We start from the raw sequence: 101,557 nt of genomic DNA, 5'->3' as shown, positions 1-101,557 counted from the left end.
ATTGTTTACTTTTAATGAAAATGACATTTTTATTTTAAAAAATTATTTATGGTATCATTCACTTACAATATTTTTTTGTTCTTTTAATTAAAACTCAAAATTTTCAAATTTTTTTATATTAGTTTTCTTAATTTTCTTTCGATGGTATGTTGATGTCATCGACCCTTTTGTTATCATCATGGATACTCTCTCTTTTTCACACGTGTTGGTGTTCAGATAAAAAAGACACGTGTACGTAGTCTTGTAAATGGAAAGTTCCAATTTGGATACGAATTTACGCATGAAGAGGATATTGATAGTAAGATGACGTAGCATGCCATTGACTACACATAAATGCTCGTATTTCTTTTATAAAAAGAGACCGGTTGTTAGTTTTGTCACGATACTTTATCTTTTTTATCTTATTTAAATTATTACGATAAGTTACGTTAACATCTTGCTTTGAATTTTTTGTAGAGAGAAAAAAAACAAAAAGAAAAGTGTGAGAGGATGGAAGGAGAGGGAAGGAGAGGATTAGAAGAAGAGAAAATCTTCATTGTTTTTAAATGTAATTATCGAAGTATAACCTTATTACCAAAGAATATTTGGCTAATTTCATTTAGCCCTATTGAAGTTGAACAACCTATCATCGGTAACAACTAGAACATAATGGGCCAATATGCTTGACTACTTAATAATGAAGAGGACATGTTTCAAAAAAAAAATATTATTATTCGAATCACAGAGCTTTGTGTTTAAGATTATAACCATTCAAATTCTAAATCACTGTAAACATCGTTTCTGTAAAAAAAAGGATTAAAACTAAAGTCATTTAATCAATCTATTATAACATATACATAAACAGTTTGTAGTACACCTGACGTTAGTTTATTTTAGTTTTTGTAAAAATGATCTTTATAGAGTGATTTATAATATACACGGTTCTTATCATAAAAACAAAATTCTATGAATTTACAACAAACAGTTTTGAGTAGCAACTCTTACTCATCATTTAGGGGGGGGTGTATTCAATTGGGAATTGAAGAGATTTTAATGGATTTATAATCCATGAATTTTTATGGAGTTTGATTGATTTGTAGAGATTCTATGTAAAATTTTGATTCAATTCTCTCGAAATATCATAGGAATATGAGATATTTGTGGATGCTTAAAATACACTACAAAATCTCTCAAATTCCCTCTAATTCTTCAATTTTTTGAAAATTTTTAAAATCAAATTTTAATTGAATACACTTTGAATGTTATAATTTTTTTTTAAATTTTAATTGAATACACGCAGATTTCTAAGGATTAAATCATGATTAAATAGACATTGAATTTCAGATAATCACTTAAAATCTTAATTGAATATCCATAAATTCATTAAAAGAATTAAAATTCCTTAAAAGCTCAATTAAATACACCTGTTCGGTAACCACATATCATTCGCCCAATATAGAAAACAAATAGGGGGAAACTTTGTCGTAAGCCAGCCTCCATCGGTTCCATTTTTCATAAAAAAATATCGGCCACTTGCAACCTTGTAATTTGTATCAACAATACAACTGTATGATCTGCTTAATTGTTGTGGGGATTTTATATGGATACAAAAAAGATTCCGTTTAGATTCGGAAGGATGGTATCGTATAATTAGAAACTTTTTAAAAAATAAAAGAGACGAAATTACGGTGTTATTCATAATTTTGTGGCTTGATAAAAATTTAGAAAAATTAATAAAAATAAATTGAAAACTTTGAGTTTTAACAAAAAGAACAAAAATGTGCTCTAAATGAATGATACCAAAATTGATTTTTTAGAGTAAAAATGTGATTTTTCGTTAAAATAAATAGTACCGAAAAATTTTTGTTAAAATTTCTTAAAAATTTAAGACTAATTGGAGCTGTCAAATTTTTAATTTAACGAAAAGTCAAAGATATTTGCTCGACTTTTCTTTAAACGGTGGGATTTAATTCACAAAAGTACGGCCATATGTTGACTAATTTGAGCAACGTGACATACAGACGTGGAAATTTCTACCGATGCAAAAGCTGCATCTGAGGAAACTCAGATTCAAAGATTCCACTTTACCATCTTTTTTTTTTAACGATTTCATAATTCTGCACAAACCATTTCAACGCCTTAAAACTCCGACTTCTCTGTTTTCATCTTATCTTCTTCACGGTCTTGCAGCTTCCTGCAAAAGCTGCTTTTCTGCTGAGCACTTCTGCTTCATGTTCAAAGGGATACAGTGAAAGATCCCCAGCTCTTCTGAGCAGAATTATTTGCGGAGGTTTATTGATTGTTACATGGAATGACTTTTGCTTTCTGCTGACGCTGCTTTTTTGGAACTTCCCAAGTTGTGGGGTTCTTCCCTTTGATTGGTAGGTGATCTTTCCCACCCCACTCCCTCCACTTACCCTTCATTTATTTGTATGGGTTTTTTTTCCCTTGTTTGCTTCAAAGTTTCAAACTGTCATGTGCTGAGTGGTGGGTGAAAAAAGCCATTTCTCAGGAACTCTTTTCTTTTATATTTGATATTTTTGGGTTTTTCTTGTTTGCCTCAAACTTGCTTCTGCTGGTTGGTGGATGGAAAAAAAGCCAATTCTGGTGATCCTCTGAAGTGGCTTTTGATCTGTCATGGTATGTAGTAATTAGTATGTGTTTGAAGTCTACTAGTTTCCTGCAACACTACTGATTTGATGCCTACCAATAAAAGCGCTTTTAACAACAAAAAACGCTTCTAATTACGTTGTAAAAACTTGGAAGTGCTTAAAAAGTATCTGTCACAGAAGCACCTAACTTTTTTCAGGAAACAATTATATTTTTAATAAAATTATGGATGTGTTCTTGTAAAAGCACTTTTAACAAAAGCGCTTACGAGTAGAAGTTAGAAGCATTCCCAAACGCAAACGCTAGTATTTTGGCTAATCAATGCTCTCTCTTTTGGGTTTGTTCCAGTTCAAATTGTTCCATACGAATGAAATTTTCTTAAATCGTAGCATACTTAAGGTACTGAAAACAACCAAGAGATGTTGAATCCTGTGTGTGCTGTAAACAGGATCTTTCAGGTGTTCCGCTGCTGATTTCCTTACCATCTGAGTCGAACTTTTCACCTGGTTTAAAAATGTATGTGGTGGAGAGCAAAGGAGGTGCCATAGCATGCATGCTGCTTTCCCTCTTCTTCTTGGGTACATGGCCTGCTATCCTCGCCATGCTAGAAAGACGCGGCCGCCTTCCTCAGCATACGTATCTCGATTACTCAATCACAAACTTCCTGGCTGCTGTACTTATCGCCTTAACATTTGGTCAGATTGGCAGCAGCACGCCTGAGCAGCCGAACTTTTTGACTCAACTTTCGCAGGTGAATCTTTCATGGTTGTTATGGGAGTGAATCATTCGTACTCCGTAAGCTTAGAATGATATACATACTAAGCATATCGGATAACATGCGCAGGATAATTGGCCCTGTGTTTTATTCGCGATGGCAGGCGGGGTGGTCCTTAGCATCGGAAATCTTGCCACACAGTATGCTTGGCCTTTTGTTGGTTTGGCAGTGGTGGAAGTGGTTACTTCAAGCATTACAGTTGTCATAGGTCTCCCTCCCAAGCACTTCGATGTATTCGTGTTCGGAAGTTTATATGATTGGCAATGTTCTGAACTTGCTGGTGACTCTCTTCCTTTTGAATGTAACAGGCACAACATTTAATTACTTCTTGGATGACAAGATTAACAAGGCTGAGATTCTTTTTCCCGGGGTTGCCTGCTTCTTGGTTGCGGTTTGCCTTGGCTCCGCTGTTCACTCATCCAATGCAGCAGATAACAAAGCAAAACTTGAAAGCATGCCAACTGATCACGTAGATGTAGAAAAGTGCGTTTCTTCTTCCTATAGATTTTGGAAATTAGTGTTCTTTTCGTGGTTTGCCATATTTCTCCCTTGATTCGAAATCAAATGTTAGAACACGGTGATTTCAATCTTGCGGCTTATAAATTTTTTTGTTATGACAGGCCTTCAAATGCTTCATTAATTCCAAGTGAGGGTAAGACATTCTGTGAAGTTATAACATTCCATTATATACTTGTGTTGTTACTGTTTATGAGTTTCGTGTTTTCTTTCGATATGTGATATTCATAGCCGGGTTGAATGATGTGGAGGGTGGAAATGGTCCTGCTCATAGTGCCAAGGCTGGAACTGCAAAATATCTTGTGCAGCTGGAGAACAGAAGATCAATTAAAGTTTTCGGGAAGAACACTTTTATAGGACTTGGCATTACTTTCTTCGCCGGACTTTGCTTCTCTCTCTTCTCACCGGCATTCAACTTGGCCACAAATGATCAATGGCACACGTTGAAGAAGGGAGTTCCTCATTTGGTCGTTTACACTGCGTTTTTCTACTTCTCATTATCTGGTACCGTTGTTGCTGTCATCCTAAACATCATATTCATTTACCGCCCTGCGCTGGGTTCACAGAAGACATCATTCAGAGCTTATGTGAACGATTGGAATGGTAGGGGATGGGCGTTTTTGGCCGGTATCCTATGTGGATTTGGCAATGGTCTCCAATTTATGGGAGGTCAAGCTGCAGGATATGCAGCAGCTGATGCAGTTCAGGTTGGTTTCATTTCATGACATAAACACATAGAGATGCATTTGAAGTGATTGTCTTAGTGACATTTTAGCCGTTTTATTTACTTGAATTCGGGTTTTATAACTGCAGGCACTTCCGCTCGTGAGCACTTTTTGGGGCATCCTTCTGATGGGAGAGTACCGAAAATCATCACGAAGAACATACTCGTTGCTCTTCAGTATGTTGTTTATGTTTGTTTTAGCTGTTGCAATCCTCATGGCGTCATCGGGGCATCGGAAATGAGCATTCAACTCGAAGGTCCTAGCCCGACGGCGAAAGGAAAAAGAAAAAACGAAATGTAGCTGGTTGTGAAGATGCATTCGTCTAGCTTTTTTTTTTTTTTTTTTTTTTTTTTTTTTGGGTTTTACTAAAGATAGAAAATATGGGGGGAAATTAAAGATGTAAAGAAGTGAAATTTGTAAAATGTTGTGTCGCACTTCTGTTTGATTGATGTACGACGGTGAATAATTCCATATGGACATCATTGTTTCCAGTTTCCACGTTCATTATTTCTCTGTTATTTCAGTTCAAGAAGACGCATTGAAATGGATACATCGACATTTTCCTACTCCGAGTGTAGATTGTGCACTCATTTGAGATTGTTTCTCCAAAAAACACTTATTCTCTTAAACGCTTCTTCTAGAAGTGCTTCTACTATAAACACTTAACAGATTTCAACCGAAAATCTGATCGCGCATCATGTAAAAGCACGCTTCCTGAAGATGCATCTGACAAGTACGTCTACAGAACGCAAACACAGTCAAAGCGTTCTTAGCTGTCAGAAAACGCTTTTAGTCCTTCCAAAACCGAATCATTAACAAAAAGGGCACATTCTAAACCATTGTAAGTTGCTCTGTGCCATAAAAACTTGCTCAAGCAGACTGCTACTGCTTGACATGTTTTGACCATATTTGAAACTGAGACCTCTTCAGTCCATTCCATCCGGCAAGGTTTACATGTTACAAGTTACGCTTTATATGCGTACTCATTAAAAAAACATACAGATGAATGTATAACATTTGTCACCCCAAGAAAAATTTTCTGCTCGAGTGTTAAGATGATGGGAGGCCCTTCTTCCAATCAGTAGCCAGAACTGAGGGTGAAATGATCAATATCAGCTGTAAACATCTGTGTTGTTGTATACGAAGATCTCATCAATGGTGACGTTCCTGTCAAAGCACTTTAAGTCAGTTTTATTTAAATCATCGGTTTCGCCTCTTTTTATATTTTAGAAAGTTACTAATGATCACCTAGTCAATCTTTCCATCTGAAGACCCACAGATCCAATTTGCCTTCCAAACGATTGTAGGCGATAAGAGACGTTCTGTTTTCCAACCCGATGTCTTTAACTGCAATATAGGATGTTCAGCGATCCAGTTACCCAAAAATGTAAAACTGATCAGATTAATCTCTAAAATGTAATACCTTCTGAATAAAATCTTCATAGTGTTTATCCATCCATGCTTGGCTTTCAGAATGAAGGATTCGGCGTTTAGCTGTAAGATTTGCCATGGCATTTGCATGGAAAAATGACTGCAATACATCTGTCGCTGTAGAATCTTTATGCATGACAATGCAGATGTTTCCTTTCCTCTCCATTAGCAAGTACCTGGCTGTAAAGTTAAGCAGAGAAACAACAAAATAAGTAGCAAAGTTCACGGTTGAAATTCAATTGATAGAAGTACAAAGCAGAGATCAACCTTTCTTATAATGAGATCCCGCAGAATGCAACAGGTCCTTCCTGATTAAGAATATCATTCAAAATGTCAGTCACATGCACAAAAATAAAACTTATCAAGCCATAATCTTGAATGCCTAATATCTAAAGATATGCACAGCACCGCTCTTTAGCATTTGATATGAGATAACAGAAGACAGATGATTCCTAAGGCCTACGGGAAAATGAAGTTTAAGGGGCAAGAAAAGAAACTCACAGTTCCAGATGATTTAGTGAGGATACCCTGACACCTAAAGATACGTCCACATGCATTGACTCGGTCTTCTTTGAGCTCCATGAAGATGCCCATACGGGTAAAACGTGCTCCATCTTAGAGACCTGTTGAGGAGAGAGAACTGGAAACAAATTCATATTTAAAATCTCATACAATACAGATGAAAGTGTGAACAAAAACAATCTTGCAACATCGAAGTTGGATTTTCACAGAAATTAACATTTCACGGGAACCAACATAACAACCAAGTTCCCAAAATTTTATAGCAGAATGCTAGGGCAGGTTAAACCCAATCTTTCATAGGAAAATATTTGTTGAACAATCATTTTGGCATATCTATTTAATACATGACCATTGTAAAGATGGAGAATGTTGTAGTTTTGATCATGTACATCAGCAGATATGCTGTTTTTAAGGACAATTTTTTAATGACCACTATAAACTGCAGTAGCGGAGAAAAAATAATCAGCTGGCCTTAAGGGACAACAAGGAATAGTAGTTGCGTACCTTGGCCAGTCTTCATGAAATGCTGCAAAACAATTGAGCACCTCTCAGGGTTCAAAGAATTTAATGCAAGGCATCGAACAGCCTTGTAGTTTGCTGGTGCAGGAAAAACAAGTATCACATAACTGCTCTGAAAATTACATCTGTAATTAACTTTTTGCATAGTTTGGTCACTATGGCTTCTGGAAGGTTGCATGTCAGCAACCATGGCAATGGTACTTACCATACATATGGAACATGGTGAGAGACAAAAAGGAAAACCAAATAGCTAGTGGGTGTCCCATGGTAACGCGAGCAAGAAGCATACCCAATGCCATACCAACCATTGTTGCCACTGTCTCTTGACTTCCTTCCTATCAACGTAAAAAGATGTTAAAGGACAATACTAGCGAACATATATCAGACGGTCCTCGTCTAAGGATCAGAATGATTGTGCTGGCACCTTAGCAGATATATCTGCTGCATTACTCTGAAGGGCAAAATGTTGTGTCAAAGCAGCTCTAGTAGCTCCACTTGCAACACCAGCTAAATGAGAAGAAAATTCTGATCAAGCTCTATACTTGGGCAACGGATACCATATCACATTATACGGATTACTATATTTTCATTTTATGGGACGCAGGGACTTACTGAATGATCTCGATATGCTTCCTAAACAAACCACAAAAACAAAAGCTGATGGAAACAAAGGTGAAACAAGGTCCATCAACATTCCTGCAACATAAAAACAGCCTGTCCAGTCAAATTAAGACAAAAGGTTACACTGAATAACCTCGAACTACAAATAATATAAGGTTTTCAAGAAGATCTCCAAACTTGTAACAAATAAATTAAAAATCGGTTACAGCATACCAAGATCATTCATAAGATCTGCAACTAAGCGCCACATTTTGGCATTGCTATCCAGATTCGAACCCTGAAGAATAAGAGTTGATGCAAGGCAAGAAATGGTAAACAGATGATGAACACAATAATGAGAATTCTTAGAAAATAGCAAATTTCAGTCACGGAGCCACCAGCCAAAAGGGTACATAAAAAGCATCCAATACCATGAATACATAAGAAGGCACAAAAGTTTCTACAGGTTGTAATGTAAATAGTACATGGCATGAGCCATAAAACAAGAGTATTGCACCTGATAGAACGTGAATAAGATGCCTCCAAGCATTCCAGTTAAGTCTCTCAAAAACCACTGCAACATTCTCAACGTTGATAGAAAAAAAAATGGCCTCATTCACTACGTATTGCAAGCTCAAATACTCAGTGAAGCTTTCTCTTTCACCCCCAATTCCCAACATTGAAGCTAGAAGTAGAAAATTTGTACCTGAAAGGTGGCACCAATTACCGTAGCCGATTTCTCGCCCACCCCAATAGCACTCAGCAGAGCCTTGGAGTAAATAAAATGTAGAACTAATTAAATCTAGTAATCAGCAAGGGAACTTCACAAAACTCTACAAAAATATGATGCTTACTTGTGTAGAAAGCATGGTCCTTATGTAAGTAGAAAGACCCTTGAACAAAAATCAAATTAAGAAATTAATCATCATATACAATTAGCACTAATTATGCAGTAATTCAATTTACTAGAGCAATAAAAATTAGAAAGCATTTAGTTGGTTATATTTGTATATTAACCTGGAGTAAATCCCAGACTTGGAAAGGGACATAATCTGGAGTTACACTGCTGGGAAAGCCCTGCATAAACCCTAATACCAGAGTTAATAACCAAAAGAAAAAGGCTTTAAATTTGAAAAATGCAGAAATTAAAAAAAATGAAAATACAGGATTTATAAAAAATAATTAAAAAAAAAAACTTGCCTCTGGTACAAATGCTTCGAGAATTCGCCTCCAAACATGGTGGAAAGGGCTACCGGATCTTCGAATTTGGAGAAAAAATCGAACTTTTATCAGAGATTAAACGAGCTGAAATTAAAAAAAGGAAAAGCGCCGGGAAAAGGAGAACCTTTGGATGGAGAGGGAAGGAGACGCAGTGATGGTGGCGGTTCTGGAGAGTTTGGTGGAAGAGGAGCCGTTCCATTCTTCCACTATGATCTCTGCTGATGCAACTTCCATGGCCGATTGCTTCAGTGCCTCCGTTGATTCAGAGAAGCAAACAATTGACTATTATGTTCCTTTAAATTGTCATTTACTAGTATAGTTCGGCAGTATTGTTCTTTACTCCTAAAAAACAGGTTTTAAGTTCGATTATCACAAAAAATGAATTTGAAAAATATTATTATGGCTCGTTTATTGTGAGGTTTAGCCCACTCCTGTATCTCGCAAATTACAAAGGCTTAACTTACTCGCGCACCTCTTAGTGTATCGCTTATTTGAAAAAGTTACCTCAAAATTAAAATAAAATTTAAAAAGTTACTTTAAAATTAAAATCTAAAAAAAAAAAAATTAAAAACAAACAGCTACTTTAATATTAAAATAACTATATTATTATGGCTCGCCAATTATGAGAGTTTAGCTTACTCCCGCACCTTTTTAATGTATCGTTTATTTGAAAAAGTTACTTCAAAAATAAAATAAATTAAAGAAGTTACTTTAAAATTAAAATCTAAAAAAAAATTAAACAACAAAAAGTTACTTTAAAATTAAAATAACTATATTATTATGCCTCGCCAATTACGAGAGTTTAGCTTACTCTATCTGTCACATCCCCGCCCGGGCGGGACTACTTCCCGGGCCCGACTCTACTACCGTAGCACGATATTGTCCGTTTTGGGCTTACCATTCCCTCACAGTTTTGTTTTTGGGAACTCACGAGCAACTTCCCAGTGGGTCACCCATCATGGGATTGCTCTAGCCTCTTTCTCGCTTAACTTCGGAGTTCCTACGGAACTCGAAGCAGTGAGCTCCCAAAAGGCCTCGTGCTAGGTAAGGATGAGAATATACATTTAAGGATCACACCCCTGGGTGATGTAGGATGTCACAATCCACCCCCCTTAGGGGCCCGACGTCCTCGTCGGCACACCACGATCAGGGTTAGGCTCTGATACCAAATTGTCGCATCCCGGCCCGGGGCGAATCACTTCCCGGGACCGTTCCACCACCGTAGCACGATATTGTCCGCTTTGGGCTTACCATTCCCTCACGGTTTTGTTTTTGGGAACTCACGAGTAACTTCCCAGTGGGTCACCCATCATAGGATTGCTCTAGCCCCCTTCTCGCTTAACTTCGGAGTTCCTACGGAACCCGAAGCCAGTGAGCTCCCAAAAGGCCTCGTGCTAGGTAGAGATGTGAATATATATTTAAGGATCACTCCTCTGGGCGATGTGGGATGTTACAATCCACCCCCTTTAGGGACTCGACGTCCTCGTCGGCACACACGCAACCAGAGTTAGGCTCTGATACCAAATTGTCACATCCCCGCCCGGGCGGGACTACTTCCCGGGCCCGACTCCACTACCGTAGCACGATATTGTCCGTTTTGGGCTTACCATTCCCTCACGGTTTTGTTTTTGGGAACTCACGAGCAATTTCCCAGTGGGTCACCCATCATGGGATTGCTCTAGCCTCCTTCTAGCTTAACTTCGGAGTTCCTACGGAACTCGAAGCCAGTGAGCTCCCAAAAGGCCTCGTGCTAGGTAAGGATGAGAATATACATTTAAGGATCACACCCCTGGGTGATGTGGGATGTCACACTATCATCTTTTTAGTGTATCGTTTATTTGAAAAAGTTACTTCAAAATTAAAATATATTAAAGAAGTTACTTTAAAATTAAAATCTAAAAAAAAACAAAATGAAAACAGTTACTTTAGAATTAAAATAACCATATTATCATGGCTCGCCAATTATGAAGACTTAGTTTACTTCTGTACCCCCTTAGAGTATCACTTTTTTGAAAAAGTTACTTCAAAATTAAAATAAATTAAAGAAGTTAAATAATCATATTATTATGGCTCGCCAATTATAAGAACTTAACTTACTCGTGCATCCCTTAGTGTACCACTTATTTGAAAAAATTACTTCAAAATTAAAATAAATTCAAAATCCAAAATTAAAATAAATTTTTAAAAGTTACTTTAAAATTAAAATCTAAAAAAAAAAAAAACCAAAACTTCGCTTATTTGAAAAAATTACTTCAAAATTAAAATAAATTCAAAATCCAAAATTAAAATAAATTTAAAAAAGTTACTTTAAAATTGAAATCTAAAAAAAACCAAAAGCTTTCAAAAAGGGCGCTAGAAGGAGGGTTCGAACCTCCGACCTTGTGGTTAACAGCCACACGCTCTAACCAGCTGAGCTATTCCAGCATTTGAAAGTCCGTGTACTAAATAAATATATTTATTGTTTCCGCTAAGCAACACTAGCATAGTAAGCAAATTTCTTCCAATGCACTATGATTGCTATCAAACCAATTCTGGCTCAAGTCCAGGTAATTTAAATGTTTCAAGCTCAACAGAGAAGCATTTATCTTACCTCCCAAGCAAGCATTTATCCACTTTTCTTCCTCACCGTCATATGGATTTCGGAGGTCAATCTTCACGACATGGCCAGTGCTGTTGTTGCATGAAATACCTTCCCAATGGCAGCAATCATGACCCACCCAAGACGCAGGAAGAGAACAAATAGTGAGCAATACTGCGGTGACAATGGCTATCCATTATGACACACAATTTTTCTTTGCTTTGTTGGTGAGATGTTTAGCTACTAAAATTAGTACGATATCATAATTTATAGGAAAAGATTATCGATGTAGGCAGGAGAGCTGAAGACGAAAGTTGTCGGATGAAGAAAAGAAAAAAGGGTAACTGAAATGAGTGGCGGTTGTTCACAACCCCATTTACAAGTTTGCAGGTCCCTCGTCAACACAGCTGATACCTAATTGTGATGGGTTGTGAAAATTCATATGCAGCGAAAACTTTGAATTAAGGGTCTTCATGTTCCATCACAATTCACAACTTATCAACTTGCTTACAAAAACAGATTTGGATATGTTCTTATATTTTACACCACACATGCTGGTAGACTGGTATCTACCTGTAGAAGTCTTTCCACACCGATTAGTCTTTTGGTGGAAAATCCATATGGCTAGCGGTGGAAATTCATAAATATAATTGATGAAGGGGATTGGAAGAGAAAAGAGAGTGGCAATTGGCAATGCAGGTCAGGACGACTTAACATTTGCGGTAAATTTTTTTTTTTTGTAAGAGTAAACTCAACCTTCTCATACAACCAATCACGCAATCGTTAGCGAACTGAACAATGACAAATACTAATTATCGGATGAACATTGGGAAAATTAGAAAATTTAGAGGAGCTGAAAACAAAATTCAAGTTCATAGGGCAAAAGTATAAACAAGTCTATAATTGAGGGGCACTTCCAAATTTTCCCAAAGATTATGAGCTCCGTAAATTACTAATCCAGATTGCAGAGCAAAGAGGAAGAAAGAAAAAAGTTTGAATCTTTGGATGAGAGAATGTGGAGAAAACTAGAAGCTCTCACTCATCTTCTTCCCCACAGAAGAGGAAGAGCCTTCTCCTCAACACCTGAAATCCCAACCCTCTACTCCTTCCTCCAACCTTCAATCTTTGCCCTCAAGAGGGACCCACCTCACTCCTCCTCCCTCCAATCCCACGGCGACCTCCCAACCCCGCCGCCCAGAACCCTCTCCCCCGACCACATCGCCGCTCTCGAGACCGCCCTCCACAAGTCCCTCATAACCCACGACACAGATGAGGCCTGGAAGTCCTTCAAGACCTTCACCGGCACCTCCGCCTTCCCCAGTAAGTCCCTCACCAATTCTCTAATTACCCATTTGTCCTCGCTCGGGGACGTTCACAATCTCAAGAGGGCTTTTGCCACGACTGTTTATGTCGTGGAGAAAAACCCAGGATTTTTGGAGTTTAAAACTGTTGGGGTTGTGTTGGATGCTATGAAATGTGCCAATACTGCTGCCCCTGCTTTTGCTTTGGTTAAATGCATGTTCAAGAACCGGTTTTTCTTGCCGTTTAGTGTGTGGGGCAGTGTTCTGGTTGATATCAGTAGGAAAAATGGTAACTTTGTAGCTTTTTTACGGGTTTTTGAAGAGAATTGTAGGATTGCTTTGGATGAGAAGTTGGAGTTTATGAAACCGGGTTTGGCTGCTTGTAATGCGGCGTTGGAGGGGTGCTGTCGTGAGCTTGAATCAGTGAGTGATGCCGAGAAAGTTGTTGAGACGATGGCAGTTTTGGGCGTTCGCCCTGATGAGTCGAGTTTTGGTTTTCTTGCTTATTTGTACGCATTGAAGGGTCTCGAGGAAAAAATAACTGAGTTAGAGGGATTGATGGGTGGGTTTGGTTTTTTGGATAAAAGGATGTTTCGGAGTAGTTTGATTAAAGGCTATGTTAAGTCCGGAAAATTAGAATCTGTTTCAGCATCTATTCTTCGTCGTCTGAGTGAAGGAGATGGCGAATGTTTGAATTTGGGTGAAGAAACTTATTGTGAAGTTGTTAAAGGTTATCTTGCAAATACAGGTGTGAAGGAGTTAGCGACATTGATCATCGAAGCTCAAAAGTTAGAGTCTTCAAGAGTCGATGTTGATAGATCAGTTGGGTATGGTATTGTTAATGCCTGTGTTAGCATTGGATTATCAGATAAGGCGCACAGCATTCTCGATGAAATGAATGCTCAGGGGGGTTCTTTGGGGCTTGGTGTGTATGTGCCAATTTTGAAAGCTTATTGCAAAGAGCATAGAACTGCTGAAGCCACTCAACTGGTCATGGACATTAGTAATTTGGGGCTCGAGTTGGATATGGGGACATATGATGCTCTAATCGAAGCATCCATGTCAAGTCAAGATTTTCAGTCGGCCTTTTCTTTGTTTAGGGACATGAGAGAAGCAAGAATATCTGACTTAAAGGGCAGTTACCTAACCATAATGACAGGTTTAATGGAGAATCATCGGCCAGAGCTAATGGCTGCCTTCTTAGATGAGGTTGTTGAGGACCCTCGAGTTGAAGTGGGTACCCATGACTGGAACTCAATTATTCATGCCTTTTGTAAAGCTGGGCGACTAGAAGATGCGAGGAGGACTTTTAGAAGGATGATTTTCTTGCAGCATAAGCCTAATGAACAGACATATTTATCATTAATTAGTGGGTATGTTTCTATGGAGAAATATTTCAGTGTGCTGATGCTATGGCATGAGGTGAAGAGAAATGTTTCGGTTGATGGAGAGAAGGGTATTAAATTTGACCACCATATGGTTGATGCATTCCTCTATGCTCTTGTTAAGGGAGGCTTTTTCGATGCAGTAATGCAAGTTGTTGAGAAATCTCAAGAGATGAAAGTCTTTGTGGATAAGTGGAGGTACAAGCAGGCATTCATGGAAACCCATAAGAAGCTTAAAGTGGCAAAGTTGAGAAAGCGAAATTTCAAAAAAATGGAAGCACTTGTTGCGTTCAAGAATTGGGCTGGTCTGAATGCATGAACTCAAGTCAGTGGTGGGAGCGGGTTTTGTCAATTTGAGCTTCTGCTCCCTCAACTGCATTTCGGAAACTTGAAAGGGAAATGAGGAGAAGGAACACGGCACCCTCTTTGGATTAGGATTCTCCGGCTGAATGAACAACACAAGTGGTTAGTTCTTCGATACCTGACACCAATCATGGTTTATATGGTTTAGAGATTGTATTGAAACATTATGTCATTGGGCGTCGAAGGAGATGTATGACCGAGCTCTGGCTTGCATGTGTTAACAATCACATTGTTGGAGGATTCTTCTGTTGCAGAGGACTGTATGTGACAAGAAGTTCTTTGGGAGTACGAAAACTCTGATCGCTAGATAAGGATGAGGAGAATCCATGAGTTTGACGATCATATTTACTTGATGTATAATTGTCACAAACAAGAAGATTTCTAAATCTGATGCAGTGGAACGAAGAACTGCCTCGGTTTTTCTCTTGAGTTGTTGAATAAAGAGCCAACTCAGCCTAGCAAACCTCATCATACTTGCAGGTCGTGACTGATGTAGTGGAACGAAGAACTGCATTGGTATCCAGGTGCATAAATGTCACCACCTTTTTTCCAAACCGTCTGAATTTCTGTAATTCTTTGACAAATAATGGCTGAATATTAATACAACTAATCCGATTTTAAGCAATCAATGAGCAGTTATTTTCATTTACCATTACTCTCAGCTTCTTTGACTTATTTGCTTGATGTTTGTAACCTTTCCTCGCACAAGTCTGTGTCTTTCGGCAAAGCAATTTTGACAGTGCTTTTCATTTACCGTTACTGTCAGCTTCTCTCGTTAATGTGCTTATACAATGTTCTGCTCACAATAACCCGTCACAACTCACGGTCATGTAAGAGGCGACTACGAGAGAGTTGTATACAACCGTTGTATGTGACAACTTTCCCTTATTACGTCGTTTCAATTTTCGGTTGCAGGACGTTTGCACTCGTTGGAGTTGCTACTTATAGCCAACGTAGCTACGCGCAGATCTACAATTTCAGAACCAATTTCAAGCCTTTGTTTTAATTGGTTAAATTTTGGTATCATTTTCGGATTTTTTTTCAGCAAAAATAAATAAAATAAAAATTACATACGAAGAAGCTGTCAATTTGTCATTAAACTGAAGGGAAGAAAGGAACAACAGCTTTCTTGTATACACGAGCACATAATCACCACTCTCAAACTTGAAAACCCAAAACAAATTCAAGATGCCAGAGTTGTACTCGGGCAACTATCAACAGAGCAGGCCAAGATGTCCTTGTACTCCCTTGATATTCTGAACGAATCGTAGACCTTTCCGTCCCTGCTCTTCTTGTACTCGAACATTAGGTTCGAGCGATCAAACGCTGTCAGTTTGATAAACCCGTAATCATAGTCCTTGAAGATACTCCATTCCGTTTGAACAGGAGCAAAGGTTGCAAGACTCGCTCCTCCGCCACCAGCAACCACATGTATCGTGCCATTCAGGTTACCCTTGTAATTGTGCTGCTCCTTACTGGTGCAGATATTCTGCCAAAGGGAAATAGAATGACGGTCCAAGTTCGAATCAAAGATCAACATATATCAGTCACAGCCAAGTAATGTGTAGAATTTTTGGCGTACCTGATAAATGGGGCAACTCCTTTCGTAGTTGTGCACATGGCCGTATACAGCGAGGTCAACTTTGTACTTCTGCCATAATTTCTGAAGGCTTTCCCTTCCCATTGGTTCCTCAAATGATCCTTCGGCGACATAAAAGCTTGCAGAAGAATAACCTAGCACCCGATGAGCCAGAAAGATCAGCCATGGTTGCTTTTGTCTATCGACTGATGCTAGGCACTCCTCAATGAACTTGTATTGCTCTGTTCCCTCCCTCCAATCGTGTTCTGTGTCCGCAATGCAGAACCGGAACATGCCATAGTCAGTGGAATACCTGGAAAATTAACAATAAAATCGTTCAAGACTAGTTCTCGCCCTATGTAACAAGTTGGCTTCGAATTGTTCCGTACCAGAACTTAGCCCTGTTTTCAGCAGGGACATAAAACATGGTCTGGGCCAAGACACCGCATTCCCCGCCTGAATCCGTGGTCCCATAGAAGGATCCTGAGCCTGGCCAGTCACGCTCATGATTACCGCTGGAAGAACAAATCTCAGATCAGCACATAAGATCAAGGGAAGAAAGTAAATTTTAAACAAACTGTGCAAGCGTATTGTAGCGACAAACCTTGCGATCATGTAAGGAACAGCAGATGCTATCGGCTCAACCTGTGCCGTGAATTGGTCCCACTGCGAAAGGTATCCATTTGCGTAACATATATCCCCAATGTGGAAAACGATATCAATTTTCTCTAAGTCTTGGATTAGCTGCTTAGTTGTGTTGAGAGAGCCACGCTGGTATTGGTTATATTCATTGGATCCATCAGCTTCATCCTACAAGGTATACCATTAGGCAAAGGACTTAAGAAACTGCGAGTAAGTTTGTCGAGTTGATTATGTTAGAAATTAACAAAAACAACGACATTAAACCAAAACTTGAAGAGAGTCGAAACCTTTCCCATGTCACCGAAGATGACAACGCGTTGAACAGAATTTTGACCAGGATATGGAGATGCTCTGAACTTGTATTCTTGACTCAAAATATGGGAACCATTTGGCAATCTGTGTCCAACCTTGTAGGTGTACCTGCAAATTATCAAGAATCATGTTCATGAACAGCGGACTCTTTAATCAATAGATCGAAAAAATGAATCTTAGAAGGCAGAAGACGTGCTAAAAATTTAAAATCGACATAAAATCAAGAGAGCAGCAAAATATTTTAGAAGAAAATGTAGCATACACTGTGTTGGGCCACAATTCCTTCAGAAAAGCAGTGTGTATAAATCCAGGATCTCGCCACCCCACTGTCTTTGCTGGTGCACCTGTGTTTGTAGAACGTACATGGTTAAGGCATAGTCAGGTGATGCACTTTCATGCATCCCCCAGAAAAGAGAGAGAGAGAGAGAGAGAGATATAGCAAACACACCACACATGGTGTTGCGGTCGAAGTTCAAAGTCCCAGCTGGGGATTTCACACGGTCTTCTCCTTTTATACCCCACTCAACAAAAGGGGTTGCTTCCACGATGTCATATCCACTTGTCCATGTTACAGTCATCTAAATATCAAGTCAGACGGATTGTTTCCTTGAGAAATTGATGAACACAAGCTTGTTCAAGAAGAAAAGCATTTTGATGGAAAAAATAGAAGTGAAAGTGTGGGGGAGACATCACTGTATCATAGTTTTCTGTACACCAAGAGAATATCTCCAAGAAGAAAGTGTACTTACTTCATTCCACAATTTTCCTTGCGCTAGGCGTGGATAAACTGGAGCTTTCGGATTTGCGAATGCAACTTTATTTGACACTGCCACCAGCTTCGGCTATTTTACAAAACAAGCAGGTAGCAATTACGCAGATTGAAGCAAGGGACAATTACATAGCTGGAAAAAATAGCAGTTTGTAGAATAACTATTATCTTACGAAATCTCCATAAACCAAGGGCCAAATGTTTATTTTATCCACTATTTCGAAAAATGAATGTAAAGGCAAAGTACGAAGGCGACAGATAGCAGCAACCAGTGGTTCTCTAAAAAAAATAGCATACCTCTGATAAACCACCCGAGAATAGTGCAAAAGCGAAGTCTGATCTCTGGTTAATCAACTGCAGTTTCAAGGAGCCTTTCCCGGTATCTTTGTACCTTGGACTTGTGTAGTTCGCGTACTGATACTGCAAAAAAGCAAAAAATTATATGAGATCAAATCTCTATATCTGGATCCACTTCAACGAAAAGCATGCTTGGAGGCCATGGAAAAGCAGCAGCACTATGCTAACCTTTATAGGTGCTGAACACAAAAATGGAGCAGAAGAGCTTTTAGTTTCCGCAGGGCAGGTCGAAGCGCTGCAAATTCAAGTAAGTCCATCCAATGCTATCAATTCTATTCAATATACGATAAAGAAATAAAGAGAAGCAATTCGTCCGAGAAAAAAGCATGCTAGAGCTTCCAACAGTTGGCTTGAGACAAACAAAGTTCCATTTACTGACCTGAAATTGGCAGGAGAAAACACTCCAATCCAGTCATCATTTGAAGGGTGTGGAGAACTGAACTCCAATGTCAACCATTCTACATATTGCCCCTAAATTATTGAGTTGGGGAAAAAGTTGCATCAATACCAAACACATACAAAGTGCTCAAAAGTACGAGTTTGTGAACAAATAAGGACATCCTATTTCCAGGGCACGATTCATCGAAAAACAGGATGATTTAGAAGTTAACCTTGAGCCCAAGAACTGCAGTGGAGGCCTTCACATAAGCATGGGAATGAAGGGAAGACACTGCCTTGTGAACAGCAATCTTTGACAAAGGCTGATCTCCATGAGACTCCACATCTTGAACTTGAAGAGTTGCAAGAAGAACCAAATGAACTGCCAAGCAGAAATATTTCAACCTTCTCATCCTGCCTACTACATTAGATAGAATCAATAAGATACCCAAATCAAAATTTAAAATTTACAGAAAACCCATGAACTAAATTCACCAAATCCAAAAGAAAAACCTAAACATTTCTAACTTCACCAATTAATAACCAAAAGGGTAGCTGGAAAGCATCAAAACATCAAAACAAGCAAATGGGTATTAATCCCATCAAAAATTACACAAACCCCATCTTCTAAGTTCACCAAACCAAAACTTTACCAGTTGATAACTAAAATGGGCAGCAGGAACACATCAAAACAAGCAAATGGGTATTAATCCCAGAAAAAGTTGCAGAAAACCCATCATCTAAATCCACCAAACCAAATTAAAAAATTCCGAACTTTTCAACTTTACCAATCGAAAACCAAACGGGCGGCTGGAAAAAATCGAAACAAGCAAATGGGTATTGAAATTCCAGCAAGAAAAACCAGATGAAGTAGAATTTTCAGAACCGACCTGCAGCGAAAGGTTGGTGAAAATAAATCCTGAAGCTAAAGAAATGCCGGTGAACTGTGTTTGAACTTTGACGTGTGGTGTGGTGAGGGTGGCTTTTTAAAGGTGGCTACTAAATTGGATTTCTCGAATATTTGGAGAGAAGATTCCGATTAATCCAGATTTAAATGGCAAGTCAACTTTCTTCCTTTTCAAAAAAATCCTCTCGGGTTTTATATACGTTATGGGCGCTGCCACTGGAAAAGCGACTTCGAAACAAAGCGGGTTCCGGAATCCAGCCAGACTGGGACATTGCTGTCTACCTTATGCATGAACGCCGCGTGGGCAAGATGAAATCGTACGGCTCATATTTGCGGCTGCTTGAAACCGACGTCGTCTAGGAGGTAAATTAACTCCCGCGCTGAGATGGGCTTTCACAACTTAAAACACAAAAATGCATCTTGGGTCGTAGGATTAAATCTTAGCCACGTGTCATATGCTGTATTAGGAATTGGGCATGCTGAATCACCGCCTCTCGTGTAATAATACAATTAGTTGCAAATTTTAAAAAGAAATTTGACCAATTAAATTATTACACTTTATGTACCTGATTGTGTTCTAAGTAGACTGCAAAATTTCTCTTATGAACAAGAAATTTTTCTTTGTGGAGGAAAGTTTTATTTTTTAAATTGTTAATTTTCTAACACAAGTATCTCACCGCTTATATAGTGACACGTGATGTACCACTCGATGTTCCAGGCACACTGAGAAATATCTTCCTATGAACGTGAAAAACCCTAATGCATATAAAATAAACATTTGTATTGACAATTTTCATGTCCTTGTAGGAAAGCGTATGGAATTATTTTTGTGGATTAAACATTTTTATCAGAGTCATGAATTGAACTCAAGACATGCTGTGTAGAATACAGGTCTTGAAATTCGTCCCCAATTCTTAAGTCAACCCATAGTGGTTAACTTTTGATCAAGATTCTAAAAAACGTTAAGCACTAGTCGGGCAGTGGGATGGCGCTTAGCGCCTAAGCGGGTGGTGGGATGGCGCCTAGCGCCTAAGCGGCTAGGCAGGGTCTAGGCGGATTTAGGTAAATTTCTTATATATTATATGAATTAATTAAACTTACTATATCAGATGTAAATAATTATTGAATAATCTGTTATTTCTTATAGAAGAACATGAATGTTTTATGTACATATATTATTTATTTTATCTACATAATTTGATGGTCTAAAACATTATCCAAATAATTCATATAACATTTATATATATAATATAAATCCCTCAAACCCTATCTATATCTATATCTATATATATATTATGTATAAATCTCAAAACTTTTGACAGTTTTTGAAAAGACAAAAAGCAGTGGGTGGTTTCATAATTCAAAACCGTGTGCCTCTTCACCTCTTTCACATTTCCAAAGGTGGAGTCCCAGATGATCACACATTTTGACCCTTTGAAAATTGAATAACCTTTTCTATTACACCTTTTCATTTATTCTTCTTCCTTAGCTCTTTCAGAGCCCTTGCAGAGCTTCAAACTGAATCAATGGATCTGCAGCTTGCGCCACTTCAGATTAAATGTCAAATACCTTGTCTCTCCCTCCCTCTCTCTCTCTCTCACTCTCTCTCTCTCTCTCATTTATTCACAAATGGCAAGCTGCAGAAGATTGTCGAGGCTTTGCTGCTACGTACGACATCGAAACTTTCAGATTTGTTACGAGAGTTGTAGCAAGTTTATGATTTGTAGCTGCATAGACCGCCTAGCGAGCACCTAGGTGGCCGCCTAAATCCTCCCCGCCTTGAGTAACTGCTTTGGCCTAAATCGAGTCGGGGCTTATCCGCCCAGCGCCTAGGCGGCCGCCCGGGCCGATTTTTAGAACATTGCTTTTGACTCATTATATACGTATTTATGTCATTAAATCATGCGACCAATGATGTATTTAAACAGAGTAAACACTACCACATTAGTAAATTTAATAAAACTAAGATATTGATTTAGGAATATTTAAGGCTTGTTTGGTATCCTATTTGAAATTTTTTATCATTTCTCAAAATATTTCTTAAGAACATTTCTTGAAAACAATTTTCTTTAAGACTCAAAAACTTGATTGGTTTGTGATTCAAAGTTTTTAAATCTTACGACTTAAATTAGACAAAAAGATATAAAAAGAGGGGGTTGCAAGAGATGGAGAAAGAGGAGAGAGGAGGAAAAAAAGTAAGGGATGATTGAAGGAAAGAGAAAGAAGAGAGATGATTTGACGAGATAGAGAGGAAGATGAGTGAGAGAAAAAACTGAGATAATGAAGATAGCGGATTAGAGGAGAGACGAAAAATGTTTTAAAAAAAAAAGGAGAGAGAAAAAAGAAATGAGAGAGAAAGAAGAAAAGAGAGGGAGAGTGTGACATCCCACATCGCCCAGGGGAGTGATCCTTATATGTATATTCTCATCCCTACCTAGCACGAGGCCTTTTGGGAGCTCACTGGCTTCGGGTTCCGTAGGAACTCTGAAGTTAAGCGAGAAGGGGGCTTGAGCAATCCCATGATGGGTGACCCACTGGGAAGTTGCTCGTGAGTTCCCAAAAACAAAATCGTGAGGGAATGGTAAGCCCAAAGCGGACAATATCGTGCTACGGTGGTGGAGCGGGCCCGGGAAAGTGGTCCCCCCCCCGGCGGGGATGTGACAATTTGGTATCAGAGTCTAACCCTGGCCGTGGTGTGCCGACGAGGACGTCGGGCCCCTAAGGAAGGTGGATTATGACATCCCACATCGCCCAGGGGAGTGATCCTTATATGTATATTCTTATCCCTACCTAGCACGAGGCCTTTTGGGAGCTCACTGGCTTCGGGTTCCGTAGGAACTCCGAAGTTAAGCGAGAAGGGGGCTTGAGCAATCCCATGATGGGTGACCCACTGGGAAGTTGCTCGTGAGTTCCCAAAAACAAAACCGTGAGGGAATGGTAAGCCCAAAGCGGACAATATTGTGCTACGGTGGTGGAGCGGGCCCGGGAAGTGATCCACCCCGGGCCGGGATGTGACCATCATGGGATTGCTCAAGCCCCCTTCTCGCTTAACTTCGGAGTTCCTACGGAACCCGAAGCCAGTGAACTCCCAAAAGGTCTCGTGCTAGGTAGGGATGAGAATATACATATAAGGATCACTCCCCTGGACGATGTGGAATGTCACAGAGAGGGAAAGAAGAAGAGAGAGAGAGAGATTTGGAGTGAGAGGGGAGGAGGGAGAGAAGAAATGAATGAGTTTAAGTTTAAAAATTCTAAAAACTCATTTTTTATGTTTTTAAAGAATAGACTATATTTTTGTGTTAGTTTTGAGTTCAGTTTTTTAAAATAGTCATACCAAACAAATTTTTAAGGTCCAAAACTTGAAAATTGTTTTTTACTTTAAAAAGTTAGATTCAAGTAGAATACCAAACATGCCCTTATTTGTTAATTGTTTTGTTACACCAACACATGGATAGGTTTGAGATGCTTATTCAAAAAGAGTGATGGACTTGTTGAGCACCCCATAGGTGGTAAAGAAGGTTATCGATATAGAGATGGAAGAAGGCGTCACGGTTGAGGTTACCATTGCCGATATGTGAATGGGCAACAAAGGCTTCTCTGCAGATTTCATTGTTGATTAAGGTCTTGTTTAGAAATGTTTTTAAAATGACCGAAAGCGGTTTTGATGAAAATACTTTTGGAACCAATAATTAGTAAAATTGCAAGTAAATTCTGAAAAAAAGCACTTTATTGCTTCATGCAAAAAACACATGACTAGAACTTCTTAAAACAATTTTAAACAAGCCCTAATATTTTTTTTCTTTATTTTTAAAAGTATTTTCAATCATTTTAAAATCAATTCTAAACAAACCTTAATATATTTTTTTTATTATTTCACTGGTGATCAATTAGTGTGATTTATGCAACTATTTGTTTTACTTAATCTTTAAAATGTACTCTTATCATTTGAATATTGTAGTATTTAGTCTTGTGCTTTTTGCGTGTGTATGTTTATCAGCTCAATTATTATATAATATAAATTCTTTTCACTAATATAAAGTTTCAACACTAATATTAAATCACATCACAAATTTGAACAATATTAATATAATTGAAATTGGCAAAATAGAATGAAAGAAAAATATACGTACCAACAAACATTATTGATTGATGCTTGCAATAACTGCAATGTTTGAACGAAAAAATTTCACCTCTGCCTTTGTGCTTTTTGGTAGGGAAGACTGGAAGTCCCAAAATTAAACAAAGCAGTATAACTCTTGTACGCGTCAGTGGATGGGTTATATAGACCCAAATATTATTTGACAAAATATGCAACCCTTTGTCAAACAAAGTGTGCATTGGACTCATCCAACATTTAGCATCCCCACCTGTTCACAATAAAGAATAAATGGATGAACGTGATTCCGTTTTCTAGCTAGTACATCACACAATTATGATTACGAAAAGACAAAATGTTTTGTGAGCCTTCTTGACTCTTAAAAAAGAGGATTGTTGTAACTTCACCATCAATTGATTATCTTAAAAAAAAAAAAAAAACATGTCATTCCACGCTTACCGCTTTTCAAATTTAGCGTGATGCAGTACTAAACTATTAAATTTTATTTGAAAATTAAAATATCAAATAAATATTATAATAACATTCTGAATTTCCAACGTTTTAATCCATTTGTGATTTTTTTTAAGTATAAATATAATATAAAAAATATGATAAGTGCAACGTCTCTTCTCAAAGAAAGTCGTCAATCAAAAGCTGACATGGCAACAAAAAATTAAAAAGTAAAAAACCCGGCAAAAAAACGACAACTTCAGAATGCACAGCAGCTCTTTGCTGAAACGCCCCCTTAAGATATGGGAGCAAAAGTCGAATCTTCCCTTAAGATTCCCAAAGTTGTTAACGATTTGCAATCATTGAAAACTCAGAAACCCAAAAAAATCTTGAACTTCAGTTCGACTGCATCACTCAAAGTTTGCAGCTTTCTTCCTTTGTTCTCACAAAGATTCTTCATTTTTCATGCCGTGTGGGATATTGGGATGAAAGAAATGAAACCAGTGAGGCTGTTGGCAATTCTGTTGGTTGTTGTTGTTGCAACCCTTCAAGTTGAGAAGGCAAGCTCGCATGGAGATCACCCTCTTTCCAGAATTGCTATTCATAGAGCAACCTTTGCACTTGAAGAGCCTGCTTACATTCAAGCCTCTCCTTCTGTTCTTGGATTAAGGGTAAGCATTTCACTAATTACTATTTAGACTCTTAATTCAAAGCCTAATTTGGTTTTGGTGACCTCTTGTGGTCTAATCGCGGAGCGTTATTGACTTGTGATGCTGCCACAGTGTTCATTCTGTGGTTTGGGCTGATGGGTTGATTGTTGATGTTTTAGGGGCAAAACGCAGAGTGGGTGAAGTTGGAATTTGGTACCGAAAACCCGAAAATCGATGATTGGATTGGAGTGTTTTCTCCTGCTAATTTCAGGTATATAAACCTGTTCTTGCATTGCCCTTGTGCTTAAATTTGAATTCGGTCAAACATTTAGACCTTTTTTTGAATGATGTCCTTCAAATGCTTCCCTTGCTTATTGTGTTCTGTGGTTCAATTTAATGCCTTTGGTCTGATTGGAAGTAATTCAAATTTATCCTTTTCAGTGCTTCCACCTGCCCTGAGGAGAATCCGAGAGTTTTTCCTCCGTTTTTGTGTTCTGCGCCGATTAAGGTTCATCCAGCATACGTGATGAGTTTTTCTACACTTTATAAAGAGCTGCGGATATGAACCTTAAAATGTTTCACTTTACAGTTTCAGTATGCGAATTACTCCACTCCCGGCTACAAAGACACTGGAAAAGGGTTCTTGAAGCTTCAGCTCATCAACCAGAGATCGGAGTTCTCTTTCGCACTATTTTCTGGCGGTTTATTGAATGTATGTTGAAAACTGTCTTCGTTTTATATTCTGCATATTCATGGGATAACTAGATTGTTATATATTGGCTTTGTTATACTATCTTTTGATTTTTGTTTTCCTTTAAATTGAGGGTTTCGGTACTTTCACGTACAAATTGTGTTTCTAATAGCATCTTGATGAATTATGCAAACTCCATTTGTCAATAGTCTACAAAACTGCCCTGTGTTTTCTTCAAGTACTAGCTAATCAATCCTGTTGCATGCATTTAATCTGGCTGGAAAAGGTTTCTTTTGAAACTGTTTGACGAACTGAACTCGTTGAATTAATTATGCTGCAATTTTTTGATTCTTTCTTTTCTGCTCAATAGCCAAAGGTGGTGGCGGTGTCAAATCATGTAGCTTTCGCCAATCCAGATGCACCAGTTTACCCGCGCATAGCACAAGGAAAAGAATGGAATGAAGTAAGTTATAGTCCCCGACTCCCCGCCCTAGTTCAAATCCTCAAAGCACACAGCATGCATATTTAAAGAGGTGTTTTCAAAGAAATGTATATATTTAAGAAGATGGTTAATGAAGGTAATCCATATGGTTCTGTACTAAACTCAGATGACCGTAACATGGACAAGTGGATATGGGCTCAATGACGCAGAACCTTTTGTTGAATGGGGTCCGAGAGGAGAAACTACGCGTTCCCCTGCTGTGACGCTAACTTTTGATCGTCGTAGCTTGTGTGGTGTGTAACTCTCTTGCGCCTTGTTTCTATTTTGAATTCACCCATACAAAAAGGGAGAAGAAAAGAGAAAACACGATAATCTAAACTTGTTTTTATTAATGATAGATATCGGCATGGCTAATTTAGAAAGTGAAGATAAAACCAGTATTCGTAACAGTAAAACCAGTTGTTAGTCTATAATCTTTGCTGCCGAACATGTATATTGATAGAATGTAGGAGCCTACAAAGACTCGAAGGTAAATTTTTGCATTGTTAAATCCTTCTTAAAACTTTTGTGGATTTACAGCTTATCTTGTCAATGCACGTATGCAGGTGCACCAGCAAGAACAGTGGGATGGCGTGACCCTGGATTCATACATACTGGTTTTCTGAAGGAGTTGTGGCCAAACAGACAGTATGTTAAAATTCCGTATATACAATTTTCTTGAACGTGGAGTGAGTTTTATAGTAACCTGTTAACTACACGAGTTTACGATACAACCATGAACTATTCAATGAGTACAATGTCATATTTCACCAACAGCTGTTGGATTTTATGGCAAAACACCGGTTAAAATGAAGATCACTTTTATGCAGGTACACGTACAAGCTGGGACATAGATTGTTTAATGGTACATACATTTGGAGTCGAACGTATCAGTTTAGAGCATCCCCTTATCCTGGTCAAAATTCTTTACAGCGTGTAGTCATTTTCGGTGACATGGGAAAGGTTCAAACTCACTCCAAAAATCTGTTCGTTTCAATGAAATTTTTGACCCCATAATGATTTTTGTTTCTTCTTATGGTACTACATCCTCATATTTTACCATGCAGGATGAAGCTGATGGTTCCAATGAATACAACAACTTCCAGCCAGGTTCGCTTAACACTACTAAGCAACTTATTCGAGACTTGAAAAACATCGATATAGTCTTCCACATTGGGGATATATGTTATGCAAATGGTTATCTTTCACAATGGGACCAATTTACTGCACAGGTCGAACCAATAGCATCAACTGTTCCTTACATGATTGCTAGGTTTGCACCATTGTTTAATTTCCCGACTTGCTTTGAACAATCTATCATCTTTATCTAATTTCGGTGATTTTTATTTTTTCTCTCAGTGGAAACCATGAACGAGACTGGCCAGGAACGGGTTCTTTCTATAAGAACATGGATTCAGGAGGTGAATGCGGTGTGTTGGCTGAAAATATGTTCTATGTTCCCACGGAGAATAGAGCTAAGTTTTGGTATGCCAATATCGTATCAGAAATCTGTCAATTTTGATTAGATCTTCATTTCTGAGAATGTTATTTCTTAATTCAGGTACAAGACGGACTACGGCATGTTTCGCTTCTGCATAGCAGACACGGAACATGACTGGAGAGAGGGCACAGAGCAGTACAAGTTCATCGAGCACTGCTTAGCATCAGTTGATAGGCAGAAGCAACCCTGGCTAATATTTCTCGCACATCGAGTTCTAGGATACTCTTCGGATGCCTCTTATGCGGTAGAAGGATCATTTGCAGAACCAATGGGGAGGGAGAGCCTCCAAAAACTCTGGCAAAAGTATAAGGTCGACATTGGCATCTACGGCCATGTCCATAACTACGAAAGAACCTGTCCCATATACCAGGTACATTTTCCCATTGCGTAAATAGGAAGCAAGTAGAATATTTTCAAGTTACATAAAAAAATTTCTGTTGTTTCGGCGACAGAATATTTGCACCAATGAAGAGAGACACCATTATAAGGGCAGCTTGAATGGAACAATACATGTGGCTGCTGGTGGTGCGGGAGCAAGCCTGTCACCGTTTACTTCCCTCCAAACGAAATGGAGTGTTTTCAAAGACTACGACCATGGATTCGTCAAGCTCACAGCATTCGATCACTCAAACCTTTTGTTCGAGTACAAGAAGAGCAGGGACGGGCAGGTTTACGACTCGTTCAGAATATCCAGAGATTATAGGGACATCTTGGCCTGCGCCGTTGATAGCTGCCCTAGCACCACACTTGCCTCATGATCTGGAAAGTAAATATTTGTTACTATAGAGTGAAATAAACGGATCATTACCAGCTGTCACAAAATAGTGATCTTTTTATGTATATAAAAGTAAGAGATTATGGTAGATAATCAGGAATATTAGTGACTAATTATGCTAATTAACCTTTTTAATTTCCTATCCAATTAGAACGTGCTGTGAACGTTTCTGTGGTAGTTCAATGCACCTGCTATGTATTACCTAATTTTTTCATGTTTTTCTAGATTTCCTTCAATATTTAAAACCTACAAGCCATCAGGATGACCAACTTCCCAGTTTGACTATCAGCCTAGAACACTGCTTGGCTCCTCGCGTGTGAAGGAATTATTCTTCCTTAGTGTCAGTGTAACGTGTATAGAAAAATATCTCGTTAAAACCGATTCAAGTTTTCATACGTGAGTGAGGAAGAACAACTCCTTACATGTGACCAATTATTAATATAGCCGTTGTGGATTCGCTATCATTGGGTTTCCTTAGACGACGTTACCAACCAACCATTTTTGAAGGAAGAGTAAAAATTGGATGTCCTCCCTTTTCTTCTTCTTTTCGATCAAGACGGACAGATTTCACCAAAAACACTTTCCGTTTTTGGGTTTTGAAGATCGGAATTGACCATAAAAAGGGGCTTTTTATTTGGATTTATGGATTCTGGCAGCAGCAACTGGGGCTAGTAACGTGGAGAAGCATAATTTGCGCATATAGTTTTCCAGAGAAGGGGAATTGGTTTCTGATTATGTTGTGGCAGAAAAAGCTGGGTTTCTTTTCCATCAAAGACTAAGGAAAAGCAGATATCTTGGAGTTAAATCAAAAGGGCTTTCTCTAAAAGCACTTAACTCTACAGAAAGCTGCTTGTTGGCTCGGGTGGTGTTGTATTGGGAAAATGCCAGAGTGGAAGATGATGTGTATAGCTCATCATGTGCCGCACCTTGTATTTGGCAATGAGGCCATTTTTGGGGAGCAATGGCAGCCAAGTCAATGACGTGTGTGGTTAGAGAGTGAGGAAAAGTGGCGGTGGCGTCGGGGAAGGATGAGGAAGAGGAGATGTAGCAGCTCAACTAATCTGGTGGTTGACGGCCCGTTTGATTCACAGGGTTTTACGCTGTTCTTATTAGTAATCTGTTATCTGTACTTCAAAAAAGTCATCATGCACTCTTTCCTGACGGAAAAATAAGAAAAGAAATGAATCTTTAATGACTACTGGTGTAATATATACTCTTAGTGCAGGTAAAAGAGAAGTTGACAAGTTGAATGAGTTGTTGAAGCAGACTCAGAAGTTGGTCCAAAGTTTACATGAAGAGGAGGGGCGTTTTAAATTCCAGGGATTTAACATCACTCTCAAAATAATATAGTTATAGTATGAAAATTATGTTTAATGTTAAAATTGTGAGAATAAATGCCTCCAGTAGTATAATTGTTATTATATGATGTTTTCAAAAATGTCATAGTAGTGTAATTGTTATCATGTGAATTTTTCAAAAGGTGCAATCATTTTATTTTTTGGTTTGTTACAGATGTAACTCTATATAAAAAACATTTTGTGTGTGCAGCAAAGAAAACAAGTGAAAACAATAATATCAGTACCCCTCCCTTCCTCTTTTTCCTGCAATCTTTTTGTGTTGTGTTATAATTACGAAATTAAATAGTGTGATATTTTGTATCCACTTCTCTTAAATTATCGCTCTAACTTTTAACCATTTATAACATTTAAGTGTAATATCACTCCTCAAATCATAATGTTGTTCGGTGCGAATCAAAAGCTCGGTGAACATGGTAATAAAAAACCCGGCAAAAAACGACTTCAAAATGCACAGCAGCTGTTGACTGAAATGCCCTTTGAAAAAATGGGAGCAAAAGTCGAATCTTCCTTAAGATTCCCAGAGTTGTTAAGTATTTGCAATCATTGGGAACTCGGGAACTCAGAAACCCATAAAATCTTATACTTCAGTTCAACAGCACCAGCATCACTCAAAGTTGGCAACTTTCTTCCTTTGTTCCTAAAAGATTCTTCTTTTTTCATACTGTGGGGGAAGTTGGGATGAAAGAAATGAAACAAGTGAGGCTGTTGGCAATTCTGTTGGTGGTTGTTGTTGCAACCCTTCAAGTTGAGAAAGCAAGCTCGCATGGAGATCACCCTCTTTCCAGAATTGCTATTCATAGAGCAACCTTTGCACTTGATGAGCTTGCTTACATTCAAGCCTCTCCTTCTGTTCTTGGATTAAGGGTGAGCATTTCACTAATTGCTATTTACAAACTCTTAATTCAAAGCCTAATTTGGTTTTGGTGACCCCTTCTGGTCTGATCACGGAGCGTTATTGACTTGCGATGCTGCCACAATGTTCATCCTGTGGTTTGGACTGATGGGTTGGTTGTTGATGTTTCAGGGGCAAAACACAGAGTGGGTGAAGTTGGAATTTGGTACCGAAAACCCGAAAATTGATGATTGGATTGGAGTGTTTTCTCCTGCTAATTTCAGGTATGTAAACCTGTTCCTGCATTGCCCTTGTGTTTATATTTGAATTCAATCAAACATTTAGACCTTTTTTTGAATGATGTCCTTCAAATGTTTTCCCTTCTTATTGCATTCTGTGGTTAAATTTAATGCCTTTGGTCTGATTGGAAGTAATTCAACTTTTCAGTGCTTCCACCTGCCCTGAGGAAAATCCGAGAGTTTATCCTCCGTTTTTGTGTTCTGCGCCGATTAAGGTTCATCCGGCATACTATGTGATGATTTTTTCTACATTGTTTACAAAGAGCTGCAGATATGAGCCTTAAATTGTTTCACTTTACAGTATCAGTATGCGAATTACTCCACTCCCGACTACAAAGACACCGGAAAAGGGTTCTTGAAGCTTCAGCTGATCAACCAGAGATCAGACTTCTCTTTCGCACTATTTTCTGGCGGTTTATTGAATGTATGCTGAAAACTGTCCTTGCTTCTGCATATTCATGGGATAACTAGACTGTTATACATTGGCTTTTGTTGTACTATCTTTTGATTTTTGTTTTCCTCTTAAATTGAGCATTTTGGTACTTTCGCATACAAATTGTGTTTCTAATAGCAGCTTAGTGAATTATGCAAACTCCATTTGTCAATAATCTACAAAAATTGCCTTGTGTTTTCTTGAAGTACTGGCTGGTCAGTCCTGTTGCATACATATAATCTAGCCGGAAAAGGTTTCTTTCACAACTGTTTGATGAATTCTCCTGTCTTTATGGTCCCTTTTTCATGTGTTTGTCTTTCACACATAGAAGACTAATCTGAGTACTGTGGTTTCTGAAACTGAACCCGTTAAATAAATGATGCAGCAATTTTCTGATTCTTTCTTTTCTGCTCAATAGCCAAAGGTGGTGGCGGTGTCAAATCATGTAGCTTTTGCTAATCCGGATGCACCAGTTTACCCTCGCATAGCACAAGGAAAAGAATGGAATGAAGTAAGTTATAGTCTCTGCCCTAGTTCAAATCCTCAGAGCACACAGCATGCATTTTTTTAAAGAGTCGTTTTCAAAGAAACGTATATATATATATATTTAAGAAAACGGTTAATGAACCATATGGTTCTGTACTAAACTCAGATGACCGTAACATGGACAAGTGGATATGGGATCAATGATGCAGAACCTTTTGTTGAATGGGGTCCAAGAGGAGAAACTATGCATTCCCCAGCTGCGACACTAACTTTTGATCGTCATAGCTTGTGTGGTACGTAACTCTCTTGCACCTTTTTTCTATTTTGAGTTCACTCATACAAATAGGGAGAAGAAAAGAGAAAGCACGATAATCTAAAGTCGTTTTTAATTTGTAGTTAATTAACGATAGATTCTTGACATTGCTAATTTATAAGGTGAAGATAATACCAGGATTTTGTAACAGTAAAACCAGTTGTTAGTCTATCATCTTTGCTGTCGAACATGTATCAATATTCATAGAATGTAGGAGCCTACAAAGACTTGAAGGTAAATTTTTGCATTGTTAAATCCTTCTTAAAACTTTTGTGGCTTTACAGTTTATCTTGTCAATGTACGTGTGCAGGTGCACCAGCAAGAACAGTGGGATGGCGTGACCCTGGATTCATACATACTAGTTTTCTGAAGGAGTTGTGGCCAAACAGACAGTATGTTAAAATCTGTATATTCAATTTTCTTGAACGAGGAGTGAGTTTTATAGTAACCTGTTAACTACACGAGTTTACGATACAACCATGAACTATTCAATGAGTACAATGTAAAAAATTTCACAATCAGCTGTTGGATTTTATGGCAAATCACCAGTTAAAATGAAGCTCACTTTTATGCAGGTACACGTACAAGCTGGGACATAGATTGTTTAATGGTACATACATTTGGAGTCGAACGTATCAGTTTAGAGCATCTCCTTATCCTGGTCAAAATTCTTTACAGCGCATAGTCATTTTTGGTGACATGGGAAAGGTTCGAACTTGCTTCAAAAATCTGTTCGTTTCACTGAATTTTTCTACCCCAAAATGATTTTTTTCTTCTTCTTATGGTACTAAATCCTCATATCTTACCAAGCAGGATGAAGCTGATGGTTCCAATGAATACAACAATTTCCAACCAGGTTCGCTTAACACTACTAAGCAACTTATTCGTGACTTGAAAAACATCGATATAGTCTTCCACATTGGGGATATATGTTACGCGAATGGTTATCTTTCACAATGGGACCAGTTTACTGCACAGGTCGAACCAATAGCATCAACTGTTCCTTACATGATTGCAAGGTTTGCACCATTGTTTAATTTCCTTACTTGCTTTGAACAAGATATCATCTTTATCCAATTTTGGTGATTTTTATTTTTCCTTTCAGTGGAAACCATGAACGAGACTGGCCAGGAACAGGTTCTTTCTATCAGAACATGGATTCAGGAGGCGAATGTGGTGTGTTGGCTGAAAATATGTTCTATGTTCCCACAGAGAACAGAGCTAAGTTTTGGTACGCAAATATCGTGTCAGAAATCCTCAATTTTGATTGTTCTTCATTTCTGAGGATGTTATTTCTTAATTCAGGTACAAAACTGACTATGGCATGTTTCGCTTCTGCATAGCAGACACGGAACATGACTGGAGAGAGGGCATGGAGCAGTACAAGTTCATCGAGCACTGCTTAGCATCAGTCGATAGGCAGAAGCAACCCTGGCTAATATTTCTTGCACATCGAGTTCTGGGATACTCTTCAGATTTCTATTACGCGGAAGAAGGATCGTTTGCAGAACCAATGGGGAGGGAGAGCCTCCAAAAACTCTGGCAAAAGTATAAGGTCGACATTGGCATCTACGGCCATGTCCATAACTACGAAAGAACCTGTCCCATATACCAGGTACATTTTCACATTGCAGAATTAGGAAGTAAGTTAGAATTTATTTGAGTTACAATAAAAAATTTCTTGCGTGTTTTCGCAACAGAATATTTGCACCGATGAAGAGAAACGCCATTACAAGGGCAGCTTGAATGGAACAATACACGTGTTTGCTGGTGGTGCAGGAGCAAGCCTGTCAACGTTTACCGCCATCCAAACGAAATGGAGTATTTTCAAAGACTACGACCATGGATTCGTCAAGCTCACAGCATTCGATCACTCGAACCTTTTGTTCGAGTACAAGAAGAGCAGGGACGGGCATGTTTACGACTCGTTTAGAATATCCAGAGATTATAGGGACATCTTAGCCTGCACTGCTGATAGCTGCCCTAGCACCACACTCGCCTCATGATCTGGAAAGTAAATATTTGTTACTACAGAGTGAAATAAACGGATCATTACTCTTTCCATGTATATAAAATTGAGAGATTATGGTAATTAATCAGGAATATTAGTGACGGCTAGTTAATATTTTATAATTTCCTATCCAATTAGGACGTGCTGTGAACGTTCCTGTGGTAGTTCAATGAACCTGCTATATATTACCTAATTTTTTTTTCATATTTTCTGGATTTCCTTCAATATTTAATACCTACAAGCCATCAGGATGACCAACTTACCAGTTTGACTCTAAGCCTATAACGCTGCTCGGCTCCTCACGTGTGAAGGAATTATTCCTCCTTAATTGTCAATCTAACATGTACAGAAAAATATCTCGTTAAATCCGGTTCAAATTTTCATACGTGAGCAAGGAAGAACGACTCTTTGCGTGACTAACTATTAAAAATAGCCGTTGTGGATACGCTATCATTGTTTTTCCTTAGACGACACCACCAACCATTTTTGAAGGAAGAGTAAAAATTGGATCTCCTCCCTTGTCTTCGTCTCTTCGATCAAGGCAGACAGATTTCACCAAAAACCCTTTTCGTTTTTGGGTTTTGAAGATCAGAATTGACCAAAAAAAGAGGCTATGGATTTTTGGATTATAGCAGCAGCAGCAACAGCAGCCACTGGGGCCGGTTACGTGGCGAAGTGTTATTGGCACAAATGGTTTTCCCGAGAGAGGGAAGGTGTAGCAGATCAATCAGTTCACGATGGTGAGGAGCTGACTGAGTCTTCTGGGGAATTGGTTTCTGATTTTGTTGTGGCAGAACAAGCTGGGTTTCTTTTCCATCAAAGACTAAAGAAAAGCAGATATCTTGGAGTTAAATCAAAAGGGCTTTCTCTAAAAGCACTTAATTCTAAAGAAAGCTGCTTATTGGCTCAGGTGGTGTTGTATGGGGAAAATGTCACAGTGGAAGAGGATGTGTATAGCCCATCATGTGCATCACCTTGTATTTTGGCAATGAGGCCATTTTTGGTTAACCATGGCAGCCAAGTCAATGACGTGTGGTTGGAGAGTGAGGAAAAGGCGCGGTGGCGGCAGGGAAGGAGGAGGAGGAGATGTAGCGGCTCAACTAAACCGGTGGCTGGCAGCCCATTTGATTCACAAGGTTTTACAGTATTCTTATTAGGAATCTGTTATCAATACTTTAAAAAAGTCGTCATGTACTCTTCCCCGACGAAAAAAATGAGGAGGAGGAATGAGTCGTTAATGACTATTTTGGAGTCGTAATAACAATTCCCTTCTATTCGCATGACGTTTATGTTTAATTTTTACTTTTTCAGGTTCAAAAAATGGACTGCTGCTTTTCTTAGTTGGAATCACTATTGGAGCAATATATACTATTAGTGCACGTAAAACAGAAGTTGACAAGTTGAATGAGTTGTTGAAGCAGACTCAGAAGTTGGTCCAAAGTTTACATGAGGAGGAGGAGGGTTTTAAATTCCAGGGAACTGAGAAGCGGATCATTACCTCCTTCGATGTACGAGAATCTGAGAGATCGAACATATGTGTTGCGAAAAGGCCCGATGATCAGATGGAGGACGGTGTCGAAGCAATGAGAAAAATTGAGGCAGAGCTCCTAGCTGAACTAGAGATTTTGGAAGGGAACACTCACGAGGAAATTAACAAGGGTGTGTCGCCTCAGGAGCTGAGTTTGCGCCTGTATGAAGTGGTCGAGTCGAGGCTCGAAGCACGAATCATGGAACTCGAGGCAGCACTTGAAGCCAGTGAAAGGAAGGTGCGTTTAATGGATTTGGTATATGTACGCAATGAGGCTGATTGAACAGAAAGATGAACAGAGTGCTGCATATACGGTTGGAGAGCTGTTATTGGTATTTCACAAAAATCGTCATACAATGTGCAGTATGATTATTTTTGGAGTGTTGGTAACGATTCTTTGAGATTTTAAGTTAACGAGAATTAGAAAAAGATGCAATGCATGTATAGTAGTCTAGGAATTTCACTAATTATTTCGTCGTTGACGCTCTTTTAGCGTGATAGAATTAGAACACTCAGTTTCACCACTAGAACGTGAGTCGTCAATTTCATTGAAGTATATACTTTTACTTTACAATGGGAAGATCCTTTTGTACCTAAAATACATAAGAAAAGCGAAGTACGTGAACCCACAGGCAACACCGCTAATAACCAGAACCCAATTGAATGTAGGTGGGTGATCGAAAACAGTGGCGGCAAAATTCATTCCAAACACTGCTGTAACAGCGGCAAAAATAGTAGCCAAGAAGGTAGCCGCTGTAAGAAGCAACTGATACTGTATCAGATGGTTCTGAACATTGCTCTGCCCATACAAAGCGCAATGTTAGAATTCATTTGTGCATATATTGTAGTAATTAAGAAAGCAGAAGCGTTTATCACTCCTTACCAGTTTAATGTTAATCAAGTCTTCGGTATCATCTATGTATTCTTTCAGCTGCATCACCAAAACAAGACATATGCTGTTGTCAATCACTTATTGCCAGTTTAATATTTAATCAAATCTTCATACCACCACTACGTTCTATCAGGCAGCATCACCAATAAATATATAAAGTATTCACTGAGTGTAAAACATCTCATACCGATAACAACTTGCTGAGAGTATGGTCGATGACAACAAAGTATGCTTCAAGCAGCATTTCCAGTTTATCAATGTTTTCTCCGCAATTAGACGAACTCAATAAGCTTCCCTGCCTGCTTGAACTCACAATACTGGTAAAAGCCCTTTGCAATTTATGTGTTCCACTGAATGACCCCACAGGAGAAACAGGAGCAGATTTTGAAACAATTGTTTCCTCGCATGATGTGTTAGTTTGAAAACCAAGGTCACTAGAGGGATAACCCTCTGACTGTAGTTTCTTCTCAGTAAGGTACATCTCAGCCATATCACCGTCATCATCCATGAGATTTTCTATTTCATCACGGACCTAGATAAATTAGGGGCAATTATAATGAGGAGATGAAGAGCAGAGAACAAGTATATTATGAAAATTTTCTCTCTAAAACACAAATGAATGAGAGTAAAATGAAGATGCTACTACTTCTTTTGAGGTTCCGAGAGCAAATTTTTGGTTGCCAATAGAATTACCTTACCTTCTGAACTCGTTGAGTCAATGCAAGGAGGTGACCTTTGAGTCTACGCACACGCTCCAGATTAACAGTGTTTATTGATGATGCTAGTTCATCCAGCAAAGGGTATATCTCCTTTTGCAGTTCCTGTGCCTATCACATTGATGAACAACTTCATTAACATAATGGATTTGCGCTGATGATGATTCCTGCTTCATTTCCTGGTTTTTGTCAATTTTTACTTCATATGATATATGAATTCACAATAAAATTATGTATAGAGTTCTGACCGATGACAAATACATGACTAGGGACTCTACCAATCTGGGGATAGCTATACCGCCAGAACATAGTGAACAAAGAACTTCCTGGGGTTATCTAAAACATAAATGAAACATGTACCAAAATTGGTTGATAGGGTTGTGCTGCAAATAGATTGATACCTGAGCATCTAGAGACATGCAGGTTAGTTCCAAAGCCAGCTCCAATGCTCTAAACTCGAAAGGCAAGTTATCTGAATCAAATTAGACTCGTTAGAAATGCATTCAACGTTGATTTTTTACTCACATACATCAGAAAACTACGAGTAAAACCCCAAGGCAGTAAAAAATATGAGTTATTATGTAGAAGTAGTTTCCGTACCAGATTGATCTTTGTTTGACTCTAGGCGTTTGCACAATTCAGACTTGTACTGAACAACACTTTCAACCAGGGAATTCATCAGGATAACCTCGTCAGCAGTGATTATACACCTGATCTGTTCAAAACTAACAACAATAGCTTTCTCCCTTCCTAATATTGTAGAAGGGTAAATGAACAAAGGATCCAAAAGTCGGAGATCTCTGCCAGGCAACGAACAACGTCTCATTATAGTAGCCTTGTCAAGCTCCAAAATGCTTATATTCCCAAGCAGATCAATCTTTATCCAAGAACGACTTCCGTGACCTCTCTTCTTCAGTCCCTGAATACCAGACAGCCCACGAGCGCTTCCAGTATTATTAAAGGAGGTGGATTCTGGAAGATCAGAAGGAAGTAAAGGGGTTCGCGATCGCGATCCTTCCATTCGATTTTATTCACCCTTCTTGGTTCCAATCCAAAATCAGGAAGAAGGAAACTTACACATTGGTGCATATCAAACTGTACTAAAATGCAGCCCAAGCAACCACATTCATGTTTGAGCAACCTAGTTATCGGCGGATTTCTATATATGAAAGTGCAACCACCATATCTATGCGCATCATGTTCTTGGCGCATATCTAAAGTCAGAATCGGAAAATTGTAAATTCAACATCATAATTTCATCAAAAATACAAATAAAGAAAGCAACTTTGAATGCAGAAAGTATCAGCTGATGAACCCTACTCACTGCAAACAAGAAAAAGAACGGAACTTTAAATTCTTCTTGGTTTTCTGTGAAAATCATTTAGAAAAATTATTATAGTCCGACGTATTATCCGAAACACATATTAATCAGACAGAGCATCTCACATTCCCGACTAATTTGGTCAGTACCAACCGATAATTATTTATCATCCGACTGAAATAGTAGGTATAGTCAGAACTGCCAAACGAGAACTAATACAACTCATTGAGCTGATCCAATTTCTATAAAATTAAAAATAAATTAAAAAATCGCTCAAATAGTCTCGCAGAAGAAGCTAAATTCAGTCCAATCTAATCCAATCCATCATTAGTTCAAACTATATAGTTTACTAAACAATTAGAGAAACTCATCGAAGAAATCAGCAAGTGACAGAGAAACTAAAAACCGAAGATTAACGAAAATTACATTTGAGCAAAGAGCTCGGGATTCCGACCCGGGATTGGAAATGGTGGGTAGCTCAAGATTGAGAGAAGCGGAGGATGTGCTTCCTGGTCTTAGTGATACAGGAGAGGCCGATGACAGTACTCCGGGAAAGCTGAGATACCAACCCACCTTCCGGCCCCGCCCCCGCCCCCGTTTCCTTTTTATTTATTTATTTATCTAATATTATAATAATTAGAGAATTTTAATGGGATAATGCTAGTCCCTATCCGCGGATTTATTTGTCACCTATCTAACAAATTCGTAATTAGAATCGAACTAACACTTATTTCAACACACACTTGACAACGATAATTGTTTTCAACACACACTTGACACAAGTTAATTATTTTCAACACACACTTAACCAGATTGCTTAAACAAATTTATCATGTTAAAAGACAAATACTAAAGAGACTCTATATGAATTTTCTGCTATCTTTTAACGTCAATTTTGGTACCAATATTATAAATATTTTGTAAAAACCATAAAGTGACAGAGGATACATAAAGTGTGGTCACGTCCCGAACCCGGATCGGTAATAAAAACTTGAACCCGAATCCGAAACGTAAGTTAAAAACTAAATAATTGGAAGGAAATTGAAACGGATTGGAAAATAAATTCATTTTATAAAAATAATTCAAGCAAATCAAGAATTCTTTACAACCTACCGTAAATAAATGAATAAACTTTATTTACTTCAATCTAATCTAATCTCATCATGTCTACCTTCTTGAATGTCTAGTTCGTAAACCTACATAACAATAAAGGGATGAGCTTCAACAGCCCAGTAAGAACATGACCTCATCCTGCCTACAAATAAAATTTTATTAACATGTAATTTAGACCTAGGTTATATTTTCATAACCAACTATACAACTATAACGCCCTTGTACTGCTACGTGGCATCACGCTAGTGGATGAATCAGGCAGCGGGAATAATAGGCGAGCATAAGATCGGCCTTCCAGCGCCCAAAGAAGGTAACAGAAAGTTAAAATGGCGCGAAAGGCTTACAGATACGGAGGCAACCCAAAGAACCGCCGAAAGTTTCGCGGCGCCTTCCGTCGCCAGATTTTCCCACTCACAAACCCTAGTTTTTTTAACATCAATTATTATTTCCCAAATACCACAAATTCAGATATTCAACGGCCACAACTTTCACTCCTAATTTCATTTATTTATTTGTTTATATTTATCAAACTTAGGGTTTAGCAATCAAGGGGGTTTTCTCCTTTCTTACGTACTCTGTTTTTGAAGATTTTTTTTAAATGCTTTTAATTTATTTGGGAATTTAGTAATTCAATTGAGGCGAGGGAAGGTTTAATTCTACCAAAAATATATATGAAATCGAGGCGAGGAGGAGGCAGAGGAAAGCTGATCGCCGATAGGATCATATGGAATTGGGAATTTTAAGGGCTTATTTCTAATGATTCAGTTGAGCTTCTTTCCTTTGTTATCTATTTTATTTAATATTTTTAATCAATTTGAATTTAGCTATCAAATTCATATTCTTTATCTGGAAATTAAATTTTAAAAATTTTAATGGGAAGGACCTTTTTTTCTCTGTTTATTATTTGATTTTTGTTTCCATGAAACGATAGCTAATGCAGGTACATTGGTAAATTGTTGACAACAGAATTCATGAAATTGTATATATTTTAGGTCTTAAGCTTTTGGTTTCATTACACATTCATGTCATTGGCTAACGGAAGATTTGACGCAAAACCAAGCGCAGTGGCGTTCTACAATTCATACGGCCGAACCTACTTAGTAGGATAAGGCTTGGTTGTTGTTGTTGTACTCATTTATGTCATTGACATGTAACACGTTTACTTGCTAGGAATGAGAGAAGTCATGTCAGAAAAGTTATAAAATTGATAATGACATATTATCTAGATAGGTGTGTTTCGCTAAGCATTTCCAAACTTGCAAATCATAGTTCGGTTTTATTCATGAAACTAATTTGGAAATCCATTTCATTTCACTCTGGATTAAGTACTTTAGAAGAGATAATATTGGCATTTGAAGGCAAAATGTATCAATTATTTATGTCATGAAATTTGTTTTGGGCATTGTTTCAGTAATGGACTTGGAACCTGGAAGCAAGAACAGCGAGAAGTCAGAACGAGTTGTTGATGGGAGTGAAGGCAGTAAGCACCCTGAAACACCAAAGGTCGTTGATGGGAGTGATAGCAGTAGCCATTTAACAATACTTCCAGAGGCTACTGCTAATGAAGGTGGTCCTGTCCCGACCAGAAGACTAATCTCGATATCCTCTTTGTCTTCGTTGGCATCAGACTCGTCATTGGAAGATCTATTCCAAGTGGATACAAACAGAATTACAACTTCAACACATACTGCTTCCGTCCCTAAACATGATGACTATAACATTGTAGGTCCCGCATCAACATCCCGGGCTTCTGATGTCACCCATGGGTCCATGGTGCCTGGTTTGTCACCAACAGATTCCCCTTCAGTCCAAACTATGGATCGGTGTGGTGGATATGATCCTTACAGGATCCCGACTTCTGTGTTTTCAACAAGTAAATCCAACAAAGAAATGGATTGGAGTGTTGCATCCAATGAGTCATTGTTTAGCATTCATTTAGGCAACAACAGCTTTTCCAGAGACCACACATTTTTTCTCGGTGATTTGGGCAAGTCTGGGGAACTGTACAAATCAGGCGAGTTGTTTTCGCTCAATCCAGCCCCTCCAGTTCCAGTGGTAGAAATTGAAAGTGACAGGATTGAAGAAGTGAGGAAATCTGGAGTTGGAGTGGCAGATGAGACCATCAAGGACATAGCAAGAGCAAATGCTGAAGATCATAGTGAGGGAAGGGTACCACCGCCAACTGTTTTTGGAAAATCCCCTAGCCTCTCTCGCCGTTCTGATGGGAGTGGGACTAGCACACGCTCTTTTGCCTTCCCAATGTACGTCTATATACATTATCTAAGGTGAATTGTGCATGGATGTACCCTACTTTTCTATTGGATGTAATGCATTCTTATTTTAGGATGAGCCTACATGTAGTTTCGTATGTGTAATACATGCTCACGCACACACAAAATTCCGACATATGCCTGCCTACAGAATTTTGTGCGTACAGGAGGGAGACATCATCTGTTTGTCTGTTCATGTATGCATAGTAGTAACAAAGTTCGCAAACCTGAAACTTTCCTTTTATTGGCCAAGATCCAAGACCCCGAATGTGGTCCATGAAGAATGCACCCTTTGTTTATTGCAGAATAAAGAAGCGTGCATAGCCATTGTGCTACTTTTCTAATTGTAGCCGGGCGTTCTGCTATGTTACATGGCCAAGCAGCTATTGTTCGAACTGTAGCTGGGCGTTCTGCTATCCTTGGAACTGTAGCCAAAAGAGAGTGTTGTGATTTTTCAAGCATGTGTGCATGTCTCTTTAACTATGGTGGCCATTTGTCGGGCTTTAAGTGAAAACGTAACTTTTCTTCAACAATCATGAATGCATTTGTTATCTTTCGATTTTGCTTGAAATCTATGGTCTGTGACTGGTATGTGCATTCTGTTATGCAGATTGACAAATGGGATGAAAAGTTCTGTGAAGGTTACAGAGCCGTGTCTGGAGCAGCCGCTGCCACAACCACCAGTCAGATTATCGCCTAAAAAAGTGACCAAATCAAAGGTCACCTATTGGTTTCGTTGCTTTTCTTGGTTCAAGTGGGGTTGTTCTTGTCACCGGCGTCATTGTTGTTCTTACTGTTGCTGTTGTTGAGAAATGTAAGCGCCGTGGATTATGTAAGCCTCCTCCTTGTCGATATAATGAATGCCTAACCTTCCCTTCCGATACTTGTACTGAGAAAAGAATATGTAGAGTTTACACGAGATTGTCAGAGAATTTAGTTGCAAGTTCTAGTTTCAGTTTCAGATCTTTCTTTCCGGTGTACCGTGTAATTTCCAGTAGGTTTAATACATCCCATAATACATGCATTAGCATACAACAGGGAAACTTGTTACTTGTGAGCTCCCTTTCGGAATACCACCCGAAATCTGCAACGCTTCGTGTTTGAAAGGCATGCTGTGTATAAAGCTGTTCCAGAAAGTCCTCAAAACACTTCGTTGTCGAATTTGAAAATTTCGTACTCATCATCAGAGCATATTATAAATCGTCAGACAGTGTGCCCGTCCTCTTAGTCCTCGCACACTTGAATCCTTATCATATTTTTTATTTTTTCTCTCGTGATTTATTATTTTATAAATTAAAGTAGTTTAAAATATCACTGAGCGTTATCAAATATGATTTGGGCTTGACTGAAAGGTCTCAGGCCCAAAAAACCAATCTTCCATTCCCTCCTCAGCTCCTCCGTTGCTGGAGTGCTGCTCGCTGCTCCGCAGCTCCAGAGCTTCGATCGTACTTTTGAACCTTAAAAATAAAAATAAAACGGTTTGCGATTGCAGTTTAATTTCTTTCAGTAATCTTGCATTTCCGCCTTCATATATAATTGTTGAGAGCTGAAAATTCACAGAAGAATTTGAAGAAGGGAAACGAAAAAGAAAGTGACTTGAACGCGCCGGAGCCGGTAACATATTCTCCGATGGGATTTCGAACATCGAATGCTAATTGCTAAACACTTGTTTTAAGCATTTCTTGTACATGGTTACGTCATTTTCCTGTCAGTTGATTGGGTTTTCATCTTTGTAGTATGTTGCAGACAAGGTGTTTGTTGAAATGCTGCAAAGGGACTAATGTTTGTGTATATTGTATTGGGTCTTCGTTGCTGCCTACTGGGTTACTGTTAGAAAGACAAAATATTTTTTCTGAGCATTCGGGTCGGTCTGTGGTCTGAGTGTTGGTTTTGATTCTGCAATGTTTTTGCACAATGCCTGCTTATTGTTTGCTTATGCATTTGATAAAATGGTATCATAATCCCATGAATTAGTACCTCTCTGAATTACGTTTTTCAGCATGCATTACCGACTGTCAAAGCATTTGTATCTGAAAATTGTCGAGTACATGTGTGGGGCAGAGTTACGAAGAAATCTTTGTTAAGTAACAATTGAATGGGATATAAAGCTGTATCTCAGTTTCTGATTGTAAGTGTTACATTTTCTTTGATATTGCTGAATTCATAGATGGAGGAGTTGTTAAAGAATCAGATATTTGCAATCCATGCACTTTCTGGTGTAGGGTCGGTGGCATTAGGCACAGCTCTTACTTACCCTCTTGATACAATCAAAACCCTTATTCAGGTTTGCTCCCCGACATCTTTGCCTAGATTTCTGATGCTTTACAATTTTTTTGCTTTGTGAAGAGCCGTGTCATAATCTGCTTCTAACCTGAATCCTCATTTGTTGTTATTGAGAGAACAGGTTGGTACAGGTTCTAGTAAACAATTGACAACTACTCAGGTTTTAAAGAGAGTACGATATTTTTCAGGAAATTCAAGTGCTTCCCCGATTTTTCATTAGTTTTTCCAAGTCCTGTTGTTTTCTCTACTGCTTTCTGTTTATGCTTACGGGATTCATCTCCTCCCCAGTGCTGTGCTTAATGCTAAGTTTGGTCTGTGATGTGTGTTGTAGGTTTGTACAATGGTTTTCTATGGTTAGCAGCGGGAAGAACTTTGGGGTTGGGAGCTCGTTTTGGAACCTATGAAATTTTGACTGCCTTTTATAAAGGTAGTTCTCTTCATTGTTGAGCAACTAATAATAAACATGTGCATGGTACCAAAATTTATCTTTGTTAGATATTTGACTTACAGCTTCATGACATCTCTTGTGGTTGCAAATACTTTTTTGGCAGATGGTCGAGAAGATAACTACGTCTATGTCTCTGAGGCCCTCCTGGCGGGACTTGTCGCTGGTGTTGCAGAATCACTAATAAGCTCTCCCCTCGAACTTACAAAACTTCATGCCCAGGTGACCTCTGCTTCTTGCTTTCCAAACTCGGCCCCTCTCCTAGAAAAGGGAGCTGTCGCACCTGTGATTCAAAGATTGTTGCGTGGGTGTAGTCTGGACATGAAGGCATTAAATTCTTCTGTTGCCCTTTTATCCACCCTAACAACCAAGCATCCCAATATGACGAGTGCTTTACAACTTACAAGAGTACCCATGGATGATAACAGGTTGTGGGAAGCCACCCTCAGTGTTCAGTGTCAGGAAACCATCTGAAATCATCTCTTTGGAAGGATGGGGTGCATTATGGAGAGGTCTACGGCCAGGAGTTGTTCGAGATTCAGTTTTTGGTGGCATATTCTTTTCTACTTGGCAATCTCTGCACCGTGCAATGCTTGACTGGAAGGCAGTGGGGATGGATTCTGAACCCAGGTATTAATGCAACATGCTATCGACTTAACCTGTATCGTAGTTCAATCACATCCATAAAGTACAATTTTTTGTATTGCTAAAAGGAGCACCTGTTAAACAAAGTTGCATTGTTTTATGTTTCCCTTTTTCCTTCTTGTTGAAGTGAACTTGCTTTCTCATAGGTCGGATGATGAAATTGGTCCCCTCTCTCCTTTGGCTGTTAGTATTGCAGCTGGAATTTCTGGTTCTGTTGCTGCAGCTGCTTCTCATTGTTTTGACACTGCCAAATCTCGATCAGAATGTACTGTGCTGCCCAAGGTCTGTTGCTTGTTTTTAGCAAATTTTAGTAGGGTTTGAGCACGATGCACCTTTGATGCACGTATCGATTATGCTTAGACAACACTTGCCAGCAAGTTGATCAATGAGTGTTATCTGTTATAAGGTTTGCTTTGATTGTGAATGTCATATATTTGTGTTTTGTGGTGGGCAGTATGTCTCGACGGAGAGGAAGCTCCTGAAATGGGGAAGACCAGGGAATAGGTTTGAGAGAGTTACAGGGATCCACCCTTCAGACAGGAATCTCCTGTTCCGCAGCCTTGGGTTACGGATGGCTCGCAGCGGGTTCGCATCATTCGTCATGGTCGGAAGTTATTTCTTGGCTGTGGATCTTCTTATTTGAAGAGCAAATTAACTGGTATAGAATGCTTAGTTGAACACATTGAAAAAAAAAAAAAAAAGAACTGGATTTATAGGTGTATACGTTAGCTGCTCTGTTATCTCATTGAAACTGGACATCCAAAATAAGCCGAAGACATTGATGAAAGTTAACTTCGGTGGGTTGTACCATTCTTCCTCCTTTTACCAAAACAATGCTAAAAATTTTCGTTAAATAACCATTTTGTTTTTAGTTTCTTCTTCTTTCACCAAAACAAAGTTAAAAATTTCCGTTGGATAACCATTTTTTTTTTTTTCAGTTTCTTCCTCCTTTCACCAAAACAAAGCTAAAAAGTACTGTAGGATGGTCATTTTATTTTTAGTTTCTTCCCATTTCATCAAAACAAAACTAAAAAGTAACGTTTAATAACTATTTTATTTTTAGCCAAAATGAGGTTATTTTTGTTCAATCAACTCATCCACTTGCTTTTCTATTAACGGAGATTTTTTTTACAGAATGATCGAAATAATTGATGATAGACAAACCTAAGAGTTAGGACTACTTTTATCAATTTTAATGTCAGAATCAAAATAAGAAGTTATAAAAATTAGTGAAAATATAACTTTAGCCCTTCAAACTTAATTTTCTTTATATAAAATCCTACATAACTTTTTTACTCAAAGAAAACCCAATGATTAGGATCCACATAAGCAAATTCATTAACTTCATATTAATTCACACATTTTACATTTTTCACATGCCTAAAATACCCCTATTACATACTTGACGTAGACAATTAATTGTAAGGAAATAGTAAATGATTTTGCAACAAGAAAAAAAAAGACATTAATGTTAAAAATTTATTGCATATTACTTTTTTAGAAAGGTATTGAATTTTCATAAAACTATTCGATTCAGTTTTTTTCACCCTACTCTTGAATACTTTTGAATTTATCCTTTTTTTTATTAATATATTAGAACATTGTATTTCATTATCTACATGCACATTAATTTACCTACGAACAATTATACCATGCGTGTAATTCGATGTATATTAAGAAGAAATGTAGTTCGATGTATATTAAAAAGAAGAAATAATTTACCTATATTAAGAAGAAATGTAGTTCGATGTATAGTATTAAAAATACTATGTTACACCCATGTTTATATAACAATAAAACGTGCCTAACATATCTAACAATACATGAAAAATAATTTACCTAAAAGTTAGAGAAATGTTATTTGGTTGGGTGTAGTATAAATTTTTTTAATAATTGGAAAAATTAAATATAGCTAGGTGTAGTGTACTTTTTTTATATAATTAGAACAAATTAATTTACCTACATACTCTTTGAAATGTTCATTTCCAATGATGCAAAATGTTCATTACCTAACTACAAATTAATTTCCAATAATTTACCTACAACAATTATACCATGGGTGTAATGTAACATCTTTCTTTACAATGATACAAAATATTGTATGTACCAACAACAAAACTTGCCTAACATAAGTACTTGTACATGGAAAATAATTTACCTATAACAAAAGAAATGCAGTTTGATGTATAAAATCAACAATATTATGTTCCACTCATGTTTATACAACAACAAAACGTGTCTAACATATATAACAATACATAGAAAATAATTTACCTACAAGTTAGAGGAATGTTATTTGATTCAAAATATATAATATAGGTGTAGTATTTTTTTTTTTAAATAATTGGAACAAACTAATTTACCTACCAATTAATATGGATAAAATTGCTACAAAATATATCACGGAAAAAAAAAAAAAAAAACTACTTTTCTAGTTTGACATAGATATGGTTAATGCAAACACTTTTTTCATTTTATTTCACTTTTCCTACTACTTTTAATTTGGCATAAATTTAGGAATTTGAAAAAGGGACCATAAAGTATGAGTGGCATGAGTGTAAATAAATTGTATTAATAGGTCAATAGTGTTCCTATATGTTTGCAAATTTTAAATTTGGGCTTAAACTGGATCTTTAAAGATAGATGAGTTTTTATCTAGAAATAATGAATTGTAAGGGTCAAAATGTAAAGCACCCTAAAAATTATCTTGGCTACAAAGCCATTTCCCTACGAGAAAAAAGAAGATAAAGATATTACGACGTGTCGTTTCCTCGGTGAAGTAGTTCAAGCTAGGGTTTTAGTTGCAGAGATTTCCAAAACCTCTGCGGAATTCTCACCCAGTTCATGTCCGAGCAGACATGAATACCAGACGAAATCCTCCGACTTATTTTCCATAATCCAATCCTTCCCTTCTATTGCAATTTATAATTTCACAAAAAACCCAAAAAATAGAAATAAAAATGCTGCATGGCGGCGCTCTGCCAAGAACCTCGCCGCTCTTCTCCTTCTTCGTCAAAATCCCACTCCCCCTAATTTCCCGAACCTCCCGCCGTTTCTTCCGCCCAATTCTCCGCTCCCCGAAACCTAAACCGACTCTGAATTCCACGGGCAGCTTCTCCATGGACAAAAGACTCAACCTTTGCACTCTGGCTCTCTCCGATAACTCGCCCTCGCCGTCGTCACCGGCGGTTTCCAACAAAGCCAAGAAGAAAGCGCGGCGGGAATCTCCGGAGGGGGTCCTTAGGCACAAGCTAGACATGTGCTCCAGGCACGGCCAGCTGGTCCAAGCTCTGAGCCTTTACGACGAGGCCAGGAGCAATGGGGTCCCGCTTAGCCTTCACCATTACAATGTTTTGCTCTACCTTTGCTCCTCCAATGGCGGCGGTGATGACGGTGATGTGGGTTTGAAGAGGGGGTTTGAGATTTTTCGCCAGATGGTTGAGGATAAGGTTGTCCCCAATGAGGCCACTTTTACCAGCGCGGCGAGGTTGGCAATCGCGGGGGAGGACCCGGAAATGGCGTTTCATTTGGTGAAGCAGATGAAGGGTTTAGGAATTCCGCCGAAATTGAGGTCTTACGGTCCGGCATTGTTTGAGTTCTGTAAGAAGGGGGAGGCTGATAGAGCTTATGAGGTTGATGCTCACATGGTTGAATCCGGGGTTGTGGCGGAGGAACCTGAGATCACTGCTTTGATAAAAGTTAGTTCTGATTCGAGCAGAGGTGACAAGGTTTATGAGATGTTGCACCGGTTGCGGACCACGGTGAGGCAGGTCTCGGAGTCAACTTATGGGGTGGTGGAGGAGTGGTTCAAGTCCGAGGAGGCGGCGAAAGTTGGGGTGGAGACTTGGGATGTGAATAAGGTGAGGGAAGGGGTTGTGAGAGGAGGTGGAGGGTGGCATGGGCAAGGGTGGCTTGGGAGTGGGAATTGGAGAGTGGAGAGGACTCAGATGGATGAAGCAGGGACATGCTCTTGTTGCGGCGAAAAGCTTGTCTCTATCGACATTGATCCGAAAGAGACCGAGAATTTCGCTACCTCTTTGAGCAAATTGGCTAGCCAAAGGGAGGTTCGGGGTGATTTCATTCGATTCCAGGTGTGATTTGCTTTCCTTGTTTGTTTGTCTTCAGTTTCTAAGATTTAAGAAAAATGGTTACCCTTGACGCAAGTTTAGCATATATGATTGCATTGACTTATCTGGTTTGCTCAAATGATTTAACTTGCTTGATATGCATCTTTATATTCATATCTTTACATTGACGAGGAGAGCTCCGCTTGGAGGGCCTTGTGGAGTTATATGGATTGTGTGATATACTGGTACTACAGCGCACTGTGTGTAATACGATATCCCTGTTCGGAAAATAAGTTCGTAACTAGGTCTGGCAAAAAATGGAACTTTATTAGGAGGCACAACTTTATTAGAAAACCACCAACCCCTTTGTGTGGGAAGCAGTAACAGAGTGGTTTCTTGTGTTTTCCTGTTATGTATACATGATTCTGGTTTCAATAATTAGTCATTATTCGTCTATACTTTTTACTTTGTTCGATTCAGGCAAATGATATATAATATGTTTGTCAGCTGTCCTGATTGATTAGAAGTTAAACTCATCCAGGAGTGGCTTCAAAGGCATGGTCCATTCGATGCTGTTGTAGATGGTGCCAATGTTGGTCTGGTCAATCAACATAATTTCAGCTTTTTCCAGGTGAGTGGTAGACTATGATTAGTTTCGTGACACAGTGTCTTTTGATTTCTTCGTATCAGATATATGAATGGGCTACTTAATGACTCCATCTTTGTCGTAGCTCGATACTCTGGTGAACAGGTTACACCAAATGAGCCCATCAAAGCGATTGCCACTTGTTATATTGCACCAAAATCGTGTAACTGGTGGTCCCGCTCAGAATCCTAATAACAAGAGATTGTTAGAGAGTTGGAAAAAGTCCGGTGCACTTTACGCTACTCCAGTTGGTTCAAATGATGATTGGTAAGTTTGCATCTCTTGACCGATCAAATGGTTGGACTGAGTTATTAGACATGAATAGTTGTAGTCGATATATACTGCAATTTGTTTCCATGGCTTAAATCGTCGAAAAATCACACTTGTCTCTACTTACCGAGTTTACCTGTGCCTAAAATGTAGTCCTATGCGATTTGTAGGTACTGGTTGTACGCTGCTGTTAATTGCAAGTGTTTGCTGGTGACGAACGATGAGATGAGAGACCACTTGTTCCAACTTCTAGGGACTAGCTTTTTCCCAAGATGGAAGGAAAAACACCAGGTATCATGCGTCTGCAGATTATTGTTTTCGTAGTTTAGAAGAATCTTCTGTATGTAGACGTTTGTTGTCCATACACAAAGAGCTTGAGGTTTTTTTCTTCGCTTGGATCCGTATTCAAAACCATCCTCCAGTTTCTCAAAGATAACAAGGGGGAGGAAAATTGAAACGGGATCTTAGCTGCTATTGGATTTCTTTCTTACATTAGCATGGCAATGCCGGTAACAAGAAATTCGAAAACAGAAGTGTGCAGTTACATTGGTTCGTTTACATTGCAGGTTCGATTGTCCGTATCAAGGCGGGGACTTAACCTTCATATGCCACCCCCGTATTCGATTGTAATCCAGGTGCGATAATCAGCTGATACTAATCACATCTTTTCGTTAATCCAGTTTTCGAGCTTAATCATAACCCTTTGGTTTAGTTTAGTTTTTAACAAATAAACATCATTCTTTTTTGTCATTGCGATAAAGCGTCATTTGATCCCTTTGGTTTAGTTAAATAGTGCATTGTTGATAAATACTTGAACAGGAAGCAGAGGATGGGGAGTGGCACGTGCCAACAACCACAGGTGACGACATTGAGACCCCAAGGCAGTGGCTGTGTGCCACCAGAGCCAGAAATACCAAATAGAGAGGGAGATTTTCGGTTTTTTATTGTTGATTTTTTAAGATAAAATATAATTCATTGGACACCATGATAGCGTGCTTAACCATTTCCATTTTGTACACTATAATTCATTTGTATGAGAATTTCTTGAATAATTTGTATCTATAGATTTTTTATTGCGTTTGGACCAACAATGGATAGTAGGAATAATCGACACCGGCGGATTCAAGAAATGTTATTGGAGTCATTGAGAATAGTGCGCGTAGCGTTTAAATTTTTTGTGGACTTAATAGCATGCAATGGCATTTCATCAAGTCTTGGTAGGTTTGGGGTCGTTATCTAAGTTTAACATAACATGTTTGTCAATAGATGTCAACAACTTTCGAGCGAGCCTGTGAACTGTTGTCAATAATTTTTGAGCGAGCATGTTGACTAATGTCAATAGTTTTTGAACAAGCATGTTGACAGATGCCCATAGCAACGCAACAAAGGCATGAGTCTAGTAGCTATTCTGCTTAGTGTTCATAGGGGCAATTCGTCAAGTAGTTCGAGGGTAAATATTAAGGGTATCTCAGAATTTCAAAGAACAACACTTATTTTTTTCATATAAACACTAGGCTATTTTTTTTTATATAGATGATTTTGAATAAAAATTAATATGAAATTTATACGATAAAAATACGAGATTCACATGTGTGCATTTCTCCATTGAGAAATGCAACTATTATTCTTACAATTATTTATGTAATGATGTATTTTTTGTGTCATTAAGACGTCTCAAATTGTCTATTTTCCTCAATTAAAAAATAATTGTGTGTTTTAACGGCAGGATGGCAGATACAGACCGCTACCCGGACACATGCAGGGCCCCACTATCCACATCTGTTGACTTTTGCAGTCATTGACCGACAATGGTCCCCACATCCTTAAAGTCCCCCGGGGCCCACCCCCGGTCTTCCCCCGCGGGCTTTGGGCATTGAATTTTCCAACCCAGAACCCAATAAAATTAAAATTCAATTCAACAAAATTCACAGAAACAGACACCCCCGAAGACCCGAGTCTTCATCTTCTCCCAGAAGCAGATTACAGAAGACGAAGAAACAAGAAGGCAAAAGCCAAAAGCCAAACACGGTCTTACCCTTTGCTCCCGAGAAAATGAGATGCCATCTGCTTTTCAAAACCGCGCTTTTTCTCAAAGCCTTCTGCTTATTGAGTTGCGTTTCTGGGGAAGCGCTGGTTTCCGAGAAGTCGATTTTGCTCGAGATCAAGAGCTCGTTTTCCGACCCGCATGGGGTTCTCTCCGGCTGGATATCCAACAGCTTCGATCACCCCTGCTCCTGGGTCGGGGTCTCCTGCAACGAAAAATCCAGGGTCGTTTCGCTCAGTCTCGGCGGCAGCAGTGGCAAAGGAGGTAATTTTCGAGCTCTCTCTTGCTCTCAGAGTTTGAAATTTCCATTTCCGTTTGATGAGTTCGCTGTTTGGAGGAAAAGTTTAGTTATTAGTGGAAAATTGGGTGGAAAGGTTTCGCCTTGGGTGGGAAAGCTCACTGAGCTTAGAGTTTTATCGCTGCCATTTAATGAACTTGGTGGCGAAATTCCGAAGGAAATTTGGGGGTTGGAGAAGCTTGAAGTGCTTGATCTTGAGGGAAATTTGTTGAACGGAAGTTTGCCAACCCGGTTTTTGGGTTTGAGGAGGTTGAGGGTTTTGAACCTTGGGTTTAATAGAATTGGTGGGGAGATTCCTTATTCGCTTTCGAGATGTGTGGATTTGGAGGTGTTGAATTTGGTAGGCAATGAAGTGAGTGGAACCATTCCTGGGTTTGTTGGTAGTTTTGCAAAGTTGCAGGGACTTTATTTGGCTCAAAATAGGTTAAATGGGTCTATACCAGCCACATTTGGAAGCTTTTGCCGAAATCTTGAACATCTTGATGTGTCGGGGAATTTCCTTGTTGGGAAGATTCCTGGTAGTTTGGGGAATTGTCGGAGTTTACGGACTCTTTTGTTGTTTTCAAATATATTGGATGGTGGCATTCCTCTAGAACTTGGTTGGATTCGAATGCTTGAAGTTCTAGATGTTTCAAGAAATAGCCTTAGCGGGCCAATCCCTGCTGAGCTTGGACAATGTGTCAATTTATCTGTTCTTGTCCTGTCGAATCTTTTTAATCCATTGACAACCAATCAGAATACAAAAGGAGATACATCAATTGATTTATCTAGTGGTTTGGACGATGATTACAATTATTACGAAGGCTCCGTTCCAGAGGAAATTACAACCCTTCCAAATTTGAAAATAGTTTGGGCTCCAAGGGCAACCCTTGAGGGAAAGCTTCCGAGCAATTGGGGTGGTTGTGAGAACTTGGAAATGTTGAACTTAGCTCAGAACCTTTTCAGCGGAGAAGTCACTGGAGTATTTGAAAGATGCAAGAAGCTGCATTATCTAAATTTGGGATCAAATAAGCTGAGTGGGAATATTGATGAGAAGTTTCCAGTTCCATGTATGACTGTTTTCAATGTCAGTGGAAACTTCATGTCTGGACCTGTGCCCGAGTTTCTGTACAGAGCGTGCCCCCAGGTGCTCCCAAATTCAGATCGTGTTCGAGTCAACAATCTATCATTTCCGTATCAAGTGCTCTTTACTTGCCAAACTCAGCTTGATAGCCATTTGCCTAGTTTCACTATGGTTCATGATTTTAGTGGTAACAACTTCACTGGTCCAATCCAACACCTCCCTCTTGCAACCGAGAGATTGCAGAAGCAGACTGTTTATGCATTTCTTGCTGGTGGCAACAAGCTTACTGGATCATTTCCTGAAAGCTTACTAGGAAAATGTGATGGATTAGATGGAATGATTATTGATGTCAGCGACAATAAGTTGTCAGGTCAAATTCCTTTTGGGATTGGTGTGATGTGCAGATCTCTTAGATTCATGGATGCCTCTGGCAATGTTTTATATGGGTCAATACCTTCAGATATTGGGGGTTTGGAATCTCTTGTCTTTCTTGACTTGAGCAGGAACCAGCTACAAGGTCAAATTCCCGCCAGTATCAGTCAGTTGAAGTATCTCAAGTATGTGGCCCTGGCTAACAACAACCTCACTGGTGCAATTCCTGCTAGCTTTGGGTGGTTGCACTCCCTTGAGGTGCTAAAACTGTCTTCTAATTCTCTTTCTGGTGATATTCCTCAAGGTCTTGTGAACTTGAAAAATTTAACTGTTTTTTTGCTCGACAACAATAAACTCTCTGGGCACATCCCTTCAGGCTTGACTAATCTGAAATCCCTATCTACATTCAATGCCTCCTTCAATAACCTGTCTGGTTCATTTCCATTGAACAATAGTGCAATGAACTGCAGCAGTGTCCTTGGGAATCCTTTCATTATTCCATGCCATGTTCCGCTAACTGCTCCATCTTCAGATCAGCCAGATAGGAGTGGGAGTTCACAACATAACCCTGATTCTACATCAGAAACTACTGGTGGTGATGATAATAGTGGATTAGGCTCAGTCGAGATCGCATCCATAGCATCTGCATCAGCTGTTGTTTTGGTTCTGCTCTCTCTCGTTATCCTTTTCTTTTATACGAGAAAATGGATACCAGATTCCAGGGTTCAGGGTTTTGAATATAAAGAAATGACTCTGTTTACAAACATTGGGGCTCCCTTGACATTTGAGATTATTGTTCAAGCAACAGGGAATTTTAATGGCAGCCACCACATTGGAAGCGGAGGATTTGGGGCCACTTACAAAGCCGAAATTGCTCCAGGAATCACTGTAGCTGTGAAAAGGCTAGCTGTTGGAAGGTTTCATGGTGTTCAACAGTTTCATGCTGAGATTAAAACCCTTGGCAGGGTGAGACACCCAAACCTGGTAACTTTAATAGGTTACCATGCCAGTGAAACTGAGATGTTGCTCATTTACAATTATTTACCGGGAGGGAATTTGGAAAAATTTATCAAGGAGAGATCTCGGAGGCCTTTTAATTGGCAAATTCTCCACAAGATTGCTTTGCATATAGCCCATGCACTTGCTTATCTGCATGGCGAGTGTATTCCGCGTGTCCTTCACCGTGATGTCAAGCCAAGTAACATACTGTTGGATAATGAGTTCAATGCTTATTTGTCTGACTTTGGATTATCTAGGCTTTTGGGAACTTCAGAAACACACGTAACAACTGGTGTGGCAGGGACTTTTGGGTACGTAGCACCAGAGTATGCTATGACTTGCCATGTGTCTGAAAAGTCTGATGTTTACAGTTACGGTGTTATGCTGCTTGAATTGATGTCGCACAAAGAAGCATTGGACCCTTCGTTTTCGTCGCATGGCCATGGTTTCAACATTGTCTCTTGGGTGGACATGCTGTTAGAACAGGGTCGGGATGAGGAGGTCTTCATAGAAGGGCTATGGGATGCAGGACCCCAGAATGATCTAGTCGAGATGTTGAATCTGGCCGTCTCGTGCACGGTCAAGACCCTCACCTTTAGGCCAACAATGAAGCAAGTCGTCCAAAGATTAAAGCGGATCCAACCTGTTTCAAGGAAGCCGGATAATGAGCAAAGTATAGAGCTATCGATCATAACCTAGAAGTATAGAAGGTATGTCATGCTTGTAACTTATACATTTCTGCGTAGTCGAATTTTGGTTTCCAGTTTGTTGTTTTTCCTGCAACAAGCATATTCTGCTGAGCGGAGAAATTTTGTCAACCATGCAGTTATACTAGTATATGTCTTGAGTTCATTTGCAATCGACCATCTATAATCTTAACTGAAAAATTGGTAGTCGCTGACTGTCTAGTGGCATTCGGTCTCCACTTTATGGGAGGAAATCCTGAGTTCAAACCTTACGAACAACAATTCTTGTTTAAAAGAAACGGATTCAGGGTGTTCCATGTTCGTCTCTTCAAAACTCATAAGAGAAATATATAGAGCTTTAATGAAAAGAAGGCAATATCTTTAGAGGTGGACAACCGCGAATACCATGAACACGCAACACATTACTGTCATGCGTGATCTTAAAATGATAAAAACAGGTGGCCGAGCGCCCATAGTCCAAACCCACCAAACCCATTCCATTAAAATACTGGAGTTCCGTCGTTTCATGTGAGTTATTCTCTTTTAGAAGATATGTCATTTAAAACTCTGCGAAACCATGAATCGATAATAGATATTATTTTTATATAAACTCCATTTCTAGAACGCACCAAAAATAAAAATAAATAAATAAACAAAAAAAAAGCTATCAAATTTAAATTTCTCTCCTTTTTGTTTACAAAAAGGAAATGGCAGCTGGGTTTACAACAATATGCCTAAGCGGGTGAGTGACATCACTCCCTCCTGCATGCTTCACGAACTCTGCCGGAGACAGAAAGCTTCCATGGCATACACACATTATTCTCACTTCCTGTCCCTTCCCATATCTGTACAGAATTCCCTCAACTTTTCTACCATTTGGGCCATCTCCTATTGTGAAAACACACGGCATGTCCTCCATGGTGTTCCTCCTCGTTTCCCCTTCGCTGTTTTCTTGCGAACTAGGCTTCTTAGATGGGTTTTCTATGTCGGCTTTGGGAGTTTTGGATGCATCATCTGCTGTTCTTGTGCCTGAAGTGGCCATGGCGTTGTCCTGATTACTCCGTTCTTGCAGCGACTGGTTGCTAGAAAGTACAGGGCTTCTTCCTTCACCGCAACTGCTGGTTCCTGTGATGGTAAGGGAAAATAATGAGGGAGAAGAAGCAGCATTGTGTTTCCTCTTTTGTTCCATCCCCTTCACCTGTTTGTGGAATCTTATGATTTCAAATTCACATTAGCAAGTTTGGAAATTTAAAAACACTGCAGGTAAGAGCCTGTTGAACTACATATCAATCTATCGAAGTAAACCAAGTATTCACATCGACGAAGACAGACAGACAGAAGCCAGCCTCGGACAAGAAAGCTACTTCCATAGACTACCTGACTACATCATAAGAGTACAGTTCTTAGGATAAGCTAATCAATATGTTCCACTCTCGCATCCACGCTAGGTTTAGGCTGCAATGTCAAATGGAAAACAACTTCCATAGAACACTAGAAACTTTGATATTTACTTCTCCAGATTGCTCATACCATATCTCGGTTTGTCCACAATCCAGTTGAAGATGAGTCACCGGGGGTAATTGCACACTGTACTGCTTAGTTACAGAATTGTCGTCACTTGTGCGGCAAGGAAGAAAATACTCGGTACATCATAATCGTTCTCTAATGTATCCGTCGCCCTACCTTGGAACTACCCAGACTATTGAACAGATTAGAGATCAGTGCAGCTGTTGCAGGCTTGCAGAATGTGCTGCAACATTCGTTCATCCCCCCTTGGGAAATACTCGGATAAAATCTGTCACGCAGAAGGGCGGAAGGCGAATGCTGATCCGTTACATCTTGAATCTCACTTGGACGGGAAAGTGATCTGCACCGGCGTCTTACAAAAATGCAGGCACAAGACACATCCCTTCTGGGAACTAAAGGGAACCGAACCTAACCGAAAACAACTGGTTAGGTCCGTTAAGCTGAGGAACTCATGTCCTCTGTCGTGTTCCAAATTTTTCTCAGCAACCAACTTTGCATCGCACTCCATTAACTAAAGAGAGCGAGCACACGGGTGATTAGAACACCCCAACATACAACAAAGAACAAAAGAGAGACCACATGGGAAAACAACCTAAGACTCCATCTTCTAATGTAGCAGACTTGTCCTGCACTCCTATAATCCTATTCCTCAACAAAACAAAATAGAAAAACCCAGTAATCGAAGCAAAATCAATAACTTCAATGCCAAAATTCATCAAAATTCAGATTAAGAAACAGAATTCAGAAAAATTGAGATACCTTGAAGAGGTTTACTCTCCAATTCCGACATCCCCGACGAGCTTCCGCCTTGGGACTCCGACGAGCCCTGCGAATTGGGTCGCCTTCCAAATCCTTGCAAACCACTCAAACTCTCACCTTTTAATTTCACAAATGCATTTGCACCCACTCCGCCACCACTAGCAGCTTGCCTAGCAACTGCTGCCGCAACCCAGCTAGGCAACCCGAAAGGCGGGCCCGCCGTCCGATTACCCCTGACACCGCCCAAGCTGGGCCCAATTGAACCCTCAAGTTCACGCTTTTCCTCCTCCACAGAACCCCCTTCTTTCTCGTTCTTTGAGTTCCTCTGCTTCTCCGACCTCCTCCTTTTCGCCTCCAACCGCCTCAGCGTCTGTAACTCCTTCCTCTTCCTCCACTCCTCCTCCGTCTCCGCCGGAAGCGAAGACGTCCTCATCAGCCCCGCCGTGTACGTCGGCGCCGTTGCGTCGTTGTCGTCCCTCACAAACGGCATCGTCCCGGCAATCGACGTAGATCGGATTAGCTTGTTCTTCGCGCTCTTGTCGACCCCGAACCGGCCACCTAACGAAAGCCCGAGATTCAACTCCAGCTCATCCGACTCCTCTTCCTCGTTAGCGTCCGTATATTGTAACGGCGTCGTCGCGTCGTTGCTTCTGCACATTAACCTCTGCAGCAGATCTCTCGGGTACTTCTCCATTTCCAGAGACAGATTTTCCATTGCTCTCCTTCTCCCTTCATTAGCTTCACCCATGGAAAAAACAGATAAATATATATATGTACGTGTGTGTACATATATATATGCTTCAGAAGCTATATGTATGTATCTGCAGATTCGAAAGGTTGAAGCTTTGATCAGCAGAACCCATGAGCAGAAACTTGTTTTAGATGACAGTAGGAAAACGCTCGCAGCATTCAGTTCAAATCCGATTCAGGAACGACGCACCAAAGAAAGCCTTTTCCCTCTCTGCTACTTTATGAGTCGTCCGTTTTCAACTCGGCCGATTTTCTTTCCCAACTCGAGAGATATCCGAGATTACGGATTTTGAAAGGAAAAACAGAAGCAGAGAGAACGAAAGCAGAAAGTTTCGATAAAAATAAATAAGAAAACGGAAGAAGAAAGTATTGCATAAAAAACGGAAAGGGAAAGAAAAGCAGAGACAATGGGAGAGATTTTCATTAAATTTCCGAAAATGCCCTTGGCGTTTTGACAAGGAAAAACTACCTAGGGGAGGCAAGTGGCTGATTCGAGGAATGCTGTGCCGACACGTAGCCTGGCCAGCATTGTCTTTTTGGCATCTCCACCAGCAACAGTAACCTGTCCTTGCCTAGACACGTGTCGTGAAGAGAATCAGGAGGGGATGGAACCACGTGTCGGTCATACATAGACAGCGGTTAGGAGACACGTGGTCCGACTGGTTCGCCTGTCGTAAAATGCCTCGACGTTGGCTTTGGTTGTTGTACTCTGCTGCTGCTAGATTTCTCTCTCCTCCATTTCTTTATCTCCTTATTTTTTGTAACGATAAGGAAACTCTTTTAAATTGGAATTTTCAATAAATTGTCGACATTTTATCTTTTTGATATATTATTATATAATATTAGAGCGTGAATTGTTCTACAGAGATGAGGTAGTACGGAAAACCTACTTTAAAGAAAGTCTTCTTAGCATTTTTTCTTTACATTTTTTACTTTTTCTTTCTCTCTGTACAAAAGTCAACGCAAAATGTTAACTTGACTTCATTATGACCTTTAACAGGAATGCGAGGAGAGAGAAAAAAAACAGATGAGAGATAAACCTACACCAGATAAAATTGCTCAATCGAAAATCCCCCTTCTACTACTTGTCCACTCGTGTTTGTTTATTTTATTGTTGGTCGTGCTTAGGTTATTGTTGTTGTTGTTTTAATTATTTGACTAGTACTACTTTCTCTGTCATCTTTTTAACTAACAGATTTAGATCTGATAATTTAATTTTGATGAGTTTTTATATTGTTAATTATGGTTGTAAATTGTAAGATATTATGTTTCAATATCCTAACATGTATAGCATGGAACTGGTTTTTATAGCTTTTTAGGTTAGATGACAATAAGTAGTGTTTTTAGGTGGATTTTCTACAAACTTTGCGGATATAGGTTTGCGGCCACGAAATAATAAATCATGCTGATTTCTTAACTCAGACTTTCGTAAGTATCATTACTTGAGTCTAACTTGTAAATGAAATATAAATTGAATAACAAGAAAGTACATGTGACTGTCACAATGTATAATCGAATTGAAACATTACAATTATGAACTTCTCGTGTCTATTAATACATGAAAAGTCAAGAGTTAAAATATGTATTGCCGATTATCCGCCAAACCGTACAAGATAGTTACAGCATGTTGATCCAAAATCCACCCAAATAAAAGTATTAAATTTTATACAAATTAAAATTGAGTGCATGAAATAACTGTTAAACCAAATATAAGATTGATTGCACTCATATTCGATAACGATATTAGATTCGCACTTTTATTTTCTAGTAAAAGAAATAGCACACACTCATAGAAAACATAAAGTTGCTATAATGCTTTTTTTGTATTACGATAGAGCTAGGTTTTTACCAATTATATGGAATGTTTACTAATACATAGTACATGGCTAATTCCAAGTTTTTTTTCTTTTCTATATTTAAGAATTAAAATGATACACGACAATGTACAATGTAAGTTGCTATCCGTTACCACGGTGTGGTCAAAATCTATTACCCATAAAGTCAACTAGGAAGAACATAGAGATCGGGCGAGTGGAGTGGGATGCACGTGCTTCCAACCAAGAAACATGCCGTCATCATAATTTTTTATGGGTAAAAGAAGTGGGACCAGCAGTGGCAAGTTACAGTTTCCCACACCCTGGAAAATAGTACAACTAGCTACGTGTCGGGTATCCACGTGTCCAACATAGCAATCAACAACTTCTGAGAGCGACATGTCGTCCGGTATTTTTGCCCAACTTTTTCCCTTACTTTTTTGCCAAAAGAATTTCGATTTCATCAACCGAAAAATAAAGGGAGTTTTTTTTTTTTTGGAACAATAAAGGGGGTTATTTTGCACTTTATAAACGTAGCCATGCACTTTTTTTTAATAGTGAGAAATGTAGAAAATAGAGCACAAGTCTATTTTAAATGCTAGTAATTCATTTTAAAATTAAAATTAAAATTTTTATTCGAACGGTGTTTATTTTAAACTAATATAAAATGTATAAAAAACGAATTCAAATACATGTGCATAAAAGATAGCATATCTACTTTAGTTAACGTGATTGCGTATATTTGAAATAGCCATACATTTCTATACTTTTTTTTTCCATTATGTTAAACGGCTCGTCAAAGCAGTGTAAGTGACCTCAAACAATACTAAATAGAGAGGTTCAATCTTCTATCACGTATACTAATATCTCCACAAACGCTTGCACCAGACTCTTAACTATCACAGACGCTACGCGTCGCTCATGATCTATTTTGTATGGGAATAGTATGGACGGGAAAGTAGCAGTTTTTCACTTGTAACAACGTGTTTCATATTTGGGAGAGTGGGAGAGTGTGAAAGTGTAGGCGGATAATTTTCTGCCTGCTAAACAGTCCCACGGTGCTAAACCAGACGAAAGATTCCTCGATACTTCAGGTCGCCACGTGGTGGTTAAGGATTGCAATCCACAGACAAAATACACGGTCGTGTTTTACGCCATCTTTGAAATGACTTAAAAAACCCCTGCCTACATACACCTGTCTCATAAAGTATTGTATCCCCACATGCTACGTCAGTCCGGCACGAACCCGGATTTTCGCCGGAATCTTTGTGAAAATACCGAAAATCTGTGAATCGTGTCCGTTCATCGTATATCATGCAGTTAGAAATTATTTTGAATATTTTTATTTAAAATTAAACACAAACAATACTTGAAAAAAATTAACCGCACGATTTACGATGAACAAACACGATTTACAGATCTCTATAATCCTCATCAAAAAAATCTGAAGAGGATCTTGTTGGATCTGGCACCAACAAAAGCCACACCCTCAAGGACGGAGCAAATTGTGATAACAACTTAGCTATGCACATATATGCTCAATTTGGTTTTCAACACCAATTATTCGATCAAGGATGTCAAACATATGACACAAAATCATCAACATAACTAAAGATAAATGCTGGAGAAACCATATTTTTGTATCACATGTGTATATCATCTGATGTATAAATATATGATTTTCCTAACATTACTCAATTACGAAACTTCCAATAATAATTGTGTTTTTTTTTGGGGGGGGGGGGGGGGGGGGGGGGGTGTGTTGGGGTGTGGGGGCAAGGTCAAAACCTCGTAATATGGCCGCTCTCTAACTTCTGCCTACCAAAAACGCCTAGTGTATGAAATCTCTTAAGTAAATAAGCTTTCTTATATGTTTCAACCTAATAAGATCCTTAACCTAACTTAAGCTGCAGATTTTGATGTTTGACGAGGAGCTTTTCCTCCATTCTGGTAAGGTCTCTGGTGCTGATAAGCTTCTCCATTGCGCCCGGCAGCTGGACCGGGGAATTCACGGTATTCACCCCTTTTCTCCTGATCGTCTCTTCCATAACCACGGCCTCCATTGTAGTTTCCGCGGCCTCCATTGTAGTTCCCACGGCCTCCATTATAGTTTCCGCGGCCCCTAAAGTTGTCATTTTGGTATCCACCCCTTCCTGATGAGAACCTTCCTTTGTCGCTGGCTGCAAGCATAAAATAAGTCGTGAGCAATCAAGCATGCCATCTCCCAAGCATATTTTGAGTGATAACACATTTGCATTTTTTACTACAGATATATAAGGTTATGGTCTTTCGGCAATGTTACATTATTTTATAACACATGGGTTCGTTTGATACTGTTTCTATGTTGGTGATGAGAAAGAAATGAGCGCAGCGAGGATAAGATAGGAGAGCAAATAAAGAGTTTTTATTTTAAACATGTTGGAAATAGGACATTTTCGTATGAGCAATTGTGACAAAGGCAATGGTGGAGGAAAGAAAGTAATTTCTACAAAAGCAATGCACATAATTCAGAAAGAATGATGAATAACATTTCAACTTGCCTCGTCTTTCTTCAATTTGTAGCTCGTAATTGCCATATTTGATAGGAGATGCCTGAAGTGCAAGTTGCATGGAGTCAGCAGATTCAAATTCCACAAACCCAAAACAGTTTCCCTGATCCTGGATATACAAGTGTGATGCAGGACGAGTGAGAAACAATACAAAGAAAGGCTTAAATCAAGAAGAATACACAAAAGACGTAAAGCATACCCAATGGCTTCGAACTTGAATCCCATTGCGCTTGATGGGTCCATAAGGCTTGAATATCTTCTCCAGTTCTTCATGAGTTGCATCCATGGGCAACTTGGCAACAAAAATGGCATGAGACTTAACTGCAACAGCAAATAAGAAGGGTACAAAGTATGAATACTTATTCCAACAGTGAGAAAGTTATATAACACCTCATTAACTGGCACAAATAAAACAGGTAAAATGGTAGAATTTAATACCAACCTGCAGGGACATTATTCTTGTCCACAGCACGGTTGTTTCGGGGAGGTAAAGCTTCAGGCGTTACAGGTGCACGCGGCTGCTCAACAGGTTTGGGTGCAGGTTTGCGCACAGGTGTCCTCACAACAAATGGAGCTTTATTCTCACTCAAGGCACTCACCTGAACCGAGAAACAATCAGATGATAAACACAAGTCTAGTAATACCAAGTACCAACTACTAGACAACCTAAACATTAACTCACCACTGCTGCAAAAGACTTCTTTGGAGCATCCTTCTGGGCTTTAGGAGCTGCGTGCTCCGTTGCCTTCAGGGTAACGCTCTGTCTTGATTCAATGGGATTATCAGCACTCACACTGTATTTAGCAATAGGTTCCGGAACAGTCTCCATCACATTAGTGGCTTCCTTTTCATTAGTGATCTTAACCTCCAAAATGGTAGTTTGACCGACCACAGGCTGATCAGCGACAGCAGAGGGCTCTGTAACAACTGATAACATAATATCCATAAATAATTTGTTTTCCAAAAGCCAACCTCCCAAAAAAAAAAAAAGGAAAATTATATTTGAAATCGCATACACCATATAACATAACATACCATGGTTCGAGGGAACAGGAGCTTCTGGTGTACTTTCGACAACATTATCTGGCACAACATCCAAGTATTTAAAGATATCATTCAAGACAAAGTATCCGTGCTGTTGTGGGGCTAGAAAGAAAGTTTGAGTAAATTTTCTTCGCACTTTGTCATCTCCAGTTAAATACCCAGTCACTAAAACAATCACTCCACCATTGAGTGAAAACTGAGAATCGGTAGTCAATATTTCTAAGTCACGATATTTCTGGTAATCCGAGGACAGTAGCATGTTCTCAATACCCTGTTTCAAAACAAACATCCAATTAAATCATCAGAATACGAGAACTCCAGTTAACACAAAACCGAATGCCATCATGAAAATTTACAATAACTAAGGCTGCCAAAGAAGCACGAAAGAGCAGCAAAAGGCCACCATATTAACAATGCAATCTCCTCCAATACGTTCACAAATATTGTACTCAATCAAAAGGCTGTAACAACTAAGTAACGAACATCAGTAAAGAAACTATTAAAACTTTTTACAAGGCTTACTTCCATAGTTGTCACTGACTTCATGGAACCATCTTGTTCAGGACGAGATAGCACACTTGAATCCTGATAAAATTTATGGAGCACCTTCGAATCACCTCGAAAGATTTGACGGTATTGGTTTATAAAATTCTTGCCCACGTCCGTTGCTGTTGGTGTATTTTCTGATTGATTTGCCATCTCTGCAACCACAAAGGTGGTGTTAAATTTTATTTGATATTAACAGAATTAATCCAATACAAAACCCAATTTATAGCTTAATTTCACATTCTCTCGAAATCAACCAAAAGAAAAACATACAATATTAACTGAAATTTGAGGATCTAAAAAAAGAAACCGAACGTACTGATACGATCACCACTCAAACTTGGGTACAAAACCCCAGCCCTAAAACCCCAAATAAAACAGGAATACAATTCTCATCGGCATAATTTACATATAAAACATAAAAAAAAAAAAAAAAAAAACCCGAAATTTATAATATTTTTTTCTTCTCTTTTGTTTCTGGACCCAAATCTACAAAATTTAATCAGGAATCATAAACCTTACGAAAAAAAAACTAGTTCCTGAATCGAATCGCAAAGAAAACAACACTGGGATATAAAAACCAAGAAAACAAAACGCAAGCAAACTCAAATTCATTCACGATACAATGCAATCAACCGAAAACTCAAACACACCAGATACAAATTCAAACAAAAAAAAAAAAAAAAAAAAACCCAACACGGAGCGAAGAGAGAAATCAAGACGCACCAGACGACGGCAACAGGGAGACGAGAAGCGCCCTGCGGCGGCTCCAACTCCTGATAAAGGGGAGAGAAACTCAGAGAGGAGCGGCAGAGAAGAAGAGAGTAATAGGTGGTGTGGAGAATCTGATGTGAAGGTTGGAATTTATAGGCGATTTGTTTGTGTTTTTCTCCAAATCCTGGTCTGATTTGTTTGTGTTTTTCTCCAAATCCTGGTCCGATTTATTCTCCTCTCTCGGCCCACCGCCTTTCTCAGGAGTCTGGAGTTGGAGGGAATTTTCATATTTACACAGTTCGGGAGGGTCCCACCAAAATTAAATGGATATTGTACGACGGGTGAGGATTATCAAATCACATTCGTTTATTGAAGATCATGCGATTATAAATTATTGTAAATTCTTTTATTTAAAATTAAATATAAATAATACTTGACGAAAAATAATCGTACGATGTATAATAAAAAGATATGATTGAAATATCTTTGAAATCCTCATAAAAAAAATTCGAGGAGCCTTACTGGTGTACAAGCATTTAGAATTGACGTCCTTGATTTGTTTTAAGATAATAAAAAAGTTCTTGATCTGACGGCTATGATTGGTGGATTTTATGCCATGTCGAATAAGGGAAATTAAGAGTTGTCAATTTCCTCCTTTTTTGGGTATTCGTTAAGGGATTTATTTATTTATTTTGTTGATTTTTGCTGAGGAATTAAGATTGCCAATTTGTTCCTTTTGTTTTGTTTGCTAATAATTTGCTCAAACGAGGAAATTATATTGAAAAAAATATTGTGAGATGATTAGGGTAAGATTATGAGCCTTTAATGAATTTAGGGTGCGATTCTTTACTAATAATAATCGGGTCAAGATAATTACTATTTTTTGACATAATGTTAAATTATACTTGTCTCGTAAATGCATGCAAAATATTTTCTTTTAAAAAATACAAGCTACACATAACTTACATAATCATGCGCAATCTAAAAGTTTTAGGAATGTATTCAATCGGGATTTTGATAAATTATAATTCTTTTAGTAAATTTAGGATATTCAATTAGAATTTTAAAATTCTCTAAAATTAAAAATGTATTCAATCAAGATTTTAAAATAATTTATTAAAATTCTTATGCATCTGGATCTATTTAATTATGATTTGGAAAAAAAAACTCATAATATTCCAGGTGTATTTTAAAACTACAAATATTTTAATTATGCGTCTGGATCTATTTAATTATGATTTAGTAGTGTATTTTAAAGCTACAAATATTACATAAAATTATAAAATGTTGAGGCAATTGCAAGGGAATTAAATCAAAATTTTACGTAAAATCTCTATAAATATATTAAACTCCATAAAATACAAGGATTTATAAATTCATTAAAAATTTTCAAAATCTTAATTGAATACATCATCCTTAATTTTATCCCTTATTTTCAAGAAATATTATTCAACTCTAAAAATTTGGAGGTGTATTTAATTGGGATTTTGAGGGATTAATTATATTAATGAATCCAGGGTATTCAATCAGGATTTTAAGATAATTTATTAAAATACTTATAAATCCGAATGTATTCAATTAGAAATTTAAAAAAAAAAATTTATAACATTGCATGTGTATTCAATTTGAATTTGAATTTAAAGCATTTGGAAAAGTTGAGGAATTAGAAGGAATTGGAGAGATTTTGTAGTGTATTTTAAGCATCCACAAATATCACATCTTCCAATGAGATTTCGAGAGAATTGAATCAAAATTTTATATAGAATCTCTACAAATCGATTAAACTTCATAAATATTCATGAATTTATAAATCTTTTAAAATATCTCAAATTCCCAATTTAACACGTGCCCTTAATTTAGCCCTATATTTTTCTTACTAAAGTTTGCACAGAGACGGGATTTTAGTTAAACCCCCAAAACTTCATCAATTAGGGTTTAGGGTGGGTGGCAAATTGGCAATCATACACAAGGGAAAATGTGCGGAATCGCTTTGATCATCTGTGGCATTCGTTTTGATCTGTCATCCCTGCTTCTCAATTCCACATCTGCACTCCCCAACTCCGACCAAGTCTGTCTCTTTCTTCTTTTTTTGTGTAAAAAAATGGAAGCTTTTCGGCTTAACTATTTGATTAACAGACTTTGTTGTTGGGACTGAGCAGCTTCCGTTCGCCATTGACGACCTCAAAGAAGCTTTGCGGAGGAGGGGTCCCGATAGCTTAGGCAGCACGAACCTTCTTCTCCGTTCAGCCGTTTCGAATCGTCTCCCGGAGCGAGAAATTGTGTCTTCCATTGAGGGGGAAATAAAGGAGTCTGGTTGCGAAGGCGATGAAGGCAATTGTTTCTCTTTGGCAAATGGTCGAACACATCTGCATACACATTTCAGCACCGTTCCCAGTTCGTCTGCTGAGTTGCACTTGCTGGGTGCCACTTTGCAGCTCAGGGGAGTAAGCTCTGTGGTTCAGCCATTGATAGATTCGGATAAGAATATCCTTGTTTATAATGGTATACATTTGTTTTCGAGTTTTGGGTTTTTTTTCTAGCATTGCGTTTTGTTTAAGTTTGCTTGCTGTTGGATATTGAGTATGGATTATTTCCGAAAGGTGAAATCTTTGGGGGCATAGACATTGGTAGAGATGAGAACGATGGCGAAGTTCTTCTGCAGTTGCTGGGAGAGTGCTGTTCGATTTCTGTTCCAGATGTTCTTTCTAAGATCAAAGGGCCTTGGGCTATCATCTATTGGCAGGTAACTCCGAGTGGTAAGTTTGGTTTGATTTTATTGGCATTTGCTGCAGCATTTTTCTTGCTTGGGATATTGCTTCTGAATTGTTTATGTATTTCCATGGATAGGAAAGTTCAAAAACCCTGTGGTTTGCTCGAGATGCATTTGGTCGGCGGAGTCTTCTTGTTCACTGGCCAACACTGGAGGACTCTCGGTTTCTGCTGTCGTCTGTATCACCTTTTTCTTCAAATGAGCGTTCTTTTGGTATGTATAGCTCGGTAGAGCTTTATTTTTCTTGCCAATCTGATTCTTGATCTTGGACTGTATAGTAGTGAGCCGTATCTATTAATTGATAATGTCAATGGACTGTAGATTTTGAAGCTGAAAATGGAACTACCAAGCTGAATTTTTGGGAAGAGCTCCGATGTGGAATATACAGTATATCTATGAATGCTCCAGGTCTTGATGGGATTTTGGTTGGTGAAGTGCAAAAACATGAGTGGACAAATGGTGTACTAGAAGAACTGATAAAATGGGAGAGAACTTCTGTCGAACCTAAACATGAAGACTTACATATTTCCTGTTCCAAGACTCTGACAGGGAAACGTGATATGCAGTCAGTTAATTCAGATACAGAACCATCTAAATCAGGTTAATATCATCTTCGCTGCAGAGAATCTAATCTTAAGTCAGTAAACTTTAAACTTTCAGTATTTTTTTAGTACACGCGTTGTTGTCTGAGGATGTCATTGTGCCTTTTGTTCTGACTGAGCAGGATCTATACAAGCTTCAATTTCTGTGCCAGCACAGGCGGTACTGATTGCTTTAAGGGAATCGGTTAGGCGGCGCTCTTCACTGCACACAATTTTTCAGGTTCAGAAATCTTATTCTGTTTTGTCATGCTTCTAGTTGTATCTGCAGTATTAATATTAAATACTCAGTGATGTAGTACTTTTAAGTTTTAACTTCTTACTGTTTATTAGGCAGGTAGACATGATATGGAAAAGGAATTTGTACCGGTGGCAGTTCTTTTTTCTGGTGGATTGGATTCTATGATAATTGCAGCCTTGTTACATGAGTGCCTTGATCCGAGCTGTAAGTTAGCTGGATAAGCTAGGTCAGCAGTTTATTTTTCCATAGTTCAACGTTCGCCTTGAGAAACGCAGTTTGCCTATCGCATTGGGGAATACTTGTGTAATACCGATAGCTGAGTTGATTTTATGTTAATATTTTGCTTGCAGATGATATTGATCTACTTAATGTGAGCTTTGATGGTCGGTCTGCTCCTGACAGAATCTCTGCCAGGGCAGGAGTATGCGAACTGAGAAGAATTGCACCTTCAAGAAAGTACTCACTAAACTTTTCTTGCGAGTCTATGTCTATGTTTAATGCTTTGGCTCAGCATGTGTATAAAATAATATACTTTTGGATTATTTGTTCTACGCTAAAATGCAGTCTAACGTGCTTTTCAAAGAAGTGTTTATGGTCCACATTATCACGCAGCTTTGGGTTAAAGTCCTTGATGGTTTGACTCCATTCTTAATGCTTATGGTGTTCCTTACTGTATGCGATTGGAAATGCAGGTGGAAGCTTGTGGAGATCGACGCTGAATTGTCAACATTGACCTTTGAAACAAAGCATGTCATGTCGCTCATAAATCCTGCTAACACCTACATGGTACTCAATTTCATTCTATGGCCTAGTGTAGATTACATTTGTCCAGGACATGTTTCCTGCTGATATTTATATTTATATGTTTTTTTGTTGACTGTTTGACTAAATTACGGTTTTAGATATCACAAGTATGCTAAGGTTTCGAGATAGGTGTTTTATGTTATTTAGTGTTGCAGGACCTGAATATTGGAATTGCCTTGTGGCTTGCTGCTGCTGGTGATGGATGGGTATATGAGGAAAATACCGATTATAATGATGAGGATTGTCAATGCATCAAGTACAAGTCCAAGGCTAGGATTCTTCTTGTTGGTTCAGGTGCAGATGAGCAATGCGCTGGCTATGGTAGGCACAGAACGAAATATAGAAATGGCAGGTATGTAATTAAATAATTGGGGTGTAGAGTATTATATGTTTTCAGGTACTCATTCTGGTGGTCTACTGTATCTCAGCTGGCGTGCACTAAACGATGAAATGAAATTGGACATGCAGAGAATTTGGAAAAGAAACCTTGGGAGAGATGATAGGTGCATTGCTGACAATGGCAAGGAGGTGCTGCTGACAACTTGGATAAATATCTTTCATTTTCTCCTTGGCTTGTGTTACGTGTTGATTTTAGTCTTAATTTATGCCAGGCAAGGTTTCCGTTCCTGGATGAAGATGTTATAAGAATTTTGCTTGGGTTTCCTCTCTGGGAGGTTGCCAGCCTTGATCAACCGAGCGGGATAGGAGATAAGAAGATTCTGAGAGGGGTCAGTGCTAATTCCTTTGCTCAGCATTTGAGTAATGTCTGATCCGCTTTTGCACTTGATGTGTACTGAATACAATGTTATCTCAATTCATGAATCTTGACCAACCGCTAAATTGTTTTCCTATTCTACGGTGGCTATGCAGGTCGCAGAATTGCTTGGTTTGTATGAAGCTGCTTCTCTGCCTAAAAGAGCTATACAGGTGTTCTTCTTTTCTGTTTCTCTCTCTTTCCTGTGTTCCCCCACTTTTTCGGGGGCTGAGCATGCGTAGAACTCTGATAGTTTAGGTGATTTAATCATGGGTTTTTCTGTGTTTCTGTTTTAGTTTGGTTCAAGAATTGCAAGGGAATCAAACCGAAAGAATTACGGCAGTAACCGTGCAGCAAATCAAGCATCTGCAGGAAGTGCAGTGATTCACAAAAGGTTGGACTGACATGGCTTAAGTGGGTTTCTTTGATGCAGCGTAGATGCGTACATGTTTATGATTGAATTGGAAATGGAAGATCTGGGAAGAGTCGGAAACAACGTTGTTTTATGCACATTCGCACGCATGTCTCTCCGTTTCTTTGGCGCTTAATCGCTTATTAATTTGTATTGACTTGGCCTTGGGAATAATTTGACCTTCTGTTATTGATCTGGTGTCATGTTATGCATCAGTTTTTGTGCGGAAAGAACCTGTTTGGAACCATGGAACTAATCAAACGGTAGCAGTTGGTGTTTCGTTAGACATCTCGTGGTGGTGTATTTCATTATGTTTTTTGTGTTGATCAAAGCTGAATTTCGATATTTCGATAAGCTATAATACTCTAAAAGTACTTTCAGTTATTTTAAAAATAATTCTAAACGAGTTTTAAGTTAGGCATAATTAAGTATCAAACTAGCAATTTATACGAGTCGAAGGTTCGAATTTTGAGAAAAATAGAGAGAATACTATCATCTCGTAACATAAGCTTAATATTGTGAATCTCTGTCAAAGGCCCAAGAAGAAACATAACGTCTGTAACAGGCCCAAATCTTATAGGGTGTCATAAACGCTTTCCAGGCCCAGATACGATCGTCTAGTCTTAGCGCCGTTGAGCGGCGACGGTCACAGAATTTCTCTTTGTTTCTTTCTCGGATTTCCCTCTCTACTCTTTTCGCAGAGATGGAAAGCCATGGCAGCACCTCGCGTACCAGCAGCAACAACACCAACAAGGAGCAATGGAGAGCTGAAGACGCCATAGCCGGCAACGCCGAAGCTCTCCGAGCTCTCAGAGAACTCATCATCTACCCTCTCCTCTTTTCCCGTCAAGCTCAAAAGCTCGGTCTCAAAGTAAACACCTCAAAACCGACACACACACTCCATATCTATTACGCTTCCATTTCTCTTATGCTAATTAATTTTGGGTTTCTGGGTTTTTCTTCAGTGGCCTCGGGGTTTGCTCCTCTACGGCCCTCCCGGCACCGGAAAGGTAAATATTGATTGAACCATCACTTTTCCAAGGTTTCTACTTGTTAATTTGCTTGATCATATTGTTAAAGTTGTAATTAGCATTGGTTTCCAATAGGGTTTTTACTAATTTTGTTTGCTTATTGGGTTTTTATGAAATTTTTTGTTTTTGTTTTTCTTCATGCTAGACAAGCTTGGTACGAGCTGTGGTTAGGGAATGTGGTGCACATTTAATTGTCATTAGGTACCCTTTTATTCCTTAATCTTTGAATTAATCTTAATCATCTGGGTACAGGTGAAATGATGTCAGTAGCAATGTTGCTCTTGACTCATGTTAAGTTAGGATTATGATATTATGTTGTCATGGTTTTAATTTCGTTCATTTTCCTATAGTCCACATTCTGTCCACAAAGCACATGCCGGAGAAAGTGAGAAATTTTTACGGGAGGCTTTTGCAGAGGCTTCCTCGCGTACATTGTCAGGCAAGCCATCTGTTATCTTTATAGATGAAATAGATGCACTCTGTCCTCGCCGTGATTCTAGGTAACAACCAGTGGTGCTAGAGTGAACCCTAATGAACTTTGGACATGCCCGGCTTAACATGGTTAAGTTATGTTTGAGTTGCAGAAGAGAGCAAGATGTTCGTATCGCCTCGCAACTCTTTACGCTGATGGACTCCAAGACATCCTCAGCATCAGTACCACAGGTTGTGGTTGTTGCATCCACCAACAGGTATGTTGTTTCTTCTAGAGTTGAATAGTTGATAATGTTTAATCATGCCTACAAAATCTGATTGTTTCATGAGAGATATGATCTATTATTTCACCATGGTTTTGAAATTTTTGGTACTATGTCGTCATAAATTTTCTATGCATTCTCATTATCACATTGCCAGTAAAGCCAATGTGCAGAAGAATTCATGGCTTTACATTGTGATTTATGTTCTAGTTAGTACTTATGTAAAGGTTTTGTATACTATTTCGTCTTATTTTCCAAATATATTAATATCTGGTTTCTACATACAAAGAGCTGAAGCAATTGATCCAGCACTCAGAAGGTCTGGGCGGTTTGATGTTGAAGTTGAAGTTACTACACCTACTGAAGAAGAACGCTTTCAAATTCTCAAGGTTAGAGTGATGCTTTAAAATTTTTGTAAGCAATAACATGGCTTACTTTTTCAATAATGTCAATCAACTAATCGAAATTCGACCTAGTGTTCACTAAATTCCAAGTATAACAATGCCAATGAATGTTCAGCTCTACACAAGAAAAGTTCCTTTGGATCCCAACGTTGATCTACAAGGCATAGCTGCATCTTGCAATGGATTTGTTGGGGCGGACCTGGAAGCTTTATGTCGTGAGGCTGCTATGTCTGCAATTAAAAGACATTCAGATGCAAATAAAGATGCTGGTGCGTTTAGCTTAACAATAGAAGACTGGAAGCATGCAAGGTCTGTGGTTAGTCCAAGTATAACAAGAGGTGTCACGGTGGAAGTTCCCAAGGTGACATGGGAAGACATAGGAGGGTTGAATGATTTAAAGGTGTGTAAGTTTTTGCTTGTTTGTTTTCATCTCAGGCTGAAGTCTCATGGTACTAATTATATTTTACCTTTCTTGTTGACAGAAAAAGCTCCAGCAAGCTGTGGAGTGGCCCATCAAATATGCTTCTGTGTTTTCAAGGCTGGGAATATCACCCATGCGTGGAATTCTTCTTTATGGTCCTCCGGGATGCTCGAAAACCACTCTTGCTAAAGCCGCTGCACATGCTGCCCAAGCTTCGTTTTTTTCTTTGAGGTTTGAACTTCTTCCATAGTTTGACAAATTTGTTCTACTTATTCAGTAAGAAGCTGCTCACCTGGAAGTGCATTGAAATTTTTACATTTACAATATGTTTATTTGACAAACTAGAAGAGTTGCATGCCTGAAATTCATAAAGTTTGAATCAGTGGTGCAGAATTGTTTTCAATGTACGTTGGAGAGGGTGAAGCTTTGCTGCGTAATACCTTTCGGAGAGCTCGCCTTGCAGCACCCAGCATAGTATTCTTTGATGAGGCGGATGTTGTTGCTGCCAAAAGGTTAGTAACTTAGCATGCTGCAATTGTCCAGTAGCCTTCTTTGTTGTGGGATTGACCATTAACATGATGATTTGTTATTTTGTATCAACTAGAACAAGTTTGCATAATCTAACGAAGAACAGCAGTACAAGTTTCATAACTTTCTTTGTTTTCCTTCAATGGGCAGAGGTGGGAGTTCAAGCAACAGCAGTACTGTTGGAGAAAGGCTTCTTTCTACTTTGCTGACCGAAATGGATGGTTTGGAAGAGGCTAAGGTTGGCACTATATCCCATTAAATTCTTTTACTTCTGCCGTAATTTCAAAATTGTATTCTCATTTGTTTTTAGGGAGTCTTTGTTTTGGCTGCTACAAACCGTCCTCATGCAATCGATGCAGCGCTAGTTCGCCCAGGACGCTTTGATTTGGTAAGGATTTTGTTTAATCACATGAATGGTTACGGAGGTCTAGTGAAAAATTTCTACAAACCAAAACTCAGCAGTATGTCAAAGAGATGGGTTAACTCTTATTTTCATGAAATTCAAGGTGCTCTTTGTACAACCACCAGATTTAGAAGGTCGATATGAGATACTTCGGGTACATACTCGTAACATGAGAATAGGAGATGATGTTGATCTCAAACGCATAGCAAAAGATACTGAGCACTTCACAGGAGCGGAGCTGGAGGGTCTATGCAGGGAAGCAGGAATAGTAGCTCTGAGGGAAGACATATCAGCCACTGTTGTGTGTAATCGTCATTTCCGGACTGCAAAAGATTCGTTAAAGCCAGCATTAACGAAAGCAGATGTCGACTCATATTTGGCTTTTGGTGTTGCTTAGAATCGAGTGCCGAGGATTTCAAGCGCAAAGGGATTTCTCACACAACATAGGTAGTACCTGAAGTGTAAGATGTGTACTGTATTTTTTACAGCAGTTTCCGTTTGAAAGAGAGCCTTGTTTTGATTTTCAAGTTTTGTATCTGTAATTACGTGAAATATGAGAGGCTCCTCAATAGAGAAGCCCAATTTTTTTACATACATTCTTATTTTCTGGCGCAGATGAGCATCTCCACATGCGTTTTCCTGTTCGTGACACGCTTTTTTTTAAAAGAAAATTAATGAAAAGTTTAAAAAAACTTTAGTTTTCATGAAAAATGATACATAAAAGTGTAGTGAATAGTACCAGGGAAAGGTAAAAATGTAGTTTTTCGTTAAAAATGAACAATATCAGGAGTGTTTCGTTAAAACTTATTTTTTCTAATCACGTGCGCGGTACATCCCTTTGAAAATATCTAATCATGGGCGCGGTGCACCCTTTCGGAAACCTAACTAAACTAAGCTGTTCGGGTTGGTTTGGCTTTTTAGTATTTTTACAAGTCAAACTAACCCGGTTTGGATTGGTTTGGTTTTTTTTTCTATTTTTCCAAAGCAAACTAGACGGTTTGGGTTGGTTCGGGTTTTTGGTATTTTTGTCAAATCGGTTTATGAAACGGAACCGTTCCACGAGTATTTAAGAATGTAATGTCTCTTTTGCCCTTATAGATTACACAAAAGTAAGGGCATTATTGGCTTTACACGTTTCTTATAGGCTTTCAACTCCGCTTTACTCCCTCACAAGTCCACAACCACAGTAAAACAAACACAACTCCCTTCCTACGTTCGCACGTGCGGCATTCGAAAACAAAATTTTGCACGTGCTTCAAACTGTGACTGCCTTTTGCGCCAAAGCCCTAAACCCACCGCCATGGCTCAAGGCCAAGGACGGCCGAACAACTCCATGAAAAGCCCTAACCGCCAATTCTCCGCCGGCAACGGCAACGTCGATGCCCTCGCGACCAAGTAAGCACCTTTAATCTCCTTACTTTCTGTTTGGCTGCTCAGAAAACCAGAAAATATTAAAAGGTCTTTGATTTTTTAATTCTAGGAGGAAAGCGCTCGCGCAGCACAGGAAGTCCCTCCCAATCGCTTCTGGTATTATCTGAGACTCTAATTTCTTTAATTAATCTTTTTTTGTTTCTGTTTAGTGATTGTCCTAGGAGTGTAATTACTGGTGTTGTTTGATTACTAGTTGAAAAACGGCTAATCGAGGAGGTTCGGAAGCACGATACTTTGATTATTGTTGGCGAAACTGGAAGCGGAAAAACAACACGTATGTAGTCTTTATATATATATATATATTTGTATAAATCTACGAATATGTATTTATGTGCAGATTGTTTTTTTCTTTGAATTTCTGTATTTATTTGATTTTGTGGTTCTGAGCTTTCAGCTTGATGTTGTTTTACCTGTGGTATAAGCTCTTTTTTTGTTTCTCTAGAATTACCTCAGTTTTTGTTCAATGCTGGGTTTTCCGGGGACGGAAAAGTCATTGGGGTAACTCAACCTAGGCGTGTGGCTGCAATGACTGTGGCGAAGCGGGTTGCTGAGGAATGTGGCGGTAGTTTGGGTCAGAAGGTTGGATACTCCATTAGATTTGAGGATGTGACTTCTAGTTCAACACGGATCAAGTACATGACAGATGGATTGCTACTGAGGTAAATCTATGAATAACTTGGTCAGGCGATATATTCTCTCTCTGAGACATCTAGAAGCTTCATTGACATACTTTACAATCATTTTTGGTGCATGTGGAGAGAGTTCTCAGTAAGAAAGTCGATTTTCAGTTGTTGTAAAACCACGTTGGAGTCTGTCTAGATGTAGACTTTGGCTTAGTTATATGATTTTTATGAACTGATATAACGGTTGGAACACTTTCAGGGAAGCACTATTGGATCCATATCTCTCTAGGTATTCAGTTATAATTGTTGATGAAGCTCATGAGAGAACTGTCCAGACAGATGTGCTATTAGGCTTGCTGAAAAATGTACAAGATGCAAGGTCAAAATCCCTCAACAACCTCCAGAATACTAAAAACCAGAAAACAAATGATGACATGCAGTCGAAAGAAAACGGTGCTCTGGGCTTCCGTTTTCTCAAGCAATACCAAGGAAGGACCCCGTTGAAGTTAATTATCATGTCTGCCAGCTTGGATGCAAAAATTTTCTCTGAGTACTTCGGTGGTGCAAGAGCTGTTCACATCCAAGGGCGACAGTTTCCCGTGGATATATTTTATACACATCATTCTATACAAGATTATCTTGATGCTTCGTTAACCACAATATTGCAGGTATTTAGTGCCCTTCATCAGTATTTGGTGTTAGATTAATCTGGAGCAGGTCCTGATTATTCCTAAATAATGTACATGTTCTTATAATATAACTCTAATAATATATCTGTGGTGTTAGATTCACCTGGAGGAGGGCCCTGGTGATATACTTGTATTTTTGACGGGTCAAGAAGAAATTGAATCTGCAGAAAGACTTGTCAAAGAAAGACTTAAGCAGTTACCAGAAAACAGTCAAAAACTAGTAGCTGTTCCTATATACTCATCTCTTTCGTCAGAACATCAAATGCGAGTTTTTGCACCAGCCCCACCTGGATTTCGTAAGGTAACTTAATGATGTCCATTAGCTTTTGTATATGAATAGGAAGCATCAAGATATTTTGTGATTGTTGCATAACAAAGTTTCAAGTGAAGAGCAAATATCATCCCCAAGATATTTACAGTCACTTACCTCAGCCCCTCGAATTGTCTAATTGTCTACACCTTTGGTTTGAGTATCTTACATATCTGTTCGTGTAAAGTTGTTCTTTTCATGAACTTGATCATGGGGAAACTCAAAAGAAGGTTTATGATGTATATTCATTTGGTGATCTCTAATAATTTACATTATTCTGTTAGGTAATATTGGCAACAAATATTGCTGAGACATCATTGACAATATCTGGAATCAAGTATGTTGTAGATCCTGGGTTTGTAAAAGCACGTTACTATGATCCAAACAAAGGGTTGGAATCTTTGGTGGTTGTTCCAGTTTCAAAAGCACAGGCTCTTCAAAGGAGGTAAATAGTTGGTTAGGGGGGATCTAACAAGAATTCTTATAAATAAAATATCAGTTTCGAGGACAATTGAAGTTATTAATTTATATTTATGTTTTTATCAAAAATAAAAAATAAAAAACTAAAATTATGTTATACAAATTTTTAGATTTCTTTGCCAGCTTATTTTGTAAACACTTTATACAGTGCAATATCATAAAATTAAATTTATCTGTGGATATTTGAAGTGTTGAACTGATGCTTAAGACCATATAACTTTGTATGACAAATGCTTTCATTGTGCAGTGGGCGTGCAGGAAGAGAAGGACCAGGGAAATGCTTCCGCCTCTACCCAGAAGATCAATTTGGCAAACTAGAGGATTCAACCAAGCCAGAGATCAAGCGATGCAACCTCTCTAATGTCATTTTGCAACTTAAGGCGCTGGGTGTTGATGATATCACTGGGTTTGACTTTATAGAAAAACCGTCGAGGTAAAATCTTTGATAGGTTTTGTTATTTGTTTGTTTCTTATGATGCCTTTTTGTGGCTTGATGGTAGAAAGCAAGTGGCAGCTTTATTTGTTTTTGTCAAGCAGTTAGTTCTTCTAATAAATATTGCTTTTTGATCTCCCAGAGAATTTTATCATACATGAATCTTATTTGAACAGGTCGGCTATTGTCAAATCACTGGAGCAATTGTTTGTACTGGGTGCTTTGACAGACGACTGCAAATTGTCAAATCCAGTTGGAATCCAAATGGCTCGCCTTCCCTTAGACCCTATTTATTCAAAGGCTCTAATCGTAGCAAGTGAATTCAATTGCCTGGAAGAGATGTTGATAAGTGTTGCAATGCTCTCGGTGGAATCAATATTTTTTAATCCCCGTGACAAAATAGAAGAGGTATTTGTTATGAATCATTTACCTATCTGTCTCCTGTTAATTTCTTGTAGATTATGTATAGTTTGAAAGTGGAGTAGAAGTATTCTTGAGATTTCATTCTCTCTTTCCAATTTCCATTATGCTCCCACACAATATAGTTAAATATAATCTTGTTGCTTCACTGATATGAATGAAGCTATATTAGTGTAGTTATGCTTCTCTTTTCATGATCTCACAATACGGTGAACTGTTGTCTTTTACAATACTACTCTAACTTGTTATACAACCTTCCTGTTGTCAGGTGAGATCTGCGCAGAAATCCTTTGCAAGTCCAGAGGGAGACCACCTCACTTTGGTTAATGTATATCGAGCATCCAATGAGTTCTTGGAGAAGAGATCAGGTCTTAGTAAAGAGAAGCGTGAAAAAGCTTTCCGGAAATGGTGCAAGGATAATTTCATTCATAGTCGCTCCTTGACAAATGCTCGTGACATTCACAGGTTGGCTATTTTTCTTACTTGTTGAGCTATAGACATGTTTCTGCTGGTCTCACACAATCAGACTAGATTTTTTGCCCCTGTTTTGGAAGATCGGTGTGTCTATTATGGTGTAGATTGAAGTAATTGGCTTCTCTCAGTGTAATAGATGTTTATTTGCAGACAAATTCGAGGGCATGTTGAACAAATGGGTCTTCGTATCACCTCTTGTGGGGATGATGTGCTTCAGTTTTGCAGATGTCTTGCCGCTTCTTTCTTCCTCAATGCAGCTTTAAAGCAGCCTGATGGAACATACAGGTCTTGAACTTACCTTGACATGTTTTGAAATTCTTTTGGTTGGTTTCATTTACGTTTCGAAGCTTGTACCCTTATATGTATATTATTTAATTCTCTCTTGGAATCATGTACAATCTCTCACAGTTAACTAATCAAATGACAGGGCTTTAGCAAATGGTGAGGTGGTTTCTATCCACCCGTCTTCTGTGTTAAGAAATAGACCAGAGTGCCTAATTTACAATGAACTGGTCGAAACTAGTAGAAAATTCATCCGCAACACAACTAGAATCGACTTTTTGTGGTTAACTGAGCTTGCTCCTCAATTCTATGCCATGCAGAATTGAAGGTAGTGCGAAGAGGTATGCTTATTGGATTATTCAGAGATGCCATTGTTGTCTGCACCATCTGCAGTGAATTTTTTCTTTGTTTTTACGAGTACCATATTACATGCAGGCATAGCTCAGATGATTCGTTTGAAAGCTCTACTGCCATTCGCTTTTTTTTTTTTATGCCTGATCCTGACGTGCAACAAGATAAGGAGTGGTTGCAGAATCGGTGGCTTGGACATCTGATGCTGGCATAGCTAGATGTTGTTGAATGTTGAGATAAGTTGACTGGTCGATTAGATGCTCAGAACCTGGACCATGTGGTCCATCCGCCGCCTACTTGTGAACTGGAGCATTCTTGAAGAGCTTAATCCTGTCCAGCCAAGCAGCTACCTGCAACGGCTTCACAATTGCAAAATGACGAGAAGTGCTGTTGTAGCGTTTGGTTGACATGCTGTCGATGCTAAGCATCTAAAGCTAAGCTAAATCCATGTTGGATGCCATCTACTTTCTTCGGGTTTTCAGCGAGAATGCAACTTAAAACTGTTGATACAGATGGTGGTGATAGGTTAACGACGACGAGAATTATGCCATAACGATGAACCTGAACTTGGAAACAAGATACAGGAATATGTACACTGATGAAGTCCAATCTGATTGTTTTCTGTTATTTATCTCGTACAACTGTAGAAATGAATCTATGTGGAAAATGTGTGCCTTCAAGTATCCAACATGAAAGTCTTGACTTGCATACGGGGTTAGGCCGGTTAGCTAATTTTTGTGTTCCTTGATCCAAACCAGGATGTTGCACTGGCATCTGTCTCAATGAGGCCAGTCCCTTTTGCACCAGTAACAGAGAAGCTCTCTCTTTCCGACGAGAATTATGGTTTTACACTTGATGCATGGCCGACAAATGAAAAGTACAAAGCATGGGTTACATCAAATGCCAAACTGGCATAACGTTTTATCCATAATTACTGCCTAATTATTTATTTAAATGAAAATGAAATCTGTATGAGCTTTTTGTATTACATTAAATAAATAAATAAATAAATAAATAAATAAGAGAAAAAAATTTCTTGAAAGTAAAAAATATCTCTCATATTAGAGTTGCGGTGTAACAATCAACCAATGCAGCAAAAGATGGGTTTCCATTTGAATGCGTGAACAACCGTTCATATTTAGAATTCAATAATCATCTTTCACGTCATATCGTGTTTATTTAAAAAAAATAACAATAAATCTGAAAAAGTAAAGAATCAAGTTCGAAAATGGTCAATCCAATTTTAGGAAAATTAATATAGCTAACTTCCACTAAATCTTGCCCAATTTACTTTTTCCTGGTAGGATTTAAATTTGTGAACTTTGAAATATTTATAAAATAAAATCCGAATTCCATAAAATAAAATAATAATAATAATAAAATTGAAAAGCAGTGACAGTGTATCTACACTCACATATGTATATAACGCATAGAAGTGGCGTAAAGTTTTGCTCAGTAGCTCAACACCCTCTCGGCTTCCACAGCTCTCCCTCCAGATCTGATCCCAACAACCAGGTACCCCACGCGCCGCTTTCTCTAACCCTAGATCTCTGCCTCCCTTGTCGGATTTTGATTTCCATGTTTCAATCGCTGCGTTTCGCTTTCAATTCCTCGCTTTTTTTACCCGATTGTACTGTGTGCTGTGTTTGATTTGATGCTTTTCCTAATGAATAATTTTGATATTTTGATCGCTGGATTTTTTGGGGTGAAATTGTTTGACGGAGTTAGTACAACGATGAGGTGCATTTCTTTTGTTAGATCTATATATGTGTTATGATTTATTTTTAGAATGTATATGTTTTGATTTGTGCTGGTGTTTGATGAGGCGTTTCTTAAATCTTTTGCTTCTGATTTTTTGAGATTTATAGGATGAACAGCTCATCGTGGATCTGTCTCTGTTCGATTTTCATACCGAAAAGCTTTTGCATACGAGGCTACATTATGTTGAATTGAGCTGCTATTTGTGTAATTTAGCTGAAATGATCAATTGGGTTTTAAAATTTGTGAAGAAAAGATTAAAAATTGAAGAGAAATGGAATTGTACGTCGAAAGTTTGAGCCTTGAAGTTCATGGTGCAGATTCTAAGATATTTGTTTTTTCCATTTTGTTCGGGTTTGTTGTGAATGGTATGTTTTATGAAACGGATCAATGGCTTACCATCATGTAGAGTTGTTTGATTTCAAAGAATTTTGTTCTGATTTATTGTAATTGTTCATGTTGGCACATAACTTTTGGTATATTTTCTTGAAATATTTGTTCTTTTTCCGGAATTCCGTTCTAAACATTTGTTTCCAACACAAGAGTTCAGGGTATCTGTGAAGAAGTTGGAGAACATGGGTCGCGGAGTTAGCAGCGGTGGGGGTCAGAGTTCTTTGAACTATCTTTTTGGGAGTGGAGAGGCGCCAAAACCGGCTGCCAACAATGCTCAAGCTGCGCCAGTTCCAAATGAAGGGAGGGCTGTGAGCAATGAGCCTGCTTCCAAGCCTACTGCTCCTGCTCCTCCTCCTGAACCAGTTGATATCACCAAGGCTATTCCTGCTGGTATCCATAGCACCTCTACAAACAACTACATGCGTGCAGATGGCCAGAACACCGGAAACTTCATTACTGTATGGTTCTTCTCATTGTCTTCTACAAATAACGTTACGGTTGTTTCTGATGCTTATAGCCTTAGACAAAACCTAGTTTACTTACACGGTTACTGATATAGCCCCGTGAATCCCCAATTTTTTCGTTAATTTTGAATTTGTTATCCAAATAGTGTTGTGTTTATGATGCAGTGAAGCTATTTTCTCTAGAAAGTAACTACTCTTGTGAAATCCAATCTCTAACGGTACAGTGACAACAGTTTATATTTATGCTGAAATTGGCATTTTCCTCTTCATTCCTCCGCCCTAAACTTGTCTCCCAACCCAAAACATTGTTTGTTGTAACGTTCTTGTTCTGTTTTATGCGCAATCTCTGTTTACCGATGTTCATATTGATTTTCCTTGTGTGCAGGACCGACCCTCGACCAAGGTCCATGCTGCCCCAGGTGGTGGATCTTCTCTGGGTTACCTCTTCGGTGGACCAGGTGGTAACTGAGACATACATGCCCTTCGTAACGTTGAATTTTGTGAAACCTCCATGGCGGACGAGGCAATGCCTTCATCCTTTTTATATAAACAATGGAAGTCTTTGTGGATTCTGTGATGTAATATAGATCTTGTGGTTGTTTTGGATCATTCAGTCAAGAATGATCTATTTTAGATGGGTAAACCATCCGATACAGGTTTCGTTTTCATTGACAAACCAAACATTTCCTAGTGCATATTTCGTGTTTCCCGTCATTTTCTCAGTGATTGATTTCTGTTTTCCATCCATACATGGTCATTTCTGTTGCTTTCTAAAGTTGGATTATGATCGGAAAGTGTTGCTCGTAATACACACACATTAGATCTGTGCAATGCATTCCAGCTCGGACGGCCCAAGGGAAGTAGTTTTGAAAGAACAATTTCCTTTGCTTCTCGTTGAATCCCGTCGATCCCCCTATGACGGACATCAGGCACATGGGAAGGTACATTTGCTCAAACTCTATTACCTTCAGCGCTGACTCCCCCATCAAGTTCGTCGGAAGGCCAAAAAGCGTGTGCCAGAAGTCGTGCACCTCCCGAGCCCTCATGGCCACATATGCAAGCTCATCCGTCTCCATGAACCGCACAGCCGGTCAATCATCTGGCGAGAAGTTCCTGGATCCCATGAACTTTGCATAGGCGGCGCCAAATGTGTTTTCTGGTAGATCCCATGCATAACCCACATTTACAGATATTACACGGGGTTGCTCCAAAAGTATGGCCTGCAAAGAAAGAAACGCATTCGTCCAAGGATAACAAGAAGTCTAGCAAGCAAATGGATTAGCAATGAAATTATGATATCTCGGACCATTCTAAGTCTGTTACTGGTGGCAAAAACAACGCAAAACGGTACACATAAGAAGAATCAGTTCAATAACAAACGCATTGTAAGTGACGCTACAAAAGCAAACATATAACGGAAGATAACACGCAATATAAGGGTCGCATATAAACCAAGAGCAGCAGCATTCAACACGAAATGTAATTAATAACTAAGACGGATAAGAACAGAGAAGACGAGGTCTTGCTCTGCCTTCAGGGCTCCTCTTCATTCTTTATAGAACTCTCTCAAATGCAGGCTTCCCAGTTGTCCCTCCAAGAGCTGCTACGAGATCAGCTCTTCTTGGGTCCAGCAATGGGCCCGCAGCTGAACCGACCGCAACAGCCGCCTGCTGCTACCGGTTCAGCCGAACACGAGCACTTCCAAACATGGCAATTCTCTGCTTTTGTTGCAATCCTAATCCTTACATGCAAATTTCAGCAACCATTTAACCTTTACACGATCAAAACAAATACATACATTGCCTGTGAAGCATTTTCACAAACAGTTTCTGGGCAAATTACTGAACATTGCATCCAATGAAACGTAATTCACAATAACGTTTTTAATCATCACAACAAAGAAATGAAGCACCCACTTTTGTGAATCATTACAATTTCATGGTGTAGTCAAATTAGGATTTTAAAATATTTTAAAATCTTGGTGTGGTCAAATTAGGATTTTAAATAATAGATCCAAATCCATAGGTAATCGATTAGGATTTTAAAAAGTCCACAATAGCCTAAATGTGGTGAAAATATCAAGGATTTGCTAGAATTTTGATGGATTTAAGAGTAAAAGTATAAATAATAAAGGTCATAAACAATCCAACCTTCACCCCCAGAATTTCATTTCAAGAACAAAGAATTATATTTGTAGAAGAGGAATAGTCTTCCCCATTTTTGGCCCAGCCGGAGAACCCGATGAGCAGCTCACCATCTATACATAACAGGTTTCCAAATCCTCATTTCTCTAACTTGCTTTCACCATCCCTCATCCCTCCCCGTGACCCACACACTGCCATATTGGATGAACAATCCCACCCACCCACTGCCAAAATGGGTTTGATTTCGTGCTTTGCCTTTATTGGATGAACAAGCCAATGTCGTTGCAGGTAAGGTTGCGATTAAAACTTGTTAGTGTTTGTTGTGGTTCGAATCCAATACAAATCATGGATGGCATTGAATAATGATGGACAAGTGAGTCATTCTTTGATTATTGTGTATGCAAGGTGTGGTAGTGGGTTTTTGCATGGACAGTGTTTGATGAAATTATTGAGAGGGATTTGGTATCGTGGAATTCCGTGATTTCTGGGTATTGCAAGATGTGGTGTGCTGGAGATGTGGTGGGGTTGTTCCGGGAAATGAGAGGTGATGGATTTGAGCCTAATGAAACGACTTTGGCGACGGTTCTTGAGCGTGCAGGGACATGGAGGATTTTAGTTTGGATACGTGGGTGGAGTGTTTTGTAATCGGAGATGAATTCATACGTAGGCTCTGCGTTAATTGGCATGACAAAAGTCGTAAGAAATTCATGAAAAAAATCCATACAAATTCATAGAAATCTATAAGTGAAATTCATATAAGGATGTAAAATCTATTAAAATCCTTTAAATTTATCACTTAAAAAAAATATATTAAAATTCTCCGAAATCCAGGTTGACTATACCCCTAAGAGACTCGAATTACAAAAGGTGCTAACCTGGTCATGTAACTCAACATTTGTGGTTTTGATAGTGGAAGAATGAAGAGGGGGAGGGAGTCGGCTAGGGTTTGAAAATGTATTAAATGGCTTTGTTTTGTATGCGATTAGAAATTCAATGCGATATTTATGGGACATGGCGGGGGATGTAAAAGTATGTGCCAATGCCGTTTCTGTGCCCAGTTCAATGAAATTCAACCTTAACCATAAAGAAGGTGGCTTTTATTGTCCCGCGGCAATGGTCTATCACGGGGCGGGTTATGTTGTCCTTTGCTTCTCCCTAGCTTTTGTATCTCAACTCAACCTCTTGGAGTTTCTTTGTCTTTGATTTACGAATAAATCATGATTCGACACTATTGAATAAACTCGTTAAAGATAATCGTTGTTGATATCAATAAACATAAATTAAGAAGCAAATCAAGACCAAAACTTTTGAACAATTGTATAAAATTAGCCTAAAATTATGTGTATAACGTGAAAAATCAAGTGATAAACAAAATAAACAAAGTCTTATCTCGGCCTTTTGATAATAACTTTTAATTCCTTCAACACCTGAAACCCTAAATAAAAACGGTTCATTTCTTCTCTTTGAATGCAAATTGAAATACAATACGGACCAAACCCTAACTCTGACGAGACCAAACCCTAACTCCAAACACCAAACTCCAACTAAACCCTAACCCGTAAACCCTAATAAGGAGAGTTACAACACCAAACCCCCTGGCACTTGCACTAGGTGCCTATTTATTTTCTTGGAATTAAGGAAATCAATGTCCCTATTTCCAAAACGGACCAAAAATGCAAAGGTCGTTTACTGGGAACTGACAGAGCAGGACGGCACCGTAAAAACTGTCGTACATACTCCACTGTACTCCTCCTCACAGAAAAAGAAAACAGAGAGAGAAAAATCTCAGGAAATCGTTTCTCATTGACCACTCCAATGGCTCATTCATCGTCCTTGCAAGTTGCAATCAGACTTTGTTTATCGTGTTTGTATTTTTTTTGTGTATATTGTTTATTTAAAAATAAATAATAAAATGAATAGTATTATAATTGATTTTTTAATGTAAAAGTATGTTTTTCGTTAAAATTCTTTTTATTTTAATAAATTATATTTAGATCTACAAAACAATGTATTATCAGATTTTTTATGGTTACCCGGTAAACTGTTTCCATAAGTACAAGTTTTTATCTTCAACCATGTGTCCCTCGAGCTCAAATTCTTTGCATTTTCTTAGTATAAATGAAACTATCGTAAAAATAATGTATTATTAAATCAAAATACCGTAAACTGCATTTGTTTTTCTTTTCTCTCTTGAGTGTATAGTAGACACAATGGTGTTGGTGTTGCAGGTACACAGCATGCGCCACTGCCTTACTTATTGCTATTTGGTACAGACTGCAATCTCTGCTGCAGCTATCTTTCTTTCTAGGCCACAGCTTTTTGCTTGTTCAACACTTCAAAGAGTGCATGGGGCTTTCTGTCCTTCATATACACGTCACCACTTGAAACCAAACTAGTATTTTGCATTCTGGTTTCTAACCAGAAATATTTTAAACCAACAAAACTAGTTGGGAAATGCAAATCCATATGATGTATATTTATTACTAGTTTGGTAATGAGTTGCTAGTGGGTATTAAAAAAATTTGAACTCAAAAAAGTGTTTGGTAAACACTTAAATACAGCTTATTTTCACAGTTTTGAATGAAAAAAGCTGAAAACGTGAAGTAGCATAAATATTGGATTATATCTTGAATGTTGGATTATGATTTCTTGTTAAACGTTAGATTATATGTTTAAGATAAAGTTTATAAATATTTTTCTTTTAAAAATAAAGTATATTTAGTAATTCATCTTATTTGTTAAGAAAATTAAATTAATGGCACATCTAGTATTATACCTTTTTTGGTCATTTCACACAGTCATAGCTGTTTTACATAAAAGTTTATCAAACACTGTAATACTGTCTTTTTTTTCCCATGACACTTTTACAAAAAAGTTTACCAAACACTCTGCTGCTTTATTTCACAGCTGCTTATTCTCACAACATAGTAGAAGCAGTTTTTTTTTAAAGCACAGCAATATCAAACCAACCCTTATTCTCTATGTTATAGATGAACCAAAACGCATCAACTTTGTCCTTTTGGGGTAATTTTGGTTTACAAATTCCACCAATTCAAATTAATGGTAATAGTTGCACCAACCTTAACACTCAATAGTATCTTGTTATGACATTACGTTAGTGGATCAAAATGTTATGTGGAAAACGTGTTTTATGAATGTTTTCCTTGAAGACATAGTGTTATATCATGTTATCAGTTTGCTCAAAATGTGCATCATGGTTTTTAAGTCCATGGAAATGCAAGGGGGTGTATTCTTTGACATATAGGTGGTGTGGCACTTCCACTTCACACTTCAGAACACAATGTTCTTATGTATATAGAGATAGGTGTTTACCATTTTCTTAACCGAAATCGGTTATTTCTGTGTTGTGGCTCTATAATTTGGACTGGGTTTATCGTTGGATAAATTGCATTGCTAATTTTGATCCCATAACATATCTAAGGGATATGAGGTGAGGCATTTAACTTCAATGATTCGTGTGCATGGTTACAAACCACAATGTCAGGGTTCGAATCCTCCTCGCCCACAATCATGCCTCCCTACTTATAAAAGTATCACTCCACTTGTCGCTACGAGATTGATTAAAAAAACTTGAATAAGACAGTTTATCGTATCAATAAGATCTATGTTATTCATTACTTCAAATATCCATCGACAGATATATCAATACAATCTCAATAATTATATATAATCCTATTCACCCAAGGATTAATAATGGATTAATCGATATTTGTTTAATATATTCACTATTTAACGAAGGAAACCAGAACGACCATCAGTTTCTAATATTTACACGTGTCCTTAATTTTCAACATAAATACTGTTCCAACCGTTACGCTTCTCTCTCTCGTTACTATAACTAGAACAAAAGTGCATTTCCAAAGACGTGGGACCTCTCCGTGGTGGGCTCCATCTTGAGAATCGTAATCGGATGGATAGGACACATCTACGATTTCGAAATTGATTCTTGGTCCACCAGAACCGTCCTTTTTAACTCCAGTCAAGTTATCTTTTTACCACGGTTAAACTCATCCCACCAACTTCATCTATTTAACTACCCCATTTCACGCTCTTCGTCCCCTGTGCTTGCTCTTCTGCCTTCCTCTCCCACTCTCAAAAAACCGCTCTCTCTAAAACCCTAATCAAAATGTCTGTCGAAAATCACCTCCTCTTTATACCCAGGTCGGTTCTTCACTCCTCCGTTCTTGGTTTCGAGGCATTTGCCTGTTTTCTTCTCCTCACGGCGGTCTGCGCCTTCTGCCTCGCTCCCGGCGGTTTCGCCTGGGCTCTCTGCAAGGTCCGAGCTTTCCGGGCCATTCCGGGTCCAACTGGCTACCCGTTCATTGGGTCGCTCACGGTTTTCACTGGGTTAACTCGTCACCGTGTGCTCGCCAAGATGGCTAAGAGCTTCAAGGCCGAATCTTTGATGTCTTTCTCTGTAGGTTTGACCCGGTTTGTGATCGCAAGCCGCCCGGAGACGGCTAAAGAGATGCTGAACAGCACAGCTTTCGCTAACCGCCCCGTGAACGAGACGGCCTACGAGCTTCTTTTCCACAGAGCAATGGGGTTCGCGCCGTACGGAGATTACTGGAGGAATCTGAGGAGGATTGCGGCGACCCATTTGTTCAGTCCTAAGAGGGTGGTCGGCTCCGAGGTTTTCCGACGTGAAATAGGGATGAAAATGGTGGAGGAGCTAAAGCGTTTGATGACGGAGAACGGCGAGGTTCACGTGAAAAGGGTGCTCCATTTTGGTTCTCTCAACAACGTTATGATGACAGTTTTTGGGCGATGCTACGAGTTCGACAAGGGCGGAGATGGGCTGGAGCTCGAGAGTCTGGTGACTGAAGGGTATGAGCTACTCGGAGTTTTTAACTGGAGCAACCATTTTCCTTTCTTGGGTTGGTTGGATTTGCAGGGTGTAAGGAAGAGGAGTAGAAATTTGGTTTTGAAAGTGAATGTTTTCGTTGGAAAGATGATCGAAGAGCATCGGCTGGAGAGGGTTAAAGGTGACAACTTTGAGAAGGAAAAAGTTGGAGATTTTGTTGATGTTCTGCTTGATTTGGAGGAAGATGACAAACTCAGCGATTCTGACATGATTGCTGTGCTTTGGGTACTAAATTTTTACCTTTCTACTCTAATTAAACTTGTAAACAAACGAAATTAAAGATACTAACATAAACGGTTTTACAGGTGACGATGTTCTAAGTAACCCTTTTCACGAAAATGACATTAATCACTATTAAACAACAATAAAGTGGCTTAAATAACGTGTTTTATTGTGTATATAATCTACCGGCAGTGAAAAATTGTGACCTAAACTGTTCTAATTGCAGGAGATGATATTTAGAGGAACAGACACAGTGGCAATTCTACTCGAATGGATCCTTGCAAGAATGGTGTTGCACCCAGAAATCCAGTCCAAAGCTCAGTCTGAAATCGACGCCGTGGTAGGCTCCACGAGAACCGTCCAGGGTTCGGATATTCCCAACCTGCCTTACCTCCAAGCCATTGTGAAGGAGTGCCTGAGGGTGCACCCACCAGGCCCTCTCCTATCCTGGGCTCGCATTGCCATCCATGATGTCTACGTGGGGGATAACTTTGTCCCGGCTGGAACATCTGCCATGGTGAACATGTGGGCAATCACACACGATGACAATGTTTGGACTGAACCGGAGAAGTTCAGTCCGGAGCGATTCATGGCGGAGGATGTGAGCATCATGGGGACTGATCTGAGGCTGGCGCCTTTCGGTTCCGGGAGGAGGGTTTGTCCCGGGAAAGCATTGGGATTGGCCACCGTCCAGCTCTGGCTTGCTCAGCTGCTGCAGAACTTTACCTGGGTTGCTTCGGAGAATTGTGACGTGGACTTGTCGGAGTGTTTGAAGCTTTCGATGGAGATGAAGAGCCCGTTGGTCTGCAAGGTGGTTCCTAGGCTTGTTTGATGAAAGCTTTGTTTACTTGTTAAACCGACCCTTGCGTAATTTAAGTAGCTTGGTTAACAAGTTAGGGTAGACTGTAGTTTAATTAGAGTCAGTCGTGGTTAGGTGTGCAAGGTTTGGATATGTTAGCTGCCATAGCTGGGGGGCTACCATGCACAAGTTTGGCCTCATCTTTTGGGTTAAGTGCGGGTAGTTTTGGTTAATTAAGTAGGGTTAGCGTAATGCATGGGCAGCTTATTGACTGTATAATACAGTTTGGAATATATGGTAATCAAAGTTGATTAACTAAGTTTGCTAAATTCTATGTATAATTATGCTATTATGTTTTATGTCCGCTAATTCTAATTTGCAAGTCGAGTTGGTTTGTGTTTGTGTTTATACAACATCCCCACAATTTTCTACTGTGATTTTGTTTCTTCTTGTCCTTTCATTTTGTGTCGCAAGTTTGTTTACTCAGTCAAGTTAGGTTAGGAACATTGTTCTAAAAATCCCGGATCTGCCTAGACGTTAGGTGGTTGGTCATCGTTCCGATTAATGCTTAAACGTTTGGAAATTAAGATCATCTCCAACCGAATGAGGGTTAGATGTCTCGTTCTAGTCCTTTGGTTTTTTAAGAAATTAATATTTTAATAAACCATGCAGGGTTATATTTCTAACTATTTGCAACCATGTGGTAAAAAACCATCTCCAACTGAGAATTGTATGGTCAAGCATAATTTATTATTTAAATTTAAAAACTACATCAACTTAAATTTAGGAAATTGTTATTGACACTTTAAAAATCTCATTCTACACTCCAAACTTTCTATATTTGGAAACAAAAATACACTTGTGAGGAGTGTAGAATGAGATTTTTGGAGTGCCAATAACACTCCTAAATTTATAAGAAAAAATGAGAATTTTTAATGTTATTTAATGGCTTAGGAAGTTACAGGAAAACAATTGATTTTTAAATTGTAAAAAAAATAAATTCAAATATAACTGCTAGTTGACGTTAGCTAGCCGTTACATTCAAATTTGTGGCCCAACCCAGGATTGGCTGGCTGGCTAGGTTGGGCCAGACCGTTGGCCCTTTTTTGTCCCTTGGGGTCCACGAGCTCTTTGACCTACCCCTTAGTTGGGGACAGTTTTGAAGCTATTTTCGACCCTTTGGACCATTCGGTTGGAGATGGCCTAAGAAAGGGCGCCTAGACTTGTTGAGGCACCTACTCATACCTACTTAAGCATCAATCTAGGTTGCGACTCACTTAGACAAAAAATAAATAACTTTCATTTTGCATTTTATTTTATTTTTTAATAAAATGTAAGAAACTTGTTGAAAACTTAAATGAACACACTTTATATACTTGTTCTTATGTTTTCATTATATTCAAATATTTTATCATATATATGTTAATTGATTTTGTAGTTTACGATAGAATTATACATATTTTAAGTATAAACAGACACTTATTTACACGAAATATAATAAATTTACTTAAATCTATCTGGTCCGCCAAGGCACTAGGTCCCAGCTCACCGCCAACTAGTATCTAGCGTCTTTTAGAACCTTAGTTAGGAAAGATCATTAATTTGGCATTTGTGAAATTAAAGTCCAGACCAAGAGAGTACCAAGTTTTGAGGACGTGGGTTTTTGTTCATCTTGCTAAGTGGTTTCATGGCATAATTTCAATTTTTTTCATGGTATAGGTTGGCCCACAATTGAAGTCTAACTGTTATACGTGCTTCATGTCACTTAATTTGTGTTTTCTATGTGTTTGAGTCGAAAATTCGTCATACAAGAGAGGCCGTGTATGGATGTGAAGTTTAAAAGAGTCTTACGTCAGTAAAAAGAGAAATTTTGCAAATGCATGCAAGTAAATTGAGTTACTCTCTATATTACAAAGGCTTATGATTGAAAACGGACTCCCTTCGCTTGGTAAAAATTAACTTTAAACAAGAATTAAAAAAATAAGGAAATACGAGAAAGAGACATTTGAACATATTTGAGGGAGGGACCATGAAAAAACAAATATGCCAACTTTAACTTGAGAACGAGAGTGTATGGGGGCAATTCTTGCATAACAGACTGATTCACGATGCTGATGAGGAATGAGGTTCGTCTCTCGTTCAAGTGGTTTATAGTTTCTACATCTTATCGTATTTTAGGCATATATATGTCGTGACATCTCTGTTGTAGTAAATTTATGTCGATATATACGTGATTGTAATCGAGCAGCATGCATGCTGATTGATGATCAAAGAATAAGAACCAAAGGCTGGATTTGGTAGGATGGGTCGGGAGATTCATATTCCTTTTCCTTTTTGAAGGATAGAGAGAGAATATATATGTATATATGGAGCAGCAACCAGCAGGGATATAAATAGACACAACTCCTTTTCATTTTGTAAAGGAGATGCAACACTATAGTGATTCCGATGATAATCTTTTCCGACTACGTCACCGGCAAGTTCATGGTTCATTTTGCATACAATTATCGGAATTTTTAAAATTGATAGAAACGGTTTTTGAGATTGTCTACCGTCAACCATTTTGATTTTTCTATGAAATATCTCAATAAAATTGAAGAAACCAATAGTTTAAGTGAAGGGTTGTTTTGACAAAAATACCTTCAATTTAATAGAGATTTTTCACGGAATAACTAAATTGATCATCAGTGGACAATTTCAATGATCATTTCTATCGATTTTTTAAATCTTGGAGACCAAAAATGTGAAGCGATGCTAATCTCAGGACCCATTATCCTTCAGCGAGGCCTTCACGCCTTGTGCCGGAAGCAAAAAACTCATCCTTCCTCTGATATGTTCATATGCAAAGCTGTGAAATCAAAGTTAAGGTCATGTCCGGAAAACTGACAATTTTGTTTTGAGAACAACATGCTACTTTTTCCCATGCACGTTTTAGAAATATAGCCAATCGAGCCCCCTCGAAATTCCTTTGGCGACGCATCTATGTCAAAATCTTGTTCGAGTTACTAAATTTGAGTAATAGTCTTTGACATGTTTACTTTTTAAAATTTCTATTCATGTGACATGTAGTGGTGAGAAATCTTATAATATCAAGCATATCATGGTGTCATTGATTAGGTTACAAATATTAATAATCCAGTTGTGGTTAAGGCATTTTTATTGTCCAAATGTTGCAATATCAATTTCATTTTTCTATTCATCATTTGAAATATTATATCATTCATCATATGACGTTTTACCTAGTGGTAGAAAGTAATAATGCTTATCCATCCTAGTGCAAGTTGGACCCGCACATATCATCATTTCCACTAAGATTTAACAATTTAACCCACTAACACAATCGTTTATAAAAAATAAAAATAAAAACTAAACGAGATTGTTTTAGTGCCTTGGTGGTAGTGCCCATCGGGATGAGCAGCCAGGCGCGTTACCGAAGCATGGGCTTTTTAAGTCCTTTGAAAACGAATCACGTTCGGCCCAAATCGGAAACACAAATGAGGCCAAGAGCCCGAAAACATCATCGTCCTCGACAGCTGGTTCCAACTGGTTCGCATCCACTCCGAGCTATGGCCATCTCCAACTAGCTAACACACTCTCTCTCTCTATCTCCCTATCTCTCACTCCCAATCGGAAATGGATCCGATCCTCACCACTCGCCGGACCCGAAAAATCCCACCCAAACCCGATTACTCAACGGTAGTCATCCACGACGACGATGACTCCGAGTCCGATCGACAGAGCAAGCACAAGAGCTCTGACCTGGAACCCGACCTGTACGCCACCATGGTCTATAAGGGTAATGCCGACGAAGACGAAGACGAAGACGACGACGCCTCTCTCCCTCCGCTCCTCAAACGCCTCCCGAAGGACTTCGGCGGCGGACCCTCAATCGATTACTTTGACGACGAAGAGGAAGACGACAACGGCGGCGATTTCGGCACAATGATCATCAAGCCCGATCGAAACCGGACCACGAGGAGGTCGCGCGACTTCAAGCGGGCGTCGTTCGACGATGACGGAGACGGCAGTGGGTTCTCGACATTTGTGGTGAGGCCGTCGAGTGAGAGAGAGTCGGTCAGCGGGACCGTGGTGAGGAGGACGAGCAGTGGCGCTGGTTCGACAATGAGTAGGGCAGTGGCGAGTATGCAGGCCTCGTCGGAGTTAGGAGTTGGGAAGCAGAGGAGGGGCAGTGGGTCGTCGCACGGAGAAGAGTATCGGCAAACCACTAAAATGTCGTCGAGTTCGATACCAGATAGCGTTACCAGAGAAGATCCAACTGTAAAGTACGAGCTGCTCAATGAGCTTGGTGGGTTTCTTGTACCTTCAACTTATATGCATCTCAGCTGCTCCTGCATTTACTTCTGTTCAATTTTTCTGTGAAATTTAACTGAGAGTGGATTGAATGGCAGGGAAGGGGTCGTATGGCGCTGTTTATAAAGCTAGGGATATTAAGACGTCGGAGCTGGTGGCCATCAAAGTCATTTCATTGTCTCAAGGGGTATGTCTCGGTTATCTTCTTTTCGGTTTTTTGTACATTTTGTTTGTAATTGGTTTGATTTTGAATTTTTGTTTTGATTTGGTTTTAGGAAGAGGGGTATGAAGAAATTTGCGGAGAAATCGAGATGCTGCAACAATGTAACCATCCGAATGTGGTTCGGTACCTGGGAAGCTACCAAGGAGAAGAGTATCTTTGGGTAATGAATGGCATTTGCTTTTATTACTGGTGAAATTGCTAGATGATGAAGCTGTTATTGGTTTGTGTTTGTAAGTAGGGTAGTGCAAAATCTGAGACTATAGACTGCTCTTTTGTTGTGTCATGTTAGATTGTGATGGAGTACTGTGGTGGTGGTAGTATTGCCGACTTGATCAATGCTACCGAGGATGCTCTGGAGGAGTATCAAATAGCCTACATTTGTAGGGAAGCGTTGAAGGTAAGATCAATTTTGATTGGATATTCGAGTTCGAAGTAAACAATTGCATCTCATTAAGGGCTTCTCCCCTGGTTTATTTATGCTTAAATTTTGTCATGAAGTGCCTATAGAATGCTTCATATATGTTCTCGCAATTTTATATGTCAAAGTAAATTGAGCTTGACAAAAAAATTTCAGTGATGATGCCGCCTTACATATGTTCTTTGTCTATTCAGTTTATATTTATCAATGTAAATTGTTTGCTGTATTTGGACAATATTTCTTTTGCACAGGGCCTTGCTTATCTGCACTCAATTTTCAAGGTCCACAGAGATATTAAGGGTGGTAATATTCTGTTAACTGAACAAGGAGATGTCAAGTTGGGTGAGTGCAATTATCTTTCATTATATGCAGTACTATCTTGGTAAAATTGTGGATGTTCTTTACATACATATTATGCAGTTCCTTCACTGCTGATGACGTTCTCTTTTATAATCCTTCTAAACCTTAGTGGCATTATTGCATCATCAACGAAAATGCCAAGGGGCTTCTTCCCTTTAATTAAATTTTCAACATTCCAAGTTGACAATTAAAATGGAGTATAATAAACTGTTCTGTGCTATTCTTTTCTGTTATAATTTTTCTTGTACTTTTAACTACATTCTTACTCAACTTTGGTGTATGACAATATTGGCAGGTGATTTTGGTGTTGCAGCTCAACTTACAAGAACCATGTCAAAGCGCAACACGGTATGTTAATGGTTTTGATAAGATGTATGTGATAGCTGCTGCACAGTTGTGTTTAATTTGATTTAATTTGTTATTTCCCCAAAATTTTCCCTTAATGGTCCAGAAGTTGCTAGTAGTATGCTCTAAAGGTCAAAGATTATTATTTTCTTCTTCTTTTTTAATGGCGGGTTTCTTTCGGGCACTTGTAAAAGTAATCAAGGGAAACTGATGATTCCCTGGACTTGACAATGACTAACATATCATGGTTTGATAGGATGAACGGTTACAAACCTTGGCTTTTTGGTGATACTCTGTTTGTGCTTGATACATGAAAGTTCTTTTATTTTGTTCTCAGTTCATTGGCACTCCACATTGGATGGCTCCAGAAGTTATTCAGGAAAGTCGCTATGATGGAAAGGTATCATGCGATTCATTTCTACTCTACACAGTTTTATTTCCTTTGTCTTGCTTGTTTCTTCTCTATGTGCTGCCCTTATCTAGACTGACTTGTTGGTATAATTCCAGGTGGATGTATGGGCTCTTGGTGTTTCTGCAATTGAAATGGCAGAGGTAATATATGTTCAGCATGTTCTTTTCAAAACTGAATTGGGACTGATGACTATTGTGTCCTATGTAGAGAACACTGGTATTAACTCCCACGATGAAATAGTTGTTTATGTCTTAGCACCAATTGCTTACTCATTTCTTCATGAGATTACACCATTCATAGTAATGATTGTTGATTACTGTCATGTTCTCCTTGTAATAATTTTCAGGGGCTCCCTCCAAGATCTTCAGTGCATCCAATGAGGGTTAGTGTTTTAACCTTTTAGTTTCTAGTTACTCAAAAGTTAAATTACTTATTTTTCATCTCAGTTTCTACCAAGGTTGCATGTCCAATTGGAACACAGATGTCACTTTCTATGTTGCACAATCTTTCCTTCATTGCTTTTATTGACAGTAGGTTAGTATATAGAAATAGTAAAAATTTTAATGTTTCTCAAGGGGCTTGTAGCTCAATGGTTAAGAGTATGCACCCCTGCACCCAAGTTACCGAGCTCGATTCCCCCCTCCCTATTATTGCTTGTAAGAAAAATTGGATGTTTCAAAAGAACCGTGCCTTGTTGATGGCCCCTGATACATACAAGTAGCAAAATTATCATATCACTCATAAGTAGGGATCCTGTGATGTGATGTGTATTCCATGGCTCAAAAGTTGTGTGGTTGATAGCACTGATATAGGTATGAGAATGATTGGCTTGATGAAGCCTCCAAATTTATACAGCCTTCATCTATCTTTTCCCTGGTTCCATTATTCTCTTTTGGTTTACAAATTTCAAAAAATTAGTTCAAAATTAGGAATGCTGTAAGTTATGAGGTTTGAAATCTCCCATGTGTACATTACTCTTGGAAATGTATATGATATTATAGAGGATTTTTTTGCCACTAGAAGTTATTGAGTTGACCACTTTGAGTTCACAATTAAAATCCTTTTTTAGTGTTTCTTTTTTTCCTTTTCTCATTGCTTCCACATTTTTTTATTTGTTTCCATGATTTCAGTTTTAATGGACAGAATAAAGGCTAGGGAATTAATTGCAGATTCTACTTAGAAAAAGAGGAAAGGAAAATTCTGCAGCATTCATCTTTCAATTGCTTTTTCGTCTTTCCCAATTTGAATGTTAATTTGTTAAAAAAGTTCCCCCTTTTTCCCTTTCACGTTATTGCTTGTTGAAGGGATAAGTAACCAATTTATTGTCTATTATAGGTTTTATTCATGATATCCCTTGAGCCAGCCCCGATGCTTGAGGATAAAGAAAAATGGTCCGTTTTCATTCTTTTGTATATCTGATCTTTCTGTTGCATTATTTAGGACAGTAGCCTGTATGACAATGTTAAATTATTTTATGCTGTATCTTAAAGCAGTGTAGGTTTTGTGATTTTATTGTTATGGGATTTGCGCTCAACTGAAAATTCTTTATGACAAAAGGATAACCACTGCCATGGTTCAAATTACTGAGCACGAGTTCAACTTACTTCTTGGAATGTGATTCTTTGCCTGGGACTTGTCCGAGATACTGCATTTGAGTCTGTTTTTCTTTTGAGAGGAGTTGCGATAGAACTAAAGAAGTTCACATGAAACACGAAAGAGTTCTAATATAAACTCTTACCGGTGCAAATTATTATGTTCACGATGGTTCTAACTTTTTTTATGTATAAACCCATTGTTTTTTGCTTTTTATTGTGCAGCATTGTGCTCAAATAGTACTGCGTTCTTTTGCAGGTCTCTTGTGTTTCATGATTTTGTGGCAAAGTGCCTAACTAAAGAACCTCGTCTACGCCCTACTGCATCTGAGATGCTGAAGGTAGTGCTAATAGCGAATGACAATATGTTCTATTGGCAAAATAGGATTATGAAGAACCTCTGTTTAAAAACTTTTATGTCTATTTTTCTTCAAAATCAAATTCTTTCGTGAAGGAATCGCTTGAAGCAAATTTATACATAATGTTGATGATACTCTTGCAAGAATATAATTCCTGGGTGGAATAATTATATTTACCTTGAAGCAGATTTGGTTAAAAGAAAACAAACATATCTTAATCTGGCCAAGAGCTAATAATCTTGGATATTGTGTATCTTTATTAATTTTTTATTTAAATGCAGCACAAGTTCATTGAAAAATGCCAATGTGGTCCCTCTGTAATGTTGACAAAGATTGAAAAGGCAAGGCAAGCAAGGGCTTCAATGGCTTTGCAAGCACAACATATTGCTCCACCTGAACAGGATAGTGTACGAATTCTTATTTTGTCTTTCCTTGTGCAACTCGCGTCAAGTCATTGTCTTCTTACATGTTGTTTATAATATGAAGCAGACAATTGAAGCTCCCAAAGTCAATGAGGATTATGGAGATACTGTTCCTTCAAGGCCACTTCAAGTGGAAAATGAAGTTTCTTCAGGTAACACATATCTGGTGATGTGGGAATGGCTGGGGAAAGTATGCTTGTTATTTGATGACTATAGGTGCAAGATACTTATCTTTGGAATCTGACGTATGTGAAACCTATGTTTAACAGGTAACTTTGGCACCTTTATTATTCACGAGGGGGATGAAAAAGATGAGATCTCTAGTGAGACAAAGAGTTTTAGTGTCAAAGAACCTTCACCTGCTCCTGGACTTCCTGGAAGCGCCTCCAATGCTGATGCAGGAGGCAAATTACCCGAACCCAGGTGCTGCCCTCACTTTTTATTTGTGAATTCCATTTAGAAATCTCGTTTTTTGATTCTCCCCCAAGGTTGATAAGATTGCTTTATGTAATATCAATTGCCTAGTCAAAAGATAAACTTTAGTTCCACAAGAGTGCTCTAATTTACCATGATGTTCTATCAGGGAGGAAAATTCAAGTAGTATTACCAAAAACAGCATTCCAGTTACGCACACTCTACAAGCATCTGAGCAGAGCATAAAGACAAAAGGCATATCTCAAGTCCAGGTTGGAGATCCAAGCGGTATAAGCAGTGGCACAGTGAAGAATGAAACTGTCAGCCGGAAGGCTTTCGCAATGCAAGATAAGGTAATATTCGTCCTGAGGTCTATGCTTGCCAGTTGATAGGTCCCTATCACAGTTGGACAAGCCTTCCTCATTTCTTCTTGTCAAGGGGCATCTCTAATTCCATCTATTCTCACTAATCGAAAATTATCCCAACCCTTTGACTTAAAAACCAGCCCTTCCTAAAAAAATGGTGGGTTGTCAACAGACTCAACACTAGTATATAATTACTTATGTTCATGTTCATGGCAGCTATGGTCCATATATGCAGCTGGTAATACAGTGCCTATTCCATTTTTGAGGGCAACCGATATATCCCCCATTGCTCTTTTATCAGACACTGTTCTTGGAAGCATTCATCAGGATAATAGTGGAACTGTAGCCATGGAGGCACTACAAGAGCTTTTTACTGGTGATGGACAGTCTAAGAAGGGACGAAGAGCGCAAAACGAGGTCAAATCTCTCTCTTCTCTCTGCATTCCCTCCCTCCCTCTCTATCTCTAAGCATTTTCTGGTCTACTGATGTGCTGCAGATTCCCCTCCCTCCAAGTGTTTACAAAAGGCTCTTTACAAGTTCAACTCTAATGAATCTGGCACAAGCATTAGCCTACCACAAGATGTACGTCAACCAAATTATATTTATCGAAATTTTACTTTGGCTTGGTGAAAAATTGAAAGAAAATTGTTTTTTGTGCGTAATATGCAAGCATGTCACATTATCTATGCTGCGGCAAGCATGTCCTGCATGCCGCCACCTTCCTTGCATTGCTTGTTATTTACTCGAGAGACTTCATTTGCTTTTAGGTGCTATGAAGATATGCCGCTTCAAGAAATGCAAGCAACTCAGGAGCAACAGACTATTCAAAATCTTTGTGATACACTAAGAACCATTCTTCGATTGTAGGTAGGGGGGAAACGGAGCTTCTATAGTGTAATTTTGTTGATTTTCGATAATCTGTTAGACTGTTACCATCGCAATGGCAATGGCAATGGCATATGTGAAGGGCTGTAGATAAAGTTACTGAGGCTAAGTAAGGGCGAGGAACAGTGCGGGCAACGGTAGGTAGGTAGGTAGGTTATAGTTGTGGTGTACCTAGTACGGTTTGAATTCCGTCAAGTATATATCTAAACAGTTGGTAGTTTGTAATTGTGCTCTACCTTCACCTTGTAAATTACGCATTTCATTTCCCCCAACATGAAATTGTATGGACGTTTTAAAATTTTATGGGGGTCAATGTAAGAAAATAAGTCCATGGTAATCCTCTGATGATGTTGAGGAGGATAACCCAGATGAGCGCTTTCCAGGTGCTCCTTTATTTCATGCTTTTTTTATGTCGAGTGAGACTGAGTTTCATATCTTTAGGGTTCCACTTTGCTTTCCGTATTCAGATTCTTTCTTTTTTGGGCCGTACAATGTGCAAATTTTGTTGAGTGGGCAAAGGGACCATTCCATCTCCTGCCAATCTGCCGTGCCTAATTCAGGGTACGCAAACTCTCGGTGGGAATTTCGTACGTGCCACTCAAATTTACGTTCTTAAGTTCTCAAGATCATGAAATAGCGATTTGCTAGATGTATAAGATATAACTAATAAAACGGATCTTGTGTTCTGGAATTGGAATAAAAGAAAGATATTTAAAACGGCTCGTATGTTGTGACTTGGAATAAATGTTTTTTGGTAAAGGAAGGGAATATTAATTTATTCATTCCTAATTTATTCCTATACAACGTCTAGGAACAAGAAGATTAAATTGGATTTATTGACAGATTCCCACGTAGTCCAAATAAAAAAAAGATCCAATTTAATCTCTATTGAATTTTAATATCAAAATAGTAGATATAATTATGATGCAATGGGTTAGGTCCACTTACTTTTTATTTTGTTGATTTCCATTCGAAGGCCTTTATCATACCCCGTAAGTTGATCCTGGGTTGTAGGAGACCTACG

General features: G+C 38.7%; 19 protein-coding genes, 1 non-coding gene and 2 pseudogenes across 27 annotated transcripts; 15 read left to right on the top strand and 7 right to left on the bottom strand.

The window, feature by feature from the left end:
- Positions 1–2,063: 2,063 nt before the first annotated feature.
- On the top strand, positions 2,064–4,969 carry LOC137731615 (ureide permease 2-like). Its single transcript, XM_068470771.1, has 8 exons — positions 2,064–2,360; positions 2,578–2,619; positions 3,038–3,340; positions 3,434–3,572; positions 3,673–3,847; positions 3,985–4,016; positions 4,112–4,587; positions 4,694–4,969. The coding sequence occupies exons 2-8, from the start codon at positions 2,617–2,619 to the stop codon at positions 4,844–4,846; spliced, it is 1,281 nt and encodes a 426-aa protein (XP_068326872.1). The 5' UTR covers positions 2,064–2,360; positions 2,578–2,616; the 3' UTR covers positions 4,847–4,969.
- A 128-nt stretch (positions 4,970–5,097) lies between these two features.
- On the bottom strand, positions 5,098–9,193 carry LOC137731613 (protein root UVB sensitive 3). 2 transcript variants are annotated; one of them, XM_068470769.1, is made up of 16 exons: positions 9,023–9,193; positions 8,878–8,935; positions 8,695–8,754; positions 8,532–8,570; positions 8,384–8,446; positions 8,195–8,251; positions 7,912–7,975; positions 7,690–7,773; positions 7,502–7,584; positions 7,283–7,412; positions 7,063–7,155; positions 6,538–6,676; positions 6,304–6,344; positions 6,029–6,216; positions 5,854–5,952; positions 5,098–5,772 (listed from the first exon to the last, which is right to left on the bottom strand). In XM_068470769.1, exons 1-15 carry the CDS (start codon positions 9,130–9,132, stop codon positions 5,854–5,856), a joined length of 1,308 nt encoding a protein of 435 aa, XP_068326870.1. In that variant the 5' UTR covers positions 9,133–9,193; the 3' UTR covers positions 5,098–5,772. The 2 variants fall into 2 exon arrangements, with proteins under 2 accessions (XP_068326870.1, XP_068326871.1); XM_068470770.1 differs by having other exon boundaries at positions 7,367–7,412.
- A 2,055-nt stretch (positions 9,194–11,248) lies between these two features.
- On the bottom strand, positions 11,249–11,322 carry TRNAN-GUU (transfer RNA asparagine (anticodon GUU)). The gene has a single exon. It is a non-coding gene; the product is annotated as a tRNA-Asn (tRNA).
- A 1,086-nt stretch (positions 11,323–12,408) lies between these two features.
- Positions 12,409–15,155, top strand: LOC137732144 (pentatricopeptide repeat-containing protein At1g69290). Its single transcript, XM_068471443.1, has one exon. The coding sequence runs from the start codon at positions 12,490–12,492 to the stop codon at positions 14,479–14,481; it is 1,992 nt and encodes a 663-aa protein (XP_068327544.1). The 5' UTR covers positions 12,409–12,489; the 3' UTR covers positions 14,482–15,155.
- A 436-nt stretch (positions 15,156–15,591) lies between these two features.
- LOC137731674 (probable inactive purple acid phosphatase 1) lies at positions 15,592–19,642 on the bottom strand. Its single transcript, XM_068470856.1, has 13 exons — positions 19,453–19,642; positions 18,796–18,983; positions 18,564–18,655; positions 18,353–18,419; positions 18,125–18,247; positions 17,808–17,900; positions 17,507–17,636; positions 17,321–17,402; positions 17,034–17,166; positions 16,709–16,914; positions 16,494–16,619; positions 16,108–16,417; positions 15,592–16,014 (listed from the first exon to the last, which is right to left on the bottom strand). Exons 2-13 carry the CDS (start codon positions 18,973–18,975, stop codon positions 15,709–15,711), a joined length of 1,848 nt encoding a protein of 615 aa, XP_068326957.1. The 5' UTR covers positions 18,976–18,983; positions 19,453–19,642; the 3' UTR covers positions 15,592–15,708.
- Positions 19,643–24,312: 4,670 nt separating this feature from the next.
- Positions 24,313–28,319, top strand: LOC137731219 (probable inactive purple acid phosphatase 1). Its single transcript, XM_068470322.1, has 12 exons — positions 24,313–24,686; positions 24,845–24,936; positions 25,107–25,173; positions 25,255–25,377; positions 25,727–25,819; positions 25,965–26,091; positions 26,404–26,485; positions 26,668–26,800; positions 26,905–27,110; positions 27,197–27,322; positions 27,399–27,708; positions 27,791–28,319. Exons 1-12 carry the CDS (start codon positions 24,318–24,320, stop codon positions 28,094–28,096), a joined length of 2,034 nt encoding a protein of 677 aa, XP_068326423.1. The 5' UTR covers positions 24,313–24,317; the 3' UTR covers positions 28,097–28,319.
- Positions 28,320–30,014: 1,695 nt separating this feature from the next.
- Positions 30,015–34,078, top strand: LOC137731221 (probable inactive purple acid phosphatase 1). The gene is made up of 12 exons (XM_068470323.1): positions 30,015–30,335; positions 30,496–30,587; positions 30,751–30,817; positions 30,904–31,026; positions 31,454–31,546; positions 31,688–31,814; positions 32,145–32,226; positions 32,410–32,542; positions 32,648–32,853; positions 32,940–33,065; positions 33,140–33,449; positions 33,535–34,078. The coding sequence occupies exons 1-12, from the start codon at positions 30,150–30,152 to the stop codon at positions 33,838–33,840; spliced, it is 1,851 nt and encodes a 616-aa protein (XP_068326424.1). The 5' UTR covers positions 30,015–30,149; the 3' UTR covers positions 33,841–34,078.
- A 195-nt stretch (positions 34,079–34,273) lies between these two features.
- On the top strand, positions 34,274–35,885 carry LOC137731628 (protein POLAR LOCALIZATION DURING ASYMMETRIC DIVISION AND REDISTRIBUTION-like). The gene is made up of 2 exons (XM_068470792.1): positions 34,274–34,981; positions 35,157–35,885. Exons 1-2 carry the CDS (start codon positions 34,459–34,461, stop codon positions 35,654–35,656), a joined length of 1,023 nt encoding a protein of 340 aa, XP_068326893.1. The 5' UTR covers positions 34,274–34,458; the 3' UTR covers positions 35,657–35,885.
- Positions 35,886–35,893: 8 nt separating this feature from the next.
- On the bottom strand, positions 35,894–38,920 carry LOC137731627 (magnesium transporter MRS2-5). 3 transcript variants are annotated; one of them, XM_068470791.1, is made up of 8 exons: positions 38,729–38,920; positions 38,059–38,195; positions 37,582–37,953; positions 37,383–37,453; positions 36,964–37,092; positions 36,453–36,797; positions 36,257–36,304; positions 35,894–36,172 (listed from the first exon to the last, which is right to left on the bottom strand). In XM_068470791.1, exons 3-8 carry the CDS (start codon positions 37,805–37,807, stop codon positions 35,942–35,944), a joined length of 1,050 nt encoding a protein of 349 aa, XP_068326892.1. In that variant the 5' UTR covers positions 37,808–37,953; positions 38,059–38,195; positions 38,729–38,920; the 3' UTR covers positions 35,894–35,941. The 3 variants fall into 3 exon arrangements, with proteins under 3 accessions (XP_068326892.1, XP_068326891.1, XP_068326890.1); XM_068470790.1 differs by having other exon boundaries at positions 37,582–38,304; XM_068470789.1 differs by having other exon boundaries at positions 37,582–38,195.
- A 1,097-nt stretch (positions 38,921–40,017) lies between these two features.
- On the top strand, positions 40,018–42,602 carry LOC137730618 (uncharacterized). The gene is made up of 3 exons (XM_068469599.1): positions 40,018–40,179; positions 40,827–41,676; positions 42,296–42,602. Exons 2-3 carry the CDS (start codon positions 40,829–40,831, stop codon positions 42,492–42,494), a joined length of 1,047 nt encoding a protein of 348 aa, XP_068325700.1. The 5' UTR covers positions 40,018–40,179; positions 40,827–40,828; the 3' UTR covers positions 42,495–42,602.
- A 444-nt stretch (positions 42,603–43,046) lies between these two features.
- LOC137733000 (mitochondrial arginine transporter BAC2-like) lies at positions 43,047–45,884 on the top strand (annotated as a pseudogene).
- A 1,975-nt stretch (positions 45,885–47,859) lies between these two features.
- Positions 47,860–51,132, top strand: LOC137731956 (proteinaceous RNase P 1, chloroplastic/mitochondrial-like). Its single transcript, XM_068471227.1, has 6 exons — positions 47,860–49,149; positions 49,667–49,756; positions 49,857–50,038; positions 50,212–50,332; positions 50,608–50,676; positions 50,861–51,132. The coding sequence occupies exons 1-6, from the start codon at positions 48,019–48,021 to the stop codon at positions 50,960–50,962; spliced, it is 1,695 nt and encodes a 564-aa protein (XP_068327328.1). The 5' UTR covers positions 47,860–48,018; the 3' UTR covers positions 50,963–51,132.
- Positions 51,133–51,977: 845 nt separating this feature from the next.
- Positions 51,978–59,777, top strand: LOC137731781 (LRR receptor-like serine/threonine-protein kinase RPK2). The gene is made up of 2 exons (XM_068471000.1): positions 51,978–55,527; positions 59,540–59,777. The coding sequence occupies exon 1, from the start codon at positions 52,094–52,096 to the stop codon at positions 55,514–55,516; it is 3,423 nt and encodes a 1,140-aa protein (XP_068327101.1). The 5' UTR covers positions 51,978–52,093; the 3' UTR covers positions 55,517–55,527; positions 59,540–59,777.
- Positions 55,954–58,892, bottom strand: LOC137731782 (ninja-family protein AFP3-like). Its single transcript, XM_068471001.1, has 2 exons — positions 57,790–58,892; positions 55,954–56,628 (listed from the first exon to the last, which is right to left on the bottom strand). Exons 1-2 carry the CDS (start codon positions 58,535–58,537, stop codon positions 56,198–56,200), a joined length of 1,179 nt encoding a protein of 392 aa, XP_068327102.1. The 5' UTR covers positions 58,538–58,892; the 3' UTR covers positions 55,954–56,197.
- A 2,349-nt stretch (positions 59,778–62,126) lies between the features above and the next one.
- LOC137732535 (nuclear transport factor 2-like) lies at positions 62,127–65,449 on the bottom strand. Its single transcript, XM_068471856.1, has 8 exons — positions 65,219–65,449; positions 64,469–64,647; positions 63,938–64,217; positions 63,585–63,829; positions 63,345–63,501; positions 63,102–63,223; positions 62,890–63,011; positions 62,127–62,529 (listed from the first exon to the last, which is right to left on the bottom strand). Exons 2-8 carry the CDS (start codon positions 64,643–64,645, stop codon positions 62,256–62,258), a joined length of 1,377 nt encoding a protein of 458 aa, XP_068327957.1. The 5' UTR covers positions 64,646–64,647; positions 65,219–65,449; the 3' UTR covers positions 62,127–62,255.
- Positions 65,450–67,116: 1,667 nt separating this feature from the next.
- Positions 67,117–71,072, top strand: LOC137731834 (uncharacterized). Of its 2 annotated transcripts, XM_068471070.1 has the most exons (14): positions 67,117–67,274; positions 67,366–67,708; positions 67,807–67,949; positions 68,054–68,189; positions 68,298–68,576; positions 68,701–68,798; positions 68,909–69,020; positions 69,167–69,272; positions 69,509–69,602; positions 69,776–69,972; positions 70,049–70,148; positions 70,232–70,348; positions 70,491–70,547; positions 70,671–71,072. In XM_068471070.1, the coding sequence occupies exons 1-14, from the start codon at positions 67,182–67,184 to the stop codon at positions 70,776–70,778; spliced, it is 1,983 nt and encodes a 660-aa protein (XP_068327171.1). In that variant the 5' UTR covers positions 67,117–67,181; the 3' UTR covers positions 70,779–71,072. The 2 variants fall into 2 exon arrangements, 1 of the variants encoding a protein (XP_068327171.1); XR_011068293.1 differs by lacking the exon at positions 70,671–71,072 and having other exon boundaries at positions 70,089–70,148.
- A 340-nt stretch (positions 71,073–71,412) lies between these two features.
- On the top strand, positions 71,413–74,872 carry LOC137732103 (cell division control protein 48 homolog B). The gene is made up of 12 exons (XM_068471395.1): positions 71,413–71,657; positions 71,752–71,796; positions 71,963–72,018; positions 72,168–72,317; positions 72,402–72,506; positions 72,802–72,901; positions 73,032–73,316; positions 73,399–73,568; positions 73,721–73,849; positions 74,016–74,103; positions 74,176–74,253; positions 74,372–74,872. Exons 1-12 carry the CDS (start codon positions 71,490–71,492, stop codon positions 74,663–74,665), a joined length of 1,668 nt encoding a protein of 555 aa, XP_068327496.1. The 5' UTR covers positions 71,413–71,489; the 3' UTR covers positions 74,666–74,872.
- A 588-nt stretch (positions 74,873–75,460) lies between these two features.
- LOC137731768 (pre-mRNA-splicing factor ATP-dependent RNA helicase DEAH10) lies at positions 75,461–80,493 on the top strand. 2 transcript variants are annotated; one of them, XM_068470976.1, is made up of 13 exons: positions 75,461–75,663; positions 75,749–75,795; positions 75,893–75,973; positions 76,142–76,358; positions 76,582–76,990; positions 77,109–77,312; positions 77,606–77,766; positions 78,049–78,234; positions 78,411–78,642; positions 78,923–79,119; positions 79,279–79,413; positions 79,556–79,738; positions 79,846–80,493. In XM_068470976.1, exons 1-12 carry the CDS (start codon positions 75,569–75,571, stop codon positions 79,734–79,736), a joined length of 2,145 nt encoding a protein of 714 aa, XP_068327077.1. In that variant the 5' UTR covers positions 75,461–75,568; the 3' UTR covers positions 79,737–79,738; positions 79,846–80,493. The 2 variants fall into 2 exon arrangements, with proteins under 2 accessions (XP_068327077.1, XP_068327076.1); XM_068470975.1 differs by having other exon boundaries at positions 79,556–79,751.
- A 653-nt stretch (positions 80,494–81,146) lies between these two features.
- LOC137731394 (protein SPIRAL1-like 1) lies at positions 81,147–83,085 on the top strand. Of its 3 annotated transcripts, none has more exons than XM_068470503.1 (3): positions 81,147–81,276; positions 82,070–82,370; positions 82,762–83,085. In XM_068470503.1, the coding sequence occupies exons 2-3, from the start codon at positions 82,095–82,097 to the stop codon at positions 82,843–82,845; spliced, it is 360 nt and encodes a 119-aa protein (XP_068326604.1). In that variant the 5' UTR covers positions 81,147–81,276; positions 82,070–82,094; the 3' UTR covers positions 82,846–83,085. The 3 variants fall into 3 exon arrangements, with proteins under 3 accessions (XP_068326604.1, XP_068326605.1, XP_068326606.1); XM_068470504.1 differs by having other exon boundaries at positions 81,166–81,276; positions 82,063–82,370; XM_068470505.1 differs by having other exon boundaries at positions 81,214–81,276; positions 82,060–82,370.
- Positions 83,086–83,146: 61 nt separating this feature from the next.
- Positions 83,147–84,085, bottom strand: LOC137731393 (ubiquinone biosynthesis protein COQ4 homolog, mitochondrial-like; annotated as a pseudogene).
- A 4,582-nt stretch (positions 84,086–88,667) lies between these two features.
- LOC137730641 (cytochrome P450 78A5-like) lies at positions 88,668–90,875 on the top strand. The gene is made up of 2 exons (XM_068469615.1): positions 88,668–89,630; positions 89,854–90,875. Exons 1-2 carry the CDS (start codon positions 88,668–88,670, stop codon positions 90,457–90,459), a joined length of 1,569 nt encoding a protein of 522 aa, XP_068325716.1. The 3' UTR covers positions 90,460–90,875.
- Positions 90,876–93,980: 3,105 nt separating this feature from the next.
- On the top strand, positions 93,981–100,932 carry LOC137731837 (serine/threonine-protein kinase 1-like). The gene is made up of 18 exons (XM_068471074.1): positions 93,981–94,732; positions 94,836–94,924; positions 95,013–95,120; positions 95,250–95,357; positions 95,630–95,720; positions 96,034–96,086; positions 96,421–96,483; positions 96,591–96,635; positions 96,842–96,877; positions 97,831–97,886; positions 98,347–98,428; positions 98,728–98,853; positions 98,936–99,020; positions 99,138–99,291; positions 99,452–99,635; positions 99,864–100,064; positions 100,145–100,230; positions 100,416–100,932. The coding sequence occupies exons 1-18, from the start codon at positions 94,060–94,062 to the stop codon at positions 100,513–100,515; spliced, it is 2,340 nt and encodes a 779-aa protein (XP_068327175.1). The 5' UTR covers positions 93,981–94,059; the 3' UTR covers positions 100,516–100,932.
- Positions 100,933–101,557: the final 625 nt, after the last annotated feature.

Source organism: Pyrus communis, chromosome 4 (genome assembly GCF_963583255.1).
Source record: "Pyrus communis chromosome 4, drPyrComm1.1, whole genome shotgun sequence".
NCBI lineage: Eukaryota > Viridiplantae > Streptophyta > Magnoliopsida > Rosales > Rosaceae > Pyrus > Pyrus communis.
This window is presented reverse-complemented; position numbering and strand designations above follow the sequence as displayed.

Bases quoted from the DNA above. Each gene is read 5' to 3' on its own strand.
- LOC137730618 (XM_068469599.1), top strand. From the start codon at position 40,829: ATGGACTTGGAACCTGGAAGCAAGAACAGCGAGAAGTCAGAACGAGTT. The intron at 41,677-42,295 runs GTACGTCTATAT...TCTGTTATGCAG, and splicing joins CGCTCTTTTGCCTTCCCAAT to ATTGACAAATGGGATGAAAA.
- LOC137731956 (XM_068471227.1), top strand. From the start codon at position 48,019: ATGCTGCATGGCGGCGCTCTGCCAAGAACCTCGCCGCTCTTCTCCTTC. The intron at 49,150-49,666 runs GTGTGATTTGCT...AAACTCATCCAG, and splicing joins GTGATTTCATTCGATTCCAG to GAGTGGCTTCAAAGGCATGG. The intron at 50,677-50,860 runs GTGCGATAATCA...ATACTTGAACAG, and splicing joins CGTATTCGATTGTAATCCAG to GAAGCAGAGGATGGGGAGTG.
- LOC137731219 (XM_068470322.1), top strand. From the start codon at position 24,318: ATGGGAGCAAAAGTCGAATCTTCCCTTAAGATTCCCAAAGTTGTTAAC. The intron at 26,486-26,667 runs GTATGTTAAAAT...ACTTTTATGCAG, and splicing joins GAGTTGTGGCCAAACAGACA to GTACACGTACAAGCTGGGAC. The intron at 27,323-27,398 runs GTATGCCAATAT...TTCTTAATTCAG, and splicing joins GAGAATAGAGCTAAGTTTTG to GTACAAGACGGACTACGGCA.
- LOC137731613 (XM_068470769.1), bottom strand. From the start codon at position 9,132: ATGGAAGTTGCATCAGCAGAGATCATAGTGGAAGAATGGAACGGCTCC. The intron at 8,447-8,531 runs GTAAGCATCATA...ATTTACTCCAAG, and splicing joins GGACCATGCTTTCTACACAA to GCTCTGCTGAGTGCTATTGG. The intron at 8,252-8,383 runs GTACAAATTTTC...AGAATGTTGCAG, and splicing joins TAATTGGTGCCACCTTTCAG to TGGTTTTTGAGAGACTTAAC.
- LOC137731221 (XM_068470323.1), top strand. From the start codon at position 30,150: ATGAAAGAAATGAAACAAGTGAGGCTGTTGGCAATTCTGTTGGTGGTT. The intron at 30,336-30,495 runs GTGAGCATTTCA...TTGATGTTTCAG, and splicing joins CTTCTGTTCTTGGATTAAGG to GGGCAAAACACAGAGTGGGT. The intron at 30,588-30,750 runs GTATGTAAACCT...TCAACTTTTCAG, and splicing joins TTTTCTCCTGCTAATTTCAG to TGCTTCCACCTGCCCTGAGG.
- LOC137732535 (XM_068471856.1), bottom strand. From the start codon at position 64,645: ATGGCAAATCAATCAGAAAATACACCAACAGCAACGGACGTGGGCAAG. The intron at 64,218-64,468 runs GTAAGCCTTGTA...GTTTTGAAACAG, and splicing joins AGTCAGTGACAACTATGGAA to GGTATTGAGAACATGCTACT. The intron at 63,502-63,584 runs GTGAGTTAATGT...TTCTCGGTTCAG, and splicing joins AGAAGTCTTTTGCAGCAGTG to GTGAGTGCCTTGAGTGAGAA.
- LOC137731628 (XM_068470792.1), top strand. From the start codon at position 34,459: ATGGATTTTTGGATTATAGCAGCAGCAGCAACAGCAGCCACTGGGGCC. The intron at 34,982-35,156 runs GTTTTACAGTAT...TTACTTTTTCAG, and splicing joins CAGCCCATTTGATTCACAAG to GTTCAAAAAATGGACTGCTG.
- LOC137731674 (XM_068470856.1), bottom strand. From the start codon at position 18,975: ATGAGAAGGTTGAAATATTTCTGCTTGGCAGTTCATTTGGTTCTTCTT. The intron at 17,403-17,506 runs GTGTGTTTGCTA...CTACAAACACAG, and splicing joins CGACCGCAACACCATGTGTG to GTGCACCAGCAAAGACAGTG. The intron at 16,015-16,107 runs GTACGCCAAAAA...TCCCTTTGGCAG, and splicing joins GGAGTTGCCCCATTTATCAG to AATATCTGCACCAGTAAGGA.
- LOC137732103 (XM_068471395.1), top strand. From the start codon at position 71,490: ATGGAAAGCCATGGCAGCACCTCGCGTACCAGCAGCAACAACACCAAC. The intron at 71,797-71,962 runs GTAAATATTGAT...TCTTCATGCTAG, and splicing joins GCCCTCCCGGCACCGGAAAG to ACAAGCTTGGTACGAGCTGT. The intron at 73,569-73,720 runs GTTTGAACTTCT...AGTTTGAATCAG, and splicing joins GCTTCGTTTTTTTCTTTGAG to TGGTGCAGAATTGTTTTCAA.
- LOC137731768 (XM_068470976.1), top strand. From the start codon at position 75,569: ATGGCTCAAGGCCAAGGACGGCCGAACAACTCCATGAAAAGCCCTAAC. The intron at 76,359-76,581 runs GTAAATCTATGA...GAACACTTTCAG, and splicing joins ACAGATGGATTGCTACTGAG to GGAAGCACTATTGGATCCAT. The intron at 78,643-78,922 runs GTATTTGTTATG...TCCTGTTGTCAG, and splicing joins CCCGTGACAAAATAGAAGAG to GTGAGATCTGCGCAGAAATC.
- LOC137731834 (XM_068471070.1), top strand. From the start codon at position 67,182: ATGTGCGGAATCGCTTTGATCATCTGTGGCATTCGTTTTGATCTGTCA. The intron at 68,190-68,297 runs GTATGTATAGCT...AATGGACTGTAG, and splicing joins TTCAAATGAGCGTTCTTTTG to ATTTTGAAGCTGAAAATGGA. The intron at 70,548-70,670 runs GTGTTCTTCTTT...TTTCTGTTTTAG, and splicing joins TGCCTAAAAGAGCTATACAG to TTTGGTTCAAGAATTGCAAG.
- LOC137731837 (XM_068471074.1), top strand. From the start codon at position 94,060: ATGGATCCGATCCTCACCACTCGCCGGACCCGAAAAATCCCACCCAAA. The intron at 99,021-99,137 runs GTAACACATATC...TATGTTTAACAG, and splicing joins GGAAAATGAAGTTTCTTCAG to GTAACTTTGGCACCTTTATT. The intron at 99,636-99,863 runs GTAATATTCGTC...TGTTCATGGCAG, and splicing joins CTTTCGCAATGCAAGATAAG to CTATGGTCCATATATGCAGC.
- LOC137730641 (XM_068469615.1), top strand. From the start codon at position 88,668: ATGTCTGTCGAAAATCACCTCCTCTTTATACCCAGGTCGGTTCTTCAC. The intron at 89,631-89,853 runs GTACTAAATTTT...TTCTAATTGCAG, and splicing joins ACATGATTGCTGTGCTTTGG to GAGATGATATTTAGAGGAAC.
- LOC137732144 (XM_068471443.1), top strand. From the start codon at position 12,490: ATGTGGAGAAAACTAGAAGCTCTCACTCATCTTCTTCCCCACAGAAGA.
- LOC137731394 (XM_068470503.1), top strand. From the start codon at position 82,095: ATGGGTCGCGGAGTTAGCAGCGGTGGGGGTCAGAGTTCTTTGAACTAT. The intron at 82,371-82,761 runs GTATGGTTCTTC...CCTTGTGTGCAG, and splicing joins ACACCGGAAACTTCATTACT to GACCGACCCTCGACCAAGGT.
- LOC137731782 (XM_068471001.1), bottom strand. From the start codon at position 58,537: ATGGGTGAAGCTAATGAAGGGAGAAGGAGAGCAATGGAAAATCTGTCT. The intron at 56,629-57,789 runs GTATCTCAATTT...TTACCATCACAG, and splicing joins GGAGAGTAAACCTCTTCAAG to GAACCAGCAGTTGCGGTGAA.
- LOC137731627 (XM_068470790.1), bottom strand. From the start codon at position 38,002: ATGGAAGGATCGCGATCGCGAACCCCTTTACTTCCTTCTGATCTTCCA. The intron at 37,454-37,581 runs GTACGGAAACTA...AATTTGATTCAG, and splicing joins GTCAAACAAAGATCAATCTG to ATAACTTGCCTTTCGAGTTT. The intron at 37,093-37,382 runs GTATCAATCTAT...TCAATGTGATAG, and splicing joins GCATGTCTCTAGATGCTCAG to GCACAGGAACTGCAAAAGGA.
- LOC137731781 (XM_068471000.1), top strand. From the start codon at position 52,094: ATGAGATGCCATCTGCTTTTCAAAACCGCGCTTTTTCTCAAAGCCTTC.
- LOC137731615 (XM_068470771.1), top strand. The intron at 3,848-3,984 runs GTGCGTTTCTTC...TTGTTATGACAG, and splicing joins GATCACGTAGATGTAGAAAA to GCCTTCAAATGCTTCATTAA. The intron at 4,588-4,693 runs GTTGGTTTCATT...TTATAACTGCAG, and splicing joins CAGCAGCTGATGCAGTTCAG to GCACTTCCGCTCGTGAGCAC.